At 42.3% G+C, this 105,153-nt stretch overlaps 3 protein-coding genes across 11 annotated transcripts; 1 reads left to right on the forward strand and 2 right to left on the reverse strand.

The window, feature by feature from the left end:
* Window positions 1-502: 502 nt before the first annotated feature.
* Window positions 503-23,862, forward strand: LIMD2 (LIM domain containing 2). Of its 9 annotated transcripts, none has more exons than XM_078377728.1 (6): window positions 519-639; window positions 16,262-16,400; window positions 18,333-18,377; window positions 19,724-19,914; window positions 20,966-21,105; window positions 22,542-23,862. In XM_078377728.1, exons 4-6 carry the CDS (start codon window positions 19,858-19,860, stop codon window positions 22,699-22,701), a joined length of 357 nt encoding a protein of 118 aa, XP_078233854.1. In that variant the 5' UTR covers window positions 519-639; window positions 16,262-16,400; window positions 18,333-18,377; window positions 19,724-19,857; the 3' UTR covers window positions 22,702-23,862. The 9 variants fall into 9 exon arrangements, with proteins under 9 accessions (XP_020651779.3, XP_078233854.1, XP_078233852.1 ...); XM_078377726.1 differs by having other exon boundaries at window positions 542-639; window positions 19,850-19,914; XM_078377729.1 differs by lacking the exon at window positions 519-639 and adding an exon at window positions 15,458-15,489.
* A 768-nt stretch (window positions 23,863-24,630) lies between these two features.
* On the reverse strand, window positions 24,631-81,705 carry MAP3K3 (mitogen-activated protein kinase kinase kinase 3). Its single transcript, XM_020796115.3, has 17 exons — window positions 81,395-81,705; window positions 57,438-57,559; window positions 55,006-55,095; window positions 52,611-52,651; window positions 48,126-48,225; window positions 46,799-46,912; window positions 44,967-45,090; window positions 42,951-43,084; window positions 42,018-42,091; window positions 39,130-39,197; window positions 38,523-38,624; window positions 37,770-37,961; window positions 36,382-36,530; window positions 32,788-32,919; window positions 32,537-32,666; window positions 30,688-30,865; window positions 24,631-29,787 (listed from the first exon to the last, which is right to left on the reverse strand). Exons 1-17 carry the CDS (start codon window positions 81,396-81,398, stop codon window positions 29,559-29,561), a joined length of 1,983 nt encoding a protein of 660 aa, XP_020651774.2. The 5' UTR covers window positions 81,399-81,705; the 3' UTR covers window positions 24,631-29,558.
* A 2,707-nt stretch (window positions 81,706-84,412) lies between these two features.
* Window positions 84,413-103,071, reverse strand: DCAF7 (DDB1 and CUL4 associated factor 7). The gene is made up of 7 exons (XM_073004048.2): window positions 102,793-103,071; window positions 100,558-100,716; window positions 96,069-96,180; window positions 91,049-91,167; window positions 90,111-90,320; window positions 87,978-88,095; window positions 84,413-86,905 (listed from the first exon to the last, which is right to left on the reverse strand). Exons 1-7 carry the CDS (start codon window positions 102,928-102,930, stop codon window positions 86,733-86,735), a joined length of 1,029 nt encoding a protein of 342 aa, XP_072860149.1. The 5' UTR covers window positions 102,931-103,071; the 3' UTR covers window positions 84,413-86,732.
* Between the last annotated feature and the right edge of the window lie 2,082 nt (window positions 103,072-105,153).

A 105,153-nucleotide genomic window follows, 5' to 3' on the forward strand; every position in this document is an offset into this window, starting at 1 on the left:
CTTTTAAATGCTGTAATAAGCCGCCTTGCGTCCTTCCGCACAAAGGCGGCATCTAAACCTTTTGAATAAATGAATAAATAAATAAATAATAGCCGCTGTTCGTGGTCAAAGGAAAGAACTGGCCTTTGCTCCCTATAAGGACCCCTGCCAAAACAAGGAGGTGGGTCTGCCTGGGCATCATCGCTGTCGCCGCGCCCGCGCTCGCCCCCCGCCCCCCGCGCGCTCACGTTCCCACTCCCAAAGCCTTATCTTTTGGGGGTGGGTGGGGGGATGGACGAGGGAAACGGGGAAGAAGTCGGCGGGAAGGGGGCGCGCCGGAGAGCGCGAGGAAAAGGGAAAGGCGAGCGCGAGAGGAACTCGAGGGGGGCTGCTGGAGGAGGGGGGGGCCTGCGCGTGCACGCGCGCGCGCACGCACACAAAGGAGGCGGCGAGGCGAGCAGGGAGGAGGCGGGCAGCCCCGCGCTTTGTGTGCTTGAGGGGGAGGCGAGGCGGCCTCACAAGCCCCGGCTCGGGCTCGGCGCCGGCGTAGCCCTCCCACCTCACTTCCGAAGCCCAGGAGAAGGGAAGCGGCCGCGAGTGGAGGGCCTGCTGGAGGGGGAGGGTCGGTCGAGGGGCTTCTGCAGGGAGCGGAGCCCTCGGGTGAGTGAGCGACCCTCGCCGGAGGTGGTGAGCGGAAGGAGCGCCCCGTCTGGGACGGTGAAAGATGCTCGGGCAGGGCAAGGCATGGCAAGGCAAGGCAAGGAGGGGCGACGCCGCGGAGGCAGGGTGGGCGGCGAAAAGCGAAAGAGGCCCGGGGGCCGTGCCCAGGTGGACTCCCCCTTGGGCATCCGCCTTCGACGGAGGAGGACCAGCCGGGAACTGGGGCTCCGTGCGTGGGTGTGGGGTGCTTGGAGGCCCGGGTGTGCCGGTGCAACGGCCCGGGGAGTGCCCAGAAGGTTTGCACGGTGGAAGGGAAGAGCAAGGTGGCAGGTGGGGCATCGTTTCCTTGCGCGGTGGGCCAAGAGATGGCGACCTCCTCCTCGCGGCTCCTGCCTTGCCTTGCCTTGCCTTGCCTTGGATGCCAGTCTGGGCGCTGCGCCCGTCCAGCTCCCCGCGCGCCACGAGCCGCGCGACCTTAAGCCGGGAAGAGGGAAGGGTGGGCGGAGAGGGAGGAATGAGAACGGAGGGCGAAGGAGCAGCGCGGGCGATCGGCAGGGAAACCCCTTTGGAGGAGGCCCTTTTTAGACCCCGTTCCCCCCTCTTTTTTTGCCTCCTGAGGCTCATTTCTGCTTTCTCTCTCTCACACACACACACACGCGCGCGCGCACACACACACACACACACACACACACACACACACACACACACACACACACACACACACACACACACACACACACACACACACACACACACACACACACACACACACACCCTTACTTTGGGGACGGAGACGTGTTCCTGCCTGAGGTGAAGGATAAGATCGCGCCTGCTGCCCCTCATTCGTCTGCAGAAGCCAACGGGACTGGCAGCGGTATCCTACGTGGGCACTGGCAATGGGCTAAGATTCTCCACCTCACCTGGGAGCAGCAGGCTAGTTTAAAGGGGATGCAGGACAGGCTGTGTGCCACACACAGCCCCCAGGAGAATAGCTGAGAGTCAGAAGGAACTGCCATTTTCTGCTTTCTCTTCTATCTGTTCCTTGAGGCACTTGCCTAACTGTGCCAAATGACAGGGACCGTCCTGACTCTGGATATAACGGTTCTAAATGAAAGCCCATTGCTAAAATAACAATCATGTGTCATCAAGTCAGTTCTGATGTATAGCGAATCAGGGTTGTTGTTTTTTTAGGTAGAGAGTACTCCAGGTGTGGTTAATCATTCCCTTCTTCAGGGATCATCTTGGGACTGTGTAGCTTGCCCAAGGCTCCACAGGCTGAATTTTCTCCCTGGAGACACAGAGGGGAATTGAACTCCCAACCTCTGGCTTCACAGCCAGATACCTGGAGTTCAAATTTTCCTGGAAGGTCAGCTGCCTCTGATGTAGAATTCCTCCTTCTTATTCAGGGCTCAGGTGTGACTTTAGCTATTAATTACACTGAGATGGGAGAAAAGGCCCACGGTGTACCCCCAGAGACACATTACTTTATCCTTCTTTTGCTCCAGCATTGGGAGCTGGTTCTGAAATTGAGTTAATTGGCCTTATTCCATCTTTATGCCTTTTTAAAGGCATAAAATATACCAAAACAGGGCAACAGATTCTGATGCACAAGATAAGGCAATTTAGAGAAAGTATTGCTGTTTGGTTGCTTCTTTGGGATTAAAAACAAGCCCCAGAAAGTTTTAAATGGGAATGGAATCCTAACTCTAGTACTGGTTTAAGCCTGTTTCTTAGGAAAAGCTGATAAGAGAGTAAAAGTGAATCTTGTTTACACTATCCTCATGTTGACTTTTGGAGTTCCGGGGGCTCATTTAGTTGAATGTTCTTCCAGACTTAATCTTTCTTATACTTATTGGAATATATGGGACAAAACAAGGCATGATTAAATGCCATTGATTTCAGTGGGTCAGCTCTAAACATGACTGAATTTGCCAGTAGAAAACTCCCTCAGCAGTTGATGCTGGTGGGCAGAAGCCAGAGAAGGTAAGAACAGGTGACACCAACATATGCAGAGCTAGGAGTAACAGGAGGCAAGATTAACTGTAGGCAGAGAAGCAAAAGTTGGCAAAGGACTAGAGGTAACCAATTTAACAGAAGGGCAAACTGAGGCAAAAAGACTAGTAATGTGGCCAAGGGTATAAACACACATTGTAAAGTTGAAGCAGAAGTTACGTCCTCTCCATTTAGTATACAAAGAGAAGACTTATTTTAACATAAAACAAAACAAAAATTAGCGTAAACTTAACACGTAGATTGCCAAGCACCTCCACAAAAATGGTTGTTGTGGGTTTTTTGGGCTCTTTGGCCGTGTTCTGAAGGTTGTTCTTCCTAACGTTTCACCAGTCTCTATGGCCAGCATCTTCAGAGGACAGCACAGAGACTGGCGAAACGTTAGGAAGAACAACCTTCAGAACACGGCCAAAGAGCCCGAAAAACCCACAACAACCATTAGATCCCGGCCGTGAAAGCCTTCGCGAATACACCTCCACAGAAACTTCATACAAAATTAGAATGTACATCTGGGGGAAGAGGAAAGCATATCTAGTTAAAAGAGACAAAGGACTCAAATCCCATGAAAGTTACACCAAAACTTGTACTGTAGGCATAAATAGTAAAGGAGGTAGAATGTTTTAATAGAAAGATATGAACAGCAAATCCAAAGAAAATTGTCACAGACTTCATGCCAGGTGCCCTTCCTAGATAACAGTGACTGCTAGTTGTCTTGGAAATATTTAGTAACATCACTTAAAATAAAGTTTTCATTTCTCCTATGACACTTCGACTGTTTTTGTGTTGGATAGTATTTCCTCACACAGGCCATTTTCTTATACAGCCAACTATATGTTAGGAAAAAAAATGTATATCTGAGTATAACAATATTGAAGATCTATTTTTCTGCAGTTGCAGATATTTGAAATTGACTAGAGTTTCCTAATAATCAGATGAAACTAAACATGCCTCGTCTTTCCACAAATTAGAGCACATATGGTTTTTCTGTGCAGTAGTGATCTCATTTAGGAAAAAGGTTATGTTAACTGAACCTTCAAAATCATTTGATAATTTTAAATATTTCATCAAAAACCATTTGATCAGATATCCATAAAGTTAGGAATTATAATAAAAAGAGTGCTGGTCTATTATAATTACCATTGTATAACTGTTTCTGTGCTTAAAGACAATTTTATTGCATATCTTCTGTGCTCTTTATCTGAGTTATAATTTGATATAGTTTATATTGATATAAACAATATAATCTCTTTGCCCCCCTGAAATCAAATATAATACTGAAATAATAATTACCTATTATGTACTAAACAAAAAAAATCAGTCTTCAATATCTTATTACAGCAGAGATATGTACATGGATTAAAATCTTTCTGTGGAGAAATCTTATTTCTCTCTATATATAATACAGCATTTTTAGCATCTTCTGTTTAATTGTGGACTATGTCTATCAACAGGATTTGTACAGGGAGATGATGGGCAGTGGGGAGTTGGGTTGGACCTCTGACTTGTTCTGTGTGCTCAGTACAGTTGTACCTCGGTTTATGAATTTAATGCGTTCTACAGGATGTTACATAATGCAAAAAATTCGTAAACCGAAATGCGGATTGCCATAGGAACGGGGGTGGCGCTATAAACCAGGCACAATGCATCCTGGGGAAACTTTCTTTGTAAACCAACTAACCAACCAACCAAACAAAAAACCCCACTAAAAAAACCATAGACCGAGGCATTATTTTCAATGGATTTTGCTTCGCAAACCGAAAATTACATTAACCAAGGCATTCGTAAACCAAAGTACCACTGTATTTGTCTGGATAGGAAGGTAAGGTGGAAGCCCTATTATTATTGCTACCTCATCGTTTCATGACTATCAAGGCTGTACACTGAGAAACCAAGTGGGACACAGCTGAGAGAGGGCCAAACCTCTCAGCTCTAAAACACATAATCCTCCCAAGCCCTACCATGAGTCTATAGCTCGGTTTCCTTTCCATAAATCAGCTGTCAGAGGAGGGAGGAAGCTGGATTGCACTGGACAAGGAGAGGCACGTGGAAATGACCCCAGGCCATATTCCCCTTGCTCATTTTGCACTCAATGCAGTCCCCTAGGCAGCTGTTTAGTGGGCTGGGCAGAGTATAATTTGCATGGGGAGCAGAGGGTGTGGGAAAGGTCACTCCTGCCTGCTTCCTTCCCAGCAGAGACATGTTCCCCACAGCGGCCTCCAGGGGCTGAAGGAGCCTCAGAAGAAGAGAGAGGGCTGCATAAAGGGAGAGGAGATAGAACGGATCTGGGATAAGACCATGTGAGAGGGATGCAGAGAGCATGAGAGGAAGAGGAACGGGAAGAGGTAGAACAAGATGAGGGAGTTTAGCCATAGTTGCTGACAAAGGGCTCCTAAACCGCACTGTGCAGGTATCCCTTCTTTTTTCCTTCATGGATTTTCTCTGTTGAAGAAGAAGAAGAAGAAACAAAGGGAAAATGCAGGAGGGCTGGGGTGGAAAATTATTTTTCACAAACATTCATTATTGGAGCAATATGACTATATTGTGAAATCTTTAATTAGAAGCATGTTGGGCCCTGTCCACCAATAACCTTGCCTACCTGCGCTGATGGCAGGGGGACCCACAACCATTGTCCATTGCTGCACGTGATTCTTGAGGGCAAAAACATTGCACATTCTTGCCCTAGAAGATAATGTAAATCTCCATTATTTATATAAGAAATACCTATGTGATCCTGGGAGCGGCAAAGGTGTCATTAATGAGAAACAGGCCTGCCACACCAGGAACGTAATGGTGTAAGCTAAAGAGGGAGGATGTCAGACAGGTAGAAACACCATCAAAGGTCTGCTCCTCCGTTAACTGGTTTATCTTTTCCTCAACACAGAAACATCTAAGAATAATTATTCTCTGTGTGAGATAGCTAGGAGAAGCAGATAGGGAGTAAAAGACATTGTGTTTTTGTTTCAGTTGGATTTGTGGGGTCTGTGATGATTTTTTAAAAAAATCTATGGCTGTTAATGGAACTGATATATTTTATGAGTGTTGTGAACCACTCTGGTGACTCTGAATGGAAAACAAGATTCAAATACACGCAAGTGAATCTCATTTAAGTCTGTATCAACAGGATTATAGATTCCAAAGGTCGAAAAACTAAGTCCTATCAAGCCCTTATTTGAATACCACAGTTCAGAAAGACTATCGTTACAAATCTGTTAAAACGTTTATTCAAGAAGCAGGAAATGCTGAAAGAATTGGCTATAGAAATATGTATCTGAAACGAACATGTTTACAGTTTTCATGTACTTAACTAAATGATGTCAGGACTAGCTGTAGGTCAGAAACAATGGCTTTGATCCTGGTTTAAGAAAGAAGATGCTCTCATGGTCAGGTATATAGTAGGTTATAGAAAACTGAGCTTCAGATTAGAGATGGGGTATTTGTATCTGAATATATTATATTAATATATAATCCTTGCACAGGTAACGAGGGTCTAGCCCCATGGGGCCAGACGTTCTACTCACTGATCCGCTGCTGTGGCGGGTGCTGTGATTCTTCCAATGGCTTTGCCGATCGTGATTGGCTAGCCACTCCTGGCAGAGGCGGGAGGACAAGGCTTGCTGCAAGGCTGAAGAGTGGCTCGCAGATCGTGATCTGCAGAGCCATGGGAAGAATCACAGTGGCAGCAGCGGATCGGTGAGTGGACCATCTGGTCCCATGGGGCTGGACCCTCATTATCGCTATCTGGTCGGGGATATTTGTAATCATATACAAATACTGTACAAATACCCCCATCTCTACTTCAGATATAGAGAGGTTACTTACCTGTAACTTTGGTTCTTCGAGTGGTCCTCTGTGAATTCACACTAATGGGTTAATCTGCGCGTGCGCAGATGGTCTCGGAATATTCTAGAGCTTAAAGTAACACTTTTGGCTCCGCCCCCCAGGACCTCATGGTCTGCCCGCCCTAACAGTTACCTCAGTTCCCCAAATTCCGCTGCTGCTCTGAAGGCGAGACAGCCGTGACGGAAAGTGGGGAGGACGGGCGGGCCGTGTGAATTCACAGAGGACCACTCGAAGAACCAAAGTTACAGGTAAGTAACCTCTCTTTCTTCTTCGTGGCCTCTGTGAAATCACACTAATGGGTGATTAGCAAGCTTACCTGTGACAGGTGGAGGGACGCTCCGTCACGGCAGCACAGAAGACAGGACAGCTCGACCAAACCGCGCATCCTCCTTTGCTCGCAGATCGAGCCTGTAGTGGAATGCAAACGTGTAAGGTGTGGACCACGTAGTGGCTTTACAAACGTCCTGTAGTGGAGCACCACATAGAAAGGCAGTGGAGGCTGCAACAGCCCTAGCAGAATGGGCCTTGATTGACGACGGCAGTGGCTTCTTTGCCAGGTCATAGGCAAGGCGGATAGTTTGAACCAACCATCATGAGATAGTCTGTGGGGACACTTGCTGTCCTTTATGCGGCTGTTGATGGGAAACAAACAGACGCTTGGATAGATGAAAAGTTGAAGTCCTTTGTACATAGAAGGCCAACGCTCGGCGAACAACGAGCGAATGCAGAGACTTCTCAACAGGAGAAGAAGGGTGAGGAAAAAAGGTAGGTAGCACAATAGGTTGCTGAACATGAAAGTCAGTGGTGACCTTTGGTAGAAAGGACACTTCTGGGTATAACACCACCTTGTCTTGGAAAAATTGCAGGAAAGGGGGATCAACTCTTAGAGCGGCCAGTTCCGAGGCTCTCCGAGCCGAAGTTATAGCCACCAAAAAGACGACCTTTAATGTGAGTAAGCGGTCGGAGACGGTCGCCAATGGTTCAAACGGTGAGCAGGTGAGGTAGTTCAACACCGTATGCAGGGACCATTGAGGAACAGGATTAGTCCGAGGGGGATGAAGGTTGAGGGCCCCCTTCAGAAAATGCTTCACCTTTGTGTGCCTAAAGAGAAGAGCACTGTCAGAGTCAGGAGGCTGATGCGCCACAATAGCAAAGAGATAAACCTTGAGAGTAGAATGCGACAGGTTCATCTCAAATAAATACGCCAAGAATTGTAGAACAGCTTGAAGAGAGGTTGGTGATACTGGGAGTTCATGAGGTGAGGCAAACTTTTGGAAAGACACCCATTTGTTACTATAAAGGGTATCTGTAGATGCCTTGCGACAATGTGAGAGAACGTAGGTTACCTCGGGAGTATCCTCCAGGCTGTGAGAAGGAGGGACTGTACGTCTGGATGAAAGGTTGTCCCTTCGTTTTGTGTCAGAAGGTGTGGCAGGTAAGGCAGTCTCATGAATTCCTTTGCTGTGGTCATGAGCCTCGCAAACCACGGCTGGCGTGGCCAGAAGGGTGCTATCATTATGGTGTCGGCGTTGTCTATGCAGATCTTCACTATCACCCTCATCAACAGTGGGAACGGTGGGAACATGTAGATCAGATGGTCCCTCCAGGAGCTCATTAGCGCATCGCCTCGAGAGTGTAGACCTCGACCGCCTCTCGACAAGTAGGCTGGGCACTTCGCGTTGAGATGAGTGGCGAAGGCATCTATTACCGGGACACCCCATCTCACTCAGAGAGTAGAAAGACCTGCTGGTCGAGCGTCGACTCGTGCATTAACGCAGCAGTCCTGCTGAGTCGATCTGCAAGTATGTTCTCGTGAGTGGAAATGTACACCGCAGACGGAAAAATATGATGGTCGAGGCACCACTCCCAAAACTGGACCGTGAGATATAGGAGTGAGCGTGAATGGGTGCCACCCTGCTTGTTGATATATGCAGCAGCTGTTGTGTTGTCCGTGACAATCTGAAGGGCTGTGCCCTGGATGAGAGGTAGAAACGCTCGACAGCCTTGAATACGGCCAGTAGTTCCAGATTGTTGATGTGAAGGTCCTGCTCCTCGCGGGACCACAGATCGTGGATCTGCAGACGGTTGCAGTGCGTACCCCAGCCAGTGTTGCTCGCATCCGTTGTGATTCTGGTCGTCAAAGTCAAGGGAGCGAACAGGCGACCCATAAAGAGATTGGCTGGATTGGTCCACCACTTCAGCTGCCAGTAAAGTTCCTGTGTTACTAGCAGACGTTTCTTGGGAGAGTCTGTCAGTGGGCTGAAAAGCGAGAGAAGCCACACTTGTAGAGATCGAAGCTTCAGCCTCGCGTGAGGGATAACTGACGTTGTAGAAGCCATAAGGCCCAGTAGTTTTTGAGCGAGATGCGCTGTTACCCAACCCTGTGATCGAAACCGCTTGACAAGAGCAGCAATTTTCTCGGCCCTTTCTAGGGGCATGAAGGCTCTTGCGACCCGAGCATCCAGTATAGCGCTGATGTACGATGCAACTGGCGAGGGAATGAGGACCGACTTCCTGTAATTTACATTGAGACCTAGAGTTCTGAGGAGACAGAGAACAGTGATGGTGTGCCGCTCGGCTTGATGTTTGGAGTGCGCCACCAAAAGCCAATCGTCTATGTATGGAAAAACGGCGATTCCCTTTGTCCAAAGGAATGCTGCCACTGGCGCCATACATTTCGTAAAGACTCATGGCGCGGTGGAAAGTCCAAAAGGCAGAGTGGAGAATTCGTAGCATTTTGGTCCCAGCGAAAAACGCAAGAAACGGCGATGGTCCTGCCTGATGTTTATATGAAAATAGGCGTTGCTGAGGTCTATCACCACGAACCAGTCGCCTTGTTGAAGGAGCGGAAGAATTCTCTCCAAAGTCACCATCCTGAAACGACGATAGGCTATGAACTTGCTGAGGCGTCTGAGGTCCAGAATAGGACGAAAAGAGTCGTCCTTTTTTGGAACTAAGAAATACCTGGAGAAGAAACCGGGATCTGAAGGATTTGGAAATACCCGGGTTATGGCCGACTTTTTGAGGAGAGTGTTGATTTCCTCCCTTCAAGGAGGGGAGGTTTGGGTGAAGACGAGCTGAGGAGGAGGCTTCTCTAAAAACCCTATGGCATAGCCCTTGGCTATGATGGAAAGTACCCATTTGTCGGAAGTAATGAGCAACCAATTTGCTAGGAAGGGTGACAAGCGGGTGGTGCAAGAAGAGACGAAAGTGGTACAAAAGGAGTCAAAGTCCCTGCTTGGATTTACGGTCAGGCTTTTTATAGGCGGAGCGTGTCCTTTGTTGTTGGTCATGTCTAGTGGTGTAACTAGTCTGAGCAGCGTTGTACTTCTGCTTGGCAGGGTAGAGCTTCCTGGACTGGGAAGAGGTTACAGGGACCTGGCGTTTCCAGGGGTAACACGGTCTATAGTACGGTTGTGGGACGTAAGCCCTGGCTGCTTTCTTCGCTTCATGGAGACCCTTGAGAATCTCATCAGTCTTGGGGTCAAATAGTCCCGATCCATCAAAGGGAAGATCTAAGATGCGAGCCTTAGCATCGTCAGAAATGGCCACAGACTTCAGCCAAGCTTGACGCCGCATGGCGATAGTGGTCAGCAAGTTACGTGACGCCGCATCCAGGATATGTCTTAAGGAAATCTGCTCCTGACGTATAAGCTGCATGGCTTCCTGATGTAAAGAGAGACCCCTAGGCTGAAGTTCATCAGGTGCAGCTTGCAAAGAAGGCAATGCCCTGTTCCACAAGTGTTGGTGGTATGCCGCCATGGCTGCCACGTAGTTGGCGGCTCCGATTACCAAAGAAGCAAAGGCGTAAGACTGACGTCCGAAGATGTCCATCTTTCTGCCGTCCTTATTATCAGGCGTAGCAGCCGAGGAAGGCCGCAAGTTAGACTGAGCCACGTCCACTATAAGGGAATTGGGAGGGGGGTGTTTGATCAGGAAGTCCAGTTCAGAGCCTTGAATGCGGTACAGGTTTTCCACCCTCCGAGACATTTGGGGGGCGGAACATGGTTTGTCCCAATGCTGCTTGAGAGTTCTCAGTAGGGACGGAATAAAGGACAGCCGCATCGGCAAGTTCTGGTCCTCATCGATATCCCCGTAAACCTTGTCCGAAGACATCTCAGGAGGCCTTTCTACAGGGAGTTCGAGAGTGGTGGCGATCCGATGGACCATCTGGGAATAGGAAGGAAAATCCGCCGCCGGTGAGACGGGATGTTTGTCAATGATCCCCGAGTCAGGGGTATTATCATTGGGTGCTGAAGCGACGGAGAAGCTGAAATCGGTATCGGAATCATATGAGCCTTCGGGATAGACAGGCTGTGGCATCTGCGGTACCGGGTGTCTCGGTATCGGAGGGTCGGGAGGGCGCTTCTCATGGTCACGTTCCCGAGGGGGGTCGGTACCGTGACCCTGCGGAGCATTGGTATCCTGAGGATTGATGTTCCCGGTATCGGGAGCCTCATCGGTATCGGAGTCTCAGTCGGTACCGATTAGATCCAACTGAAATGAGTCAGAATCAGACGAAAGGTGATGATGTTTCTTCTTTGGTTGTGGTATAGACGGGTTAGACCGCTTCCGTTTGCGAGGCGGTGCAGTACCGGTGGGTTCGGTGTCGGAAGATACGGTACCGTCCCGGGGGATCAGGTGAGATGAGTCACCATTCGTTGGTATCGACGTGCGAGGCGGCATCGGAAAGCTGGGCGGATCACCGTGTTTTGATTTCTTCGGTACCGGAAGATCGCCCGGTACCGAGCGGTGTCTCTTCTTGCCGGTATCTGGAGAGGGCGATACCGGGGGCGAGGAGAATTCGTCTGAAGAGTCCGACGAGGACGGAGAGGAGTCGGAAGACGAGTCGCAAGTAGCGAGGCTATACAAGAGGCGCGGATCGTATAGCTTTTGCATCTGCTTTCTCCATTTTTAAGGTAGCTCTTGGAGAGCTTTAGAGGCAGTGTTTCCTCTGGTAACGCATGCCTCTTAGTGGTTTTGGGGCGAGAATGTCGAGCCCCATGGGGGGAGACCTTCGGTCCCGATTGTCTCGGAGACCGGGAATCTCCAGCAGATGGTACCAAATGCTTGGTCTTCGCTTTCTTCTTTCTAGGAGACGAAGGTAACAACAGTGTAGGTGGAAATGGAACCTGCGGAGAAGGAGAAGATGGTGGGGAGGAACCCTGGGAAGGGATTTCAATAGGAGACTGTGGAGTCAGCACCAGCAACGATGGAGACGTTGGTGGCACTAGAATAGGAGTGGCCCGTGGAGGCGAGGGCGGAGGCGGAGGGGGTGGCGAGGCCAGAACCTCGGCTTTCGATGGTTTGGACGGCGGTTTAGCCTTGGCTTTGCCTTTAGAAGCTTTAGTCTTCCTCTTGGATTTTAAGTCCAGTAAAGGATCGGGGTCCATGGGTGAAGCAGTTGCCGCCATATCTGGAGGTCGCAACGATTTCTCCCAAAGAGCTGCGCGTAGGCGCTGTTCTCTAAGTCTCAACCCCTGCTTGGTAAAACTTTCGCAATGTCGACATGATTGAGGAACGTGCCTCTCCAAGGCAAAATAAACACAAACGGTGACCGTCGGTGGAAGGGATTTTCTTCCCACAGGCCGCACAGCTTTTAAAAGTGACCTTGGGGGATCGAGGGGCCTTGGAGGCCATACAAAAAAAGGCGGGAAAAGGATCTGGGGGGAATGGACGGAAGAGAAAAAAGGCAAACAGAGTCCAAAGAAAAACACCTCCCCTCCAAAAACAAGTATTGTACTTCCCTGAAGTACTGGTGTGAAGACGGAGCCAAACGAAGAAAAATCTTCAAATAAATTCCACACATTCACGGAGCTCTAGCTAGGAGACCTAACTGCAGCAGCAGAAAAAAAAATGGAACTGAGGTAACTGTTAGGGCGGGCGGACCATGAGGTCCTGGGGGGCGGAGCCAAAAGTGTTACTTTAAGCTCTAGAATATTCCGAGACCATCTGCGCACGCGCAGATTAACCCATTAGTGTGATTTTACAGAGGCCACGAAGAAGAACTTGGTAGTTTGATAATTTTTATTCCCATTTTACTCCACTAAGGAATGTCTGGAAGGTTCTTCAAAATATAACCACAGTAGGAGAAATGGCTGTATTGTGACAGTCATCCTTCTTACGCTTAGTGATACCATGTTCCTTGATTCTATGGTGCAATGGCTCAGATCATGTGTACATTTTGCATTGAAGAAACTGAGAATGGCATCTGGAAGGAACTCTAAACTTTCTGCCTTGGTAAGCTTTAACTCTAATGTGACCTTGGTGTCTTCTCAATGTTTCCCCCCCCCAAAAAAAAAGCTTGGGGTCTTAATTGAATAGTCACCAAAGTAACTGATGAAAGAGTTCTGGTATAGATGCAGATATTTCTTTATTGATAGCTGTTACTGTGTTAGGGTCAGTGGACATGTCAACCATAAAAAGCTAGATATTGGGGACAGAACAACAAGGCACCCGCCATTTTTATTCCTATTTGTGAACTTCTACATACTTTTTTCATAGCTATAATTGAGAACAACACTCTTAACTAGGTTAAACTACAGAAAGGCTGTTCTTAAGAAAGAGAAGAGTTCAAGTACTCTGTTGCCAGTAAAAGGTGGGGGGAAACAGAGGAAACACCAGAATTTACTCATTTTTAAATTCTCTTTGCCTGAACTTTCATCTACACACCCTTTCCTTTTTCAGAAGGAAGGATGTGTAGCAACACATTGTCTTTACAGAACATAATAAGATACTTTCTTGTTCTATTTTTGTGGGAAATAGTACTTCTTAGTCCCAAATTATCTTTTTATATTTTGCTTGTGATGGAAGACTTTGAGTTGTATGTTCTAGGGTCTCTTTAGGGATTACAAAGAGTGGGGTATGATACACTCCGTAGGCTTATTACTTCTGTGCATCTCTTCCTTCCAGATGTAACAATTTGAACCTCACTGTGATACTCATCAAGCTCACCTTTGGCCTTATAACTTGAGGGCAGTGCTATGGAACAAATACAGATCTTGTGCTTGTGCAGATCTCGTTTGCATTTACTTTTAGCTTTGCAAAATGTAACTTGCTGTGAAAGAACAATATCAGCTACATTTAAGGAAGGGAGGTCAGGCAGGCCCCATCTTTGCTGTTCCTCCACAAGCAGGCAAAGCCCTTTCTCTTCAAGCAAGCTTTCCTTAATGACTGGGTTCTTAAATGAATTGTTGTGCCTTAGTGCTTTGAATGTGTTTTGATGTTGCTTCTGGCTACCATCTTTTAGTGTGATATTTGTTTGATCTTGTTTAGTATGTGTATATTTACTGTTCTTAGTTTTAGATATTATCTTTTAATAATTTATGCCGCTTTGGATTCTTCTTAAGGAGAAAAGAAGGGTACAAATATTTTAAATCTAAATAAATAAATAAATAAATAAATAAATCTGTCATTGTCAGTCTTCAATTCATTTTTCAAGTTTCAATGAAAAGAGTCCTAGCTATAGTTCAGATATATAATAGTGTTTCTTGCTTGCTGGTGTGCATATTTTGACATAATTAAATGAATGTAACATAAGCTAGAAATGAATAGATTGTTACTAACACTTCATTAATTACTCCAATTTTTACCACATCATAAATTACTTCAACATTTTCGGCGTCAAATATGACAGTGTGGATGTTTCTGAGTGTGCTGTGAGGGTATATTGCTTTGTTTATGTGTTCATGTTTGCAGCTGCTATAAATATTTGAATGTGCGTGGAATAATGTAATATTACATAGTGTGAATGTAGAACTGCTGTATGCAGAAGACATGACAGAAGTAATTGCATAGGGAGTAAAAATGTGCTTTACTGGGTTCTGAAGGCCAAGAATCCCCAGACCCAGGCTGGACCCTCATTACCATAAAGGGAAGAAATTGAGACTAAATTGTAAATCATGATGACAAATATTTATGAACATTTATTTCCCTATATCTATATACTGATTTTTCAGTTCTTCTAATGTTATCAGTTCCATACTTTTAAAAAACAGACAAGGCTTTTCTAAAGCCTGGTTCAGTTGAGTATGTAAGAAGAGTAAATAAAGAAAGAAACTGAAGTATCAACAAGCTAATATGTTTAGCATAGCCAAATAAAAAGTTACAAAATAATCAGCAAGTTTATAGGACTTGTTTTCAGACTACATGAAATGTTAAACAAAATTTTAAACAAAAATAGATTTGGGTATATTTGTTATCATATGTAGAAAACAGATTTGTTATCATATGTAGAAAACATAATTATAGAATCAAAACAATTTCAAATACCTCATTAGGTGATATAGATAAGATGGGATGTATTATATATGTATATCAGAGGAGACCATTTTCCATGAAGACACTCCAAAACTGGACTCTGGATCCTTGAGAGATAAACAAGAATGTTTCTGTGTTTGGAGATAGATAGACAGACAGACAGACAGACAGACAGACAGACAGATAGATAGATAGATAGATAGATAGATAGATAGATAGATAGATAGATAGATAGATAGATAGATAGATAGATAGATAGATAGATAGATAGATAGATAGATAGATAGATAGATGAGAAAAGGAGGGAAGAGAGGAGATTCTTAAATCTTTCATTCGGAACATGGATTGATCTTCTGAAAGAGTTATCACACTGTCCCTGTATTTTGTAAAATACAGATATTGACTCACTTCTGGTGTTCAAGAAAGTGTTAATTGTGGTGGCAGTATTAATATGCCTTGTTAGCGGTAGATTTTTGTGTGTGTGGATCTTGGATTGGTTGTCAGATTGCAGGAGTTTTTAGCTTATTTTTTCTCCAACCCATCTGGTGTCTAACCTGAGATAGTTGATCCTGTCATGACCAACTGTGTGAAGCCTGAGTCTATAGTACAGAGTGCAGGAAATAACAAGCCAACCACAGAGGGGAGCGGAAATGAATCAGAGCCATTTCTCAAGCAACCTGATAGTGTTGCAGAACAAGAGACAGGAGACACATTGTGGGGCCCTGCTGGCAGAGAAAGGAGGTATTGATATACGTATCTCCTTTTTCTGAAGGCTGAAATGTGTTAGCAGGCATGAGAGTGAACCTGTCTATCCATATCTGGGATGGTCAAATGAAAGGAGCAGGTTAAATAGCTGTAAAGGTGCAAACAGAATGAGACTAAGCGGGATTAAAGGAGATAGGTGGGTGGGTGGGTGAGATTGGTCTGCATTTTTAAATGAACTAAGCTACTAAGCACTTCCCAGGCTAATAAGCAGATTTGAACAGTTCTAGATTTTACACTACTGTATTCTGATTTTTACAATGCAGTTCTTGTTCTTGGTTCAGAAAGAGGTGCTGAAAACAACAGGGATTTGAGTACAAAATGCATATGTTTGGGGAAATTGCATGTCAAAACTGCAAATCTGCAGATATTTTCAAAATAAAAATTGTAGTGTAATTAGACAAATATAGTTCTAAATGCATGCAACACTGGCATAGACTGGAAATAGACTGATTTGTCTGTCCCTGTGCTGGGTATTTCAGCAACAGTTTTACTAGAAGCAGAAGAGGGAAGTAGCTACACAAATTGAGAAAAGGGATGGGCTTCTCTTTTGTGGTGGAGGGTATAGAAAGTGGGGTTTGGAATATGCCATAGAAAGACAAATCAGCCAACTTTATAAGAGTAAATGAGTCATTTGTTAAGAAATTGAATGTGTATAAGAATACCAAGATGACCCAGACTCATGGGCTTTATACCTGAAGACTAGAAAGCATGTTCTTGTCTAAAATGCTACATTCTCTTCTTTTTCCAGGTATCAGGAAGGGCAATTGTAAGCCATACTGACGAAGAAGGATTGGCTGGTCCAAGGGAGAGAAACTACAGACTTGTGTGAGAGAGAACATAGAGCTATGTTCCAAGCCAAGGGTCCAGCTGGTACAACCTCTACTAATGTATGTACTGAAATCAGGATTTCAGATTAAAGAGTTTTTTCTGCTTCTTTAGAAGAGTTAGGAAGTGTCCCAGTTCCTTAAAATGTGTCACTTTCATAGGGTTGCCATATTAGTCAGTTGCAGCAGTAGAAGAATCTTGTAGCTTTATAAAAACAAAACATATTTGTGGCAGCATTAGTTTTCATGGTTCACTTCAACAGATGCATGTGATAGTATCTCTAGTTGGCAGAATATCCATAGATGAGTGGAGGACAAAGTGGGGTCAAATAGCCATCAAATGCAAAAAGTTCAGCCTGGGACAATCAAACGAAGCTTTAATGTCTCCAGAATGAGCAGTCATAATTAGTAATGAATGAATTAGTAATATGCAATGACACATTCTAGCATGTGTCATTCTAGCATCAAATGTAGCATTCATAGTGAAACAGGAAACTCTGTCTCTAAGCAAGTCTCGGCAGAAAAAGTCAACTGCTTGATAAGTGTTAATTCTCTAGCCATTTTTAGGTATGAAGAGAAAAACATGGGCTCAATTTAGAGTTAATTTTGCCCAGGAAAGACCTGCTGAAATCACTATGATTTAAGGCAAACATATCAATGAGCCTGCTGTAAGGTTTGACCCAGTCCCTTCCTGCCCCGTGTCATCATTGCTAGGTTTATTGTGCGATCATCAAAGATCGTTGTGAATTGTTATTGTATCAGATTTTCATTTATGTGTTGGCCGTTTTCAGAAGATGCTAATGTGTTTAGAATGCATAGTTGCATCTGCTTGTCTTCTTACGGTTCCCTGACTTTCATTCAGTTAATCCTTCTGAAAAGTTGCTGGTAGTGACAGAGTTTCCTCTAGCCTAAAAAAAAGTGTTTGTGTATGAGCATGTGTGTATCTATATATACCTACCCACCCACCTGTCTTCAAGCTCTGTGTGAGTGTTTAGGTCAGTTAAATGAGATTTGCATAGTGTAGACGTGCCTTAGCATTTACAAGAATTGTTCTTTTTATGGGGTTCCTGAGAAGTTGAGGACTGTGCGAAGGACTACATTGACTAAAGCTTTAGCCAGGAAGTTACAAGAGGGACCTAAATAAGAAATTCTAGAATAAAGTGCCAGTACCCAAAACTCACAATTAATTATCCAGCTTAAGTCTTCCAACTCTGCCAACTCCCCATTGTTCATGAAGGTACTTTGTGACATAGTACTAGAGATGGAGGTATTTGTATACGAATAACCCCGCACAGCTGGACGTAATGAGGGTGCACTCATGTAGCCACTGCTGCTGCCAGCTCCACTCTCCCTTCCAGTAACTCCAGAGCTCCTGGTCAGCTATCCACTCATCAGCTTGGCAGGGAGGCTCATCTTCCCTCCTTCTGCCAGGAGTGGATAGTCGAACGCAAACTCTGGAGCAACTGGAAGGGACAGAGGAGCTGGTGGAAGCAGTGGACACGCGAGTGGATGGTCCGACCCCATGGGGCTGGACCCTCGTTACATCCAGCTGTGCGGGGTTATTTGTATATGAATATGAATACCCCCATATCTATATTGTACTCTTATTCTGTATGTTGAGGGTCTGGGAAGAAGGAGATCAAAGATTGTACTACATAAATATATTGTTTACATTGCAGTCTTGCACACATTTAATTGGATGTAAACCCCACTGAAAATGGGTGTACTTACTGTTGAGCAGACATGTGTAAGACTTCAGCCTTACTGAATATAATTAAATATATTATCAGGGAAATGTTAAAAGTCACAAACAGTATTAACTGGAATTATATCTGATTTTATTGCTCAATTGCAAGTCATGTATTTGAAAGAATTGTGTTCCTGTAGGCTTGGTCAAATGTATTATTCCACTAGATATTCAGCAAGGCAGTTTGCCACCAAATATGAACATCTGCTCTTATTCCTCTTCTCCGCTCGTTCCTTTTCTCCATTTAGGAGTCAAAGAGCAACTCAGGGGCATCGACTGTGCAGAGATCCAAGGTAATTGTTACCTCATTGCTTGCACTTTGTCATATGACTATTTTTTTTTTAAAAGTGAGACAGTAAACTAAATATATTTTTAACCTTGGGATATTCAGTGTCTTAAAACTATCATTTTTAGCCTCCCCCCTGCCCTGAAGGGTACAAACAAACAAGGAATTTTTGAGATCAGAGGAAAAGCATTGCAAAGAAAAATTCCAGTATGAAAATGCTCTTCCAAATATGCAACCACACTTGGGATATTGTGCACAGTTCTGATCTCCCTATCTCAAAACTAGTACAATGGGAGAGAATGCAGAGAACATCAGCCACGATGATATGTCTTGGAGCACTTTTTCTCCAAGCAAAAGCTCAAGTGTGGGCGTTGCAGTTTAGAAAGATATAGAGGCTGATAGAAGTATGAATTGTGTAAAGGAAGCAGGTAAGAGGTTTTTCTTTTGCACCATGCTGCTAGAACTCAAGGGGGACATCCAGTGAAGATTCAAGATGAACCAAAGAAAACGCTGTCAAGGAATCCTGACCCAGTTCGCGTTAGAAACACTTCTTCATGCAATTTTGACAGCATGAATAGACTGGGATAGATCTGTCAGTGGCTGCTCCATGTGAATTTGTCTAATTAGTTAGGATAGCTATATGGAACCTCCATGTTCAGAGATCAACAGTTGGGTGGGGAGAAAGGGCAGTGACTTCAGAGCTTGGAAAGGTTACCTTTTTTGGATTATAATGCCTAGAATATCACCAGGGATTTCATGAGTTGTAGATCAGCTTCTCCAAACTGTTTCAAGTGCTGCTTGTGGGTTAATGGCTGTTTGCTGTGGGAAGCAGGATCCTTGGCTACCATGGACGTTATGATGCTCTTACTGGGCTTTTAAATCTTGTTTTGTCTACTTGTAAACAACTCATAGTTTTGAAATAAATTAACCAATGTGGTGGTAGTTATACTTTTTGTACATTAGTGTTCTAAGGAAATCACTCCACCATTTTGTTCACCTTCCCCCATAAAGGATTCTGAGGTTCTGCAATCATGTTTGTTTTTTTAACCTCAGAATTAGCGCTCTATCCCATTTGTAGAAAACAAATTCTTCATTGGACTCAGCATTCTTGTACTTTAGTAGGTCAGTTCCAAAGCTTTTGAACTTGCATTAAAGCAAGTATAGAAGGGGATTGTTTTATTGATCATATGATGCTCTAATGCAGTTTTCAGTACATAAACTGCTTTACAGTTCTTACCTCAGTTGCTGACTTGGCCTAATCTTTAAAGCTTTTTATAGTTCTTGTTAAAGTAAATGGCTTTTTAGCTTTAGGTCATATCGCTGTATCCTGTTGTTTTGTAACTTTGTTTATAGATCTTCAAAGAACAGATGTCATATGCATGTGGCAGTAACAACAGAAAAATAATTCAGCTCCAGGCACAAACTGCAAGTCATGCAGACTTCTGTGACTCTTTCTTCCATTTTCTTTTTAAAACTCAGCTTGGGGAATGAGGGTACATGAGAAGAAGCTGCTCAAGCTTTCTCCTTCTACTCCCTCTTTTGAGGTAATAATCATTCTCTGCATCAGTCAGCCTTGGCGAGAGATGAAATACATGAAAGCATTTTACATATGTTTTGATTTTTTTTTAAAAAAATTAACAATCACCATTAAAGGTTAGGATTGAAATGGTGCTGCATAGGGAGGAGAGATTTCGCCTGTCTTTTCTGCCATCCAAAAAATCTAGTTGACCCAGGAAAGAAGCTATCATGGGCCACAACCTCCCTTGGGTTTAAAGCAAACCTCTCTCTCTTCCTTGGCAGAAAATAATCGCCTAACTCCATTAACCATGTGGCTTGGGTTTCAAATCCCATATGAAGAATGGTGGTAATAGAGAGACATATGGAAAGAGAAGAAAACTGTAAAATGCTGTGATCATAAATTAGTCTTTCTCCAAATTCTTTCCTCTTGCCACCCTTCCATTGTCTCTAGTAACACTGCCTAACTATCTAAGTCAGAAATATTGTCCCTTTTGGGTTGTGTTCTGGAAGGGGTTGATATCTTTTTCTGATGTGAAAAAGAAGGAAAAATATTAAATTTTCCTTATTTTGAAGGAAGGGCTAGGATGTTTTTTTAAAAAATTAATCCCTCCCACAAGAGTCTCCAGTTTTTTGTGAAGAACTTTTCCTCCATTAGCTGCTTGTTCCTCCCCCCCCCATTTTTCTAAACACTGTATACTGTATCCCACAGTGTCAAGAGCCTTGTACTCATCCCTCTATGTTGCTTTTAATAATGAGCATTCACTGAATGAATCAAGAGTTCTCTTAGACTGGGCAGCATTGTATAACCATAGGGTACATACAATTGGGGATAAAAGGCAGGAAAAACCTATTAGATGATAACTCCCCATAAAGTGGCTTTGCTTTTTGTCCTTTTTAAGAATAAAGGCACTGCTATAGCTGTAACGTTGTCCTGTTCCCTTTGTCTCCTCCTCGTTTTGAGTGGCTTAGCTGTTGTAGGATACACTTGCCTGTGGTTTGTGCCAGCACTGCATTGCTTGATGCAGCATGCTTGTTTCCATGCCTTCACCCACATTGTCTTTTGCTCCCATCTTTCAGTCATTCAGCCTGAAGGCCCAGGTGAAGGAAACATGCAGCGCTTGCCAGAAAACCGTCTACCCCATGGAGCGCCTGGTGGCTGATAAATTTGTCTTCCATAACTCCTGCTTTTGCTGCAAGCACTGCCGCACCAAGCTAAGGTGAGAAAAGCAAGGGGAAGAAAGCTTTTTCTATTGGGAAAAGAGAAAGGAGATACGAGATGGGCTACCTGTTTCCCCATAAGTCAAGGGAGTGCAAAATTGGGAGGACTGAAGTCCAGATTTTGACACAGTGCCCACTATAGAGGTCACATCAGGCCTGGAATGGGCAAAAAAAATGGCCACACATTGGTGGAGGGGTGCTAAAAATACCCACCCACTTATAAGATTCATTTTTTAAATTTGAGGGAGCTCTGCAACACCCCTCCCATGCAAAATGTGTTCCTTCTGGAGCACTAGCAAACCTGTTGACTGCTTGAGTGAAGTCTTTTGCCCCCGTGATCACGGGTGGTTTGGGGGGCTTCAAAAACTGTCTGAAGCGCACCTGTGGGCATCACTATGGCCAACTCCTGCCCTACATATTCTGTTCATACACTTTACTCTGACCTCAGTTGGAGCTGTGCCTTCCATCCCAGTAGCCCAAGAAAGAACTGGAAACACACTCAACAGTCCAAAGTGCAGGTTCAGTGAGAAACATATCTCATATTCTTCACATTTTGCATTATATACTTGGTGCTACAGAAAGGTCTTGTTTCACTGTGAAATTGAGACAGGGTGAGAGGCGGTTCCCTTACAGTGGCAGCTGCCCCATATTCTGAGTATAGATCGGAAAAGAGAGAAGAAATTGGTCTCAATACATAGAATCACACATTTTCCCACAGTTTTGTGAATTTGTGAATATCAGCTTGCATGTAAAGGGCAGAGTGCACAACTTCTATTTCTGTTTTACTCTGTGGAGATCAGGAGATTAACTGTCAAATTTATGCAATCTGAGACACCTAAGAGTCCTGCAATTAAGGGCAAACACTGGAAGCCTGCATCTTATTAGGAGAGTCCTTTTATTTTAATAGACAATACCACACCTTGATGTAAGAATTCCCATAAATTCTTCTGAAACTCATTTGTTTTAACAAATGTGTGCAGCCCCCCCCCTCTCACACACACACAGAGGAGCATTGATGATGAGAAATTCTCAGTGATTACGGTAACTTTCCCTGTGATGTGACCTTTTTATAATCGGTAAAAACAATGACAGGGCTAAAGTGGCCTTCTCATCTTCTTTCCATGAAAATAATGCTTTTTGTCATTTAATATAAAGTAAGTATTCAAAAATCTCATGCCTGCTATTCTAGTGTAAGTCTTATACATCCTCTGTAAGTTACTCTGATGTTGCAACTTAGGGAAGTGATGGTAGCAGTTGATGAGTGAGGCTCTGTTGTAATATGAGAAGGGAAGCAAGGTACAAACTGGAAACTTCCTATTTTTCATAGCTCAACCGCTGCTAGGCTACAATGACTGTCCTCTATTCTTAAAGATAGCTGGTCATTGTGTCTTTCCCAGTGTACCCTAACATATACTTCTTCCTTTTTCTCTTCCAGCCTGGGTAGTTACGCAGCTCTCCATGGGGAATTCTACTGCAAGCCACACTTCCAACAGCTATTCAAGAGCAAAGGCAACTATGATGAAGGTTTTGGACGCAAACAGCACAAGCAGCTCTGGCTGCAGAAAGAGGTGGAGAATGGGACGGATACAGCATGACCAGCTGCCCCCTGTGTCCCCACATTGAGAGCCTTGCTATGGAGATGAACTGAGCTGATGGAAAGCAGTGGTGCTTGCAAGGGATACTAGGAGCAGGGAAGGAGAGACAGGAGTACTTACAATGGGGTAGCAGTAGTATTTGGGTGGTGGGAAGATCCAAGAACTCCAGAAACTACCCAGATGGTATTGAGAATGGAGAATCTTAGAGAAATACCAGTGCCCTGTCAGGGACAGGGGATCATATTAGTTATGCAACAACAGATATTGCAAACGAGTAATGCAAAATATATGTTTGAACTTTACAAACAGACGATACTGCCAAGGTGATTCACCTTCTGGTACAAATCCTTCACTGGAAGTCCATTCTTATTGCACATATCCCACATGTGTTATGTACAAGCAGCTCTCCTCCCTCCCTCTCCCACTGCCAGTCCAGACACTGTTCCTGCTAAGAGTCTACTTTGGGGAAACTGTTCAACTACTATTTTCCTTGCCCTTGAAACCTTAGGCTAAAGACACCTCTGTAGCAGGCTTTGGATTAACCAGGCCTGTCCCATTTTTGGAGGCAGTAGAGCACACCTGTTCTAATTGGGAGTCCACTTCTTCAGGCCATTGCATGACAGGGCGGGGAACATAGTGAAATCTCACCATTAATTTGTCCAGGATGCATATTTTCACTTCTTTCTAGCTAAAAACACCTGTGTTGTTTCCTGATTGCTTATGCACTTACGCTGCAGAAACTATATACATGGCCTGTAGGGACAAGTGTATGTGCTCTACTTTAGTCAGGCTAGACTAGCATGGGAAGAGAGAGCACATGCTTCTTTGTAATGGTCAGTGCCAGCAAGTTTCTGCTGTTGTAGTTAAATGGTAGTAAGGATCATTCCTGGAAACGGGAATGCTGGTATATATATATATATATTTTGGTACAAAAGAACCATGATGAATTGGGCCATGAAATCGGAATCCAACCTTGCACCCTGGTTTTCATCAGCTCTGTTCTGCCCATTCAGCCTTAAACCCTGGGGAAGCATTCAATGTCTCTCTTTTATATTTGCCTTTTTCAGTGGTATGTTGTAAGCTGAAGCACAGACTCGTGGTGTTGTGTCCAGAGTTGCGCTGTGCTCTCTTATTTTTGTAATATAAGTTTTCTGAGCCTTTCTTGCTTCATTGTATTTTATGAAAGGATTTGAAAAGAGCTGATGATATGATTACACATTGACCTCTGATACTGGAAAAAATTTCCTACTAAATATGAAATGCTGTTATGAATTTTCAGCAGGAGACCAAAACATTCAGCAGCTTATAAGTCTTAGGATGTATGGGAAAAAAAACAATGGTTGAAGGTTCTCTGCTGTAAGAAAACTAAACACAAGGCAGTTGGTACAAGGGCGATGACCCACCAAAGACAAAATGTTCAGCAGCTTAAAAGGGACAAAAGGAAGGCACAAATCAGGCAGGTCAGGTGAATGATGTCTGAATTCTAGACTTGTGTGCAGAAAGAAGCATCAGCATCCATTTAATTAACCCATGTGCTCAGATAGTTGGACATTGCTACCATTAAACCAAGAATGCAAGTCCTATCCTTCATGTTCCCACATTAGTATGATTAACCTATCAGCTTGCAACTAGGCTTTGAGAACTAGTATTTAAGGAAATCAGCTTTACCTGGAAGAGTTAAATCATACTTCATCACATCCTGCTGAGTTACCACTGCAGGTCTTGTAAGGTTAAGACACTCAAATAATTATCGCTTCCAGTTCACATAAAAGAACAGCATAGATCATGCTTAGCCCAGATGCTGGGAGTGTCTGTGGTAGAGAGAATCCACAATCATTTTCTACAGTGATAGATAGAGTGAGGGCCTTTCATTTGCAAATGAATATCCAAACAGCAACTGATAATAGCATGGGCACTTACAAACAGTACTAACTGAAAATGATACTTTATTGTAAATAAAAAGGTATACATTGGCCTGGCTTTGCACTGCAAGCCCTGGTCAGTATAGATATTTATAAAAATTAGAAAGACACAAGTGGTTGAATGTCTTCTGCTACACTCCAGGTTCATTGTGATGGCACTTCATGCTACCACTGACAGTGAGACATAAATGATTGGTATAGTGTTTTCTCTCTCTTTACTTAGGAATAATAGTTCCAATTGAAGCCAGTGGTGCTTACTTCTGAATCAACATGTGTAGGACTGCACTGTAAATCTCAGTAACCAAGACATTTGAGTAAAGGCCATTTAGCTCTGTAGGATTACAGGGCTTGCTGGTTTAATTGACCAATCTCCACAACTTTATAGATAAGGAATTAAGACTATTTGGCTACCTAAATGTTGCTGGATATCAATTCCGATAATCATCAGTTACAGCTGGTAGGTATGAGTTGCAATCCGACATCATTTGGAGGACCACCATTCCATTTTAGAGACTACCATGCAATAATTCCGGAATGGTGCTAGCACAATGGGAGCTCTAATCTTTAAGAACATCTTAGAAGTACATGCTTCTGTGATCTGAGCAATGTCTTCTAATTTTAAGACTTGAGTGGAACTACAGGAGAATCTCAGACTAGTCCATAAACAGAAATAGCCTATCAAATATACCTCCATTTGGCTATATTTTTCTGGAGTATCTTCTTCTTTGAAGCTTTGTCTAGAAATCAACTGTAAAGACAAATCCCCACAACACACAAGTATCTAGTAGATCAGCTAGGGGGATAGTAACAGACAAGATGAAATGTCTTTAGTAGTGGTAGCTTTCTTCAAGGCAAGCACTTCTCTAAGACTGTGCCAAGTCATTCCTTCCTGCAGTAACCAGGATAGAATACTGCAATTTAGCAGAAGGCTGGTGGGTGAACCTGGAGTGTACAGAATCGTCATGCCAAGCCCAAACACCATCATCTTTGTTTCCTCACATAAGGTTACAATTCCATCTGGTAACATTTGCAAATTATCTTTTGGCAATCTGTTTTCTCTCACCTACACTCTTAACAACTAAAACTTTTAAGGAATGCCAAACTGAAAGATGTGATTCTCAGGAGAGTATGAAGTATCTGTGAGAGCATGTGAACAGATTAAGAGGCTTTCTAAAGGGGAAAGATGTTACTTCTGACCGGAAGCAGTTGGATGGGAATAATAAATCACAAGAGAAACTTGTCAAATCTTCCTAAAGCTAATCGTATACATGTCTATCTAGAAGGAATCGTATACATCTATCTAGATCAATTTTTGAGTTGACATCTATAAAACTACAAGTGTTTCCCTACCCGATTCTCTCTGCATGTAATCTCTACACTTGAGGAGGGAAGTGGAGATGAGCAGATGCAAAGCAAATAGATTTCCCCCACACCCATAACAGGATCTTTCTCAAGTCTCTTACCTTCTACAATTCAGAGGCCAGAGTCCTATCTACTTATACAACCACATAAGGGTAATAATGCTTATTCTCCTCCCACCTTCTGGAAGGTTCTTTGTGCACCTAGTTGTGCATTAGTTGTGAAAAGGGCACGTGAAATGGAAGCCCACAAGAGGAGGGGAACCACTGTGCAACTGCTCATATTTTTTGTTTTACTAATGGTTTTTTTTTTGTTCTGGACCTTAGGAGCATGACAAATCATTTCAGAAAAATCTAGGCTGAAATTCAGAAGCCATGCAACAAAGGCTGTGCAAACTGGTATGTCAGTTTATCCAGAAATGGAGCCAAGGACTTCAAGACTACACTGGGTTTTAACTATGTATGAAGCATCCACAATAGTAAGTCTTCTAAGCAGGTCACACATACCTAGATGTATTATCCCAAGCATTCTACTATCTTAGTCTATTAAAATAAGGCAAATTTAAGTCCCACCCCCAAATGGAATAGTGAGAAAACAAAGAGGCATTGTGGCTTGACATCCTGTTATAAAACTATAAATTCTTTGCAAAACCAGCTGCTTTTCTTCCCTTTTAAAAAATTCACAAAGGTATCAATTTCCTCCCACCCCATCCCTTAACACTGCTATACATATCTATAAAAATCAACAATTATGATATAAATAAAAAGTATGAGGCATCACAATTTGCTTACATGATGTAAAAAGCTTAACGAAGAGGGTGATATAAATACATTTGTAAAAGTGCATCGCTGACCATACAATTAATACTTTGGCTTATTTCTTATGCTGAATCAGCGGCCCTGGGTCTAGGTACTGAACTGTTTCATACAAATGGAGAAGCCAACATATCACATTATTGGAGACATGTGAAGGAAGGAATTCTGATATTAGGAGCATCTACCTGACCATAGGATCTACAACAAGAAGGTAGACATGCTCTAGGATGGAAAGCCTTCAAACCATTTAAGGCTTACAAAGATTTTGGCATGTGAGGCAAGAGAAATCAAGGCTGCTTCTTTGGATCTCAGCTGAGTTGAAATGAGGACCAATCATACTGCTTCTGCCCCTATGTTCCCACCACAGAAAAACTTTGATCCATAAAGCAAAATTCCAGAAACATTAAGTGGATGTTTACAATTGCTTTGCACCTTGGTACTGCCACAAGGCTGCAGACTGAGAGAATTCCTATGATTTCTGCACTTAATCCATGTACTGACTTGCTGCATTTTAAAGACATTACTGCTGGTCTATTGGAATCGTTGCTTGGCTCTGCTGTTTATCAATGTCAGGAAAATAGGTTGTGAACTTGCTATTAAGCAACTACTTGCACCCTTATGACAAGCTGACACATGACAGTAAACTTCAACTCTGCACAGAAGCAAAGATCAACAGCCTGAATTGTTCTCAAAGCATCAGTTATAAAGGTCCTTTGCTGGAACAGAGGTGGATAACATTCACCTGTTTTCAGGGCCAAGAACATTTACTAGAAACATGAGTGACACAATGTTACTTGCACCATAACACTGGTTACACCCTTCATCTGTCTATTTAGTGAGATCTTGAAACATTAAGCATTATTGATGTATACGTGAGCTCCCTAAAGGTGGCAACACAGGACCTTCCAGGACCCTCATTTATCACACCTAGTTCTACATTCAATGCTTTATGAGATAAGACTAGTAGATTATCATGGCAGTGGAACATTTCAAAGACTAGGAACTGGGAACTGTGGTATTGCCCACAATTAAATTTCTTAGGTGTACTCCTTTATTTTCCCCACAAGATTCCTAGTAAGCAAATAATTCTGCATTTAAAATTAGCAGCTTTTTTCTTCTGTGCCACAAAACAGTAATACTAGACCACTACAGGAGAACTTTTATCCAAATCTCCTGTATTGCTCACATCATAAAGCTCCATTTAATATTTATTGAAGAGCACATGGACAGCTCAAAATTAGTAACTGCAGATGGGCAAAACATCCTTTCTTCTCCTATTTGGATGCCTAGAGAATTTGGCCTTCCTTGGTATGGAATGCAGGAAGTCCTCTGTGTAGGCTTAGCAGCAGAGTTTTGGCTTTCCCTGAATAAGATTTCAACAGCATCTTTGCTTAGAAAGACTGGCAACATTTAAGTATGGCATCAATCACTATTTTGTGAAGGGTGGGAAAAACTGTCTAATAGAGAGGTAAAGAAGATTCCAATTTCTCTCATGGTGAAAATCAGGGCATATTTGTAGGACAGCTACAAGTGTGACACAACAGAAAGCCTTTTCATCAGCTTCAAACAGTTATCTATGGGGCAACACATGCACATCAGACATTTTTTACAATCATCTTCTCGATCCTGAGTGCATGTGCTAAAACAAGCCATAAAAACAGCACATTCTGTGATCTGAATAAGTTATGCAACTACAGTAAAGTAAAATTCCATATAGTCTGATAATCTGTTCAGCTATTGTTATCTGGGGAAAACATTTACCCTAACTGCAGAGCTTTTTCTGCTCAGCACCCTGTGGCTTCTAGTAAATAACAATGCTTTATTTTCAGCATTTATCTATAGCTATAGCTTGTTTTTCTTCTGATTTTTTTAAAGTTTAAAAATACTGAGTTCTAAGATGATTTTTCTGCCAGATACTAAATTCTGTGTTAGCACACAGTTATTGCATAGACAGAGAATGCACAGTACTGAATTGCTTCTTCAGATAGCCCTGTCAAAACAATGCTTGATTCCCTCATTTAAATTCCAGGAGCCTTTGTCCTCTGAGCTCCATTGTGCTTGTGTTCCATGGGAACCCCCATTTCATCATTCAGAAATTTGATAAGAGGGATCAAGGTAAGGAGAAAGAGAAGGAAAGAACAAGCACCCTGCCTGCAGCTCCTTGGTTTGTCATAAACAATACTATTCATACATTTTTCTAAATCAGTATTTTTTAACACTTTCAGATGCTGAATACTTCAAGAAAAATATATAATCACTATTATATATAGTAACAGAGTGCATGTTCTCTGTGGCACTTGACTTGCTAAGGTTCTGGGGAAACTGGAACAGAATGATATCATGAGCCCAACACGCACTCTTATAGCTTGTAGCAGTTAAGTCACAAATTTCATATTCTCTCCTTCCATTTTGGACCAGGCTCTGGGATACACACATTCAAATGAAATGGCTCCTAGATTTGTCCCAGCACATGTTCTTATGGAGGCACATCATGATATCAAATCAGCATATGGACAAGGACAGATATGGAGGTGTTGATTGCACAGCTGCTGAAAGCATCAGCCCCAAAGCCAAGATATGTACATAAAAGCAACTGACATCCCTGCCTGAGTCTTCACACCTGGCCTTTCAAGACAAACAGGTCATGTTGGGCTGGAATACTGATGCTCTGACCAGGGCTACAGCATGGCCTCTGCAAAAGGCAGGATGTTAATCTTCAGGTAAAAGTGCTGTTTGAGGGGGTGGGGTAGGTGTTGGTAGTTCAGTATGGGAGCTGTGCAAAGTGATGCTGAAGCAGCTCATCAGCTGAAGGTCTCTGCCTGGCTTCCACAAAGATCCGCTTCAGAAAGTCCCGACAAGTTTCTGATATGTGGGAAGGCAGCTGGGGGTTAGTTGGCTGTGTAGCAATCTTGAAAATGGCAGCCATGGCTTCATACTCTGCCCAGGGCGGTTTCTCCGTTAGCATCTCAACGACAGTACAAGCAAGGCTCCTGCAAGGGCAGAATACAGATGGGAAAATTCAGGTATAGATTTGTGCAAAAGTTACATTGTAGACATGTTCACAGATTCATCAGTTTTTTTCCCCAAGTGAGAATATAATACTATTTTTTTAAAAAAATCAACACATGACTTTTGGTAAATGATGGTCACTTTCCAGTGACACCATTTCTGTGTCACACAGATAAATGACCAATGTACCAAACTCTAGAGAGTAATCAATCTGTGCAAATAAAAACCATCAGAGAGTCCTCTGGCAAGTTGAAGTCATAATGGATGTATTTTGCCATAAATGTTGTGGATCATTAAGCTGATGAATTTGGACACCTGACAGGATGGGTTTTGGTCCATAAAAACTTGTATCACTATCATTTTGTCAGTCGTTGAGTAGCCAAGTTAAATATGCTTTAATAATATGATGGAAAGATGAAATTATTCAGTCACTTAACAATGAATTATTTATACCTACATAATTTTGAAATCCCAACAGTTAAATTAAATACTCATAAAAAACACCCATAAACTTAGACCTCAGCCACCCGACCACTACATGATTTTAAAACTGAATACTTCCTCATAGAGTTCCACGATCTAGTACCCACATAGACTGAATGTGTAGCTATTTAGAGGGAAAAATACAAATGCATCTGGGAAGTCTGGTTTCCCCAGGTTAATCTGCTTCAGCCAACCAGACAGAAGTCAGCAGAAAGAGGTAAGGGAAATCAGCCTTGTTTGCAGCTGGTCATTTGGCTCCAAGATAAGCTGGGGGGAAAGGGCCTCACCTTTTCTAAAAATGAACTTGGCACATTTAGTTAGAAGCTTAAAAATGTATCAACCTCAAGGCACCCAAATCCTGGCCAATACTACCCATCATGCAAGGGGCAACTTCTCACCAGATATCAGCCTTTCTTCCATAGCCCTCCCCACTGATCACTTCTGGACTCATCCAGTAGGGCGTGCCAGTGACAGAACGGATGCCAGTCCCAGACATGCAGATTGTCTGTAGCCGCTTGCTGGCTCCAAAGTCCCCAAGCTTCACATTGCCTGCAGAATCCCGAAGAATATTGGCTCCTGAGATGGGGGTGGGTAAGAAAAATAAAACAAAAAGAAACAGAAACATGCTTACTACTCTTAATTTCAGATGTATAACTTGCAGAGCTTTCATTTGGAGTTCAGTATCCATCCTTTGTTATCACTTTACTTTTAGTCATGTCACTGTTCCTAGCCCAGTTTGAAACATTTCATCCAAACTTTATGAATGTACTTTCTTTCCTTACTACCCATTACAACAGGGAAGAAAAGACAGGAAAATACTAGGGTTGAGAAGAGCTTGAATTAGGGATCAGTGTGTGATTAGTAACTTTGCTTACCTAACTCAAGGGTGAATGTATATTTTAAAAATTCTTCATTGACATACAGTAAGTTACTCAACAGTGCTGTACAGCTTGTATCACAGCAGTCAAAAATAGAAGGCAAGGAAGAGTATAGAAAGTTGAAAGAAGGTAAAAATGGAAGGAAGAGAATCTAAATGTGTGTAAGGAAGCAGGCACAGAAGGGACAAGAAGCCCTTAAACATGGCCTTGCTTTCAAACGCTTTTAGTGTTCCTGACTCACTTTATAAGAAATGTATAGAAGAACAATAACTCACACAAGTTCAAACAAATTAAACTACACATACAGGCACAGGTTTTCTTTTCAAGCCAACACTTTTTCATAGAACTATTGCTATTCATCAGTGTAAAATAGTTTAAGCCAAAGTTCATTCCAGGATGTTAGCAAAACAATATGTCACATTAAGCAGACCTCAGAAAGGTCCGCTCCCTTTGTTTCACAAAGAAAGCATCTGTAAGGTCAGCTAGTCTAGCCTGTAAGAGAACATTCCCTGATGCTTAAATATGTCCTCCAGAGCTGTTTGTTTAAGATAACCCTTTTCATAGCTGCTTATTGTAACAGAATAACTATTATTTATTTATTTTATTTATATTAGTATATATTTCTGTGGGCATTTCTACCTTTATGCTCCCCTTCCAAGTCTGTTCATGAAAACTTTAACTTTCATTAAAAAGGTACAAATCCTCCAGTCAGTCTTGCAGCCTTCTTTGTACTTAGCCATTGCTGCTCATTTTCTATTCTCTTTGCCATCTTTAAACATTAGCAAGCTGGTGGGCTTCCACAGAAGTTTTTCTAACTTTTTTTAGCAGAAGTGAGGCCAAGCGACTGCATAATCCCAATGATACCTTTCCTAAGACATTAATAACTGAGGATATGTGTGTGTGTATTGCAATTTCAACAGCAATAAATAAATAAAATGAAAGTAAAAAATAAAAATAAATAAAAACTCCTAATAGGAAAAGAGAAGTAGGTTAACAGTTATTCAGTTACTGGGACAGCAAGTGATGAAACTGAAATGCACGGCACAACAACAATAACTATGGAGTGCTATTCTAGATCCTTGCAAAGAAATCCCTCATTAGTCGCTTGATTTCCTTTTGTAGCTTTAGAATGCATAGTATGGTTTGCTGCAGCAACTACTGAAGCTTGCCTGAGTGCACCCTAAAAATTCTTCATAATCAACCTTCATCTCCTTTTGCAGATCTGGCATGCATAGCACAGCAGCATCAAAAAAACAACTACTACACAATGCAAATCTGGATGCACCTAAGCTTTGGTAATGGACAGCTCTTTCTGCAGAGCATATTGGTGCACAAGCGTACAAAAAAATTCTCCATCTGTTCTTCTTACCCTTTATATCCCTATGTACAATCATGTTGCTGTGAAGATAACAAACTCCCTCCAAAATCTGTCGTGTGTACTTCCGGGTGACATTTTCTGTCAGTGCACCATAAGCTTTAAGCTGGTCTTTGACAGAGCCCTGCAAAGGAAAAGGATGGAAGGTATTCAAGGATACATCATTAAAAAGTAAATGAAGCTGCATTCCACTGTTGGCAGAAGTAGATGACAAACGCTCTCTAGAGGACCAGGTCAGTTCTTACCCCTGGCATGTACTCCATGAAAATGCTTAGGGTCTTCTCTGCTCGATCCCTCAAGCATCCATAATACTGGACAATGCGCTCATGCTGAAGATTCTTCAATAGCTGAATTTCACATTCCAAAGCACTCACTTCCTGCAGCCATGGAAAGAGACTGTTAGTTTACCTTGGAGAAGATACAGAATGTTAATCTTTGCACAATGGAAGAAAGAAACCTGGGCTCAGTCTAAACATAGTAATGTTCTCCATTTGATAAACTATGCCAGGTTGTCTTTTTTACCCATGCATTCACTACTTCCTCCTTCCCGTTGTGCACATGGTCTTTGATCTAGAATTTGTTATGGGTTATGAATCAAGAAACTGTGATTTAAGTGCTCCTTACAGACTATGGCCCTCACTGAGTACATGATGTGAAGTACCATGCTATATATGTAGAAGTGACATGTTTTTAGCAAAAACTTGTCAAAAGTTATGAATACATCTTGCATAAGGCATTAAGTTGTTCCCTTGGCAACTTCAATCTGAATATTTCTGTTTGGGTTGCAACCCACTTAAAGATGTTAAACAATACAGTTTAGTAGATTCATCTATAGATTACATCTATTTTTCTGTAACTACAGTATATCAGCAGCAAAAACAATTTGTTTCTGGATGATGCATATGTCTCATAGCATCTTGTGTGTGTGCCTGAGCAAGAGAGAGCATGCCTCTTCTATTATGATGCCATCTGGAATTTTTTCATAGGTCACTTCCATTAACATCAAAAACTGCTACCTGATGCTCTGTGGCAGTCTTTTATCAAGCAAGTACTAAAACTAATCTAACAAATTAAAGGATTATAAATGTGGCAGCCCTGTGTTTATAAAACAAATTCCAAGAAATCCTACTTTATGTAGGATAATGGCTACACCCACACAGTACATTAGGTTGTGAATAATGATGAATCAGCAATGTGCTGGTGCACACAGAGTGTCTTGCTCCTACTTCACTATTATTTTGACTTTTCTATGGGGACAGAGAAGAAACCTATGGATGAATGTGAATACATTTGAACAACCCCTGGTCAACAACTCTGTTGGCTGATCCTTCCATCCCAGAAGCAGCTGCATAGAGCTATTCACTGTATGAACACCACCTTTCTTTACTGCCCTAAGCCAGCATCAGTTTATCATGTCCAAACAGGAATTCATAAGCCAACAACAAACCATGATTTAAAGGTGGTTGACTATCAAAATTTCTTTAGGCACACCACAACTACTGGTTCAGATATCATCTGTTTCTCTGAATGATAAGAAGGACTGCAGTGAGAATGAATGGGTTGCATGCATTGTCATTCCAACATGGTATGCAGACATGACCGATAAACTGGTTTGCACGAAACACTGAACAATGCAGTTCACTTTAACTGCATTTTTTAGAACATCCAGAATCAAAGGAACTCACTAATAATGTTTTATTTAGGGATGATAAACTGATTTGAAGTAATTACTTGACAAACTTAGTACTAGTGGTGGCTTGCTATTATGTCTAAACTGAGTATTCCAATTAATCTAAGCTTGTTGTATCTTCTGTTTTGCCACTTGCCTCACTTCAGAGATATGAGTAAATAGCAGTTTTTAACAAAACAACTCTATTGCTTTCTTCTACTTTGTTCTCTGCTCTCAGTTAGTCAGAAAACACTCCTTATCCTGTCCACCTCCCAGCTGTCATTTCTTCCACAATTAAGTTGTTCAGTTCCACAGTAAACGCCATCTAAATAAATAATTTCAAAAAGGTTCTTGAAAGGTACAAATGTTTAATTACCCTTAGCAAAGCTGCAAAGCCAACACCAAAGCATAGTTTACAGCATTTCAGAGTGCAGTATGGCAGATACATACATTTACATACTTTGCACTGTCTACATCCCTCCAAGTCTCAAAAAGGATCCCCCTCTACCAATATTCTTTCCACTTTTAGCCACAGGAGATCTACAAATGTGAATGCTGTCTCCTTCATAACTTATGGACCAGAAAATGGCTCCAGGGAGAAAACTACATACAGAAAAGGGTGGTTCAACAATTTGGACAACAATCTGGTATACCTGTCCTGTTGTTCATGTAAGAAATATAGTGGTGCCTCGACTTAAGAATGCCCCTACCTACGAACATTTTGACTTACAAACAGCTCCGGTCTCAAAATTTAGCTTCGACTTGTGAACAGAAAAAAAAAACACGGGGGAAGTGGGGGATTTGAACTTTCAGTTAACCGTTGGCCAGCGAAGAGGCTGCTTATTTGCTACCTCACTCACCCTGGCAGTTAGAGTGTGGATATGGAGAGAGACTTCAGACTGCCTGGTACTGTACTGTATGTACTGTTTTTTTTTTGAGGGGGGGGCTTTTAAATTTTTTTAAAATTTTGGATGTTTGACTTTTGTAAAACAGAGAGACTGCCTCTTCTGGGTGAGTACACTGCATTTACTGTACAGGGGTTTTGCAGCTTGGGTTTGGGCTAGGTGAGGGGTTATGTTTCTGTGCTCTGATGGTCTTGCAGACCCTTTCTGCAAGAGTCTGTGCTGGCTGGTGTGTTTTAAAATGGATTTTAGTCTTTTGGTTTTAAAATCAGAATTTTTTTTGCAAGGGTCTGCTGGCTGGTGTACTTTAAAATGGAGTTTAGTCTTTTGGTTTTAAAATCAGAAATTTATTTTTTTTGCAAGGGTCTGTGCTGGCTGTTGTGCTCTAAAATGAAGTTTAGACTCAAGTCTCTCTCTCCCCAACATTGTTTTTTTCTCTCTCTCTCTGCTCCCCAGGTGCTTGGTTTGGTTTAAAATGTCTTTTGTTTAAAAGGGGCTTGGTTTAGTTTAAAAGGTGTTTGGTTTAAAATGTGTGGGTTTAGCATGTGTGGGTTTAAAATGTGTTTCAGACTCCCAACTCTCCCCCCCTCCCCAACTGTCTTCTCTCTCACTCTTTTCTCTCTTTTTGTGCTTAACAGCACAAATTTTGTCTGAGGGGTCTGTGTGCCCCAGTGATGACCTTCTTTCTTTCCCCTTTTCCCCATTGTTCCCTCCCTCCTTTCCTGCTCTTTTTTTAACCCAAATCATTTTAGGTTAAAAAAAAATATCTCCCCCTAGTGGTAGAGGACGGATTAACCGGTTTTACATTAGTTCCTATGGGAATTAATGCTTTGACTTACAACCGGCGCCTCTACATACAAACAAAAAAAATCAGGAACGGATTAATTGGGTTTCAATGGGAAATGCTGATTCGACTTAAGAACATTTTGACTTGCGAACATCTTCTGGGATGGATTAAGTTAGTAAGTGGAAGCACCACTGTAACACAAGGAAAAGGGGAAGAAGAAACAGACCGGAATGTGGTTCCATATAGTAGCAGAAATAAAGGAGAATAATACACAGATTTAGCAATCCTAGAAAGAGGAATAAACAAATCATATTCCCTAAAAAAAGAGTCAGGCGACCCAACTGTGGAAAATGTGGAGGGAAACATGTAAAATTCTAGTTACACAGAACTGCTAGAATAAGGATTGGGCTCTTGGAGGAGGAACCAGAGGGAGATATACAGAAGCATTTTGAGGACCACTGAGCTTTAGTCACACGAGTACCTTGCTTGTTTCAGGACTGTCTGGGTCAAACTGGACTTGCTTAGCTGCAAGTTCTCTGCCTGTATCAACATCGTAGCACAAGTATACACAGCCAAAGGCACCCTGTCCAAGGAGTTTCCCTCGTCGCCAGTTGACCGGAGCACTTGGAGCTGTAAGATACAGTATCATTTTACATTTATAAAGGTATCTTCAAAACAATGCCCCCCTACATCTGCCATCATTTGTAACACATCATATAAACTGTCCTAATCAGCATATTTATGAAAGAGTAATTTAATCTTATTAAATTAATCTTACTTTAAGAGACAAAATGTTGTTGTGCAGTTATGCAAAAGGACTAACGTTTAGCAGGAAATTGCCACAAATAAAGAAATTTCCATGGGCATTTCCTGTTGCACATTATGTTCCCTGACTCAATGTCCAGAAGATAATACCTATGGAGATTTCTCATACAGATGGAAGTACTAACTATGCTCAGAAATGCATCTTGAATCTGAGCTCTATACATTTATAATATACATGCAAATCATCTTTCTTTAATACTATAGATTAGACATGGGAGCTTCATATTTGTATCCCAAGCTTGGCATCACAGTCCATTCCCGCCTGCCAGAACCACCCCGGTCCACTCATCAGGCCCCTCGCAGTGCATGTGCATGGTGGTGATGACATTGTGCCAGTCACAGATGTAGTCCCGCTGGCACTGCCCCACTTCTCTCCTTAGTAAACACCTCAGTGGCTCAGTGGGGAGACTCTACTTCCCAACTCCTCACTAGAGCAGTTGGCTATGGGAAAAGGCAGGAAGGGCTGATGGGGACGCCTGCTGCGAGGAGCCCACTGAGCAGACCAGGCTGGTTCTAGGGGAATCAGAAAACTGCCCCTTGTGGCACATGTGGTGTCAAGCTCCATATTGTACTGCCTGGGATACAAATACGAAGCTCCCATGTCGACTATAGATTGTTTTACGTTCCGGTTAAAGAGAGATAGTTTACACATTTCTTCCAAATGCCTCTTAATTCCCAATTTTGCAGCTTTAAAGACAGTCATCAGAAAAAAATTCCATCCTCCAAAATTCTATTTCCCCCCCTGCCCTTTTTCCATTTCTAGACTGACTGCTTTATTTATTTATTTATTTATTTATTTATTTATTTATTTATTTATTTATTTATTTAATACCCTGCCCATCTGGTCTTCCGACCACTCTGGGCGGCTGAAGTTTATCCTATCTATTAAAAGGCTATGCAATGCTAATGAACACCAAAAGATCCATTGTGTAGTAATGCTACAGGGCAAGTAAATGAGTGCTTCTTTTTGTCAACTTTAAATACATTGAAATGTCACTGTGAGTTCTGCTGTTTCCTCTCCCATATCTGGAGCTGCCCACTTACATTTGGTTGGGATATTTCTCTCCTGCACCGTGAGGGTATTCTCACTGTCAGCACTCCGAAGGCGGCCACGGGAATCCACATACTGAACTGTCAAGCCCAGGTTCTCCCCATTCGTGCTCAAGGAGCGGCTTGATGGCACAAGTGTGAAGAGGTTCCCCTGGTGTCGGCGAATGCGTGGAAAAGTCCTCCGGCCTGTAAAATTTGCAAGTGTCAGGAAAAGTTAGGCTTGTATATAAAACTGTCATCACACTTCAAAATACAATAGAAAAAAGTAAGTGTGTGTGTGTGTGTGTGTGTGTGTGTGTGTGTGTGTGTGTGTGTGTGTAACAAAAAGCTATGCAGAAATAAATTTAGTCTTTTATTCAGCAAAAATAAATACAGACAAGCCTATATACTGACAAACTGTTATACCGTGGAGACACACAAAATCAGAGTACATGGAAAAACACAATAAATAAATAAAATTTATTTATACATTATTAATCCAACTGCTTAATACATTAGGAGCATAAACAGAACACAAATGTATGAAATTCTATGATCCTCTATCCCATGAATCTCACATTTATCTTGAGCCATTTTCACTGCAGGAAACGGGAGAGTGGAAAAGTAGTATTTCCACTTCATACAACCTTCATCTGTCTCTTTCAAGTTAGCATGAAAGGGAGAGGTAACAGATGTCTCCCTCAGGAGAGATGTGAGATAGCAGCTTTACTAAAAATAGGACCCCTTCTTCAGCATGGGCATACTCACCATCATTATAATCTTTGTGCTGCATGGAGACATGGTAACGCCGAGGGTAAGTGCCGCCTTTCTCTGCTTTGTCATACATGTGATTTATTTGATTTTCACGATCTAGAATGGAGGCAAAGAGGAAAAACAAATTATTTTACAAAATTTGCACATACGGTGCTGCTTTCATACTAACACTTTCCATTGGTGTGGGTTCTGGGAGTGAGGTTCTGCCCTTCTAGCAATTAAAAGGAGTATTTCAGTTTCAGTGAAGCACCCTGTAAATAGTTTCTGCACAGAGAAGAAAACATATGTGCACATTTCCCGAACATCATGTTTCTCTCCATGCCAGGCAGCTTTTAACATGGCAGAAGCAAGGGAATCAGAAAGGCAGAAGTAACCTAGCACCTCACCAGCATCTTCCATGTTGTACTAGTTGTAAGGCAGCCAACTGACAGAGATATTACATGCATATAAGACAGATACAATTCTAACACATTTGAAAAGAACTTTCTTAATCCTGAACAAATACAAAGAACATACAGCAAACATACGGAGAAATATTAAGGAAGGAGGTTCCTTATTTCTCACATATTGCAATAACCATCAGAGGAGATATGTGACATACCTGAGAAGTCCTGCCTATTGTCTGGGAAACTCTGAGCACGGGACATGCAGGATTTTCGGAAAGAGAGGCTATGTGGAGAGAAAGAAGAGTGGAAGTGTGGAACAATTCAGTTCTGCAGTTATGAACTGGACACAGGAATGGACCAAAAGAAAAATAACCACCCACTTCACCTTCCAGCTTAGAAATGTTTGGCAAACTCACATCTTAAATAAATGACACTTTGTCACGGTGGTATACCAGATAAATGCTAACAAATCATGTTTTCCTGTCCAAAGACAAGAGATAAAATGCACTCCAAAGGTCTATAATTTTCCAAAATGCCAGAAGCAGACAACCCTTTCTCTGTAACTGTAAAAAGACCACTTAATAAAAACTACAGTGGTGCCTCACACAACGATGTTAATTGGTTCCAAAAAAATCAACGTTGTGTGAAACATCGTTCTGTGAAACACCATTTCACATAGGAATGCATTGAAAACCGGTTAATCCATTCCAATTGGAACGGATTGCCATCGTTCAGTGAAAATCCCCATAGGAAACATCGTTGAGTGAAGCCGACTCAATACATTTCAATGCCTTTGCGAAGTCCTTTTTCGCTCCTGTAAAAGTGTCTTACAATGTTTGGACGCTGTTTTAAATGATTGCAATGGTTAGTCCACCTCCTGAAACCTATGCAAACTGATTTTGGTGTTGTTCTGACACTTCCTTAATTTATGATGATTTTTTGTTTTTTCTCCATAGGAAACCATTGGACGGTCTATGTAATGGTTTCCAATGGAAAAAAGAAAAAATCATCATAAATCAACGAAGTGTCAGAACAGCACCAAAATCAGTTTGCATAGGTTTCAGGAGGTGGACTAACCATTGCAATCATTTAAAACAGCGTCCAAACATTCTAAGACACTTTTACAGGAGCGAAAAGGGAGGTCGGGAAAAGGCTCTTTGATCTCCGTTTGTCTTTTAAAGTTCTTCCCGACCTCCCTTTTCGCTCCTGTAAATGTGTCTTAGAATGTTTGGACGCTGTTTTAAATGATTGCAATGGTTAGTCCACCTCCTGAAACCTATGCAAACTGATTTTGGTGTTGTTCTGACACTTCGTTGATTTATGATGATTTTTTCTTTTTTCCATTGGAAACCATTAGACAGACCGTCCAATGGTTTCCTATGGAGAAAAAACAAAAAATCATCATAAATTAAGGAAGTGTCAGAACAACACCAAAATCAGTTTGCATAGGTTTCAGGAGGTGGACTAACCATTGCAATCATTTAAAACAGCGTCCAAACATTGTAAGACACTTTTACAGGAGCGAAAAGGCAGATCGTTGTGTGAAAATCCCCCATAGGAAACATCGCTGTGTGAGGCAGCAAATTTAATTAGAAAAAGGCATCGTTGTGTGAATTCATCGTTGTGTGAGGCACTCGTTGTGCGAGGCACCACTGTACTTCTATATTCTGAAGTTGAAATTCTGAGAATCTAACAATTGGATGAGAGTGAGGATAAAGAGTTCCTAACCAGAATGGTTCAGTTATTCTCATCAGCTTCATAATCTTTTAACTATTGCAAGAATAGCTATTCTATTGAAGCACTGAAAAGGTGCAGCAAGACATCGCTATTGTGCTGAGGATTTGCTCATGGGCTTCCCACAGGATCTTGTTAGCTACTATAGGAGAAAGGAATGCTGAAGGATACTGGCCTTCAGTTTGGTCCAGCATGGCTCAACATTTTAATGTTCTGTAGTTTTATTTTCAAGTTGAAGGTGTGTTGTGACAGCATGAGCCTGTGGCAGCCCCTTCTTATCTGCCTATGCTGCTATGCCCCAATTTATTTCTCTTCTCTGGAACCAGTCTGGAATTTCTAAAGGAAAGAAGGCCGTTCCACCAAAGCATAGGTTTGTCTGTTTTCTACACTGTATTAATGACTGGTTGGAATCCAACAGCTTCCCTGAGTAAAGACTTAGGTCGTGATTAAAACTCAACACAGTCACACTTTATTTTCAAGGCTTGATTATAACATGAACATTGTTAGGTTGGTTGACTATCAAGCATTCAGTTTCTGTTACAAGTGCATCTTTTCTAACCTTCTCTGAACTTTGTTAACAGCTTCCTTCTCCCTCCTTCTTCTCCTTTCCTTTCCCTCTTTTCTTCCTCTAATGATCACTTCACCCACTGAACCCTCGCACAGCATTCTGAGGTTTGTGATGGGCTGCAACTAAGAGAGAGTGGAGGCCAGTGCTGTCTATCAAGGGAGATTTCTTCAACAGGCAGCGGGCATGGGAAAATAAAATTCACTTAATAGATTTCTTTTACCAGTTTCTTTGTAGCAGTTGAGACTGCAAGGCAATGCAAAATGCTTAGTGTACAGTGAAGCATATTAGTACCTTCACTTCTCATTACAGTGACTTTTAAAATATATTTTCCACTCCAGTGAAGCCAAGTTTTACATGAGAATCTACATGAGAAACAGTCATATCAGAGACAGTCTCACTTTCCCCATCTATATTGTTGTCTATATTTTTCACTCGTATCAATATTAACCTTAAGTGTTGCAGCTAATCCAGAACCAACTTCTTGACTTTTGGCTCCAGTTATCTACTGCTGCTCAGTATTAACTTTGGAAAAAGATTTCTGTAAGAATCTGATGAATCATTGACACATTAATCATCCACAATTTCCAGACCTGAGCATGCTTTTAAGGCAACCCCAAATAAATCAGCTAACACAGGCATTCTATATAGTAAAGATGGGCTCACACAAATAGAACAAGTCAAATAAAGCATAAAAAAAGCAAACACACATAAACCAATCACAAACCCAGCTGCACTTCAGTCTCTAGAACATATATGATATAGTGATGAGATATTTAATTCAAACCCCACTAAAATCCATACCTGTCTCCAGACTGGCTCAAGGACTGACAGCTACCAGATACTGAGTTTTCAGCACTGCTTAAAGGATCTAGCATCTACAAAAAAAGCCAAAGAAAATGAATCCAGTATAAAGATAGTATGACAAAAAGATTTTATGTTAGTTTTGCTAGAGTTGGCAAAGCTAGTGCAGGTTTAAATCACAGTCAGAGTCTACGCACCTTAAGTATTCCCCAGCATCTGAAGCCTTATGCCTGCTCAACTGGCGGTAGTTTTATTAATTGTTTTAGTTGCCCAGTAAGCAGGCAGGAACAAAAGAAGATACCAATGGCAAAAGCAATAATAGAGCAAAACAGCCCCCTCATAACTACTCATTTAAACTTCTTAGGTAGGGAGAAGATTTTTGCAGTCTACTTTATGTTCTACAAAACAGCTCCCTCTATGTAGATATGAGAGCAAGTATGTAGTGGACTATAGCCTGTTGGACTATAACTCAGGACACCTGGGTTGAAATCCTTGCTTGGTTGTGGAAACTCATTCAAGGTGCCCTGGTAAAAACTACTTGTTTAACATCACACACACCTTGAAAACTACTTGGGTTGTTCTAAGATGCATGCAGCATGACTGCACATAACGCACACTATGTAAACACACACACAAACATCTAAAGAGACTCAAGTGTGCAGGATAATGTCCTGTCAAAGAGGATGGGATGGATTATATAGCGCCAAGGCAGAGTTTAGGTTCTGCATGCAAAAAGTCCTAGCTTCACTCTCCAGCATCTCCAGGTATGGGTGGGGAAAGCCACTGCGGAAAGCCTTGGAGAGCTACTGCTGTTCAGTGCAGACTGTAAAACAAGAGGGAACTAAACGAACCAACACAGTGTCAGGCAGTCTGCTATGTGACACTCCAGGATGAAAAATACAGTTCAAGAGATTAGGAAGAGACAAAACTTACACACTGGTCACTGGTCTCTGGGATGAATTCCCCTTCACTGTTGATGCTGGTGTACGATCCCTGACGAGCAATTCTCTGCTGCCTCTCTGGGACATAACCTGGAGGTGGTGAACTTCGGCCTGTATTCTGAGAATCTGAGGATTTAAAAATGGCAAACAAAGTCAATGACAGCTGAAAAGAAAAGGGATAGTTGTGTACTTTCCTGTACTCTGGAAACAGACACATTACAACATTACTATGCATGCACTATAAAACAAAAGGAACACGGTGGCTGCAGCCAAGCCTTGTAAACAGATAATAATGCAAGGGAAATGTGTGCACAGACATTAGAACTGTGGCCTGATCAAAGGCCAACATTAAAGTACTTGAATTTGCTTTAATAACTACTCACAGGTAGTTTCACAGGTATTAAGAGAGATATTTGAAAATATGTGTCTTATTCCTAAATTTGCTTGCTGCTTATCTGAAAAAGAACTACAGACTACTGATCTGAAATTCCATATTAGGGAAAACTGTCTCAAGTGTAAAATTCACATCTAAGCAATCTCAAGAGTGTTGGCCTAAGTGAATTTCCTTGTTCCACACTTCACACAATGGACGATGGATTGCACAATATCCAAACCATAAATATTAATGTCTTCTAAATGGTAAAAAGGTAGCAAGTTGTCATTTTCAGGTGCCAAGAACACCATTTTCAGGTGCCAAGAACATAAAAAAAAATATATTTTATTTCATTAGTTAAACGTTTCTACCTCACTTTTCCTCCGGTGAGCCAGAATGCCATAAAGAGCTCAGCTTTTCTCAACTTTACTCTCACACCAGTTCTTTGAGGTGGGTAAAGCTCAGAAAGAATGACCAGATCAGACCAGGCAGTCAGTAATGCAACTTACTAGGAACTGAAACTGGAACTCCAAAACCCAAGTTCAGCATTCTAACCACTAAGTTGGTCACAGCAATTCTAGATTCCCTTCCACCTTTCCTTCTTCTCTGTGTGCTGTGAAGAATGGGATGAGGAAACAATATAGGCACCAATGGCAGCTTACTTCCCATATCAATAACCACACCTTTATTCAAAGTAGGGGCAATGAGTTAAAGCCTTCTTCACCCATGTTATGATTCCAATGTCCACCCTTCCTTCCCAGTTAATAAAAACATCTCCAAATGCATAAGAACCAATTATGTTATTAACATTGCATTTGACGCGGAGCCAGCAGAGCGCTGGGAGGCTTCGGACCGGTAAGTCCTTTTAAAAAAAATTTTCTGTGTGGGTTTTGGAGGGTGGGTTTGGACTGGGGGGGTTATGTTTGTGGTTTGCGTGTGTGTTTTTTTGCGGCATTTTCGCCGCGGGCGCTTCGGAGTGGCCACAGGGGAGGGCTTCCCCCGCCGCCATTCCGAAGCGCTTCGGCCGGCTGTGTGAAAATGGGTGCTTTGGTCCTCCCAAAGGCCCCATTTTCACTTAACTGATCGGTGGTTCCAAAATGGCCGCCGCAACCATTTTCGCGCACTGCCCTTGCTTACCGAGGCAGCGAAAATGGCCGCCCCTATGGAGGAGCTTCGCTGAACGGTGAGTTTTTGCCCCATAAGAACGCATTAAACCGGGTTTAATGCGTTCCTATGGGGTTTTATGTTCCGGTTAGCGATGTTTCCAGATAGCAACGATTAATCCGGAACAGATTAATGTCGCTATGCGGGGCACCACTGTAATTGTTAGGGGAAATAACCCTCAACACACTCTGAGTTATACTTTTCCTTTCTAATTCCAGAGGATAACCCTGATACAATGAATAAATGGTGCAAGTGATGCAGAGCACAGCGCTATTTTTTTGTGGCATGTACTCAATTTTTACTTGTTTTCATATTCTCAGTCTCTCTCCTCTTTCCACTGAATTCCCTGCCTCTACCAAGAGAAACCATAGAGACTGTAGGCTATAGCCCAAAGAGACTGGCAGGATTGGGTTTTATTTACAGAGTAGAATTTATCTGCCAAAATATAGTTGCTAGCCTGTTAATACTCACTGATGGACAGGTGACGGCTTCTGCTTTCAGGGGGCTGGTAGGCAGCATTCACATCTCCCATAGACTGGGAAGTTTTGATTCTGACTTGCTTTTGCATTCCAGAATGGGATGATGAACTGGTGTGCTGAAAACAAACATACACACACAGAGACCAGTAAGAGTTAGGTAATTTAGGTAAAGGGATCTACTTCTAATAAGGTTAAAAACAATACCAGTTAGCCTAGAGGAATAATAACAAGATAGCAGTATTGCATCAAACTGTAATTAAAGCCTTGACTGAAGGACAACTACCACTTGTTCTAGGGATTTATTCAGACAATATGGTGGTCAATGCAACAGGTTGGTTCTCAGATGCACAGAAGCCATGGTCTGGGATTCCATGGGGGTCTTGAACTAGGAGGTATAGCCTGAAGCAGTGACTGCTAAGAGGAAGGTTGGAAATTTATAGGACGGAAACTGTGCATACCTCACATTTGAATTTACAATATGGAAACAGAACCTAGCACCTACCACAGAATTTGATATCCTGTTATGGGTGTAAACATTAGAAAGAGTATGTTTCTCACGAGGAGTGCTTACCAGCTACAAGTATCACTTGCTTGGTGCAAATTTCTGTGGCCCCTCTCCAGGTATAATTTGAGAATTAAGTAGAGGCTTGAATCTGACTACACAGAGAGCTTCATAGGTACTTTGAAGCCATGAGTCCTGTCTGCTTTGAAATGCATTCAAAGCTCATCTCAGATCTGTCCCAAAATGGGGAAATACTAGTGTAGATGGCAAACCTTGTTCATGCGCTTTTGTTTCTAGCCAACACAACAGCAAAGAAAATCTCCACTGTGACATGGATGGCCCGTAGTCCAAACAGGGAGGTGCCTTACCCTCAGACTTTGGGGACAGATATTCTCAATGACTGGACCACTGACTACATATGATTCCTAGTGCTTAAAGATTAGCACCTCAGGTTCTTTTTGCAACTATTGACAATTATGTACTCAAATGTTAATGTGTATAAACATTCTTGAGTTTCCACTGTGAGCTTCCATGAGTGAAGATATTTCATAGCAGGATCTGAACATGTAGATCCAACTGTAACTGAATTCTATTGTGAAAAAAATTTCAATAAGTGCAGTGCTATACAAGGAACACTCAAAAACATGTCTATTTGTTTCATTTATACCTTACTTTTCTCCCAGCAGGGAACCAAAGGCATCTCGCAGTATAATTAACAGTAAAATTAAAAAACAATTATTAGAACTGTTATATTAAAATGACATACAACTAGAAACTATTCAGAAACACTTCAGCTTAAAGAGTAACAATAAAACAAAAGAAAAGTGTAATATATCAATTGGTGAGTTGCTGAAGACTTACCTACCTGAATAGCTACATGGTAAAGCAATGCAGTATAAAGCTTGGTAAGTTTAACGATTAGCCAAGAAGGCCCACCCTTCTGTGGTACTTCAGTTATGAAATATCTATCCCCATGGAGATGCAACAGGCCTTAATTACTACTACCACTAACACCATTTCAGCATAAGCTCCAATCCTTTTTGTTTGCCAAGGCATGTCAGCTGGAGGATTCTATTTTATCCTCTCTAATATCCTCTATGCTTTTCTCTTATAACATGCTTTCAGAGTTCCTATTGTTTTAATCATATTTTTCAGTTTCGCAGGTTGGAAGGGGTGATGGATAGATGTGTGTGTGTGGTGTGTGATGTGTGTGTGGTCTCTCTCTCTCTTTCTCCCTGAACTCTGATCTAGGCACCACTGTATTGCTGACTGAGTGTTAGTGCAAATATGAAACTGCAGAGCATGACTTCACTTTTACTTACATGGTTTCTATCTTGATTTAACAGTAATATTCGAAGACTTTTCACATTAGAGCTTCGGTCCAAAAGATCTATTGCTTTATCAAGGTCATCTTGACTTTTCAAAGGGATAGATAACTGCAATGCAAGAGCACAGATAACTAATTAGTCAAGGCAATTTCATTTTAAATCCTTCCTGGGAAAAAAAAAGAAATAAAAAAATGAGAGAGCAAGGTACACTTACAAATTATCTTGCTACTTTATATAGTGTATATTTAGTTGGGAGTAACCCCACTGTATTCAATGTGTAAAAATATGCAGATCAGAATGAAAATATGCATAAAGTACTTTGAAATAAATATGTAAAAATAAATATGCATCCATCAGGGTGAAAAAAGGCTATAGTACTCATTCTATACATCACAATATATTTCACTGTGTTTACTCAGCAAAATAATTAAAACTGCCTCAGAGGTTTTTAAGAGGTGACATGGGCTATATAATACCACTTGTTCAGTATTTGAAATATTCAGAGTGCGCCTATATATTGTTAGTTGTAACACAAAAAAGATTTTACAACTGCGAAAAAAAAATTCTAGGTTGCTAGATTGCTTTCGCTGCTCTTAGATATCAGCTATGCAAGGCCACCTAGAGGGACTGGAGTAGGTGTGATGTTGGGTCTAGTTCCTTCCTCTACAAATACCCATCCATGTGTACAAAGCTGTATTCCACTGATTTTTACCTAGTGGAAATGATATGAAACTGGAAATGGAAAAAGGAACATACCGGTAACTATAAAGCTACACAAAGATCATTTTTGTAGTCAGAGAACCCATGAACCCTGTAGAACCTTAAAAGGGTTGCTTTCTGCTACCTTATCTTACTGCACATAGTACATTAGAAAAACACATCCACTTAGTGCAGTTTGGCACCCCTCTCAGTTTGGCACATTGGGAACTGCCCAACTAGCCCACTCAAACACTGGCCCTGCTTACAATGCTGTAAAATAAGTAGGTCAGGTTGTTATCTCTTACTGCAGCACTGAGAAAATAACAAGCAAGAATCTAGCCCTCTCTGAGCTCTTAAAAGAAACCCAATAGACCTATTGATATTCTCAACCTACTAATTTCTCTGCTGAAAATCTTTTATCAGATGTTCTCATCAAGAGCCATTCTTAACTTCAACAAGTACATTGATGTCATCAGATGCCCATCAGAAAAGATGTGTTTGTATGCCCCCAAGAACGTTTAGAGAGTATGTTTGCTGCAGGTTTATCCCCTAGCACCTTAGCAATTTTGGTTTTGTGAGGGAAATGAGTATCACATAGGATTGAGCTGCTGATGGTCATTACCTCATTATTCATGTAATGGAGATCCAGGACCTGACCAAATGCTGTTTTCACTTTCTGTTGTACATCTTCATAGTGGACAGGCCGACTAAAAGGAATAATTCTGGGGAGGAATAGTATGACCGTGAGTGTTCAGTATAAGTTTTATATATTTCATGCATGAACAACAGTTTGAATATTTTACACATGCTCAGCAGAGTTGATAAACAGTTGGCCTTTTTGTGATGGCAACCGCTCCTCCCAGAATCAGACTTCAAGCTAAGAAAGAACGGTGATCAAACCCTGCAGACTTTTCGAATGAGGTTTCCAGAGGAAAGCCTGGAGTTTTATTTCTTTATTCTCAACATATGTTCCTGTATATATTCGAAGAGGAAGCAAGAGAGATGAGGAGATTATATAGGAAAATGAAGTATTACTGTGCAGCCATCACAGACTACAACTAAGATTTTGGAAGAAAAATTATGACACTGTTCTCATTTAATTTATATATATATATGGGAAGGAGAAAAACACGGCATATAGGGCGATGTCTTTATTTAGAAATCCCATTTTTGGGATCTAAATAAAGAGCAACTTAAGAGCATTAAAAAAATAAGTGTGTATGTGTGTGCACGCGATTGCATGCGTGCGCAGGGAGTGAATTGTGAATGAGCAGACATATTCTAAGTGTTTCTTTGCAGCTTGAGCTTTCCATAATGTAAGAACAGGGAAACAAGATAATTAAAGCCCTATTGCATTCAACGTTTTAGAAATACTTTCTTCGTTACTGTTGTTGTTTTAGATAAATAGTGCACAGTAATGTTCTACTTACTGATGATAAAACAATGCATTTATAAATTGGAATTACAATGCTTTGGTACTGGGTAAATATATCATGGCTCACAGTATCACAGCAGCTCTTCATGAAAATCAAGCTGCACATTACACACAAATACATACACATGAAATACCCTAAGATTTTTTTTAAATCATGATGTATTTTGGTAGTTTTAGGCAGATCATTCCTGGTTTAAATATTTGTGGCCAGATCTGGCAGCTCCGCTGAAATTAAACACATACAAATGCAGTTTGAAAGTAAGCCTACATAGCTGCATAATTCCTGCTTGCATACAATTGAGCTTTTCATTTCAGTGGACATATAAATATACAAAATACACCCTGGTGACCCCACAATACTACTGTATTTCAGTGGTATCTGCCTAACCAGGAAGAAGAGAAAAATGGCAGGGCTATTGAAACTAACATTTCCTCTCCATTTTAACTACTCCAGTACAGTAGATGCCAGAACACTATGCTTGTTATACAGTGTATCCATTTAATCCTACTGGAATTCTGGAATCTTAATACTACCAGAAGCACCTGAGTACACTTACTTCTACCGGGGAATCACTTGGCTCATCGTTAAGGTGACAGTAGTATTTGTATGCCTGTATTCCAAAGTGAATGCTAAATAACTGATTCTTGTTTTTGCATTTCACTTACTTCCATGGAAACCACCACATTTAAAGATCTGCCTATAATGTAGCATGCATAATTGGGGAAAGTATCGTATTTCATCTTTACTTTGTTTAATTTCATCTCCATCTGCCCAATTACTTTAATTGAAAAGGACCCTGGACCCTTTTCCCTGGAAGCTGGGCTGAGGGCAAAGGCCAGGTATGTTTGAATGGATGTTTTGCTGAGGTTTTTTTTTCTGGGCTTTCTTTTTGTCTCCTGACCACATGGCCTGGGGGTGGGGCCTAGGGGGTGGGACTTCCTGCTTTAAAAGAGCGTGTCCCAGGACCCTGGACCCTTTTCCCTGGAAGCTGGGCTGAGGGCGAAGGACAGGTATGTTTGAATGGATGTTTTGCTGAGGTTTTTTTTTCTGGGCTTTCTTTTTGTCTCCTGACCACATGGCCTGGGGGTGGGGCCTGGGGGTGGGACTTCCTGCTTTAAAAGAGCGTGTCCCAGGACCCTGGACCCTTTTCCCTGGAAGCTTGGCTGAGGGCGAAGGCCAGGTATGTTTGAATGGATGTTTTGCTGAGTTTTTTTTCTGGGCTTTCTTTTTATCTCCTGACCACATGGCCTGGGGGTGGGGCCTAGGGGTGGGACTTCCTGCTTTAAATTCTCAAATTTTGTATCTGGCCTTAATATGGTAAATAGGAAAGCCAATTAGATTTGCATAAACCTCTGAGTCAGGAAAGTTTTAAGGATCAGATCTTACTTTTGCACTATTAAAGAGCAGGCCGGGTAGGTGGGGCTCGTCAGCCATGGAAGGCAGACCATCTAGGAGAAGGAAAACTCCGATTTCAAACCTCCACTGCCTTGTGGCTATATCCACTCATGGAAAAGGCTTCAGGAGTTAACCTCGAGGCAAAATCCAGAGCTGGAGTCTCGAAGGCAGCATGTGTCGTTCTGCCAACTCCTGCGACATTGCTGGAACCAATTGTATTGGCTCTTGCCTTTCCATTGGATCATTTCAACAATGTGGAGAGGGGGGATCTGCTGCTTGGGTAACAGCCTATCCTCCATATTACCTTACCCGGGCTTCATGCTCTGGAGAGGACACTCCTCGATTCAGAGCATGTTACCATAGTCTCTTGAGACTGAAGGATGCCTATGCTATGCTAGGAAACAGGCCTATTCACCTTTAAAAATATCTGCTGTAAACCACTCATTGCACAGGAGGTAAGAGGGATGGCTTGTAGACAAAGGGCCTTTTTGGCAGCTGCCCCCAGACTATGGAATGCCCTCCCGACTGAGATTCGTCTGGTGCTGATGCTGATGACATTTCGGCACCAGGTCAAAACCTTTCTGTTCCAGAACATGTTTAATTGAAATAATATCAACCTTGGGTCCTGATGGCAACTTTTAGAGTATCTATTTGAATTGTATTTGAATTGTTTTATCTTTTTATTGTATTTTAATTGTATTTTATTCTTGTAAGCTGCCCAGAGGCTTTTGTGTAGAGTGGGCGGTATATACCGTATTTTTCGCTCCATAAGACGCACCGGACGTTAAGACGCACTTAATTTTTAAATACCAAAAATTAAAATAAAATAAAAATATATAAACAGAGCATGTCCCACACTGGGACTGCCAAAAAAAAATCACCAAAAAACAAAGCAACATAGAAACATGCCCCCCAGCCCAAATCAACCCTCCAAAACCCACCCAGAACATTTTTTAAAAAGTAAAAAGCAGCTACTAATTTTTAAATACCAAAAAATAAAGTAAAAATAAATAAACAGAGCAAGTCCCACACTGGGACTGCCAAAAAAATCACCAAAAAACAAAGCAACATAGAAACATGCTCCCCAGCCCAAATCTACCCTCCAAAACCCACCCAGAACATTTTTTAAAAAGTAAAAAGCAGCAACTAATTTTTAAATACCAAAAAATGAAGTAAAAATAAATAAACAGAGCAAGTTCCACGCTGGGACTGCCAAAAAAATCACCAAAAAACAAAGCAACATAGAAACATGCTTCCCAGCCCAAATCAACCTTCCAAAACCCACCCAGAACATTTTTTAAAAAGTAAAAAGCAGCAACTAATTTTTAAATACCAAAAAATACAGTAAAAATAAATAAACAGAGCAAGTCCCATGCTGGGACTGCAAAAATATTGACAAAACACAAAGCAACATAGAAACATACCCCCAGCCCAAATCTACCCTCCAAAACCCATGCAGAACATTTAAATTTTTTTTTAAAAAAAGTAAAAAGCAGCACCTTACGGTCGAAAGCCTCCTGGAGGTCCTCAGAAGCCAGCGATGGTGGTGGTGGTGGACCCCCCACGGGGCCTGCTGAGGCCTCCGGAGGCCTGGGGAGCAAGCGATGGTCGCTGGGGGAGGCCCCCACGGGGCCTGCTGAGGCCTCCGGAGGCCTGGGCAGCAAGCGATGGTCGCTGGGAGAGGACCCCACGGGGCCTGCTGAGGCCTCCGGAGGCCTGGGGAGCAAGCGATGGTCGCTGGGGGAGGACCCCACGGGGCCTGCTGAGGCCTCCGGAGGCCTGGGGAGCAAGCGATGGTCGCTGGGGGAGGCCCCCACGGGGCCTGCTGAGGCCTCCGGAGGCCTGGGCAGCAAGCGATGGTCGCTGGGGGAGGCCCCCACGGAGCCTGCTGAGGCCTCCGGAGGCCTGGGGAGCAAGCGATGGTGGCATGGAGGGGACAGTATTCGCTCCATAAGACGCACGCACGTTTCCCCCCAGTTTTTTGGGGAGAAAAAGTGCGTCTTAAGGTGCCAAAAATACGGTAAGTTAAATAAACAAATAAATAAATCCAATAAACAGGTAAATATTTATGCCAAACTTTCCGTAGGGAAACATGCCACTATGACTATAATCTAATAACTCTTCTGTGCAATTAAGCCCTGTTGAACTTAAACAAAACTTATTTTTGTGTAGTCATGCACAGGACCACATCTTATCAAAAGCAGCTTCAGTCCAGATCAAGTAGAAAGAAATTGTGTGAAATTTTGGGAAGCATGTGAAAAGAAGCAAACACTTACCGTCTTTCGCCATTATGTTCAAATTTTATCCTGATGTCATTCTGCCAAAGAAGATATTATTAATGCACTCACTGAATGCCTGAGAACCTTTTGTTCATTTTGCAGTGAAGTAATCAATTACCATAGCAAGTACACATATTTCACTGTAAGAGGAAACAAGCTACAGATTTCATTTCTTGCTTTTTTCTAACAAAAATAATATTTTATTCCTGCTACTGAATAATATAGTTAACCACACTCCTGAAACATGCTTAGTTTAGTCATGTCCGCAAAATGCCTTGCTTTTAATTCCTTTATTTTATCCGATTCTTTCTTCCAACATTTATTTGTTCAGAAAACTCACAGAGGCTTGTACAATAAAGTAACAAAGACTGTAAATAATTAGCACACTACAAATATAAAATGTTACTCTGGTGGGGATAACACTTATAAAGACAAAATTACAAAAAAAAAAGACAATGTCTGCATCTGGACTAATTTTTTCATCACATCTTTTTCATCACATCTTTAAGTGTGAATTTTTTTGAAAACGTTTAAAGATTCGATTTTCCCAAAAATTCAAATTTAATTTGAATGTATCTTTGTCTTGTAGCCAGTCAATCCAAATTTCAGGCTGGTATCTCAATGGTATCATACAAAACTTAAATTTCCTTGTTGACAGTGACAAGGATTTAAACTGACTTAGCCCTGAAAATACAAAGCTGCATTAGATTCAGAAGAATGAAAATTGCTAGAAGAAACACCAATAATTTAAAACATGCAGATGATATCATATTCCTGGAGAAACAGCAGTTACTTGATATGACTGCTGACTGCTGATAAAGGTGAAAGAAAAAAGTGCAAAAGGAGCATTAAAGCTGAACATTAGGAACACAAAAATGATGACTACAAAAGAATGATTTAACTTTCATTGAAACTGAAGAAACTGGAACTGTTAAACATAAATCTTGTTTGAGTCACCAATCAAAATGAAGACTTCAGCCAAAAAAAATAGGAGAGTGACACTTGGAATGAAAGTTATGAAGCAACTAGGAAAGACCCATAAATGTAAGGATGTGTTACTAGAGACAAAGCCAAAATCATCCAAATTACGGTATTCTATATACCATTACTATACATGAATGTGAAATCTGAACAATGAAGAAATGTGGTTACTATTGCTAGAAAGACAGAGCTGTTAATGCTATTTTAACTTTCTCTACAGATTCTTCCCAGCCACACTTCACTACATTCAATTCTCTCACACTGTTACACATACTCGTAAGACTGAGAATCTTGCATTTCATTCTAAATATTTAGTTGTACACTGAATATCTTTTCACCTTTAATTCACTACAAGCACATACAGAGTTCTCCACACCTCTGGAATCCTGACATTTGAACACCATGCTACCATGCTGGTTTTTTAAAGTACAGTGCTGCCTCGTATAACGAGTGCCCCATTTAACGACGAATTCGCATAGCGATGGCAAAAATGGCATCGCTTTTGCGATCGTATAACGAAGGTTCCTATGGGGAAAAATCGCTTCGCAATGTTTTCCCCATAGGCACCATTTTCCCCCAGCTGAGCGGCGGGAGCCTCCAAAGGAGCGCTCCCGCCACTCAGCTGGGGGAAAATGCCTGCGGTGGCCTTCGAAGGACCCTTCCGAAGGGTCCTTCTGAGGCCACCGCGGGGGGAGGGTGGGGGATCCGATGCGTGTCAGGCATCCTGGGCTCAGATCCCACCCGCCGCCAGTTACCCAGCCTTGGGTAACCGGCGGCGGGTGGGATCTGAGCCCGGGATGCCTGAAAGGCATCCGGATCCCCCCGCTCTCCCACCCTCCCCCCGCGGCTTGGATCGGACCCGCGGGGGCTAGCCCTGCCATGGCTGGACTCCCAAGAGTCCAGCCATGCCTGGGGTAGCCCCCGCGGGTCGGATCCAAGCCGCGGGGGAAGGCGGGGAGACCCGATGCCTGTCAGGCATCCTGGGCTCGGCAGCGCGGGGCGGCAGGGACAGATTGGAGGAGTCCCGTCCCCACCCTGTCCCCTTCGCTGGCAGCCACCCCCCGCCGCTTTCCCCAGCCTGGATCGGGCTCCTGGGAGTCCGATCTCGGCTAGGGAAGGCAGCACGGGGCGGCGGGGACAGGGTGGAGGGGTCCTGAAGGGCTTTTGTCTGGAAGCCTTCGGGATCCCCCACCCACCCTGTCCCTGCCAGTTTTTAGTCCATTGGAACGCAATAACCAGGTTTTAATGCGTTTCAATGGGCTTTTTAATTTCGCTTTACGATGTTTCCGTATAGCGACGTTAATTCTGGAACGGATTAACGTCGGTATACGGGGCACCACTGTAACTACAAAACATATTAACATCTTTATTTCTGACTAACAACACTAAAAGGGAAAACAAGTTTGCTTACTTGAGCCTTTTTGTCCTCTGTTGCACGAGCACGTTGGTTTGTTATTGTAGAGTTGCTTGGAGAAGATTGGTTGCTCGTACTGTATTTTTTCTTAAAACGGAAAAAACCAAAATTGTACATTTATAAAAGAAAAAGGGACAGTGAAGTTACAATCAGGTTTCTTTCAGGTTGGAAGGTAGGGGACAAGGTAGCAAAGGGTTAACTCTTCTTCCAGTAGAAGGCAAAGTTAGAGAAATGCTTCTTTTCCTTAACTTATACAACTTATTTATATTCTGCCCTTGAGCACAAAATCCCCAATGTGTCATATGATTTAAATTAAGAAATATAATTGAAACATTATCAAAACCATTTTTATTTGGCATGAGTCTCTGAAGATTTGCACCCACTATATCAAGTGGATAAAAGTTTTGCTGGAAAGTCCTCTTTCCACCCTAAGAAAAGCATTAGACTGCTGATACATGTCCCAACACCTATACCAGAAACTCTAGTGGATCATGGTTCTAGAGCCAAATTGCACTGGCAGAAGAGGCAGCCCACAAAGCTGCCATGAATTTTTTACACTTTGTTGCAAACTTTGCTAAAATGAACAAAGAGCAGATTGAACTGAGGGTAGGACTCAAAGGCTTTATAGGCCCCTTCCAACTACATTATTCTATGAGTAAAAGAAATTTAGAATGAGGAGCCCCGATAAGAGCACAGAACGCTAGCAAAGCTAAAATTGACATCAACTGCCTAAAAGGACAATGATAAAACTTCAGATGGTTTACATATGGAAGCACCCCTATCTTTTGAATCATTTCTGTGGCTATCTTTCTACCCAGAAGTAAGTGCAACTATGGACTCTGCTAACTTAAGGAATCTTTAGGCTCTCCATTGCACTTGAGAGAGTAAAATATTTCTGCAAGAATGCAAGAAGTTCTGAGGTTAGCGTGGTTAGATACCACTAAAGAATGATGGCTCTATATCTTCAACCAAGAAAGCAAGAGCTTTTAGCTATTCCTACTTGGAAGTGAAATCTTTCTGAAGTCTCTGACTTTACATATAAGGAGGTGCTATCTGGAATTTTTGGACCACAAATTCCATAATTCTCCATTCTAGGAGTTCTATCCAAGAGAGATATCTAAATGTAACTTACACCTGAGAGCTTTGTGACCTAGTAAAGCTTAACACCACCCAAGCTTCCTATTCAACTAACAATGGGGCAGCTTTCTTTCTGGACAGGAGGCTTTGGTGGAGTCTGGCCACAAAGCCTTCAGGTGTAGGCTTGAAGCTAAGCTACAGTTAGATCCCTCAGGTGGAACTTCCAGAATGGAAAACTATGCAACATTCTGAATGGCACATATCTACTTACATACAGTTTTCTTTTTATGTCTGTCACTTTGCCACTTCTTTTTCACCTTTAATACTCTTAGCTAGAAGGGGGCAGCAGACACAGTATAAAGACGAAAACGAAGGACATACACCAAGTCTGGGTTTAACTGCTTCTCTTACTTTCACTTGCACTCCTGCTATACAGTAGGCATCTGTAAGTACCACCAGCACTGCCTTCCAGAGCAACAGAGTGTGTGCCATCCCATTCATCAATCTTCTAGGCTCTAGAATTTAGGACCCTGCACTGTGCTACTTATATGTCTTCATTTTTATCTCCTACGCTTAGCCATTGTGGTCCAGGGGCCAGACAGTTTTGAGGGGTACATTCTCAAAGATAAAGAATCCCATAGAAAATCTCAAAGAAAGAGGGGCTTTCAAAAGCTCCCAACTGCTTCTCTCTCTTCCCCTCTTTAAATATATGTTACAAATTCCAACTTCTTCCTGTTGTTTTTGGTCAAAGTAATTTAGGTTCTTGTCTTAGAAGGCTTCACAGTATTGTACACTCTAATACAAAACCACAGGAATCTTGAAAGGTATTGCCTCAAATAAATCAACGGCTAGTGCCGTTGTGCTATTTTGATCCTTCTTCTGCGTTATCTCAAATGATACTACTGAAGAAAGCTATATTCCCCTCCTCAGAATGGGCATCCAAAGCTCTTGTATAAGTCTTGCCTTCAATGAAAAAGGGATTAACTCTCGCTTCCTGCCCTCCAGCTTGTTGACAGAAAAAACATTACCTATACAATCAGTATCAGAAAAACAAAAATAAGAATTTCAACTTGTAACCTTGAATTGCCAAAGATAGAGGCATGCCAAAGGAGGGGGGAAATCCAGAGCAAACATTCTGATCTGTAGACATCAAGACCACCCACGTAAAACCAATGCCTGGCAATGGCCCTCTTGACATTTCTTGGCTCTTTTGAAAAGGGAGATGAGTTGAGACAATATCTAAATAACATTTTTACAAAACATTGCAAAATCCATTTGGCTGAGAATACTGAGATGATAAAGCCCAAATATGTACAAGATAGCCAAAACTACAGTTATCAGGAACAGACTACCTGTTTGTTGGAATGTGAAGAGTCTTTGTGTTTCATGCTATCAAACCCAGACAATCTGGGACGTCGACTCATCTGGAGTGCAACCAAGTCCTTCATGATAGAATTTAAAGCCTCCTGTTCATCTGTAACAGAAAAGTGAAGAATTCTTGTGAGTGGCCAAGCTTTTCTTGATGTGGGAGGGGTGTTGCTACTTCCTTAAAAAAAAAGCGTGTTTGCTTGCTCACTCTCTCACACACAACTCTTATAGGTTTTTAATTCTCTGCAAATAAAATGAAAAGCTATATGCTCCAACACTTGTACTTTCAGAAATACAAAACTAACAGTGTTTCCTGATGCTGCGCAAGACTATTTTCAGTTTTTGCTGTTTCTATCCTGCCCAAAATAGTGGTAATTCTTGCTTCTTCCTCTTTAGTATTACGAAGATCTGTCTGCTCCTATCTGCACTTCCTGTAAAGATCGTTATTTTCCTCTTTATCGTGCTTTTTCTTGCAATTTCTCTGCTGAAATCTTCACCATTTTATCAATTTGGAAGGCATCAAAACAATTTTTAAATCCACATTCAGCACCCCACTCCACTTTTCAGAACTTTTTTGCTTTTAAAGCTTTTTGCTTCTCCATGATCAACATATTTCTCCTTACTTTATTCTGTTCTTCTATTCGCAGTCTTCTATGTCAATTTAATATAACCTGTAAAGATCTCCTAGACCAGAATACTGTCTCCTTTTTTGAACCTCATAGTATTAAGGTTCATAGCCCCCCTTCTGTTCACCTGACCAAGCTCTTTAACCCTGAAGAAGAAATTCACATCTTTGATCTACATAGCATCTAGTAAAGAGATAGCCACACGTACTACATTTTGGTTTAGGACTCTTCTCTATAGCAGGGGTCGTCAATCCCCAGTCTGTGGCCCAGTGCTGGTCCATAGGCTTGCTGGAACTGGGCCACGGATACGGATCTCCACCAACACCACCCGCACACATGGGGGGACATCACGCTCATGTAGGGGGTACGAGCATGACACGCCCACCACATGAGCGCGGGGTGCCCCCACCCGCCCCGTGCATGGAGCTTGCTCCCCCCAACCGGTCCTCCATAAACGTGGAGACCACTGCTCTATAGGAGCACACCCAGTATAAAGTTGTACAGTTCCTAAATGATTGCACTGGTATTCTTTTGCTTCATTAAGAGTCTGCAAATCTGGTAGCCTGCTAACATCTCAAGCACTGCTAAAGAATACAGAATACAGCTAATACAGCTATAGTGACCTTTGAGGGACTCCTGAATCCCTTCAAGAAAAATGTGTCTGTAATCCTAGAACTTCTCAGCTGGGAATACTTTCCACTGAACACATCATCACTTATTTCTGAGTAATGTGAATAGTGATTAATTAATAAAATGTCATCATAGTGATGGCAACTTATAGCGACACTTTCCAGGATTTTCTAGGTATAGAGTACCTAATTTACCATTCTCTTTCTTTGGGAACATTCTGGGACTGTGCAGCTTGCCTAATGCCTCAAATGCTGTTTCTTCTCCACAGGATGCATTTTATTTATATTAAATTGATCTGTGTCACAAATTAAACAAAAACATTAGGTTTTTCCCCCTCCTACAAGGCACAGTGGGAAACTTAAATACATACCCCTGGTTCTGCACCTGGGCATTCAAATGCACTGTGCTACTCAGCCAGTTAAACATGTACAGTAGGAATGGGAAATTCTCCCCTGCCCAGGAGATATATGCCGTGCCAGATAGGGTTCTGCAAGGCAGCACAATTTCCTTAGGAGCAAAGGAGCTGTCCAACAAATTACTGAAAATATACTGAAAAGTATGCACCTATTTTCTGTTCATCAAAAATATGAATGGTATAACAACAACAATCTTAGAACTGCAGAGCTGGAAGGGACCTAATGCATTATCGAGTCCAGTCCCAGTCAAGAAGGCACAATGGGGAACTGAACTCACAACTAGAGATGGGGACGTCTTACCACAAAGCATGAAGTTGCCTCATGAAGCAATTAATAATGAATATATTCATCGATTCATAGGTTTTTGGTTAAAACTTATATGTGTTACATAATACTAGTCAATGTTTTTATAATTTTGACTGTGCCTGGAGTTTTAAAATAAATAAATAAATAAATAAATAAATAAATAAATAAATAAATAAATAAATAAAAATAATAACAACAACAACAACAACAACAACAACAACAACAACAACAACAACAACAACAATACTGTATGGGGAAATTAAGGTTTGTAGGTACCCACAGGTGCTAGAGGGCTGCATTTAAGTCCTAGGGAGCCAATGTTGTTAGCCACAGCTTAAAAAGACGTGGATTTAATCAGAAAAGAGGATGCCTGATTACCTTAAAATAAGTGTTAATTAAATTTGTGATGTGAGGTCACTGATCTATAAAAAGAAACCCATGGTACAATACAAAACAGGACTGAATAAATGTTTGTAAGGCAAGGATTACTACACAAGCAGTTTTTCAAGTCTACATAGCCTTTCTTCCACCACTATACAATCAGTCAAGATTAGATGTTCATGTAACTTTTAACCATCTCTTTATAGCAGTTGTTGAGCAAGCTCTTGCCCCAGTCTTATCCCTCAGGATAGAACTTCCTGCTTCATTTGATTGTAATGGATGTAATAATATCTTTTCTGGGTTAAAATAAAAGAACCACAGAAATCTTCTCATCCTCCTTCTAACTATGAAGGCAAGTGGTAAATTAATGAGGACACTTATTTGCAGGGACAGAAAAAAACTACACAAGATTTTTTTCTCTCTTAAAAAAAGGTTTACTAAGTAATGCTCGTAGAAAACCAAGGAGAAAACGATTATTTACCAAATTCCTGAACAAAGATGGAAAAGCATTTTTCCATTAAATTTTGGCACAGATATTTATCCTAATAAAGAACTTATACATTATGTAAAGGGCTTGTAAGCTCCAGTGAGTGCTACTACAGTATAGAGAGAAAAGACCAATGTGAACATCTTCCTAGTAGCAGAAGAAGAACAAAAAGAAGAAGCCATCAACTTGATTCTGACTTAGGGCAATCCTTACCCATGTCCCCTAGGTATAAAATACTCATAAGTAGTTAACTATTCTCTTCTTGTGGAATGTTCTGTAAGCTAAAAACCATGAATTTCCCAACCTAGATGCTCCTGCTCAGTCAGCTAACAAGTCAGCTTTTGTATTATTATATATCTGTATAATCTTAATACAACATAGCTTCAGCTTGTAAACTTCCACAATAGAATGCTAAAAGTGACACTATGTATAGACAAACTTCTGTACCTTCAGGCAAGACTAAACACTACTAAGATATTTTTTGTTCAAGATCTGTTCTTGTGGTTCTCTAAATATATCATCAGCAGAAACACTATTTGATCAAAGAGTCATTAATAAATGTCTTACTCACAGCAATAATACGCATTGTTCAGAAGATCCTAAAGCAACTAAAAAATACTGGATCCTAAAATTCTGGGAAATCAGATATGCAAAAGGCATCAAACGCAAAAAGAGAAAAAAGGCCAAGGACTCAGAGGCTAAAATCCTGTTACTTAGTATAGTCAGTCACACTAGAGTGGACCCATTGAATTTAGGGATTTCATTAACTAACTCCTCTGTAAGTTCCATTGATTCAAATTGGTCCACACTAGCTGCAATTTACTATGTTAAAATAAATAGCAACTAGAGTAGGCCTATATGAAACAATGGAATTTACAGATGAGTTGACTCACCAAATTCCCACTGATTTAATGGGCCTAACCTAGTGTGACTGGCTAAACTAAACAACAGGATTTCAACTGCAGTACTGATAGTTATATTAAGTCCTACTGAAATAAAAAGGACAAGTTATATGTAACAAATTTCCATTCACTAATTTCAGTGGAGCTTTGGGCTAGTCTTCAAGTCAGGTACACCTAAAATTAAGGCTCCCATAGCAAAGCATTCATTTTTTAAAATTGTATATTTTTCTTATGCTCCAACAAATATGAGGTGTGAGGTTCAGCTTCAAGGACAAACCTTTGCAACACTAAACCAGTACTGCGTAAGTGCCTACACATGAAGACCTGGTTGCTATTTTAGCAGTGCAGAGACCAAGTTTTGCAAGCTTTCCAGTAGGTCTCGGGAAAACACTTCTGCTTTGTGCTGAAATGATGTTGTTCAGGAAATGCTTTTCATGTTTTAGAGGCCACACTCCAAATTATAATCATTGATAAAAAGGAACTGGGACATAATAAGCAAAGCTACAGAGTCATGTCAAATATTTATTTCCTTTAAAATTTAAAAATTAACATTTCTTCTATAATAAAGATGCACATTAACAAAACTAAACAAATAGAGAGTAGGAATACTTGCAGAACTGTAAAAACAGGAAGCCTGCAGACCCATGTACTAACATATGAAAGGAAAACTGAACTTAAATTCATTTATTTTTCTTACAACTGAATGCTCTTATATACAGTAAAATCTGGGTGATTCATTTAAAGTAAAGCTACTAAAAAGGAATGAATTTTGTAAATTATAAATTTAATCAGGAGCAGCAACTGAATGAATACAATTCATGGATATTTTAACAGTATGGCTCTATTCACAGCTCCACAGTAGTCAGTGCCAATAAAAATCTAACTTCAGGTTACATACAGAAAATATAAAGATGTGAAAGTAAAGTTGTTGTGGTTATATGCTGTCAAGTCAGAACTGACTTACAGCGACCATAATAGAGTATTCAAGGTAAATGAGGAATTTAAAGAGTGGTTTTAACCATTTCCACCCCCCAAACAGTTTCCATGGCAGAGCCATGGAACTGAACCCAGGTCTCCTGAGTACTAGTCTATTACTCTATCTACTACACACCACACTGTGTACTCAGACAGTAAAGTAGTGATAGCCTTTCCAACCTTCCAGAGGTTGTGGACTTCAGCTCCCATTAGCTGCATGAGATAACCAATGGTCAGGAACAGCAAGAGTTATATTATAAAACATCTAGACTGGGGATGGCCGCTCTAAACAAAGACACAGTAGGCACTGGGAGTTTTCATTATACTTCTGGGAACTTAAGACTACTTTGTTTTGTGAAGGATTTACTATGCCTCTGCCATTTTAAACAGTTTAAAATCTAGGATTCAATGGTAGCAATATAATACTATGTTTTGTGCTATAACCTCTCAGATTTAACAAAGCTGTACAACTGCAGAAAAATAACCAAAAAGCTTTAATTATAAAATATTTCCCATCAAATATGAAATCCTGCTGGACAGCTCAGTGGTTTAGATACCTGGCTGGAGAGCCAGAGATTGGGAGCTCAATCTGTGCCTCCTGTAAATAGAGCAAGTCTGTGTGGTTTTGGACAAGCTGCACAGACCCAGGATGCCCCCAGAGAGGGGGAGAAGAGTAAAACCCTTCTGAATATTCTCTACCTGGAAAAACTTAGTAATGTCTGCTAATAATTCCAGATTTCTGGGATAAATTTTGCTGTTATCTCACATCGTACCAATTTGTATTTTGCTGCATTGTAATTAAGGTTGTTCTCTTGCACTTTGGTAATAAGACTGTTGGTTGTTCCATAACTTTCTAGAATTTCTGTATCCTTGGAATATCATCAATGGTGACTTTGAAGCCCTCCCCATTGTCTTACAGATTTTGTGAACTTTTCTTCAGAAGAATACACTAATGGGCAGTCTCCTTAACTACTATCGTTTGAATAGTGACCTAAGAGTCAGGAATTTTCTGCTACTTTCTTCTAGTACCTGAGCGTGGAGTAACTATTCATCTTGCAACCATGTTTTAAATTGTATTACTAAAAAAGAAAGACTATAATGTTCTTGATTGATTATGCTGAAGTCTTCAAAGTTTACACATAGCAATATGGCAGCAACAGTTTGCCATTGTACCCAGTGAGTCAACTCAGTCTGGAGGAGCTTCAGCCTTTTCAGTCAAGCTTGTGATGTGGTCGATATTTTTCACTGGGGTAACTGTTGCATTATATGCACCACTGGTGCTTTATTTACCAATTAACTTTGAACATCGCTTTAGCTAGATATTGCTAGACATCTTACACTATCAAGCAACTCAGAAAGTATTTGCACAATGGGTTAATTAGAAGATTATGAATTTTATAAGTTCTGATAACTGCAAGATTTTTATCTCAATATGATGCAATCAACCACAGGCTAGAGTGGGGTAAGCAAACTGCTGTCCTTCAGATGTGTTAGACTACAATTCCTGGCATTCATTACCAGAGGGTACATTGGCAGTACCTGCACTTCAAAAACATCTGAAATGTTGCACTTTGTCCTGATTTAGAATCTAGTATCTTCTTTTGTATTTGTATCTGACACTGCACTGATCTATTACTCAGAAAGGCTGTCCCTCGTTCTGAAAATTCTGTTGGTATAATTTAAGTATAAATTACTTAAATGACAATAAAAAAAATCAGAAAGCATCACCTATAGGTATTCACCAATATGGAAAATATAGCAAAATAAACAAACTCTCATCCACCTACACGGGCGTGGTCCCTTCTTCCAAGAAAAGCAAAACTATTAGAATACAGGGGGATTCTCTCCCCTCTACTGCTTGCTACCTTCTCTTCTTTAAGTTCAGCAAGCAGCAGCAGGCCATCTTGGCAGCAGCAAAAATAATTTAAGAAAAGAAAGGACCAAAAAAAAAGGAAGGTGACTCCCCAAGGGAAGTTGAAGTGAGACAGCTATGCTGGCAGAATCAGGCTGTCTGGTAGCAGCAAAAATAGTCCAAAGAAATTATGGAGGGGATCTCCCCAAAAATAAAGACAAAAAAGGAAAAGATCCAAGAAGGAAACATGCAGGCATCAATACAAAAAAGGGGTTACTTACCTGTAACCATAGTTCTTTGAGTGGTCCTCTGTGAATTCACACATATGGGTATTGTCTGCGCCTGCGCTGACTCTCTCGGAAGATTCTAGAGCTAAAAGTAACAATTTTATGGTGTGATCCTCCACAAGGTACAGTATATGCTTGTCCCACCCACCATCTTCCCCAGTTCCTGAATTTTATCTGCCGGGTATGAAGGAAAGAATTAATTAATTATATAATCAACCCGTGACGGATAGAGGAGAAGGATGGGCAGGTTGTGTGAATTCGCAGAGGACCACTCAAAGAACTATGGTTACAGGTAAGTAACCTCTTTTTATTTTTTGTGGCCTCTGTGAATGCACACATATGGGTGACTAGCAAGCTGCACTTACTGGTTGGTGGGTCATCACGGTAAGAAGGATGACAGGACAGCTTTGCCAAATGCAGCATCTTGGCGTGCTCTGACGTCCAGGCGGTAGTGCTTGACAAACGTGGACGGTGTGGACCATGTAGCGGCACGACAGATGTCAGGAACCTCGCTGCCAGGTTGAAAGGCAGTAGAGGTGGACAGCGCCCTGGTAGAATGAGCTGTCAAATGTTCTGGAGGGGATTTCCCCGACAGGCTGTAAGCAAGGGAAATAGTCTGTACAATCCAACGTGCTATGGATTGAGAGGAGGCTGGGGCCCCTTTGTGTGGGCCGTGAAAGCAAAGAAAACGTTTATTGGACTTTCTAAAGGCTTTTGTCCTTTCAATGTAGAAAGCCAGGGCACGTCTAACATTGAGATTATGGAGCATATGTTCTAGGGGCGATGAAGGAGACTTGAAGAAGCAAGGTAGTATGATGGGTTGGTTGAGGTGGAAGTCAGAGACCACCTTCAGGAGAAAAGAAACGTCAAAATAAAGAGTCACTTTATCAGGGTGAAACTGGATACAGGGAGGATCAGCTCGAAGAGCAGTGAGCTCACTGGCCCATTTGCCTGATGTGATTGGAACAAGGAAGGACGATTTAAGGGTCAGGAATTTGAGGTCGATGGATGCCATGGGCTCAAACGGAGGCCACATCAAGGCATTGATGTGGTGACCACTGGGGGATGATACATTGTTGAGGAGGGTGAATGTTGTTGAGCCCTTTGAGGAACTTCTTGACAGTTGGGTGAGAAAACAACTTGGAGGAGGGAGAATCATCCAGCTGGTGAGCCATAATGGCTGAAAGATAAACCTTTAATGTGGACTGGGAAAGGCCAAAACTGAAGAGATGCAGGAGGTAATCGAGCAGAATCTTCAAAGAGACAGGTATGGCGGGTAAGTTATTGTCATGAGTATATTTTAAAAAAGACTTCCATTTATTTTCATATAGGAGGGTAGTAGAAGGTTTTCGGGCTCGAAGAAGAACCTGCATCACGTCGGGAGTATCCTCCATGCCGCAAGACTGAGAGAGGCGATGTCTGGGTGAAGAACGAGGCCGTGGTCAAGCGAGAGGAGATCTGGGCGGAGAGGAAGGAGGAGCATGTCCGACGACATCGAGACCAGGTGTCACAGATGGACGATTACTCTCTGGATTAGAGGCAGAGGGGGAAATACGTAAAGGAGATCTCAACACCAGTCCATCAGGAATGCGTCTCCCAGAGAGTTGGTGTCCCGTCCTGCTCTGGAGCAGAATTGGGGACATTTCTTGTTGGCATCGGCTGCAAAGAGGTCTAGTGAGGGAGTGCCTCATTGTCGGCACAGGTGCTGAAAGATGACATCATTCAGAGTCCATTCGTGTATTCTCGTAGGTAGCCGACTGAGCCAGTCTGCCAAGGTGTTGTCGGTGGAGATGTGGATGGCAATAGGGAAAACATGGTGGGAATAGCACCACTCCCAGAGGTTGACAGCTAGGTAGAGCAGAGAAGGGGAGTGGGTACCTCCTTGCTTGTTGACATAAAAGAGAGCAGTGGTGTTATCTGTTGCCAACTGCACTACCTGGCCTCAGATGAGGGGAAGAAAAGCATGGACCACTTTGATGATTGCCAATAGTTCCAGGTGGTTTATGTGAAGTGGCAGTTCTTGATTTGACCAGAGTCTGTGGACTGTGTGTTGAAGGCAGTGCACGCCCCACCCCGTGGGGCTGGCGTCGGTCGTGACCTGTATGGAAGGTCTGAGAGGTGAGAAAAGCCTGCCGATGAGAAGGTTGTTGGAGCGAGTCCACCAGTCGAGCTGGGAGGCTAGTTCTGGTGTCACCTGCAGTAGGGTAGAAGGGAGATCTGTTTCGGGATTGAACAGGGAAAGGAACCATGCCTGCAGGGATCTTATTTTGAGCCTGGCGTGTTGGACGACGGCCGTCGTCAATGCCACGAGCCCCAGGAGGTGTTGGGCGTGATGCGCCGAAACGGAGTGATGTGTTTGGAAAAGGCGGACAGCCTTTTGGTTTTTCCTGATCCTGTCATGCTGAAGCATGCCTTTGGAGCTGCAACCGAGGGCGTCTATCTCCGGACTAGATCAGACGGAAAGCTCTTTAATCTCTCTAGATTGAGAGCGAAGACCAAAGTCCAACTGAAATGCATGCGGGACTTCCTCTTCGCAGATGATGCAGCCATTGTTGCCCACTCTGCTGAAGACCTCCAACAACTCATGAATCATTTCAGCAAGGCCTGCCAAGACTTTGGACTAACAATCAGCCTGAAGAAAACACAAGTCATGGGCCAGGGCGTGGACTCACCTCCCTCTATTACCATCTCCACACAAGAATTGGAGGTTGTTCATGACTTTGTGTACCTTGGCTCAACCATCTCTGACACCCTCTCTCTAGATGTCGAGCTGGATAAACGCATTGGCAAAGCAGCCACCATGTTCTCTATACTCACAAAGAGAGTATGGCTCAATAAGAAGCTGACGACACATACGAAGATCCAGGTTTATAGAGCCTGTGTTCTAAGCACACTCCTGTACTGCAGTGAGACCTGGACCCTTTGTGCACGGCAGGAGAGGAAGCTGAACACCTTCCATATGTGTTGCCTCCGACGGATTTTTGGCATCACCTGGCAGGACAAAGTTCCAAACAGAGCAGTCCTAGAACGAGCTGGAATTTTCAGCATGAATACATTACTGAAACAGCGACGTCTACGTTGGCTCGGGCACGTCGTGAGAATGGCTGATGGTCGGATTCCAAAGGATCTCCTGTATGGAGAATTAGTGCAGGGAAAGCGCCCCAGAGGGAGACCACAACTGCGATACAAGGACATCTGCAAGCGAGACCTGAAGGCCTTAGGAATAGACCTCAACAGATGGGAAACCCTGACATCTGAGTGTTCAGCCTGGAGGCAGGCGGTGCATCACGGCCTCTCCCAATTTGAAGAGACCCTTGCCCAGCAGGCCGAGGCAAAGAGGAAGTCACAAAAGCAGCAAAACCAGGGAGCCGGACAGGGGACAGACTGGATTTGTCTTCAGTGTGGAAGGGACTGTCACTCTCGAATTGGCCTTCTCAGCCACACTAGGCGCTGTTCCAAGCCCTCCATACAGAGCACACTACCACAGTCTTTCGAGACTGAAGGATGCCTAACCTGGAGGCAGGAAGGCTCTTGCATGGAGGGAGTCTATTTCCATGCCTATGTCACGTTCCCGGGGGTTACAACAGCCGAGGGCTGATAAGCCAGTCCAAAGTCAGGAATACTAGGAATGCAAAGCCGAAATCCAATTACCAAAACAACTCACAGAACGTAGTCCAAGGTCAGAGTCCAAGGTCAAATACACAACGTAGTCCAAAGTCCGAGTCCAGAGTCAGGAGTTCAGGAAACACGGTTCAAGGTTGTAGGAGCGTGGATGCAAGCCAGAGGTTTTGACTTGTTGCTTCCACGGAATTCTAGCTGACTAGGAGCTGCTTTTATAGTAAAACAGCCCCTTGAGCTGCTGGAAACCTTTCCATCCTGTCAGTACTCAAGGCTAGTTGAACGGATGTTTCTGTGGGCAGCCTTCGAGCGATCCTCTGACCTTTTTGCCATAAGTCTTCCCCGAAGCCTGGCCTGAAGCTTGTCTGCTGGGGAAGGAGAATCTGGAGGCGAATCAGGTGTTTCTGATTGCTCAGCATTCTCCTCAGCCTCAGTTAACTCTTCTGGTTCCAGGTCTTCAGCTGTACTCATGACAGCCTATGAACTTGGCCGTCTGCTTTGGGATCAAGTGCGACTTCTCGAGGTTGATCTTGAGGCCGAGACTGTGAAGTGTATGGAGCGTTGTGTCTCATGCTTTTATGGCGTCGTGGTACAATGTCGCCACTATCAACCAGTCGTTGATGTAGGGATAAATGTTTGCTCCCTGTAGCCAGAGGAAGGCAGCCACCGGTGCCATGCAGGTCGATAATTATGAACCAGTCTACCTGCGAAAGCAAAGGGATAATAGAGTCCAGTGTAAGCATGAGGAATTTGCGGGGGGATATGAAATGGTTGAGGTGAGTGAGATCAAGGATGGGGCGGAGGCCTCCATCTTTTTTAGGAACAATAAAGTATTTTGAGTAGAAACCGTTGTTGGAGTCCGAAGTAGGGACTGGAAAAATGGCATGTTTCTGGAGAAGCTTGGTAACCTTGTCCTGCAGAGCAGAGGAGTAGGGGGTGTATCAAATAAACCCCAGCGGGGGTAATTCGGAGAATTCTATGAGGTAGCCAGATGCTATGATGGACAGAACCCATTTGTCTGAGGTGACGGATTGCCAAGGATGGAAAAATGGGGCCAGTCTGGTACAGTTCAGTGGGTAAAGAGGAATGTCAGAAAAGGCAGGCATAGGTAGTTGTCAATATTGCTTACCCTTTCGTTGTCCTTTACAAAAGGATTGTCACTGCCGAGGTAGGCTTTGAGGCCGGTATGATGCCATCAGAGGTTGAGGGGCAGGTAAGGACCTGCTGGTTTGATGGGGACGATACTGTCTATAAGGCTGTAACCGTTGATTCTGGTATTGTTTGGGATGAAACTGGCCCGAACGATAGAAGGGCCATTGGTAAGAGGTAGATGGCTGAGCCGAATAGGAGCGCGCAGTTTTGCGCTTCTTATGAAAGCCCTCCATGGTATCATCAGTTGTGGAATTGAACAGGCCAGCACCATCAAAGGGTAAGTCCTCGATTCTGAACTTGGTGTCATCAGAGATCGTGAGGATTTGAGCCAGGCATGGCGTCGAATAGAGATGGAGGTAACCAAAGTTTTAGAAGTGGCTTCAGCAGAGTGTCGCGCCGCAATCCTCTGATACTTGGCAAGAGAAATGGCTTGCGAATGGATGTTGATGAGATCAGATCTCATGGGTTCAGGAGATGAGTCAATAAGAGGAAGGACTTGATTCCAAAGATGACGCTGAAAGGGGCCCATAGTTGCCTGGTAACTGATACTCCTGAGCAAAGAGGATTTCAGAGAGTAAATTCGTTTTGCCATTGTGTCAACTTTTCTGCCGTCTTTGTTGGCAAGGGTAGGCTTGGACCTAGCCTGGGTTCGGGCCTGACTGGATTCGACAATAAAAGAGTTAGGCACTGGATGTTTATTGAGGAATTCGGCATCCACACCGTGGGTCCTATAGAGGCCATCGGTGAGGCGAGAAATCTGCATAGTAGAAGGAGGTTTTCCCCAAGTATCCTTAATAAGTTGAAGGATGGACTTGTTAAAGGGGAGACTCAAAGGAACAGGATGCTCCTGGTTAATGTCATCGAACACCAGGTTGGCATCCGCGGATGAGGGCTGTTTGGTGTCGAGATTCAGGGCTTGTGCCATTTGGAAAATAAGCATAGAATAGGAGGAGAAATCATCCGAGGAGGACGAAGCATGGCTGCCCCTCGTATCTGGGACTGGAGGGGGAAGCTCAGGCTCATGGGAGGACTCAGAGTGTTGTACCTCCAAAGATGCAGGGGAGCCTGGGGATGAAGGGTAGTCTGATGGACCAAAGCCCTCTGTCAGGGGAGCTTGGTGCCGTTGGGTCGGTAGGCCTTCAAAAGGGCCTTGAGATGGCATCAGGTCCGGCATTGATGGTGCGGGATGTAGGGGTACGTCTTCATGAGTTCTGTCTCGCATTTGAGTTAAAGGCATTGGCTTAGATGGGGCAGGAGGGCATACAGGCGGAGCTGAAGCTGTCGGGGCCAAAGTGGTCATGCGGAGGCGATTTGAGTCCACGAAAGGGGCGGCATGGGGAAGTTCCGGCGTCATTCAGGGCCGTTTAGCCTGTTCAGGCTGGTATCCGTCGTACAGGGTTTGCCAGATGAAGGGGTCAAAATTGTATGGTACCATTGGAAAAGGGCAAAAATCGCCTTGCAATGGCACGGACCTCGGCAGGGAGAGGTGCTTTTGTTTCTCCTTTCTCTTCTCTGGATGATTCCTCGAGGATAGGGGAAGGCAGAGAAGGCTGAGGGGGCTCCACTCAGGGAATGTTGTCCTTTCTAGGCCTCTTAGGGGCAGGTTTAGGCTTTTTTCTTCGAGCTTGCATCGTGCGCTCGAGACTTCTGAGAGGAGGGCAACTTGTACTTACCAGACGATTTTGCTTTCTCAACAGTGTCCTTAGCTGGTAGCACAGAGGTAGAATCAGAAGTAGACTGGCCCGCTGGAAGTCTATCAGCTGAAAGGCCAGGAGATCTAGCCGCTTCTGAAGACGTAGTACAGGGGTCAGGGAACTTTTTTACCCCAAAAAATTTATATACGCCGACATTACCCCCTTGATTCAAAAGGAAGGAAATCATACATTATTTGAATTAAAAATATTATTGAATCTACACAGGCTGTGGACCGAACTAGCAGGATGCACCAAATTTGATAAAGATGTGCACTATTTTTGCTGGAACACATTGCACTCCAGCCATGGTGTGGTATAGGGAGTAGTAAGGTGTCCAACATGCCTAGCAAGTTGCATTAAATTTTTGCTAGCTTGCAGAGGATCATTAGTGGCTGCCAGAGTGGTGCTAGCAATGACATGCTTGCTAGAGACAGCCAATGCAGAATTGGGGGGGGGGGTTCCCTACCACTTTAATCATTCTATGTTTGGTGTGCGAAAAGGAACAAACCAGGTTAAAGGTCATGTCACCCACCCTGGTGCCACAGCCCAGTATCAAAGGACCAGTGTGCTTTTTTTATCATCATCAATGGAAAACCCAACAGTGGCCAGAGGACTGGAAAAGATCAGTCTACATCCCCATCCCAAAGAAGGGCAGTGCCAGAGAATGCTCCAACTATCATACAATTGCACTCATTTCACACGCTAGCAAGGTTATGCTCAAAATCCTCCAAGGCAGGCTTCAGCAGTACATGGACCGAGAACTCCGAGAAGTACAAGCTGGATTTCGAAGAGGCAGAGGAACTAAAGACCAAATTGCTAACATACGCTGGATTGTGGAGAAAGCCAGAGAGTTCCAGAAAAACATCTACTTCTGCTTCACTGACTATGCAAAAGCATGGCAGAAAGTGAGGACTTAAAGAACCTCTTAATGAGGGTGAAAGAGGAGAATGCAAAAAATACTCTGAAGCTCAACTCTGCTCATTACCCCCAGGATTTTCACTTTTACCCCACTTGGGGTAATTTACCCCTGTTCCCTGACCCATGACGTAGTAGGAGGATTCATGGCTATTTATCAAAGGTAAGACCGGAGTCTTTGGAGCCTCTGTTTAAGTGCCGGCTTGGTTAAATTTTTACAAGCAGGACACGAATGGGTAGGATGTTCCTCACCCAAACAAAAAAGGCACTGGGTATGACCGTCCGAAAGTGCAATTTTATTCGCACAGGTCATACACTTTTTAAAAGGAGACGGTGAGGCCATAAGCAAAGAACTGGGGGGGGGAGGGGAAAGGGAAGGGAATAAAAAGACCGCAGGAAGCCGATTAGGCAAACAAAAGACGTGGAGGATCACTAAGTAGGTAATTTAAAGTAAAGGTAAACAAACAAAAGCTCAAAGGAGCCTAGGAAAATAGCCAAAAGGCAAATAGCGAAGCGCTCAGTCTTTCCTGAGAACCGTTCAGCTCGGTGGAAAAAAGGAATTGGGGAAGATGGTGAGTGGGAGGAGCATATACCTCATGGAGGATCACACCATAAAATTGTTACTTTTAGCTCTAGAATCTTCCAAGAGAGTCAGCGCAGGCGCAGACAACACCCATATGTGTGCATTCACAGAGGCCACGAAAAAGAAATGGAGGTTACTAAAAGCTCAGCACAAAAGGAACAACTGAAGCAAATATCACTTGTCATGTGTTGAATGGCACTTTACAGATTCAAAATTCCCACTCTCCCTGGACATTCTGACTGGTTGGCTGTTATTAGATGTCTCTGGCAATTTGACAAAGAGCTAAAGGGTGCCCAAAAGGTTACATGAAAGAAGGAACACAAAAGAAACATGAAACTGTCTTTCATAAATTAAAAAAAACTGTGCTTAAGAGGCTTTCCTTTGTCAATCACTAAAAGAATATAAAATGCACAGAAATACACCTCTTTTGTGTTTAGGAGCTTTTGTTTCAGCACCCAAACCACCAATTGCCATATCTGTATTGAAACAAGGATCACAAGTATTCCTTTGATAATCTGACTCTTCCCTTACCTAATATCCATTTTCTAATGCTAGTGATGGCAGCAATTTGTGATTCTACAGAATTCAGCAATTTTCTAAGACGGAACTATACTTCAGCATTTGTAATAATGAAACAAAAAAAAAAGTCTAGTGGCATGTCTCACATTAATGTATTTGTTGGTTGCACTTTTAGTAATCCACTACTTCAGCAAAATGTGCCTTAAAAGTCAATTGTAATCCATGAAAACTCATACTGCAATAATTTTGTTAGTCTCATAGTACCATTACTGTTTATTTGTTTGTTACACACACCCGCCATAATCCTTCTGATCTTTACTTAAGATTTGGGTAATTTGCTAAAGCTAACAGATAAGGTGGTGGAACAGGTCTTAGTCTCATGCCTTGTCATGTGCCCAACTTGACGAGCAAAACATACCCCAGCATCTTATCTATTAGCTACAATTATTTATTTATTTATTTATTTTATTTAATTTGTATGCCGCCCACACTACCCAAAGGTCTCTGGGCGGCTTACAGCATTTAAAATACATTAAAGATATGTACAATTAAAATACAATTAAAATATATATAAAATTGCCATCAGACCCACAGCTAATATTATTTCAGTTAAAAGCCTTCTGGAACAGGAAAGATTTCGACCTGGCGCCGAAATGTCATCAGTGTCGGCGCCAGACGAATCTCAGTCGGGAGGGCATTCCATAGTCTGGGGGCAGCTGCCGAAAAGGCCCTTTGTCTGCAAGCCGTCCCTCTTACCTCCTTGAGGGACGGCTCTTTCAAAAGGGCCCCCTGGCTAGATCTTAACTGCCGGGTAGGCTCATATGGAAGGAGGCAGTCCTTCAGGTATCCATGACAAGTTAGGAAAACCTTTCAGGGACACCAACAAGATTATGGCCATTGCATTTAAAGCAACTGTACTTATATTGGCTATTTTTACAAAGATAAATTATCTCTTCAGAGACAGACAGTTATTTTAACTCTTTATGTAAATTAGGAAGACAGGTAAGCTAAATAAATGCTGTAATCCTGAACCTGCCTGTTCAGAGGCAAACACACCTGAGTTTCAAAGGGCATATTTCCAAATAAGTATGAAAGTGAACTCAAGTAGAGGAGGCTTCAATCTTAATATCAATATTATAGAAGAAAACTATAATTTCTTCTTCACAGAAAAGTAGAGAGTAGATCCTACTTCCCTATGCCAGGGGTTCCCAATCTTGAGTAACCAAGGTGTCCTTGGACTGCATGTCCCAAAAACCTTGGCTAGCACAGCTAGTGGTACAGGCTTCTGGGAGTTATAGCCGAAGAACACTTGGGTTACCCAAGGTTCAGAACCACCATCCTATGCAATTGCATAAGAGCAACTGTCTGTTTTATTAGGAGGACATGTATCATGCTTATTTACTGCTAAAGCAAATGATGACAACTTACTTGCAAGTCTTACTGCAAAACAGACAGTGGAGCAAAAGGGGGAAACTGCTTGTACAACTGTCCTTTTGTGCACCTTCTCCTCAGAGGAATCTGGTCAAAGTGTACGGAGGCTCAAAGTTTCTTTTCCATGAAGAATCACAATCCAGATCTTTCCCCTTATACTTGACTGTGCCCAGAAAAATAAACATTTCTGATCTCAAAATACATATTGCATTTTAATATAAGCGAATACAAACTGCATGGAGGAGCAACTTAAAATCTGAGATAAACTACAATAAAGAAAAAACAGGGGCATGAAAGGCAGGGCAGTAGCAAAAAAGAAAAAGAAGAGAAAAAGGTCAGAAACTATGGAGGAAATCCAGTAATAAGTCAGAACTAGAGCACGTTAGGTGCACCAATGGGGATTTGCTGAGTCAACTCTATAAACTCCACTGATTAAATTGCAACTTACTACTGAATTGTAGCTAATGAAATACATCTTTGGATGCTAAAACGGTAGTAGGAATCCTTTATAATTATAATGATGGTAAGGGTATATATTCCAAAGACAGCAAACAGTTAAATAGGTTCAGTTAATCCTGTTTGTTAATATTTATGTTTATGATAAATACTCTTCATCCATTAATTTTAATGTTAATGGGTTAAACAGTCTAATTAGAAAAGTGTGAAGAAACGCAAATCAGTCAAATTGTCCTTGATTTTTGGCAAGCTCTGCTCTTACATTTAAAGCACATATGAACTATACAAATTTGCAGCAAATGTTAGAACTTTTCACCCAGAATTGTCCACATTCATTTCTGTTTGAACAGAAATGTTCCTTGCTCTTAAAGTTGACATGGACACTATCTGTGGAGGGTCATTTTTATTTATTTTTTATAGACGAGCAAGGACCCTAGATGATTTGTGCATATACAGCATGAGGAAAAAGACAGAGGAGTGGAGGCCTCTGCTGGTGGGCCATCTCATTCCTCCCCAGGGCCCACAGAATTTCACACCAGCAGCTCTCCTATAGATGGTGGAATATAATTTTCCTGAGTAATCAGAATATCAAGGAGCCAAATCGGAAGGGGCATTAGAAGATACTCATGCACAGGTGGGACAAAGGGAAAAACAAGAAAAGGAGGCGACCCCCCCCAAAAAAAAACCCAGGAAAAGTCTTATAGCGAATGGGAAATATAAAAAAGGAGGTAGAAGTAGAAAAGAGGAAGTCAAAGAAAGAGCAATGGGAGGAAGAGGTGGAAATGTGGGAGGATGGTACATAGAACCAGGGAGGGGAGAAGGAGGAGAGAGGGAGAACATACTGCCCCCAGGGAAACACTAGGAAGGCAAGCACCCTAAACACAATTATATGTTATTTAGTTTGAATGTAAGCCATCTTTAGGATCAAATGTAGAAGAGACAGAAATAAAATATATAATTTGTCTATCAAAACACATGAGCATGCACAACATCTAATGGCAGATTTATTTAAAGGACATTATGTGAGATCAGGAAGCCACCATGAAAATGAATTGCATAGCCTTCAAATTGTGTTATAGGCCATGTAGTTGCAACCAATTTATAGCAAACTCTAAGACTTTCAAGAAAAGATACTTAAGGAGTAGTTTTACCAATTCCACTTCCACAGTGAATTTCCATGGACAAGTTGGAGATTCAAACCCAGCTCCCCTGTCCTAGCCTGTCACACAACCCACTACACTACATTGGGTAACAAATACATTTTATTAAATCACTGAAGGTAAATTTTAAAAATTACTGTAAAGAGGTAACACCACAATTGAAGGAGAAATTTGATTAGTCTTTTCATCAAAACTAAGCAGTTCAGAAAAAATATTTTACAAATATTTTACCAAAAATATAAGACAGAAGAAAAGTCAGAAGTTACTAGACAATTTCAGTCCCACCTGCAGATGATTCTACAGTCCTACCTATTCTGCAATTCATACTGACTTTTTATCAAAGCCCAAAACTGATTCAGACCATGAATCTGTTACAATAATTCTAAGAGAAGGAAAGTCAAGCCAAGAGTAGAAAATGCCAAAGCCTAAGTGGAGATAAGATTTTCTACAGATACATGGGAAAAGGTTTTTAGTTAAATAATAATTCAGTATAAGCAGCCAGAACATAAATTAGGAAAATAAGTAAAAAAACCCCACCAGTAATTGCAGAATTGTATAGCTTATAATACCTAAAACGTACTCCCTTTTCATAACTAGATTCTTCTGATCTAATTAGCTGCAACAGAAATTTGGGGAAACTAACAGTAGTCTACATTTAAAGTTGGCTTTTAAGGAAACTTAAGTGATAAAGCTTCACAGTAACAAAACACCGAGGAAATCTGAGAGTCAGTCAAGTTAAGAATCAGGTAGAGGTAGCCAGGAGTAGTAAAAACTCTTCCCCCACACTGTCATTATCTAGCTGCCAATTCTCAAAAAAGTAGCTTTCAAGCAAAAGAAACATAAAGACAAAACCAGTTATGAAGGCAAACACACAGACAGAGGAACATAGCTTTCCAGACTAATGCACTGTATTACATAGACAGGGCACATAACTCATGAACATGTACTCTGTGAAAACAAGCTCCTGGCTTCCAATAAAGAAGTTTGTCTCTCTCTGCGGTCAGCCATGGTTGTTAACTTGGCATAGCCATTCCAGTCTGCTCCCTGGTAAGTTTAGATTAGTCTAATGCTGCTTTATGTGGAGCTATCCTTGTGCCTGGTCTGGAAGCTGTGAAGAATGTGGCTGGCAAGACAAAGTGTTAGAAACCTGGTTGGCTAGACACGTTAGGTTGGTGCTGAAACAAATGCATTGGCTGCTTATGAGCTACTGAGACAAGTCTGATATCTTGTTGCTGGCATATTAAGTCCCGCATATTTTAGGAATAAGCTGCCTGGACAAGCACCTGCCCAGGCCTGTGTGATCATTAAGAGGCTTTGCTAGCTATATCATAACCTTCAGATTGCCATCTGGAAGCAGTCCAGAACTGAGCCTCTTTCATGGTAATGCCTACATCGTGGAATGTCTTCTCCTCCAGTACAGTGGTGCCCCGCATAGCGAGGCTAATCTGTTCCGGATTAACCATCGCTATTTGGAAACATCGCTAAACGGAATAGAAAAACCCAATGGGCCCCAAACTCACCGTTCAGCGATGGTCCTCCATAGCGCAGGCATTTTCACGTCCTCGGTAAGCGAGGGCAAGGCGCGAAAACGCTGCATGCGGCCATTTTGGGTCTTCCGGTGGCCATTTTGGAACCGCCGATCAGCTGTTCCCCCGACATCGCAAAGCGATTTTTGCCCATTGGAACCATCGGTATGCGATCGCATTAGTGATCCCAAAAAACGGATCGCTATGCGAATTCGTTGTTAAACGGTGCACTTGTTATGCGAGGCACCACTGTATTTGGAAAATATCAGCTGTGAAAGTGGGCATTCCACAAAGTGGTATCTATCAAAGACTTCTCTTAACACAGGCCTTTGCTTTATGACGATCAAAACAGCTCATCATCGGGTTTCAAAATGGCCACCTGCTGTTTCAAAATGACTCCCCGCTGTGTTTAGGAAGGCTTTTTCACTGTACAGGCACCAGAAAATGGCTGCCCTATGGAGGATCTTCACTGGACGCTGAGGTATTTCGCCCATTGGAACGCATTGAACTGGTTTTCAATGCATTTCAATGGGTTTTTTCACTTTCACTTGACAACGATTTTGTTCTGCAGCGATTTTGCTGGAACGGATTATCCTCGTCAAGCGAGGCACTACAGTATATTGTCTCATGGTAATAGTTTCATAATTTTAAATGTCAGAAGTAAGAGATTTCAATGCATGGCTACGATATTTCTATTGATAGTTTGCAATTCTACACATGCTGACTCAGAAGTAACTCCGCTAAACTAAATGGTATATACCAGTGAGCAAACATACACAGGTTGAATCTGTAAAACATACTAAGCACTTGTTTAACAGATTCTTCTTAATTAACTGAAATAAAACTTTCATCTTTTAATTAGAAATGCAAACCATACTGTAGAAAAGTTTTATTATTTCAACTGTTACCATGAAGTAGGAGCTTTATAAAGAATGAACAGAAGTATCCACTTGGCTCTCTCCCTTACCTTTTCTCTATTTTATATTCCTTTATTTCCGGTATTTAATTCACTGTAGTTCAATTTGGTAGTTTGGACCGCTAGAACATGGTGACTCTGCAGATGCCGCCAAACAGGATTTCCACTTTATTCCCCCAAATCTGTTCGAAATCCCTGCCTGCTCCAACAAATTATAACAACAACTGAATAGGTATTCTCCTGCAGAATGACTAGGTATACTTCTTCTATTTCCATTTTAAATAGGTGAACCACTACAACAGTAAAAGGCTCTACAAATCTTATAAACACTGAGTGAGAACTCACCAATATGCTACAATTATCCTTCCAGTGAATGGGAGGGACTAATTTTAAGCCCTTGGAGCCCAAGGGAATCAAATGGATTGGCAAAAATGCAGCATCTCTCCCCAAAGATATGAAATCTTCCTTTTTCGAAAAATGGGCTGTTTTGTTCTTTTTGAATCAAACACTACATAGGGTTGGGAGCTGTGTTTTATTAAATAAATGATTTTCTGCCTCTGGAGAATTTCAGAATTTTTAAATGAGTGTGTGTGTGTGTGGGTTCACTATTGGGGTCCTGGGTGGGCCATTTGCCCTCACCCTGCACCCTCTGGAGGGGCCTGTCAGAGGTAGCACCTGCCAGCCTCAGGTAGGTGCAGAACTGGGTCAGCCAGCCTGAGGCCAGGAGGTGGTGGCAGTGAATAGGAAGCACTTTAGTACGGTGGAGGTGGATCTAAGCAGAACGCTGGCAGCAATAAGAAAGGCACAGATGGAGCTAAGGTGGGGGCAGGGAGAGGAATATAATATGAAGGAGGACTCCAAGATGAACAACCCAGAGACAACCAATGAGGAGTCTGGGGTAATGCAGCCAAAGACCTAGACACAGTTTTGTGTGCCAAAGGGGTGGTTGACTATGTGTACACTGAAGACATCTAGATGGGCATCTTCATGCATATTCATATATCCCATGGGAGATGCTGTGATAGGGATTTGCTCAACCCAACACCCATTCAGCCTGCCTTCCACTGTTCAGTGGAAGCCTTACAGCAGGAAACTTTGTTCGCAAGTTTAACCGCCAATCCCTAATTCACTGTTGCAGCTTGCACATGGTTGTCATTTGATGGTAGTAAAGTACCATTTCCCCCAAATTAAGACCTAACCTGAAAATAAGCCCTAGTATGATTTTTCAGGATCCTCATAATATAAGCCCTACCCCAAAAATAAGCCCCAGTTAAGTGAAACCCCACTACACCATTGTGCAGAAACCAGGTTAGGGGAAATAAATACAACCCGGGACAATATCCCGGGTGGTTGGGAAACTGTTTGGATGCAGGACCCTTGGACAGGGAAATGGGAACAGGTTCGGGTGTCCAAGGCTGAAGCAGAGAACCGTAGAAGAAGGGGCTTACCCCAGAGACCTTCCTATTGGGGTGAGTCTGAGACCCGGGAATGGAGAAAAACTAGGGAGGAGAAAGAAGCCATCGCCAGAGAAAACGAAGCACGCCGGGCATGGCATCTAGAAGAACTGCGGAAGATGGGGTGTTTTCTGGACCTTGGGGTGACTCACGAGAGGGATCCCCATTGTGGGGATGGATGGGGGATGAAGAGACCCTCCCGCTTTTGAACCAGACCAAACCTGAGTTTGAGAATGTTGATCCAGAACGTGTGATTGCTGGACCTTGGAACGTTGATACGGTTAACCCTTTTGAAGAGAATTTATGGTTACCCTTGCGAGAGCCGTTGCTCGAACAAGAGACTCAACCAAGAGAACATGTTAAAGTTGGAACCCCGTCGGTTAATAAATGACACAAATCCTTTTTGGAAAACTGAGTCTGGTGATTTAAGAAAAGGGAAGCCCACATACATGAACCTTCACATGGTGTAGTTTGCTTGGGAGTGGAGTATTTATGGCTCTGAGATAGGCTTTTGTCCTATTCAGGGGATGGGTGATTAGTGTGTCTTGTTGTGGGTGTATTGTTGTGATAAGGAGGAGAGATTATCTGTCACTGTGATTGATGGGTCATTAGCTGGTCTTTTGTGCGTAATGATCCCCAGTCCTTGTGGCTGGGTAGAGGTCGCTGACCTTCTGCACGCTGTATTTTTCAGAGCTGGAAGCCAAGTTTTGTTGAGTTTCAAACTTTCCTCTTTTTTGTTGAAGTTCTGCTGGTGCTTGTGGATTTCAATGGCTTCCCTGTGCAGTCTGATGCAATGATTGCTGATGTTGTCCAGTATTTCAGTATGTTGAAATAGAATTTCATGTCCAGCTTGTTTTAGGGCATGTTCAGCCAAAAAAACCACAACAACCATTAGATCTGAAGGTCCTTGAAAAAAACAAAGTCGATTTGACCACTGTGAAGTCTGCCTACTATTGCTGCAAGAAGTCTAGCACCGTGCATTTTTCAAGACACTTCCAGCCTGCAAGTCACCCTCACTCTCATCCGACTATGCTAAAATCTGCAGATGTCTGAGGCAATTCCCTTAAGGCTCACCGTGGGTCCCTGCAAAACTTCACTACTAACCAACACGTCTTGGAAATTAACGAAGACACGAAATCACCACGATGCCCCCTCTGGCACGTGGATGGGTGCTGAACTGAGCAAATATGGGGAGCTTGTTGATCTAATCCAGCCGAAGTTGTCCGTGATGCGGTCCCTGGAGCCCAAGGTAGGACCGAACATCCAACTCCTACCCCATCTATAGAGAGCAGGAGTTGGATGTTGGATATATACTCGATCCTCAGCAGAACTAAGTACGAGACTTATCACGACAACGGCGGCTCAGACACTCCGGCCTCTTACCTCGTTCCGGGGGGGGGGCGTTACCTCCTCAGGCAAGTTCCCACCTCAAGAAGATCGGGCGGGAAGGGCGGGCGCACTCGGGGGGGCGCACTCCACTCACCTTCCCCCCCATTGCCCACCACAGTCGCCCTCCCGTAACCGCAGCGCTTCCTTCCTCTGCTAACGCCGACTCCCCGTTTTCTCTCTGCTTTTTACAGGCGCCCCCCCCCGCCGCCGCCCCTGGTTACCTCACGAAACCAGGCGGGCTTTCTCTCTCCCCCCCCTCCACTTACCCATCTCGGCGACCGGGGTGGTGGAGGGGGGTGGCGACCCCGTCCCTCGGACAATCCCCGTTTCTCCTTTCGCGCCGTCCGTCCGTCCGCCCGCCCGCCTTCCTTCCACCCTCACAGCGGCCACCTCCGTCGTCGCCGCCTCATTCCAAGGCTTTTTGACGCCCGGTAGCCCCCTTCGCGCAACTCCTTTCCTCAGGCCCGGAGTGGCGGCAGAGACGGCTCCTCCCCCCACCCGCCTTCCGTCGGTCCGCTCGACTCCTTCCTTCGGCGACACTAACCCTCTTCGGCGTCGAGAGCCTCTTGCGCTTACGCATGCGCCCTACCTGTGGTAAAAACATTTCGCCCAAGAGCCTCAGGGGAGTAAGGGCGCGTGCGCATTCCCTTAGTGGGCGGAGCTACCGCTTTTGTCAACTACCAATTGCAGTCAAAGTGGGCAGAGGACGTTTTTGTCCGGCCAATCCTGGCACACCGACCACTTCCCTGCGGATGTTTCAGTCTTTTCGACTCTCACGTGGCCACTTTGGCAACCCATGAACTGCGCGATTGAGCCCACAAGTCGAGCAAGAAACTGTGCGTTTTATTGTGAGAGACGGACTACACGGAGCGGGGATTGAGAAATGCTATTGAGAAAGGCTGATTGGCGTTTTTCCCCCTTGAACGCATGCCGTAAAGGAGTCAGGTGGAGCCCCACAGCCCCAATCCGTATTTTTTTCATGTGCACTAGAGACACCTCTCCCTTTTTAAAAATCGAATCCTTTCACTTCAGTTCGAAGCGTGTGATCAAAGCCTCTTTCTGCAAGACACTTTCTTAAAACAGTTCTCCGTGGGCAATGCTTGTGGGTTTTTTTTTTTTACAGGTTAAGAAAGGGCGCTCGTCTCGAAGGGTGCTGTTTTTTTTTAAGTACCGGACTCATTTTCCAATTGTAATGTCTTAAGATGCCAGATGCTAATGAGAAGAAAAGACTCCCTGGAAAAGACCCTGATGTTGGGAAAGTGTGATGGCAAGAGGAGAAGGGGACGACCGAGGATGAGATGGCTGGACAGTGTCTGCGAAGCAACCAACATGAACCTGACACAACTCCGGGAGGCAGTAGAAGACAGGAGGGCCTGGCGTGCTCTGGTCCATGGGGTCACGAAGAGTCGGACACGACTAAACGACTAAACACACACACACAAGATGCCAGAGTAGGACCACCCGTGACCAGTCATTCCCAATGGGAAATTGAGGAAATTGAAGTAGGAAGCGTTGTACTGTTTATGAGCCAGTTCTTTGTAACGGCGCCACCTGCAGGGCCATATGCGGAATTGCAAGCAAACAGCCAAAAGATAGAAAGAAATCTCCCTCCTGTTTTGTGCGGTCACTTAAATCGCATAGAGCCAAATTCCTTGGTCCGACTTAATAGCAAAGGAATGAATTTGCATTTCCCTCACTGTGCAGCCGCATGCTGAGGCATCTGTAACATATGTACAAAGAACAGGCCATTTGGCAGAAATTATTTACCAGGTATAGTTCTCTGAGCCTTTTGACTTTTCATGTTAACTGAAGTTCATCTCCTGCAAAAAAAGAAATCAAAAACAGCCCTATGGCTAATTTACAAACCTTTGTCCGCTACGATCCACTTAATTTGACACTTGAACCCCTAACAGAACAATATCTGCACACAGGTGCTCACAGTCTATCCACAAGCAGTACTTTTTTAAACCCTATTTTACAATATATAATTTTTTCAATGAGGAAATCCCATATTGTCCCCAAAATGGAGTGATAAGCCACTTCTGAGTACTTTATACCTAGAAACCCTGAGAAGTAGGAATCTGTTTGATGCCACACAATTATTATCCATTTACAGTAGTAGCAAAAACAAAGACTCCTTTGGCAACTATATGGTTTATTTGGGCAGAAGCTTTCGTGCACCCATCTAGTGTAGCCTCAACAGACATTTACAGAGAGATGAATGTTTTTGCTCATGTTTAAAACACTGCCATACAATGTAGAAATATATCAGATAATTTTTGTCCAGTAATGAATGGGGAACATCAAGAGCATGGAATAGCTACTATTAAATCTTTATGTTGAAGGCATAGAGTACACTGGTGTAGGTGCAAAGTTGCCTGTTCTTTGCAAATGCAAGAGACTATCTTGATACAACCCCCCCCCCCCAATTTCTTCGGTTTACCTTAGTTCTGCCAACTCCATTCCATAATCTATTAAATAACCCAGTTCTCTGTGTGGCCAGGGGCTAGACTTTCTTGGGGCTCCATCCATTTTAAAAGATGGGTAGACTCCAGACTTGCCACCTTTTACGTAAATTACTATAAAGTTTATCTTCATAAATACTTCATAAATTCTAGCAATAGTTAATTACTGCACACTCAATAAATTTTGACTTTCCAGGTTTTTTGAACTTCCAAGTCCAGAAGCCCTTGTCAGCATGGTGCTCAATCCACATTTGCTGAAACAGGAGAAAAGTACGGTACATAGTGACTTCTGTTGCCTAGTTTATACTATAAATAATTATCCTCAATCTATCTCTGTTGAGTGTGGCGTTACGCGAATGGATACAGAAAACAGAGGGTTTAGAAATCTCAGTGGGTTCCTTAGAGCTTAACTTCTTAAATGTTTCATAATAATAGCTCTGTAAGAGTTTGATTTACACACACTAATATAGTATTTCAGGAATGAGAACAAGATGAATATCTAAGATATAGATTTTTCATGAAGAATTCAGATTTTGCTGATTAAGAATTAGTTACGTCTCCTTCCCCACCATCCCGCCAACCTAGCGGTTCGAAAGCATGCAAATGCGAGTAGATAAATAGGTACCATCTCGGTGGGAAGGTAAACAGCGTTCCGTGTCTAAATCACACTGGCCATGTGACCACAGATTGTCTTTGGACAAACGCTGGCTCTATGGCTTGAAGAGCGGGATGAGCGCCGCTCCCTAGAGTCGGACACGACTGGACAAAAATTGTCAAGGGGAACCTTTACCTTTATCCCCACCATACGACCATGAATAATTTAGAAATATTTAATTTTTATTAAAACGTAAGAAAGGCAGAATACACACAGTGAAATAGGCATGGGACAAACCAAAGTAGACAGAGGAAGCAAGGTCAACATTTTAAAAATTCCAGCATTCTACTTCAAACTTTTTTAAAAACTGTTTTAAAATTTTACAGCATTTGAATACAACTGCAGAAATCAGGTAATCCAAAACAAGATATAATTCCATTGTATTACAATTTTTCCATACAAACCAAAAAGGGAATATTGCAACAAGATAGCCATAAAGGTAAGATTAAATCTAGTTCAGTAACAATGTGGCTGAATGATACTAGATAAGAAAATATATATACTGTGATACCCTAGACCGGGGTGGGATGGGGGGAGGAAACAAGAACAAAAGTAACATCAGTGCTATTGCTTATTTGAAAGAACAAAAAATTTGGGACTTTATACAGTCATGCTACGAAGTTTACACCTTTAAGAAATCACACTGGGAGTACACAACATAAGCTAGCATCAGTTTAGTACTGGTAAGTAAAAAAAGTTCATCTCATATTAATTCATATCCTGTACAGTAAGAACAGCTTTGTTCCTTTTAAAACAGATACCACAAATTCATAGTCTTCACTTAACCAATAACTCAACATATTCTCACACTGCTTTGAAAGTATATTGTAGACCAGTACATTTTTCTTTTTTAAAGTACATCCTGTATTAATCTCATGTCATGCTCATGGTCCACATGCCTTAGATCAGCGCCATCTGGCCTATTCAAGCAAACTGAAGAAAACAATTAGATTTAAACCAGACCTTTGATTTTTGCGGGACTATAAACAATTTACTTGTTCTTCTGTGTCCTAACCAGTGTCATGTGAGAAGAAGTTGAGAGAAGAGAAAGATGAGGAAGTCTGGCAGTTCAGTTAGTTGCAGGGCAAGAATTAGTATTATTTAAACAAATACATGTATATGTTAGCTACCACATTTCCCCACCACTGCATTCAAGTACTACAGAACAAATAACTGATAGTTTGTCAATTACTATGTGATTGCTAGTTAATGCCATTTCTTTTTATATCACTATGTACATCAGTGGTGGTTACAGCTTGAAATGGCCATCCTCCCCCATTGTTACTGTAGGAAAATGGTCTCACTGATACACAGTCTTCTCCTCACTCAACCAGGGGAAGACAATCCTTTGTAGAAGGAGGTGTCAACATCTACAAATACATTCATTTTTGGTGTGTTATAGGAGAGCTATGGCAAATGGCTGACACTACTGAAGCTTCAGCATACATTTTTTATGGAAGAGACAGCCAGCACCCCTGTATGTCTACAGAAGAGAAGCTTATATTCTGGTCACACTAATGATCTAAAAATCAAGGCTGTTTCATAATAACAGCATATACAACTCTCAACCCTTAGACCAGGCATTGCCTTACAGAGGAAATTTTTATTATACTGGATGCATCTCACTGCTGAGATAAATGCAGTAACAGCTGCTCTTGCAAGGCTGAAATTTATCTTAAGGAAATATTGGTGAGGCATAATGTGAGGCATAACGTGGGTGTTCTCCACAGACTGCAATACTAGAGATTGGCTTCTCGAATTAGATTATGCATATTCATGTACACATCCAAAATACTTCTTCTGAGGACTTTGTTGTAAAAAAGGAGAGCAGAAAATAAATTATATAATAACATATGGGCTAACAAATTAAAGCTTCACACCACAATGTTTCTGCAAGAGTAAGATGTGTTCTGTGACACTTTCTTCAAAATCCAGAAGTCCCTGCTTAAAGGTAAAGAATAATTTTAATAATTGATCTTTAATTGCAGACAGTGCCCCTGCAAGACTCATTGTTAGTATCAACAGACACAACAGAGGGAGATAAAAGAAGCAGACATGAAAGTATTTACTTTACAGAACATTACCTTTGAATTTCCATCAGTAGAACTCTTAAACACTTAGGAGGCATCTGGAGCAGCAACAAATGTTTTCTTCTAGGGTATTAACTGCTAGTCAATGTCACTGCTCATTTAATACAAACGCTCAACACAAATGGTGGTCATATATACATAACTTTAATTGAAAGCAATAATAAAATCCCAGATAGTCAGAAGGCTCAGCATATCCCTGCATTTCATGGGGGTGAGGGAAGGAAGAAGAGGAAGGGACATGTTAGTAACATATACCCATCAACACCAGTTGTGAGTATTCTTAGAACATGTTATTAAGAGCTAGTGGCACTGTCTCAATGCACTGTTGTTCGTAATATTACTAGGGGTAAAGATTCTAATTCCACTTTATTTACCCCATGTGGCCCAACCATTTTTACACTCTTAAGATTTCCAGACAGTTGTTGTAACAGATAGCTATCCAGTCCGGCTGAGTTGAGGCCCACTGTACATTGTTGATTTCTCCTTCTGCTGTGTAGGCCAAGATTGGGTCTTCAATGGCACGTGGCATTTGCTGGATATCCCAAATAAGTGCTTGATGGTCATCCGCTGCAAAAGTGAAAATGCAGAATTAGAGCTACGAGAAAACAGCATTTCCCACTGATATTTAGTGATACATGTAAACAGAATGTAGCAGGCAAATATACAGAGATAAACATTATTTATTAAATAAATAAATAAATAAATAAAATAAAAATATTTGAGAACTGTTTCATTCATTCATGGATTCTGACTATGCTTTACATGTTTCTCCCCTGTATCTGGCATTTTTCAGAATTGTTGCACTGAACAGCAAGACTGAACCACTAAAAGACAACAATCCAAAGCTGTTTTTAATAGACAAATCTCCTTGTCTCTACTATGTGATAGTTATTAAATGATTGCTAAAATATAACATTATTACAGTGGTGCCTCGCAAGACGAAAGTAATTCATTCCATGAGTAGTACCATCTTGTGAAATTTTCGTCTTACAAAAAGCGGTTTCCCATAGGAATGCATTGCAATGCATTCCTACTGGAACCTCGCAAGATGAATCAATTATTTTCATCTTGCGAGGCATAGGTCTTGCGGGGGGGGGGGGGAATCGTCATGCGAAGCACGGCCATAGAAGCCATCTTGTGAGTCACCAACACAATTGCAAAAACCATTCGTCTTGCAGGTTTTTCGTCCAGCGAGGCGTTTGTCTTGCTGTACATCCAAAGCTAGACTAGACATAAGTGCTGTAGAGATGTAAACATATATTTGAATCCCTACACTGCAAAGCTGCTAGTAGCAGTTAAGAAATTCAGATTTTTAAAAAGTGAAATCAGTTAACCAACTCACTTTGTAACATTTCATTTCTACAATGTACATTCTGTTTTAGGACTCAAGTATAACTGTTTTAATTTTGGAACATAATTTCCTTACAAGTGATAAGTCATATAAATAGTAATATGCATAAGAAAATTGGATTGCTATCTTCTGTTGATTTAATTGCAAGTGATAGCAAATCCCAGTGAACTCTGCAGAACAAAAAATAAAACATGCTTAAAATTGGGATATAACTTACTTCAGTGAAGTAGATGAATTACTGTATGCCTAATATAATACTTATTGAAAAAAAAATCCATCCAGGCTTACCCGCTGTGCAGATATGACAAGAAGAATGTGGTGCCCAAGCAATGCCGTTCACACATGCTCTGTGATTATTCAACCTGGCAACAGGTGTACAAGGGACTCTGACATCTAAAATTACCACCTTATGGAACAAATAAACATTAATGCTACTAAAAATAAGCCTGAGGAAAGAAGACTATATCACCATTCATGAAGCTATGGACATAGACCCTTAGCATAGACATCATTGCCTAATTCTTGGGCTGGCTCTCCAGATGTTGGGATGGCTCCCCAGATGTTGTTACTGCACTGCACAACAACTCTTAACATTAATCACTTTCAGGACTGACAACAACTGCAATCCCACAGCATATGGAGGACTGCACTGTGCATATGTACAATTCACAATGTTAAACTGTGCATTAACACAATTTCTTCCATAAAATAATTATATATTTTATTTGTATGCCACATTACTCCCCAAAAAGGGACCCAAGACAGCTCACAGCATTAAAATTCACACAATTAAAACACAATAAGTTAAATATTAAAAGACAAATTAAACTATAATTTAAAATAAAATTAAAAGATTAATTTGGAAATGGAAACATTAATTCAAAAACTATACTTCAAAATATCAATACCAATTTTTCCCAACATACCACACCCAGAAGACTTCATTGCAGTGCAGGCTGATCACTGGAGGTAAGTTAGTTGGGCCAGCCCACCCCTACCCCTGAACTGACTGATGCTGGAGCTCTCAAGGACAAATCAACCATCACAGCATGCTGACTTCAGAGCCATTCTTTGTCCCCATCTTGGCCTGCTCATGCTACTGGCAGCATCCTAGTATGGCTGCTGTTAATTAAAGCTAGGAATGAAGAACATTTGGTCTTCAGATATTTTGGATTGTAACTCTGACAATCCTTGACTACTGGTCATTTTTGCTGCTGGAGCTGTAGGCCCAAATATCTGGAAGGGTAAATGTACCTCCCCCTGCTTTTACCCATGCTGCTATCTGTAGATAAGTTGACTAGAAGGCCTGAAGCACAAATGGCTTTCTCTATGTAGCTAGAAAAAAACTGGCTGTAGAACTAGTATTGGCAAATGGTATCAAATGTGCAAAGTACAATGGTGCCTTGACTTACGAACTTAATCTGTATTGGAATGGTGTTCGTAAGTCAAGATGTTCGTAAGTCAAAGCACCATTTCCCACTGAAATGCATGGGAATGGGATTAATCTGTTCCAGCATTTAAAAAAAAATTAAAAATAAAACACTGCAAGCCCCTGGGGCTGCAAAAAATCAAAACAAATTAAACATAAAAATAATCAGCCCAATCCCACCCTGCAAAAGCCACCCAAAACAATTTTTAAAAATGCAAAACACAGCACACCTTACCTAACCATTAAGTCTCTTCTCAAGCCTCCCGGCCATGCTCAGCCACCCGGGCTTTACCGCTGCGGAGACTGCCATCAGCGGAGCCATCCGGAAGCTCACCCGGCCTTCCCCACCACCGCCGAAACCACCCCACCGCTGCCAAAACCGCCGTCTGGAAGCTCACTCGACTTTCCCCGCCGCGGCGGAAACCGCCGTCCGGGAACTCACTTGGCTTTCCCCTCTGCTGCGCGGGCCCCTAAACCGCCGTCAGTGGGGAAGGTGGCTCCCACTGACGGTGTTTTCGGCGGCGGCGGGGTGTTTTCGGCGGCAGCAGGACCCACGTGGCGGAGGGGAAGGCCGGATGAGCTCCCAGACGGCTCCCACTGATGGCTCCCGGCCTTTCTTCACTGCCGCGTGGGCTCCACCATTGGTGCCCAGCCGGGATGGGTCCTCGCCTCCTGGCCAGGATCTGGCTCCTGGAGTCTAGCTGGGAAGCAAGCAGCACGGACAATCCCAGCGCCAAGAGCCAGAGCCCGGCTGAGATAGGTCCTCGCCTCCCGGCTGGACTCCCCCATCCCTTTTCCTAACCGTTGGGGCAAAAGAGCTACAATGAAGCAGCTTCTTTGCTGGCCAATTGTTAGTATTTTTGAATTTCCTGCCCCCTTCCCCTGCCTTTTTTTGCGGCTGGAGCTGTTTGTAAGTCAAATAGTTTGTAGGTCAGGGTGTTTGTAAGTCAAGGCACCACTGTATACTGGACAACCTCACAAAACACTCTCACCTCCATGCCATCCATTGCCATTGTTGCAAGGTAATTAGGATCCTGCTTATTCCAGCAAAGACGGAGTAAAGGATGGTGCTGAGGATCTTCATAGATAATAGTGCTGTGCTCCAGGTGCCGCAGATCAAACATCCTCACTGATCCATCAGCACCAACAGAAGCAAACATGTCTCTCCCACCTCCTGCACGGCTGAATGCAATATCATACACCTGCTCAGACAGGAAACAAAAATGAGACACAACAATGTTGCTTCCTGCACCAAAACATTTGCCCGTATCAATTTTATTGCGCAAATGCAGAAATACTGCAGTCATGTTACACAACTGCCTTGCTTCAAAGATGTGGTGAACAAAGTGTGGCTCTCCAGATGCTGATGGACAATTCCCAGCACTCCTCACCACTGGCTATGACTTATAGACACTGCAGTTCAGCAGTACCTGGAGTAATGCACTTGGTCCACCCTGCTTTAGAATTTTTTAAAGGACTATACCAGCCAGAACCACCAACCAGGCATATTTTACTCCCCCCCCCCAATAGAACTTTCCCAAAACTTTCACAAAATCTTAAAGGAATATTAATTCTCCTCTTCTGTAAAGCAATTTACTTTGTTGTGTAAAACCAAATAATAAGAACTGTAACCCATTAAAGTTCACATTAAAATAAATCTGTTAGGCTTAAAGTTGTCTCAAGACTTCTGTCTGTTGGTTGGCCATATGTGCTAAAATGCACAACATGACTAACCCTTCGAAAATTATCTGGCTGTATTCACACTCTACTTCATAAACCAAACATTATGAGAAACCCATTTGTGAGTGCTAGCAGAACCTTCACAATCCCCATGTCAATTAGTTCCATTTTACAGATTGGCAAATGTTTTATAATAGCACAAGTCTGAGATGCCCCAATAAAGAAAGGAAGAGAAAAAGTGCACCATCACCTCTTTGTCATGAGCAATCAGCTGAGTCTTGACATGGCCTGACACCAAATTCACTCTTCCTAAGACCTGACCAGTCTCCAAACCCCAGATAGTGCAAGTTGTGTCAATACTAGAGGTACCTAAGGCAATGGAGAAAACCCACATATATTAACAATACATGACACCATATTTGTAAGGCATGACTACAGAAAGGATCTCCACTCCATGCTTGCTTTACAGGTACAGTGGGGTCTTGACTTGAGCACTTAATCCGTATTGGAAGGCGGTTCTCAAGTCAAAAAGTTCTCAAGTCAAATCTGCATTTCCCATAGGAATGCATTGAAAACCATTTGATCCGTATCTGCTCTTTTCCGTCCATAGAAACTAATGGGAAGCTGCTATTCCGCCTTCGACCACTGGAGGGGGATATTTTGTTTCTTTTTTTCTTAGGTCAAGAAAGGTTCAGGGAAGGCAGGGAAAATACAGTCCAGGCAGTACCAGGCAGTCTGAAGACTCCCAATCCACTTTCTAAACGCTGGGAGGCGTGAGGAAGCAGACAGGCACCCTTTTCACTGGCCAACAGTTAACTGAAAGTTCAAATTTTGCACTTTCCCTGCCTCCCACGTGGTTTTTTTTAGTTCTTAACTCAAATCTAAGTATGTAAGTCAAGTCAATATTTTCCTATGAGAGCGGTTCTTAAGTCAAAATGTTCTTAACTCAAGGCGTTCTTAAGTCAAGACCCCACTGTAGTGCAGCCCAGATGTGTTTCAGAGACTGCTAACTTATTCTGTTTTAAAAGCCAGATATAATTTGCAGGAGCTGGCTAGATAGATCAGTGAATTGGAGAACTTGGCTGTGAAGCCAGAGGTCAGGAGTTTGATTCCCCACTGTGCCTCTTGGGAGAAGAGCCTCCAGTGTAGCTTTGAGCAGGATGCACAGTCTTAGAGCACCATTAGAAGACATGACTGGTAAACCATTTCTGAGTACCTTATACCTAGGAAACCCAGGCAAAGATCCCCATAGGTCAGAATCTACTTGATGACACATAATAAATATTATCTACAATCCTCAGGTTACTTTTAAAGTGTCAGTTAAGATACTTAAGTCAAAACATTCAGTTTCAAAGTGAGCAATTAAGTGATACTTCCTCACGTTATCTGGAAGAAACACTAATCATTTAATGTCCACAAGGGAAGCCCAAGCACCTGAAGATGCTATTGATGATCAGCCACTGGTGTAGAGCCATGGATCAAAAACTGGTCACCGAATTGATTAAAATATACTTTAATCAATTCTGTGACCAGTTTTTGATCCATGGCTCTACACCAGTGACTGATCATCAAGATGCTTTAATAGAGCTTAAATGGTATTTTTAATGTTGCTACAAAGTGGTGGTGCTGCAGGTAAAAGCGCAGAAGCCTCTGTGCTGCAAGGTCAGAAGACCAGCAGTCGTAAGATCGAATCCATGCGACAGAGTGAGCTCCCGTTGCTTGTCCCAGCTCCTGCCAACCTAGCAGTTCGAAAGCATGTAAATGCGACTAGATAAAGAGGTACCACCATGGTGGGAAGGTAATGGCATTCCGTATCTAGTTGTGTTGGCCACGTGACCATAGACACTGTCTATGGACAAAACATTGGCTCTATGGCTTGGAGACAGGGATGAGCAACGCGCCCTAGAGTCGGACATGACTGGACTAATATAATATATAATATAATATAATATAATTTATTGTCATTGTAAGTATATACACAGTATATCATACAACGAAATTCACAGACACCCAGAGACCAGACACATGCACACACATAACATTCCCCAAACACTCCCCACCCACTAGAAATCCCCACTAACAATACAAACATCTACACCTCAGGCCAAGTAACACAGTCCAACTGATTATTCACTACTGGTGGTCTTTAAGCTCATTATTAATTGCAATTATAGCTCTAGGATAAAAACTATTGAGAAAACGTGTGGTCCGAGTCTTAATTGTTCTATATCTTCTGCCAGACGGTAACAGTTCAAAAAAGTTATAAGCAGGATGGGAAGAGTCTCTCAGGATGCTGTGTGACTTCCTCAGACAGCGGGATGTGAAGATGTCATCCAGGGTTGGTAGCTGGAGCCCGATGATATTCTGGGCAATTTTAATGGTTCTCTGTAGAGCTTTTTTGTCCGCTACAGAGCTACTCCCAAACCATGCCAGAATGGCATAAGTTAGGACACTCTCAATGGTGCTACGGTAGTAGGACAGAAGCAAATGCTGTGATAAATTTAACTTCCCGAGCATTCTCAGGAAATACAGCCTCTTCTGTGCCTTCTTTATTAGCATGTTGGCATTTATAGTCCATGAGAGGTCCTCTGAGATGTAAGTGCCCAGAAATTTAAAACTACCAACTCTCTCCACTTCCTCACCGTTTATGTACAGTGGTAAATGTACATTTCTCTTCCTCCTAAAATCAATTATGAGTTCTTTAGTTTTTTTGATGTTAAGTGTGAGATGATTTTCTTTACACCATAGTATCAATCTTTGTACTTCCTTTCTATAAGCAGACTCATTGTTCTTATTTATGAGTCCCACCACTGTTGTATCATCCGCAAATTTAATAATTGCATTGGTGTTATATAGTGGGGTGCAATCATGTGTGTACAGGGAATAGAGGAAAGGACTTAGCACGCAGCCCTGGGGAGCTCCTGTACTTAGTACCAGGGTAGAAGAATGGTGGGATCCCATCCTTACTGACTGTGGCCTATCTGTCAGAAAATCCTTTATCCACATGCAGATCTCCTGAGGTAATCCCAGGTTGATCATTTTTAAAAACAACCTATTTGGTAGAATGGTGTTAAAAGCAGAGCTATAATCCACAAACAACAGCCTCGCATAAGTTCCCTGTTGTTCTAAGTGGCTCAATACAGTATGGAGTACGATGGACACAGCATCATCAGTAGATCTATTTCTCCTGTATGCAAATTGCCATGGATCCAAAGAAGGTGGAAGACTAGCCTTAATGTAATCCAGCACCAATCTCTCAAAACATTTCATAATAACAGATGTTAAAGCTACTGGTCTATAATCATTGAGAGATACCACAGCTGACTGCTTGGGGACTGGCACTATAATAGATGTCTTCAGGCAAGTGGGGACAGTACACTGCAACAAGGATAAATTGAAAATATCCGTAAAAACTCCAGCTAACTCTGCAGCACAGCCCCTAACAACTCGTCCCATGATTCCATCTGGTCCAGCTGCCTTTCGAATATTAATATTCTGGAAAGCGCGTCTCACATCTGAAATCTGCAGTACTAGTGGTTGTCTGTCGATGGTAGATTCTAGTGATGTATTATGGACAGTAGGTGCTGGAATAATGGTTGTTCCTGTTTCCACCTCAAAACGGCTGAAAAATTGATTTAACTGCTCAGCCAAAAAATCACTGCTGCTACACAGACTGTTTTTGTTACTCTGACCAGTGATTTGTCGTAGGCCGTGCCACACTCTGCGAGTGTCAGAACTTTCAAGGTGTTGTTCAATTCTCTGGCTGTACATAGCTTTGGCATCCCTAATGCCCCTTTTCAGTTTAGCTCTGGCCTCTCTATACTGTAGTTCATCACCAAAATGAAAAGCAGTATTTCTGGCTTTTAATAAAAGGCGCAATTCTCTATTTAGCCAAGGCTTGTTGTTAGAAAACACTCGTACTTGTCTTGTAGTAGCAATAACATCGATGCAGCTTTTGATATAAAACAGTACTGTTGAGGCATAAGTATCAACATTGTCCTCCTCAAACAGTGTCCAATCAGTGCTCCTAAAGCAATCTTGAAGTTGCTCAGTTGCATCCACTGGCCACACTTGTATTTCTCTAATTGATGGTCTGATTCTTTTAACAAGGGGTCTGTACGATGGAATCAAAAAAAGAGATATATGATCTGACTGTCCCAAGCTAGGCAATGGCTTCGTCTTATATCCATGCATGATGTTACAATATACCTGATCCAAGGTATTTTCCCCTCTAGTGGGACAGTCCACATACTGATAAAAGTTAGGGAGGACGGTCTTTAAATTGGCTTGATTGAAATCACCTGCTACCACCAGCACTCCATCTGGGTAGGCCTGCTGCTGTTTGCTGATAGCAGTTAACAAACAACTCAAAGCTGTGGTTGTGTTAGCATCAGGAGGTATATATATTGCTGTTATTATAACAACATTAAACTCACGAGGCAGGTAAAAGGGGCGGCATTTCACTGCCAAATACTCCAAATCAGGAGAACAGTGAATGTCCATTATTTTAACATCTGTGCTCCAATTATCATTTGTGTAAACACAAACCCCTCCACCTCTGCTCTTCCCAGATTCAATAGACCTGTCTGCTCGATGTACTCTGCGTCCTTGTAGTTCAATTACCTCCCCTGGGATGGAAGAATCAAGCCATGTCTCTGTAAAGATCATAACGCAACAGTCTCGAATATTTTTCTGTAGGGAGATAGTAAGTTCCAACTCCTCAATCTTGTTGGGTAGAGATCTAACATTTGAGACAAAAAGACTTGGCAATGCAGGCTTGTGAGGATTTTTGCCTAACCTCACTCGTAGACCAGCCCTGCAACCTCTTTTCTGCTTGCGTTTTCTCCGTGTTCTTTTCTTCCTGACAGGGAGAGCAGGGGGAGTAACCCCCCGATATGCAGGCCGTCTTAAATGTCAAGGGGAACCTTTACCTTTACAAAGAATTATACCAATAAAAACAATCTTTCACAAATTAACAAATTTGTTCTTATTTGTTGTAACCTAGTGGCCAAAATCCACTTGGCATAAGTTTATGTTGGCAGAAGCTGATGATGTTATCAACTCATACCAGTACAAATTAAGTTAAATTAATTAAAATCTTGTTATCCCCCTGTTTTAGATTCCAAGGCTCCCTAGTGATCCAATTTCCCCTGGGGAAGCTTTGATATGGCAAGGGAGACTTTAATCACCAAAAATCACTGCTGGATCACTACCACTAAGACCTATTTTAATACTTCCACCACAATCAACTTCCCAAATTAGCCTCTTACCAAGTAGATAAGGATCTACTTCATTCCAATCAAAAGATGTCAATGGAGCACAGAAGTCAGAATTCTTATTGTTGTTCAACAAACACTCTAGTCTGGTCTCTGTTTCACCCACCTGCATCAAGAAAAAAAAAATAGATTTGGTATTGTATTAATCTTAGTTGATTACTTAAAGTATGAACCTTCAAATGCATACCTTAGGAAAAGCAGCTACTCATTGCAATATACAAGAATTACACAGTATGTTGAAAGGGAAAAATCTGTTCTATTTCTCTAATGCACACATACTTCCAATTAGAGATGACCACAATTCACATTTTGGCTAAATTTAATCCAAAAGAGAAGCTCCTTCACCATTTTAATTGAACTGCAGTCAGTCAGGCATTCATTACAGATATGATACATACTGTTGCCTTGAAAACTCCATTGATAGATGCTTTATAAACTACTTTCAAGAAACAGTGTTCTCAACTTTAGTAACGTATTGACATTCCAAGATTATATGGTGCTATACCTGAAGTTCTACATTTCATGAAACAAAGCATAAGAATATAGCATAATCACATGTTTTTGAGTTGAAGGCAACCAACTGACATATCATTACTACCAAAGTGTAACTGAATCAATGGATAGAAGATTCCACTATTTCCACTTTTTGCACTTCACGGCAAGCAAATGTCAAGCTTGCAGAAACTCTTTTACTGTAAGATATCAGGGTTTATCAATTAATGGCAAATATAATACAACATTAAGATCACATAACTTAGTAAATAAACCTAAGTCAGTATAGAAAGCAAATATATGAAACCACAGTAGTTTAAAAAGAAAATTAAGTCATTAAAAACTCATAGCAGTCAGGACACTCCAGAGTCAAAAGGCAAACAGCAGAGAAGGCCCTCAAATGAGTCACTACTTACCTCACTTCAATAAGTGGGATGCCTGAAGTAAAACATTAAGTGGGGGGAAGTTTGTACACCATCTAGAACATATGGTTATTGAGATAACCTTTCAGGAGCACATGTGGGTTGGAATCAGGTAACAATAGCCAGGAAATACAGTGAAAGTCAGAGCAGAAACTTTAAATAAGTGTGATATGTTCTAAATGACCTGTCAGTCTATAGGTTAGCTACTGTGTTCAGTGGAGAACCTAGGTCCCTCCATTTTTACTGGATTTCCATTCCCATCACCTGATAACTCCCCATGCTGGCTGAAGCCGATGGGGAGTTAGAAGTCCAAGAACGTCTGGAGGGACAAAGATTCTCCATCATGCAACTGACATGCAAATGGAGTCTGGTTAAAACTATTTTGTGTCACAGTTGCACAGATCTTTAAATCACATTTTAAAGAGAAATGAAACCCCACTTAAAACAGGTGGGACCTCATCTGTCAGAGAAACCAAGAATCAGTAATGGTTTGATCCACTGAGATGGAAGTTTTTCAGTATTAAGCTCCAGGCAGTAGGAAAACAAACTGTTGGTTATGTAAGTAAGGAGTTTATTAATGTCATCACTAGTTTTGGATTCCACAGTTTTTTCACTGTTCTATTACATTTTTCACATTTCCCCTGTAGATATTTATTTCTTCCTTAAGTCAAACTGTCAACAAATATAACTATTACCTTGTAAAAGCAATCTTTCTGAAACTTAAGTCAGTAGTCAAAACTAGTAATGGCTTGATGGATAAACCCCTTCCTCCTACACCCAGTGCTCTGCTGAGAATTTCTTGTGAAACATTCACATGGCAACAGACAGCCACACAGATCATTTTATCATCTACTAAATTGGGCAGGATGACTACAGTTGTGTTTACCTCAGTTGCATATATCTGATGCCTAGGAAAGGTGGTCCACAGGAAGTCCACTTGTACTACAGAAAATTCCACAAGTGATTGCAGTGACACAGATACACAGTAGCAAAATGATATACCGCTGCAGTAAAATAATGACTAATATATGTAAATACTTAGTAACAAAACTTTAAACACAGTGACCAAAATCCTCCTGTGTATTACACCAGTAAAAGGGGAACAGTGTCAAATTGCTCCCTTATGGAGTCCTGACAATGTGCACCATTTTCTTTCCACTGGGGCAGTGGGTGCTTCCTGGTCATTCAAAAGGCAGATCAAGGAAAAGGGATGCAACCTGTGCTGGATGAGGTTGCATTCTCTCTGAAAACACAGGTGCACAGTTTTGGGGTGCTCCTGGATTAATCTCTGAGCCTGGGTGCCCAGATTTTGCATTATTGCTTTGAATGTTTTTGATGTTGCTTTTGCTTTTAGTATGGTATTCGTTTGATTCCCTTTAGTATTTGTATACTCACTGTTGTTAGCTTTAAATACTGTCTTAATATTGTAAGCCACCTTAGGTCTTTCATAAGGAGAAAGGTGGGGTAAAAATATTTTAAATAAGAAATAAATAAATTACACAACAGGATTTTGCCCAACTCTTTCTAATTATTTGGATTTGCAGTCTACTATTATGCAAATAAAGCCTGAAACTCCATTTCTATGGCTGTTTCTCTACTAGTTGTTTTCTTTGGAATTGACATGGTTCATTCACTGCTACTACGGAAAATCTAGGAGTCCTCCTTGCCAAACCACTGCATTCCAGAATTTTCCTAAGTTATCTTTCCATCTTTTTTCAGACCTAATTTGTATGACTTTTTTCCTGACTTGCAAACTGACTGTACACTGCCAGCTCTTTCAATGTAGATTAGTAAAACACTATTGGTGGACATGAGGGAAGTAGTAGTAAGGGAGCTGGCAGTGTAGCTGTTAACATCCTGGCATTTTCTGGCCACTCTACAATTACATGGCTCTTCCACAGTCTCTTCCCCCACTACATGTGAACATCTACAATTTTACCTTTTCTCTCCCTCCTACCCATTTCTATTGGTGCCCAGCAACACAAACACATTTAAAACAGCTCTGCAGCACAGATCCTTTCTCCAGTATTTTCAACAAATACTTTGCTTTTGAAAGCTCTGGTCTAGTTCCATTTGTTAATCCCCACTATAACAGACCCTTCAAAATAATGGGAATTTGGTAAGCTGGCATATCTAACTTCCATAGATCCAATCAGTCTGCTGTAGCTGGGACTAACTTTGCCGGGTACAGTCAAAATCTATGAATAAAAATGGGAATTGGTGGTATGGAACACAATTTCTATCTACTTCCTACAACTGCTTGAGCAAGCTGCTGCTTGCCCTTTTCAGGTGGCTTTGTCTCCTTCGTATTTAAAGCAAAAAGCAAAGTGGGCTGCTTATATACTGCTCCAAAGCACTTAAAGCACTCCCTGGGTGGTTTACAATTTAAGTATTCAGGCGACACATTCCCTTTCCCTCTTACTAAGCCAGGTACCTGATTTAACAACCTTGGAAGAATTGAAGGCTGAATCAACCTCAAGTCAGCTACCTGAACGCACTGAGGGTGAACTTAGGTTGTGAGCAGTCTTGATCACACTTCTGCAGTTTAACCACTGTGCCACAAGCTTCATATCTAGTAATTCATTGGCCAAAACTCTGCACACTTCTAGCTCTAACCAGCAACTTATAGGCAGCCTCCTCCTGCTCTCTTATCTACCCTGCTTCCCTATCATCAAACCACCAATAGCACCTCTAACTCAGGTCTGGGAAGAGAAACAGCATGGAAGAGACAGGACATGGGAGACTGAGACAGGAGGATAAACATGTAGCTGTTGCTGGGCCATTGCTCATCTACAGGGGGTGGAAGCCTGTTTGATGCTTATGTGGGAAAGTCAGCCAGCAACCACTATGGCTGGCCTGACTTACCTTGCTTAAAAGGAAAATAATGTTATCTAGTTCACCCTCCTTCTTCCCCTCTCTCTGTTTCTTTCTTTGCATTGAAGTACAAGTTTGTGCATGAGCTCACAGAGATTTTTTTAATTAAACAACATGAGCAAGATAGAGTATTGTCATTAAAAGTGAGGCAATCCAGCTAATGCATAAGATAGCATTACAGAATTGCTGGGGGGACAATATTAAAATTGACTGCGCTTGGAAGAGGTACCAAAAGCTAAGCAATATTAAGCATTCAAGGATGCTCACTGTGACTATAATAGGGAACACAAAGTTTTATTAAATGCTAACTACAACTCCAGTTTTAATTCTGTTTCCAAGTGATTGAAAAATATCAATACCTTAGAAGTAGTTGATAATCATACCACGTGGCTTTAAGAGTTACTAGAACATGTTGGTTTGTTTTACTAACCACACACACACAAAATTTAACATCACATTTTCTTTCTCTCCTTCAATGGACTGTGAGATGCTTTTGAGAGTCTACAGTTTGAAAACAATTTATATACTCAGAATCACCTTCTAAAATTAGAAAACAAATATCTCAATTTGTCCTTTGTAGGCCAACTACTACATTTGTTTACTGCAGATAACATCTGGTCAGCTTTCTCTCAAAATTCCCAGAGTCCACTGGCAATATCAATCCCAGTAAAATAACTTCTGAAAGGCCAACTTACTCTCCACACACGCAGGTAGTCACCACTGGTTGCCAAAAGGTCAGGATAAACCCCTTTGGTATCTGGGATCCACATGAGCTTCGTAGTGGGATATGGATGATCAAAGGTATTTCTGCAGATGAACTCTGAGCTTTCCTCATCCAGCCCAACGAGTTGGACCTTGAAGAAAAAACATTAGTATTCCAATTAACTCCTCTGTCCATACACTCTGAGTCCCTATGGTAAAGCACGCTTTGGTCCGATTACAGTATTAAGGAACTATGAAGACGACCTGTATCTATAGCTTTCTCTCACTCACACATACACTCTCACACACCAAAACATACAATTGTACTTTTATAATTATTAACCTCAGTGTAAAAATAAAAAATACTCTATATTGTGTAAGAAGCAGAAAGGGCTAAGGAGATGTTTTTTCCAATCATCTTTCCACCTACACATCATGAAAAAATTGTAGCACTTCAGAGATCACAACCAAAATGGTGCTATGAGGTGAGGCTTTGCAATTGTCATGTCTCTCTCACACAGTTTAATACTGTACAAGTTTCACCATCCACTTGTAATCTTCTGTATGTTCCCACTTTTCTGCCATCTTTTTTCTTATCACAGAAGATGCATTAAGGAGCGAAACAGCAAAACTTGCACCACAAATTTCTTTGCAGTTCAAATAGAAAAATGTGTGACTAGGCACAGTAAGAGAGTTTTCCCTGGAACAGGCTGATGTGCTGGGGGATGTCCTCTTATCCATTGCTTGACTTTCATTTCCAATTGTGGCAGCAAGAACTGTTGTCCTCCTACATTTTGCCTCCTCCTGCTTTTCTGCCTTCTAAACTCATTGCTTGCGAAAAATAAAAATGCAACAAAGAACATTGTCCCTCATCAAGTCAGCTCCTGCATTCAGCTCTACACTTGTTCTTGGCAAATGCTTAATTTATTTTTCAACCTTTGTGTTTTCCTGGAATAATGAATCTGATAAACACCCCCACAACCCAAGTGCAATTAGCTGCATAATTAAAGGACTCTACTATGCTGTTGATGTGTTTATATGTTTCTGATTATCTAGCTGCTAAATTCAGACCAAAGAAATACAAGGTGTGGGTGTCAGGGTTAAGTTATAGTAGTTTAGTGAGAGGCTTTCTTACAACTCGCTAGTGCAAATAAGGAAATTCTTTTCCCAAAAAGTTTTAACGTGGGAAAAAAGCAGATTAAAATAGTTCAGCTTTGCTTCTGTTTCTGCTCATGGGAAAAATTGCAATGCTTACTTATAAGCAAGCACATACCAGAATCATATATATATAAAAATAAAGTTCCAACTCTACATATCTAGTGTGCTTTTATTTTAATTTCAAATTACCTAGATATTTTAAAGAAATGTAGAGGCATTCACTCCTGGAAAACTGATGCCACTCCCCTATCATTTGACTGGCACTTTGGAGAGAAATCCAGACTCCCTAAAATCAGCCGCCACGCCAGAAACAAAAGAGAGCAGGTGAAGTGGGTGCCCTAGTTTCCACTTGTCAAGCACATTCACAGAGGAGGCACAGAAAGGTGGTGGAAGGGCTCTGGGATCTCCCCTTGCTCGACGGCAGAAACACCAACTGGGTAGGGGGCCCTCAAAATCACGCCCAGCCGCCAACACATCCAAACCTTTATGGCCACACCTGGCCATGCTGGCACAAGGAGACGGATCCCCGCTTCGACAGCCCCAGAAACCAGCTGTTTCAAAACGTCAGGAGAGGGAATGGATGAGGGAGGCCATCATGGGCGGTGGGGAAAGCTGGGGTGGGAGGGCAACGGAGCAGCCACGAAAAACACGTCGTGGGCAAAACGCCGCGAGAAGCGCAGGGCCCCCCCAAACCGCCAGAAACCCCCCCTCCCCAATGGGGCAGGACCCCAACCCTTTGCGATTTAAATTGAGAGCTCCCCTTCCTAGCCCAGGAAAAGATCCCCGTCCCAAAGCACCCCTCTCTGTCACGAAGCAGGTAAGTGGGCTCTCCATTACAGCGGGAGGGGGAGACCTGAGCGACCCCAAGGGTGAAACCGGCCAAGGGTCGGCAACCTCCAGAGGCAGTTTGCCCCCCCCTTCGCGTGCCCCGAGCGCGCCCCCGCGACCCTCCCTGGGGTGGGCAGGACGACCCTCAGCTGGTGGGGCCGCCGGGGAACTGCGCCGGGCCCTCGCTCGCCACGAAGCCCGCCCGCCCGCCTACCCACTGACCGACCCGCGGCGCTGCCCACCTTATTATTGTACTCTTCCACGAAGCTGCCCAGCGCCAGCCTGAAGCGCTTGTCGGGCCTGACGCTCCAGTTCATGGCGTACACGGTCCATGGCGCCTCGTACTTATAGATCTCCTTGCGCTTCCCGTGCAGCGACATGGCGGGCGGGAATGCTCGCTCCGTCCGCCCCTCCCGACCACCCCTCGCCTTCTCCCGCAAGAGCGACCCCGACCGTCGTTCTCCCCCCTCACACAACGACTACAGCCAACCTCCTCTGCTCCATCCATCCATCCGCAGCTATTCAAACTCTTAACGTCTCATTGGCTGCCTACGACGCCATTCCGCAGCGTTCCCGCTTCTCATTGGCTCTCTGCAGCGGCTGCCCGCTCAAGGCCCCAAAGAGGGTGGTACACTAATGAGAGCGAAGATGCCCATTAGCGAGAAAGGTTGTCTTTCTTGTTAAAGCCCGCCTCAGCAACAAAGTTTACTGGCAGTCATGGAACAAGTACAGAAACAAATTAGTAGAGTCGCATGCCTCTTATAGGAAGTTAGAGTTTTGTGGTTCCTTTCCACGACGTTTTATTCCGCCCTCTAGGTCTCGCCTGAAGATAGATCACCTGGAAGATGAATGGGAGAATTAGAACACAGGGCTGTGATTGAGCTGCAGCCTGTCTACCGGAACATAAAATCAGCAGTGTTGAGTGAAGTTCAGTGACATTTCTACGTCAGGCATCATTTCATGTGAAAAATGTGAATTTGGGGAGTGAATTTTAGAATGTCTTAAAAAAGGCTTTTGTCAGTGTTCATATCCATGCAGCCTACAGTATTACCTTTACGCTGTATCTTGGATGTGGGAGTGCTGACGAGTGATGCTTACAAGTTACAACCCCCCTGCAATGTTGTCTCGTCTGTGTTCCCCCTGTATTGCAGTTTAGGTCTGTGAATAATTAATGACAATCTTATAATTTAACCCCCTATTAATAATGCAATATTAATATTGTAGGTTAAAGGCAGGCTGTGAAACTGATAACTACCATATGACAGCCTTAATTTTTAATCCAGTGTTAATATTTAGGGGGCGGTGATATATATATATTTTTAACAAGGAAACACTTGATTTTGGAGAAGTATTGCAAAGCTGAATGTATGAGAAGCATTGAGGTTGTGGTTTCCAAAGCAATCCACCATGTTAACGGTAGTCTATACCTGTGAATGTTTACTTGTTCATTTTTTACTTTTTTGTCCTGCCTTTCCTCTCAGAAGCTCAAGGCCTAGGTTTGCACATTTGGTTGGATAAGCCAACAAAGTAAGTACAAAAAAAGAGTGCACATACACACAAAATTGTGCATGTCTTAAAAAATATTTAATTCTTTAAATAAAAAAATAATGCTCCAGTTTATGAATGTGGCACACTGGGCTTCTGTACCTATAATTCAGTATGCTAAGAAATGGCCCAATATTGCTGAACAATATCAGACTCACATTGCCAGATGGAAAAAGGATGCCAGCGTTTACAAAGCAAAAAATGGCCTGAATGTTGACATCAATGGCAGCAGTCAAAATAGTCTACCCTGTTGTGCTCACTACCATTTATAAAGGGTCACCAAACAAAGAAAAATCCTAGAACTAGACACATTTTTTCATCGGTTAACCACTTCTCACCCAAACACAAAGAAATTGTCATGGCTGTATTTTAACAAGTGTGAATAGCAGTACACAGAAGAGGGTATTCTGTTGACCAGTGGTCCCCAACCTTTTCCCAACCACGGATTGGTTTGGGGGACGTAGTCCACTCACGTGCATGCATGCAGTGGCGCTCACGGGGATTGCTTGCATGCATGTGTATGGCACACCCGCAGGGGGCGAAGTGCGCTCATGTGCACAGTGATGCTTGGGGGCCCCACTCATGCGCATGCATGCAGCATGCTCACAGGGGTAAGAGTGCGCTCATGCACATTGGTGCTCGAGGGGGACATTCACGGGGGGGGCAGGAGATCTGTGTCTGTGGCCCGGTCCTGCCTAGGCTGCAGACCGGTGCCAGGTCACGGACTGGGGTTGGGGACACCTGCTGTAGACCATCTTGATTGCTATCATTGGTGTTGTCAACACTGAGCTGCCCTTTGCTTTGTTAGGCTTGGCAGCCTTTTTACTGTTGGTAATGCATTCATTATATTGTGTAGTAATACTAGGCCATTTTCTAGTTTTTTGAATCGGTACAGAAGTACAATATTCCACATTCATAAACTAGATGGTTTTTTTTTTGTTTTGAAGAATTGAATTTCCTGGCTTTTTAAAATGGAAGTCTAAGGATACATGCACTACATACAAATTCCAACAGAAACCTCCCTCATGTAGAATGACCCAGTAAGTGCTAGAGGATCC

Source organism: Pogona vitticeps, chromosome 6, assembly GCF_051106095.1.
Source record: "Pogona vitticeps strain Pit_001003342236 chromosome 6, PviZW2.1, whole genome shotgun sequence".
Lineage (NCBI taxonomy): Eukaryota > Metazoa > Chordata > Lepidosauria > Squamata > Agamidae > Pogona > Pogona vitticeps.

Bases quoted from the DNA above. Each gene is read 5' to 3' on its own strand.
- LIMD2 (XM_020796120.3), top strand. From the start codon at position 16,359: ATGTTCCAAGCCAAGGGTCCAGCTGGTACAACCTCTACTAAT. The intron at 16,401-18,332 runs GTATGTACTGAA...TTCTCCATTTAG, and splicing joins CTGGTACAACCTCTACTAAT to GAGTCAAAGAGCAACTCAGG. The intron at 18,378-20,965 runs GTAATTGTTACC...CCCATCTTTCAG, and splicing joins CGACTGTGCAGAGATCCAAG to TCATTCAGCCTGAAGGCCCA.
- MAP3K3 (XM_020796115.3), bottom strand. The intron at 45,091-46,798 runs GTAAGTAAAAGT...GTTTGTTTTCAG, and splicing joins TAAATCAAGATAGAAACCAT to CACACCAGTTCATCATCCCA. The intron at 43,085-44,966 runs GTGAGTATTAAC...TTAAATCCTCAG, and splicing joins AAGCCGTCACCTGTCCATCA to ATTCTCAGAATACAGGCCGA.
- DCAF7 (XM_073004048.2), bottom strand. From the start codon at position 102,930: ATGTCGCTGCACGGGAAGCGCAAGGAGATCTATAAGTACGAGGCGCCA. The intron at 100,717-102,792 runs GTGGGCAGCGCC...TTTTTCTTCAAG, and splicing joins TGGAAGAGTACAATAATAAG to GTCCAACTCGTTGGGCTGGA. The intron at 88,096-90,110 runs GTGAGAGTGTTT...TTGTTCCATAAG, and splicing joins TGGCAATGGATGGCATGGAG to GTGGTAATTTTAGATGTCAG.